The sequence below is a fragment of the Apodemus sylvaticus genome, chromosome X (assembly GCF_947179515.1).
Source record: "Apodemus sylvaticus chromosome X, mApoSyl1.1, whole genome shotgun sequence".
NCBI classification, from domain to species: Eukaryota; Metazoa; Chordata; class Mammalia; order Rodentia; family Muridae; genus Apodemus; species Apodemus sylvaticus.
The window spans coordinates 30,210,282-30,354,460 of record NC_067495.1 but is presented as its reverse complement, the minus strand read 5'-3'; the positions used below and the strand labels follow the sequence as shown (position 1 = coordinate 30,354,460).

General features: G+C 38.7%; 1 pseudogene; it reads right to left on the bottom strand.

Moving 5' to 3' along the window:
* Positions 1–60,776: 60,776 nt before the first annotated feature.
* Positions 60,777–143,086, bottom strand: LOC127674402 (phosphoglucomutase-1-like; annotated as a pseudogene).
* Between the last annotated feature and the right edge of the window lie 1,093 nt (positions 143,087–144,179).

Sequence of the window (144,179 nt, the reverse complement as noted above, 5' to 3'; positions counted from 1 at the left end):
TGGACTGAGCCAACCATGGCAATTCTGTATCAGAAAGTAATCTAAGAAAGACTATTTGTCTTAAGCCTGGCCAATGAGACATTAAGAGACATCACTTTCCCTGCTGCTTAATGTTATCCTATTGGAACTTAGAGGTGAACATGTGAGTTTTGGAGAAAGAAGAACAGCCAGTTCAAATTAAGTGGAACTAAGCATTAGTTTGAAGATCCAGATTAAAGACAGAAATTTCTACTAAGAGGGCTGGCCAAAAAGATAGGAAAAGAGAACCCATTCTTGGCTTGGGCTTTCTCATGTCTGCATATCCCATCTGGACCTGATATGGTCATCCCATAGAGGAAGATGGAGCCAGCTGGAGCTGGAGGTACAACATGATGTTCCTGGTGTCTGCCTTATTCTTTGATTTAGACTGAGACCTCTGAAAATATTTGATTTACTTTAAAGTATTACATTTACTGAAACTCCAGGACCTGACCACCCTGTGATTATACAGTAAAACATTCACATCTCATAATCTGTCCTTGTTAAATGCTTGGACAGCCAGCAGCTGGGAAGTGTATGTATGTTTTTTTTTTAAATCTAATCTTCAGGCCCTGGTAAAAGAAATAAAAACAGATTTTAGCGCTTCCCTCTGGTACCTGGTTGCATAAAGTTCTCTATCATCCCCAATTTTTATTAACTTTACTGATCTATACAAGGCAAGTTTTGGCTTAATTGATTTTCTTCCATTAATTTCTTTTCTCTAAATTATTTGCATCTTTCTTCCATCTACTTTCTCTGGATTTCATTTGTTTTATCTTTTTCTATCTTTTTGAAGGAGAAACATATTGTTGATATTAAGCCTATATAAAAATACATGTGTACTGATTTTTCCTTCTGTGTACTTTTCTAACTGTATCCCTGATGCTGTTAGGTATGGTGTGGTGTGTGTGTATGTGTGTGCATGTGCACACATGCCTGTTAAAATCAGAGGACAACTTTTGGTCTCAAACCTCAGTTACTTTCCATCTCCCCTGTTTTATTTGTTTATTTCTTTTGAGATGGTCTCTCTCACTGGCTTAGGACTTGCCTAATAGTCTAGACTAGCTAGCTAGTGAGCCCCAGGACTCTGCCTAGCTCTATCTCTCTGGTGCTGGGGATACTCTCCCCAGCACACCAGTCATTTTCATGTGGGTTCTGGGTATCATACTTCAGTCCTTGGGTTTTTAAGAAGGCAAGCACTAACCTGATAAACAATCTCCCCAGCCCCACATGCCTTTCATGTGTACCCATCTTTCTATGTCATTTGGTATACATTTTCTAATTTGCATTGTGATTTCCTCTTTGACTTATGGGTTATTTGAAAGTGTACTCTTTAATTTGCAATGGGTTGTTAATTTTTCTAGTAGTCTTTTCACTGTTGAAGTGGCGATTTGTAACTTAAAATCATTATGATTGGAAAATATATTATGAATAATTTCCATCTTTTGAAGTTTGCTGACACATGACTGATAATCTACCCCATGAAAACTTTGGTAAATTTTTTTCTTCATTTGACACAGATGTGTTTTCTGTCATTGTTGGAACCAGTTCCCTATTGTTAAACCTTATTCATATTTTACTATAACTTATTGTATCTCTGTTTATATTTTTCATAGCTTTGTCTTTCCAGCCTTCCAGGTTTTTCTACAACTTTGTCTCCTCTGTCTCTTCAGATTTCTCTATCACATCATATTGAATCACAGGTGAATTGCATGTATTTGCATACAATTCCCCCTTAGTTCTTAGGAGGCAAGTAGAGGCAATTGCCCAACTCCCAGGAGAATTACCTTAGCGTTTGAAATTTGAAATGGGTCAATACCGTGAGAAAGTGCTTCATTTTCACAGGGAGTGATCCAAATAATTTCTCTTTGGTAAAAATATACATATATGCACAAAAAGAGAGGGAGAAAAGGGAATGTCAGGAGAGAATGAGGGAAGGGAGAGAGAGAGGTTCTCTTGGTCTATTGGCAAGTGTTAGGAATAGCCATGGAGAGGGTAGGCTCATAGAAGCTGGCTTCTAGGCCCATATATCACTGCTTCATATAAAAGGCTAGCTATTCCTGAAGAAAGCCAGAGTTATTCCACATTTCTCTAGGTGACTAATTACACTGAATCCCCAGATTAAACTGGAGTCAAGTGGGATCACAATTGTGATATTTGTGGACCCCATGGATCATGTGAGCAAGGATATGAGTATGCATGTTTAGGTTTTCTAAATATGTGATCAAGAGATAACACTTCTCAGTCTTTTATAAGTTTGTATGAAAGTATTTCCACATTAATGGCTGTTTAATCAGTCTCCTGACTCAGAATGTGACTTAGATAACATTACCCTCAAAAGTATCTTCCACAGTCTGAACAATTTAGGATAAAGGATGCACCAAGTATGGGTCAGTATTGAAAAGATTAAGTATAAAATAAAAGTAACCAAGCCAAAAAAAGATGTCAGAAAAGTGTCTACTTGGGGTGATGTTAAAGGGTCAGAGGCAAAACCTAAATAGGGGCTCAGAACTTAATTGACTTGGGTCCACCAATGGCAATGTGTGGTTCTGGATCTTGGTGTGCTCGTCGTCGTCGTCGTCATTGAATGTGAAGATTTCAAATCAGTGTAGAAATCTCTGTCCTTGGCTGTAGGGGCTGGAATATGTGTAGCAGAGAAATGTCTCCAGGTAACCAAAAGACTACTTGCCATGACTGACATATGTATCCATGTCTCCATACAAGCTCAAGAATCCATTACTCAAGGGTGCCATGATATTTTATTCTGAAAGAAACAGAGTAGAAAGAGGAAGGGAGGGGGATATTAATGATATGAATTGCAATTCTTTCACCACAGTTTGACCCTGGCCTTCAAATGGTTCTTATAATCTTTTTCATCCACCATTGTTTCTAAATTTCCTTTACTATTAGCCACCACCTCTACTGGTGTCAGTGGATTACACAGTGATGTAATCCAAAAATTATTCCAGAGTAGTCTAAGCCCCTGTCACTGCTCCAGTCTCAGGCTGAGGTAGATGGGTGTTTCCAGTCAAACACAGTTGGGCAAAGGAGTACTAGGAGGTATACAACTGAATCACTTGGTTTCTAGTGTTCCTTTCTGCTCCCCTGTGAAAATATAGTTATACCTATTCTTTCTGTTCAGAATCAATACATCCTAAAAACTGGCAACTGTTTTATTTAATATTCATGTAGAACCTGTAGTTTGCTGTGTCCTCTGAAATGGGTCTTGATTGGCAAGCATCTACCCAACTGGAGCATCCTAATCCTATAGACCCTGAAGTTGAAGGTTGAGGAACACAAATTCCTCTAGTTCATCATGTAGGTTAATGGAAATAACTCATTTCTACTTCTTGGTTCACAGATTCATATTCTTGCTGGGGTTGGGGGAACACAGTGCTGTATGCTGGGTACAGTCTCTGATGCTGGGTACTGAACCCTGGGGGCTGGCACTCCATCCTTGAAGAGTCTTGTCTCTGAACTGGCATTTCAAATGTTCCTTCAGTAGGCAATTTCATTGTATGGTTTCATTGTTTCATGGATGGTGCAGTGGAAAACCCATCCAGTGGATCTCCTAATCATGGACTCACTTGCCTACCTTGTCTGTTGTGAAATGCAGCATCCTGTTATATGCTCTGTTATATGCAGTCCCACCTCTTTACATAAGATTCTTTATAAACACTTGAATAGTGGGCCTGGCTTAGGATCAGCAGGTAGAAAAGATAAGCATATGCTAGAATAATTCACTTCTGAATAAATTAGTACATTTTCAAGAATAGAAGGGTCTCAATCAAGTCAATTGCTATAAAAGGGGAAATCACTCTTCATAAGGAAAAGTGCCATATTAGAAACTGCATTTGATCTCTGTTGCTGGCAGGTGTCAGTAAAATATTCTTGCTGGGCTCGTTCATTACCTTTGTCTGTACTATCGTAGCTATGCCATTGTTTCCAAGATGCCAGTTCTATGGTATCAAATGACAGGGGATAGCTGTTACTAACTGGATAGTTTGTTTATCCTTTTCTATTCAGCTCATCAGGGTCTCTTTCTTGGTAGATGTTTTCTGGTGGGTATTCAAATGAGGATCATAGATATTCATTTTACCACTTGTGTACATCTGTCTACCTGTCAAAACTAGCTACGATGATTATCCAGACATAAGGTTCCCAAGAAATATAACCTAATTTATATGTCCAGAAATTGTAGTCTAGCTGCTATTTGGAGATTAATATTCATGGCTACCGAGGCCACCATATGCCCCTCCCCATTTTCTAGGCTCTAATAAATATTAGCAAGGTCTCAAGAATGCTCTTTCCCAAATGCTCTGCAGAATTATACTGAAAGTAAGTATTTACTTAGAGCTTTCTTTCTTCCTAGAATGCAAGCAACATTTCCTTAGGGATGAGTTGCTGAAAATTATCTTATTAATTTAATTAATTAAATTATGGTTATGTTTTACTCAACATGATTTCCTTATGCTTTGTTGCTGGTAAGAATGCTTAATTATTGGCTTTTAAAAAATATTCTGTAAGGGAGGCACTGTTGAAAATAGCTACCTCAGGTAGTTAAACAACATAAGGAGGTCAAAGGGATACAAATTGGAAAGGAAGAAGTCAAACTATCATTATTTGCAGATGATATGATAGTCTACATAAGTGACCCAAAAACTCCACTAGAGAACTCCTACAGCTGATAAACAACTTCAGCAAAGCGGCAGGTTATAAAATCAACTCAAGCAAATCAGTGGCCTTCCTATACTCAAAGGATAAGCAGGCTGAGAAAGAAATTAGGGAAATGACACCCTTCACAATAGCCACAAACAGTATAAAGTACCTTGGGGTAACTCTTACCAAACATGTGGAAGATTTGTATGAAAAGAATTTCAAGACTCTGAAGAAGGAAATAGAAGAAGACCTCAAAAATATGGAAAAACCTCCCACGCTCATGGATCGGCAGGATTAATATAGTTAAAATGGCCATTTTGCCAAAAGCAATATACAGATTCAATGTAATACCCATCAAAATCCCAACTCAGTTCTTCATAGAGTTAGAAAGAGCAGTTCTCAAATTCATCTGGAATAACAAAAAACCCAGGATAGCTAAAACTATTCTCAACAATAAAAGAAATTCTGGGGTATCAGTATCCCTGACCTCAAGCAATACTACAGAGCAATAGTGTTAAAAACTGCATGGTATTGGTACAGTGACAGGCAGGAGGATCAATGGAACAGGATTGAAGATCCAGAAACGAACCCACACACCTATAGCCACTTGATCCTCGACAAAGGGGCTGAAAACATCCAATGGAAAAAAAATAGCCTTTTCAACAAATGGTGCTGTTTCAACTGGAGGTCAGCATGCAGAAGAATGCGTATTGATCCATCCTTGTCTCCTTGTACTAAGCTCAAATCCAAATGGATCAAGGACCTCCACATAAAGCCAGACACTCTGAAGCTAATAGAAAAGACACTGGGGAAGACCCTTGAGGACATCGGTACAGGGGGAAAGTTCCTGAACAGAACACCAATAGCGTATGCTCTAAGACCAAGAATTGACAAATGGGACCTCATAAAATTACAAAGTTTCTGTAAAGCAAAGGACACCATCAAAAGGACAAATCGGCAACCAACAAATTGGAAAAAGATCTTCACCAACCCTACATCAGATAGAGGGCTAATATCCAATATATACAAAGAACTCAAGAAGTTAGACCCCAGACAACCAAATAACCCTATTTAAAAAAAATGGGATACAGAGTTAAACAAAGAATTCTCACCTGAAGAACTTTGGATGGCAGAGAAACATCTTAAAAAATGCTCAACTTCATTAGTTATCAGCAAAATGCAAATCAAAACAACCCTGAGATTTCACCTTACGCCAGTCAGAATGGCTAAGATTAAAAACTCAGGAGACAGCAGGTGTTGGCGAGGATGTGTAGAAAGAGGAACACTCCTCCACTGCTGGTGGGGTTGCAAACTGGTACAACCACTCTGGAAATCAGTCTGGCGGTTCCTCCGAAAACTGGGCATGTCACTTCTGAAAGATCCTGCTATACCACTCCTGGGCATATACCCAGAGGATTCTCCAGCATGTAATAAGGATATATGTTCCACTATGTTCATAGCAGCCTTATTTATAATAGCCAGAAGCTGGAAAGAACCCAGGTATCCCTCAACAGAAGAATGGATACAAAAAATGTGGTATATATACACAATGGAGTACTATTCAGCCATTAGAAACAATGAATTCATGAACTTCTTAGTCAAATGGATGGAGCTGGAGAACATCATACTAAGTGAGGTAACCCAGTCTCAAAAGGTCAATCACGGTATGCACTCACTAATAAGTGGATATTAGACTGGAAAACTGGAATACCCAAAACACAATCCACACATCAAATGAGGTACAAGAAGAACGGAGGAGTGGCCCCTGGTTCTGGAAAGACTCGGTGTAGCAGTATAAGGCACACCAGAACAGGGAAGTGGGAAGGGGTGGGTGGGAGAACAGAGGGAGGGAAGTGGGTTAAGTGACTTTCGGGGAGTGGGGGGCCAGAAAAGGGGAAATCATTTGAAATGTAAATAAAAAATATATCGAATAAAAAAAAAAAGAAAATAGCTACCCAGCACTTAGGTAATAGGTTTCCTGTGGGCTCACACACCTGGAGAGCTGGTCATGCCTATCCACATTTGAGTCCCACTGAGACACTATGCCCCGCATCTTCTATATACTTATCTTACTATTTATAATTTGGTCCTCAATTGATTTTCTCCCCATTTACAATTACATTTCTTGAATGCTGAAACTACGTTTCATATTATAGCTCCAGATTCTAAGATAATATCCTACCCACATAAAATGCTTTGTAATATTTGTTGTTGCTGATAAAGTGATTCTAGAAAGCAAACAAAAAGGTTTTATGACAAAGATAAGCACCCATGCAAATAATGCAAGGCAAACAGTTCCCAAAGGATAAACAGGACCTAGAATGTCTTTTACCCGGGGCATTCACTGATCCAATATGTGTGCTCTGACCTCTTGCAAATGGCCCTCTGTGTGTAAGCCCAGCAAATTGGAAGCCCCAGTTGACATTTTATGTGGCTGTTGTTCAGAGGATTGTAGTTTCCCCGGGAAGGCTTTATTGAATCTGAATCTCCAAAAGTAAGACAAGCTTAGCTAATACTATGTCAATTAAAGGATTATAACCATTGTATTTGATGTGCAAGACTTTTAGTAGCTCAAAGCAACATTTTCAAGTAGAAAAAATGTTAGTCTTAAGGGCCCTGTTCTCTATTTCTATTCCCTTCTCCGTTTTTACTTTCAGCCACAACCCAGAAGCAAAAGACAAAATGCCTTTTGTTTGGGGAAACCAGGAAATTGTTTTGATATTTTTTTGTTTCCTTTTGTGACTTGAACTTATATATTCCCAGCTGAGCCTGCATGATTTCTTCATGCACACTCATTAATAATAACTATAGTGTTGAAATTATTCCAAAATAGTTTGTAATGTGTGTTACACATTAAATGCATGTATTTTCATTGTCAGGATGGTGATTTAATAAAAAATGATAGGTTTGTTGTGGATTATTTATTTTTAATGTTGATTATTTAAAAGAACAGTTTAGTTGTACATTTTTAAAAATTTATCTCCTTCTTGAAGTGTTCTTTCTTTGTAGTATAGTCAGTCTTTATCATAGTCTAGATCTAACCAGTTTTGGCAATGGGCTTAATGTAATCTAAGGAAGAATAACTTATTATGAGTGCAGAATCAGCAGTTAAGGATTTATCTTAGCAGTAAAGCATTTGTCTAAGAAGTACAAAGCCATAGGGTCAATCCTCAGTTCTGAAAAGAAAAGAGTTTAGAAACAAAGCATCTTGATTTCAAATCCAGAATACCAATAACAAACTCAAGGTCCCAGGGCCTGTGTTACCAGGCACATAATTTAAATTTGGGAATTTCTTATTTTAACATATCATTTTTTGGAGTCATAAAATATAAACACTAAATATCCCCTACTCCCATCCCTACACAAAAAATAATTCAGGTCTCTGATGGTATTAATTATTTTAAGTAAATTTCGAGTGCACTTTGAAATGTTTATTTTTAGAATCTCTGTGTATGTGTATTGTATGTGCCCTCTGTAACAAACAGACAGACATTATTGTTGTCATCCTCACTTGCATTGTTGCTCAAGTAGTTTGTTATATTATGGACTTCTTCTCTATTGGTTTTCCCAATGATTTTGGCAGGAATTTCGGTGTAGAGAAATCTAATCACCTGTTCTTGGCTATTAATTGATTTTCTTTTATAAGACTATATGGGAGGGGATGAGGTGTTATATAAGTGTTGTTAAAATAAATGGTATTTACCTGTTTGTAGAATCATTGTACTATTTCAAGCTCCCCAAACCAATGTTTGAAAATTTCATTCTCACTTAGGTGGTTCCAATGCAAATCAGGATATAAACTGTTCTGAGATTTTTAAGTAATTTAAAGAATTCTTCACTGGTAATTTAAGTTGTGTCATTGCTACATTCTTTTGAAAGTTGAGGCAAGAATGATTTATATTTATAAACAGGTGACATAGCTATAGGATGCAAGACACAATGGAAATTTTATGACATTATTTTTGATAATTCATCTTCAGGAACAAGGCCATTTTTGTAAACCAAAGATGGAGAAAAAGAGGAAAATCACTCAAGAATACTACTAGAAAGTTTATTGTCTGTCTGTTATCCTATCAATGGCCATCTTGGATTTGAAAAACACTAACAAAGCAGCCAACCAGAATGCTACTAAATAATAGACTTCCAGGAACAGAGAGGCCTGAGTAGAACAGCACATATCTGATGGGAGTGTAACAGAAGGCATGTGTATAATTTAAAAGGTTACAGTAGCCATATTTAGAAAATGAAAATGAAAGACTGAACCAGGCAGTGGTGGCGCATGCCTGTAATCCCAGCACTCTGGGAGGCAGAGGCAGGCAGATTTCTGAGTTTGAGGCCAGCCTGGTCTACAGAGTGAGTTCTAGGACAGCCAGGGCTATACAGAGAAACTCTGTCTCCAAAAAACCAAACCTGAAAATGAAAAAGTGAATCTAATTTAGTAACATTTTATTTCATGCTCTAAGGTATCCTATAACATTTTATGGTATTTTTATTTTGAGGGTGCGTGTGTGTGTGTGTGTGTGTGTGTGTGCACACGCACACTCGCATGAAGTACATGTGTGGAGGACAGAGGGTAAGCCTCAGGACTTGGTTTCTCTTTCCACCATGTGAGTCCTGATCTCAAGTCATCAGGGTTAACAGCAAGTACTTTTATCTACTGACTCATTTCACTAGTCCAATATGTATCTAAGATACCCTTATTTAAACATGCAATCTAAAATATGAACTATATATTATATATTCTTTTGGTACTAAGCCTTAAAGTTGTGGTATGTATTGTACACATGTAGCATAGGTCAATTAAACATTCAATAGCCTTTTGTGGCAAATAGTTGGAGTAGTGAATAGATCAGGTATGGAGAATATCTTATTCAATATCTATCCCTGGTAGATAAGGAGAATCAAGATAAGTAGATATATTAGACCTATCCATTCTCCTACAAGGCACCTTCCAGTCCTGCAAGAATATGTGTGTGTACACATATACACACACATACACATACACACACACATATGTATTATATATATAATATCTTGCTTGAAATTGTTTTGCTGGCATACTCAGTATGCCAATTTCAATTTTTTCCTGCTATTTTCCTTAACAACACCACCAAATATTAAAGTAACAATAAGAACCAAGACAGATTCTAACATGAGGCAATAGTAGTGATTCAGCACAAGGTCCTCACTTGCTGGACAGGGAAGTGAAAGAATATTAGGCAGAAATTTTTAAAGCCTAGCTTATTTGAATAAGCTAAGATTCTCTAAGCCTGGGCAAATTGTAATTGACGTCATTGAAAGGCTAGGCAGATGAGATAGTAGAACCACAATTGGTTCCCAGAACAGTGAAGGAGAACTGAAGGAATGCTGGAGGATTCACACACTGGGATATTTTGACTGGCAAAGGTGAATGGTGCTAGCTGAAAACAGCTTCCTTGATGTCAGACACTTGGTTCCAAGTGTTTTTCATGTATTGATTCATAGATTTTCCTCTAAAGGTTTTATGAGATACAGAGTAAAATGCCCCTTGCTTTTCAGTCAAGGAAACAGGATCATGGCAAAGTTAAGAACTTACCTGAAATATATAGCTAGAAAATGGCAGGGCCCAAAATATTCTTGGATCATTGAACCTCAAGAACCGCACTGGATTTTTCATAGATTGAAGATTTCAGAATAACATTGTTTCCTGTCCTTTTCCTCCTTTATTTCCCTATGGCTGGAAATAATCTTAATGTTTACTTGAAAGTGAGGCTTAGAATCTGGGAAAGGGCATGATTATGGTTTAGATTTTCCTTTTTAGCAAATCATATCAATAGTAATAATAATAATAATAATAAAAATAAAAATAATGAAGCTTTTCATATACTCCCAGCTCTCACAACCTTCTCCTCCATCCAGAGAGGTGGCCTAAGACCATCAGACTGGACTGCAAACATTGCCTTATGCTTCTGTTACCTTTGGAACTTATTTTATTTCATAAGGGACTCCTGTATCTCTGAAAATATGAATAATGGACTCAATGGGTACTTTTCTAATTTTTTATGTGTATGAATAGTATGGGAATTGTATAAAAATGCAGGTTCTCGTTCCCTGGATCTGGGGGAGAGTTAAAGATCCTGAATCCTGAACAAACCCCAAGGTGAAAGCAAAGCTGCTGATCTACACAAACTGTGAAGAGAAGGAAAAGAAGATGAAGACTAAGACAAGGATGAAGACAAGGACGATGACGACGACAATGACAAAGAAGAAGAAAGAGGAGGAGGACGAGGAGGAGGAGGAGGAGGAGGAGGAGGAGGAGGAGGAGGAGGAGGAGGAGGAGAAGGAGAAGAAGAAGAAGAAGAAGAAGAAGAAGAAGAAGAAGAAGAAGAAGAAGAAGAAGGATTGAAAATATAAAACTATATAACTCTGTACTTGCCTTCTCAGCTCTAGCCTGCATCTTCCAGAAAATTTAAATCTGGAGATGATGCACCATGAGTTCATGATAACCTGTGACTCCATACTCAATAGACTCCTATAGAGAAATAACTCTTCAGAGATGTACACTTTTCCTCCAGAATGGTTGGAGTTAAACATTTCTAGACTTGCTGCCTTTCATTCTTTTCTTGTCCTGTTGCTGAAAACCTCCTCAGATTTACACTTCCTATCTATGCTGAGTATTATTGTAAGAAAAGAAACAGTGGAGGAAATGCATTCATTTACCAATTGTAGGAAATTTGCCAAGGATTTCATCCACTACAGTAGTCTTTTTCTATTAGAGAAACCAGGATGCCTGGTTCTCAGGTCTCATTTGTTCTTTTTGTCTTATTCAAACTGGGTGTTTTGATGGTTTGCTTGGTTTTTTTGTTTTGTTTGTTTTTTGTTTTTGTTTTTATTTCATTACATTCTTTATTCATTCAACATCCACTCGATTATACTGACGAACCACCTGCTAGGTTCTAGGCACTAGCCTAGCTAGGTCCTGGAGAGCAGCAGGGGACAAAATCTACACACATATCCTTGCTTTCCTGTGTCTCTTTGCTTTAAATATTAGGAAATGCAGATGCACGTTTGAGGCTCCATCCATTTTGGCAGCATCGTAAGACTATATGAAATACATTTGTACTTTCCATTGCTACTAACTTCAGTAATTTTGGTCATCACTTTATTCTCTGTTATTTTTTAATGTTTCTTCTTAGATAACATGTGTTTTTCCTTTTTGTTAACTGTCTCAAATTCTTTATGGAACAAAGCAGGATCAAATATTTAATGGCAAAATTATAAACAAACTAGTCTGGGGGATCTTAACTGATTTTTGCATGAAATTCTAGACTGGGGAATAGTCTGAACCAAATAATGCTTTGCCTCACCATATGTACAGGCTGTATTTATACCCAGAGGAAGTGGCATTCAGAAAAGGAAAGTGAAATACAAGGACAGATGCATTGGTTGTAGCTAGGCATTAGAACATAGTTTGAACGGAACAGTTGGCAGCATTTGACTGAAGCTTCACCGCTGTAATTGGCTGAGACTCAGATATCTGTTGCAAAGATACATTCCTAAGATTTTCAGTTTGTTTATATACTAAATTAAGTGGTAGTTCCTTATATAGGGATGTCCACAGAAGCGTCCTCAAAACAAATTTGATTTGTATTAACACAAACCAGAACAAAGCTAATGAAATCAGATTATAGGGGATTGAACTGCACCCTAATACAGAAACAGTATAAAATGAAAAGACAAAACTCACCCTATAACTCAATAACTTTTTCTGACCCCAGAATTGGCTCTTTACCTTCTTTGGTCAATTCTGACATAGCATTTCAGGATGTAAATTACTTTTATGCTAGGTAACTTATCAGGCAGCTTCTGGCAACCTGATTTTATAGAATTCTCTGACTCAAATTTTTATTTTTTATTGGATATATTCTTTATTTACACTTTAAATGTTATTCCCTTTCCCCGTTTCCCCCTCCCAGAAAACCCCTAACCCATCCCCCTCCCCCTGCTTCTATGAGGGTATTCCTCCACCCACCCCACTCCCACCTACCCTCCCTCTATTTCCCTACACTGGGGCATCTATCGAGCCTTCATAGTACCAAGGACCTCTCCTCCCATTGATGCCTGATAAGGCTATCCTTTGCTACAAATGCAGGTGGCTTAGTCCAGCTGCTGATGGCTTAGTCTCTGGGAGCTCTGGGGGTGGGGGATTGGTTGGTTGATATTGTTGTTCTTCCTATGAGGTTGTAAACCCCTTCAGCTCCTTCAGTCCTTTCTCTTCTCCACTGGGGAGCTGTGCTCAATCCAATGCTCTGCCTCTGTATTTGTAAGTCTCTGGCAAGGCCTCTCAGGAGACAGCCATATCAGGATCCTTTTGGCAAGCATTTCTTGTCATCCATAATAGTGTCAGGTTTTGGTGACTGTTTATAGGATGAATCCCCAGGTGGGACAGTCTCTAGATGGCCTTTCTGTCAGTCTCATCTCTAAACATTATCTCCATAATTGCTCCTGTGAGTATTTTGTTCCCTTTCTCAGAAAAACCGAAGCATCCACACTTTGGTCTTCCTTCTTCTTGAGCTTCATGTGGTCTGTGAATTATAACTCAAATCTTCCACATACAACAATGACTCCTCTTTTTCTTATGGCATCAACACCTATTAAAGAAGAGGATTTTAGACCAGATGATAGCTATGGGAAACCCTACAAGTCAGTGGGGGTATGCGGAAATAGAGAGGAGTTTCTGCCAGGAAAGCAGCCTCCAGTGCAAATCTTTCACCTGGTCCATGTACTCATTCAAATAAAAACCCAAGGTTTTTTTCTTTCTCTCTAGCTTGTCTTGATTCAATTCATGGTTTTCTTCAGATGAATAAAATACTTCTGTATTTATAGTCCATGTTGTAAACCAGCCAGCCATGATTTTTTTTTTATATCATAAACAGCTGCTCTCTGAAACTGCAGAGAGTAAAAAAAGGTCAATTTGTATTTTTACAGCCAGACATGAAACAAGCTTTCAATAATTTGGAAAGCATGAGCTATCACTTGTGATCCTTAGGATGCTAATTTTTAAATGAGCCCCTAAAGATAGCTGGCACTACAATTAATAACACCCTGAAACGTAGCTCCAATGTAGCCACTTACTTACAAATGGGAGATTTCAAAGAATTAATTGATTTTAACTTCAATATGAAGTATTGCCACTTGCCATGATCCTTCTCTGTGAAAAGATAGAAGCAGCATTGATGACCTTTTAAACTACATTCTGTTCACTGAAAAATGACAGCTATGTTAAAGAAATACTTTCTTCCATGCTGCTCGCTTCGCTTAGTGAGAGCTTTTAGCAAAGGGCAGAGAGAGTCCTGCCAATAAATAACAAAAATTTACTGTCTTCACCATCATTTTCTAGTCTTGCTCTCCCTGCCCCAGGAACACAGAGAGTAGAATAGATGAAACTAATGTGCTTTGCTCAGCACCAAGGACTTATCACTCAAACCACGTGACTGAGGGAGACATTTGCCCACGAGCAATATACAGAAGGAAAACTGTGTCTTGTCAGACATGGTCTTTGGTTGTTTGGTTGTTGTCATTCCAATTTCCTATTAATAATGGCTCTCAGCTCCTGTTTTTCTCCAATGGCATGGAAGTCAGAATTATTTTTAAGGTTCTGAGTATGCTGAATGATAGAAGCTTTTGAGTTGAAATCCACCTAAAAGGCTTTTCCCCCATTCCTTTTGTTGGACTGAATATTCCTGCTTAAGGACCAGTATATTATAGACTCCAGTGCGTGTCAATCCACAGTCCCGATGCATAGCTATGAATGCTGCTCAACACAAAATTAGAAACTTACTTAAAACAATATGAAGTTTTCTTTCTTTCTTTTTTTGGATTTTTTTTCTTTCTTTCTTTCTTTCTTTCTTTCTTTCTTTCTTTCTTTCTTTCTTTTTTTTTCTTTCTTTCTTTCTTTCTTTCTTTCTTTCTTTTTTTTTTTTTTGTAACTGTATTTGGGTGGTTCTCAAGCATGACCTCTGTAGGTGACAATGTGATGTTACAATGCCAAAAGGTTGAACATGTCTGTAAGAATGTGTCTTCAGACTCCTTGAATTAAGGAAGGGAAAGAGTCAGAGTCAGAAAGAGCTTAACTGGACTGAAAAGCATTTTCCTCAACTCTGCTCTCCTGAATTAATCAGACCCAGCATAGGAAGCTTAAGGGGCTTATTGGGATTGGGGTGTGGGGAGGGTGTTTTTGCTCATCTAAATCTTTCTAGCCAGGCTGCATCCAGAGGAGTGCTTTCCTGTTTCTGGTCCAGGACCATAGTAATCTGAATCAAAACAACTGGCTGCCATTCCTATAAGAAACTTTAATGATCTGAAAGGAAATAGCAGGAAGTAAGGAAAGATCCAGATTTTTCTGTATTAGTGAACTTGAAATCATAATTACAGCTCACAAAGTTTTTCTTACAAATTTTAAGCTACTATATTTGTTTTAGGAAAAGGGAACAGGGAGAGCTCTCTTGCTTCTTTCAAAGAACCCCAGCATTTCCACTTCTTCTATTTAAATCTGTGAGGAAAATAATTTGTTAAGATGGGGGGACTAGGGGAGAAAAAAATATATTTTCTTCTAAAAAGCATACATTTTCAAAATTAAATCCAGATATTCCTGTTTATGTTTATTATCTGGGACTTAATAACCATAAGCAGGTAAGTATTAATCCCTTGCCACTGTAAATACACCATTAATTGTGCTGCAGGTTTCCATAACTTCCTGTAACTCAGGTTCCAGTTACAATGATGGCATACCCAGACTTCCTGCATGGAAGACATGTGTAGAAGTAAATGGAAATGCTCTAATGGTGGGTTGTTAAGTGTCAGCACTTGGGCAGTTATTTTTACCACTGTGAACAAAACCTCAACATATATGCTATAAGGTGACTATAATTCCATCTACTTTGGGGTTGGAGAAACTGAGGCTCCAGGAGCCTCAACACTTTTATGGTTTAGTCCTAGGTAGGCTGATCTCTGTGTCTGTTCTTTCCTGATATGACGAACTGCTTTTTTTTGTCCAAGACTCATAATTTCCCATTTCACAGATGATATTACAAAGGCTAAGATGATGTTTATGTTTTTTAGACTTCCACAATAATTATTTTTATGTTGCTATCCCTGAAAATAAAATACATTTACTACAACAAAGCAAGACACAGTGACCCAGTCCAGACAAGTCTTGCAGAACCAGTGGTAGACTATTTACAAGAAGCTCCAACATAGCTATTCTTCTTATCAAAACTTACCTTGTGAGAGGTGTGAAAGAAAAGGTTTTTTTTTTTAAATAAAACTCCCAGTTACCACAAATGCCTCTTGTGCTTTCCACTATCTTTTCTTTTTTTCTCTCGTTAAAAATGGATTTATTTATTTTTATTTATTCACTTTACATCATGTACACTGGCCCCCATCCCAGTCACCCTTCTCACAAATCTTTTTCCCAACCCCATTTCCTTCTCATTTGCAAGGGTGGAAGCCCCTTTGGGTATCCTTCAACCCTGATATTTCAAGTCTCTCAGGGCTAGGCACATACATGTTTTCCCACTGAGGTCTGACAAGGCAGCTCGGTTAGAAGAACATATCCCACAGACAGGCAGCAGCTTTTGAGATAGCCCCCACTCCAGTTGTCCAGGGCTCACATGAAGACCAAGCTATGCATCTTCTACATATGTGCAGGGATGCCTAGGTCCAGCCAGGGTATGCCTTTTGGTTGGTGGTTAAGAATCTGAGAGCCCCAAGGGTCTAGGTTAGTTGACTCTGTTGGTCTTCCTATGAAGTTCCTATCCCTTTAGGAGCCAAAATCCTTCCCCCAACTCTTTCATAAGAGTCCCAAAGCTCCATCTACTGTTTGGCTGTGGGTGTCTGTATCTGTCTGAGATAGCTGCTGGGTGGAGCCTCTCCTAGCACAGCCATGCTAGATTCCTGTCTGCAAGCATAATAGAGTATCATTAATAGTATGAAGGATTGGTGCTTGCCCATGGGATGAATCTCTAGTTGGGTCAGTTATTGCTTGGCCATTCACTGTATGTCTTACTCCACCTCATGTATATCTGCTATTTAGTAAATATATTTTGTAGATTTTGCTGTATCTGCTATCAATTTGGATGTGATATATTTGTAGAACCTTGAAATTTTCCCCATGTTTTATCAATCTATTTTAAGATTCTCAAAAGTAAAATTGCTGTCCTTCAAAAAGGTTTCCTGGAAGCAAAGTTCTCAAAATCTACCCTGTGCTTCTTGTAAAGAACAACTTGAGCAGATCTTTCTTTGGGATGATGAGTTTCTTCCCAGTGTGATATTGCCAATGAAGTTATTGGATCCTGTCTCATTGGTAACCTCTACAACCATTTCCCCCTATTTTGTAACACTAGTTCATTACTGAAATCGCCTTACATTTATGGCAGCAGTGTGAGATCCTGATTTCCCTCTTGTGCTATATGGGAACGGCACACGATGTAGGTAATTGAGTTTTGCCTCAAGAGATGTATTTCTAAGAACATAGCAAAGAAGATGAATATATATCATGTAGTCTTAAAGGAAGATATTCCTGATCACCAGAGTGAACTGGATAAGGCTAAGAACACCTTTCCTTTTTTTGTGCAAATATAACTTGGCAGAAGCCCCAAATTTCTACATGCCTTATAAGAAATTCTGAGTTAGACAATAGAGGATTGTGGGAAGGCTAATTGCTGATCCACCAAACCCTAGGTTTTCTTTCTTCCTTAGTAATAGAGTTAGGTAAGACATGTTGAACACCTCCTGCTAGGTTCTTTTTTTTTTTAATTTTATTCGATATATTTTTTATTTACATTTCAAATGATTTCCCCTTTTCTGGTCCCCCACTCCCCAAAAGTCACATAAGCCCCCTTCCCTCCCTCTGTTCTTCCACCCATCCCTTCCCACTTCCCTGTTCTGGTTTTGCCCTATACTGCTTCACTGAGTCTTTCCAGAACTAGGGGGCCACTCCTACATTCTTCTTGTACCTCATTTGATGTGTGGATTATGTTTTGCATATTCCAGTTTTCTAAGCTAATATCCACTTATTAGTGAGTGCATACCATGATTGATCTTTTGAGACTGGGTTACCTCACTTAGTATGATGTTCTCCTGCTAGGTTCTTACATTTGTATTCATCTGTACAGTCACACAGTGTTTAATTATAACTTCCTGGTGCATCTATCTTCTCATATTCTTTAGAGTAATTTGTGACCATGTCCTCACTGTGCTGTAGAGTCTAGATGGTTTCTTAGATAGCAAGCATCATCTGAGAGCTATTAAAAACTTCTCAGGATTTCCCTACTCTATTGAATCATAAACTTGGAATAACGCTGACAAACTATTTTAACAAGACTTCAGGAAATTCCCAAGCATGAAAATGCTCCAGAAAGTAGGATTTGAGGAGAAATAATGCAAGCCCTTCTGTGTTAGGTTTAAAGATATTACATCTGTTTCTCCTGGTCTTTTAGTCAGCTTCCTTTCAGGCTAGCATCACACAAGGCCTCAGCCTACATTGTATATGGGAACAGTCAGTGGCAATGCTTTAGGGTAGAGTTTTTATATCAATGTGATGAATTAAAAGTCTTTTTACAGAAATAAAATTTGAATGCATGAAGAAAAATGCATAACTTTACAAAGTAAATTATTTTCACTGATTAAAAAGAATATTTTATAAAAACTTGCTTGCTGTGATGGTACATGCTTGTAATTCTAGCAATTTAGGAGACTGGGGCAGAAGGGTCAGATGTTTAAGCTAATCTTAGTGAGACAGTGAGACTCTGTCTCAAAATAAAAACTAACATCAAAAAGGATGAGGTTGTAGCTTAATAGTAAAACACGAGTTTAGTCTGCAGTGTTGTCAAAATCAATACCAAAACAAACAAAACCTAAAAGCTGAGACTAGTGCTATATATACATTTTAAGTAATGAATTTACTACAAGATCTGTTAAATAGAGTTGTATAAATTTATGACATCCATTAAAACTATATATAATATGGAAAATATGTGTGATTTATATTGGTGACAAATTCTAAGAAATTTCTAATACAACTATGGGTTATACATTTATAATGTAAAGAAATACTAAATTTCAATTAGACACTTGTAGTCAACTGAAAAAGAGTCCAAAGATGGTAAATTCCAAACCCCCTAGAACTGTGACTGTCACTTTATACGGTAATAGACACTTTTACTCAGAGATGATGAAGTAACAGACACGGATATGTGAAGATTACCTTGAATTATCCACTCAAGTGGAACCCAACTGTAAGCACAAGTGTCCTTTTCTATTAGAGGCTGGGAGAGTTTGAATGACAGGTGAGGATAAGAGAATATGGCCATGGAAAAGGCAAGGAAAAAGATTCTCCCCTAAGGCTTCTAGAAAGAACACAGCAATGATGCCTTGCATTTAATATGCTTAACAGTCCATGAAAGCTGAAAATAATGTTGGACAAAAGAAAAAATTTTTCCTGGTCCAGTGAGATGGCTCAGTGGATTAGGATCCTTGTGATAAAGTCAGAGGACCATCCCTAAAACCCAAAAAGTAGAAGGAGAGAGCTGATTTCCATAGGTTGTTCTTTGGCACCCACACATACAAAAGACACATACTTACGCCCTACATTAATTAATTAAAAAAGACAAAAAAAATCTAAAAATACTATGTGGAGTGGACATTAAATAATGTTTACTCATATTAATGATAGGCTTTGTCAGACCAAAGTAAATGTAAGGGTAACCCCTGAAAGTTCACATAATTTGGAAGAACAAAAGAAACAAAGAAAATATATATTCTTAATTATACACTTTGTTATGGGAATAGCTGAATTAGCTCCAGAGATAGAAACATAAATTCTTATTATAAGTTTATTATAATCTAATTACATCTTTGATTCATGTAATGTCTTAGCAATTTTTTCTTGAGTATAACTATTTGAAACCTCTATCAAAATGTAAAAATAAATTACATTTTTAATCAAACTCGGGACTGAAATCAACCAAGTAGAAAAAAAGACCTATACATAGAATCAACCAAACCAAAAACTGACTCTTTGAGAAAATCAACAAGATAGGTAAACCCTTAGCCAAACTAACCAGAGGGCAAAGAGACGGTATCCAAATTAACAAAATCAGAAATGAAAAGGGAGACATAACAACAGATACTAAGTGTCTTAGTCAGGGTTTCTATTCCTGCACAAACATCATGACCAAGAAGCAAGTTGGGGAGGAAAGGGTTTATTCAGCTTACACATCCATGTTACAGTTCATCACTAAAGGAAGCCAGGACTGGAACTCAAGCAGGAGCTGATGCAGAGGCCATGGAGAGATGTTTCTTACTGGCTTGCTTCCCCTGGCTTGCTCAGCCTGCTCTCTTATAGAACCCAAGAGCACCAGTCCAAAGGTGGTATCACCAACAAGGGGCCCTCTCCACTTGATCACTAATTGAGAAAATGCCCCACAGCTGGATCTCATGGAGGCACTTCCCCAACTAAAGCTCCTTTCTCTGTGATAACTCCAGCCTTTGTCAAGTTGACACACAAAAGCAGCCAGTACAACTGACCCCTTGTCAACTTGACACACAAACATGTCACTATTAAGCCTCAACCCTTACTTTCTTATTCATCCTCAAGATCTAAATTACTTTAAAAGTCCCACAGTCTTTACATATTAAAAGTTCAATCACCTTAAAATGTCCAATATCTTTAAAATTCAAAGTCTTAAAAATTCAAAGTCTTTTAACTGTGGGCTCCACTAAAATACTTTCTTCCTTCAAGAGGGAAACATATCAGGGCACAGTCACAACCAAAAGCAAAACTCAAACTCCAATGGTTCAAAGTCTAGGATCCAACTCACGATCTTCCGGGTTCCTCCAAGGGCTTGGGTCACTTCTCCAGCTCTGCCCTTTGTAGCACACAGCTTGTCTTCTAGGCTCCAGATGCCTGTACTCCACTGCTGCTGCTGTTCTTGGTGGTCATTGCATGGTACTGGTGTTGGATTCCATAGCTGCCTGCTGCTATCACGAACTGGGTTGCTGGAACAGAAGCTGAGGGATAGATGAGGAAGGGGCGAAAAGAAAAAAGGCCAGGACAATATTTCACTGATCAAGGCTCGAACTTTAATGGAGGTCAGACCTTTTAACAGTTTGGGCAAACCCTTCCCCGCCCCCCGCCCCCCCCCCCCCACTCAAGGAGATATCTGAGAAATCTTTGGCTCCTTTTCTCAGCGGGTCACCTGCTGGGATTAAAGGACTTCTTCATGTCTTACAGGTCGCAGGATGTTTCCAAGTGAGACTGCCCTGAGGCAGCCTTGATTTCCAGGTGAAAGCAGCTATACGGTTCTCAGAAGAACAAAGGCCATGGATAACATAAGCGGAAGGCTGGGTGTGGTGGCCAGGAATGTCGCAGACTGATCAAGTGGGCTGAGAAGTCCAACTCAATGCTGTGGGGGAAGGGACATACTGGCATCTCCAAAATGCTGCTATCTTCCACTGTAATTGGGCTTCACCAATAGCCTCTCATAGGCTATCTTCATGGTGACAAGCCTCTGCTCCTTCAAGTCCTGGGCCATCAATTGCAACTGAGGATGCATCTTCACCAATGGCCTTCCGTGGCCTCTCACTGTGCCAAGAGCCTCAGCTGCTCTTCATGACCCCTTCATGCCTTCAAAACCAGTACCATTTGGCTGACTCTTACACAGCACCAAGTCCAGCCACAGCACAAAATACAACTGTGGCTATCTCTGGAATACACTCTCTGTGCTCTCAGAAAACACTTCCCAGAAGATTTCACCTCAGTGATGCTGGTCTCTTCTTTTTTTTTTTAATTCGATATATTTTTTATTTACATTTCAAATGATTTCCCCTTTTCTAGCCCCCTACTCCCCAAAAGTCCCATAAGCCCCCTTCTCTCCCCCTGTCATCCCACCCACCCCTTCCCACTTCCCCGTTCTGGTTTTGCCGAATACTGCTTCACTGAGTCTTTCCAGAACAAGGGGCCACTCCTTTCTTCTTGTACCTCATTTGATGTATGGATTATGTTTTGGGTATTCCAGTTTTCTAGGTTAATATCCACTTATTAGTGAGTGCATACTGTGGTCTCTTCTTAATCACCTCTAATTTCTTAGCTCCAGCTAACCAGCATCAATATTCCCAGTAACACAAAGGGTTGCTTTAGTGTTTCTGGTATTTTGTTAATCACAGCTGATTCTTAAGCCCCAGTTAACCAAAACCACAGAATCTTCACAATCAAAACATGGCCACTGTAAGAGTCTTTAATCTTCCCTCTGAAATTTCACAAGCCAGGCCTCCATCTTCTGCACTGTTCTCAACATTATCTTTCAAGCTCCTACAGAACATTCCACAGAGCTCTTAACACCGAATGGATCATCTAGGCCAAAGTTCCAAAGTCCTTCCACAGTCCTCCCCTAAACATGGTCAGGTTGTCACAGGAATACTCCACTATGCTGATACCAATTTGTCTTAGTCAGGGTTTCTATTCCTGCACAAACATCAAGACCAAGAAGCAAGTTGGGGAGGAAAGGGTTTATTGAGCTTACACTTCCACGTTGCAGTTCATCACTAAAGGAAGCCAGGACTGGAACTCAAGCAGGAGCCGATGCAGAGGCCTTGGAGGGATGTTCCTTACTGGCTTGCTTCCCCTGGCTTGCTCAGCCTGCTCTCTTATAGAACCCAAGAACACCAGCCCAAAGGTGGTACCACCAACAAGGGGCCCTCTCCACTTGATCACTAATTGAGAAAATGCCCCACAGCTGGATCTCATGGAGGCACTTCCCCAACTAAAGCTCCTTTCTCTGTGATAACTCCAGCCTTTGTCAAGTTGACACACAAAACTAGCCAGTACACTGAAGAAATTCAAAAATTCATCTGCTCCTTCTACAAAAGCCTGTACTCAACAAAACTGGAAAATCTGCATGAAATGGACAATTTTCCTGACAGATACCAAATAACAAAGTTAAATCAGGATAAAAAAAAACAACAATCTAAACAATCCCGTAACCCCTAATAAAATAATAAAACAGAAACACTCATTAAAAGTCTCCCAACCAAAAAAAAAAAAAAGGCCCAGGACCAGATGGTTTTAGTGCAGAGTTCCATCAGACCTTCAAAGAAGACCTAATACAAATACACTTCAAACTATTCCACAAAATAGAAACACAAGGAGCACTACCCAATTTATTCTATGAAGCCACAGTTATGCTGATACTAAAACCTCACAAAGTCCCAACAAAGAGAACTTCAGACCAATTTCCCTTCGAATACAAAAATACTCAATAAAATTCTCCCAAACTGAATCCAAGAACACATCAAAACGATTATTCACCATGATCAAGTAGGCTTCATCCCAGGGATGCAGGGATAGTTGAATATATGGAAATACATCAATGTAATCCACTACATAGATAAACTCAAAGAAACAAACCACATGACAATTTCAATAGATGCTGAAAAGCATTTCACAAAGTCAGCATTCTTTCATGTCTTGGAAAGTCTAGGAATTCAAGGCCCATACCTAAATAGTAAAAGCAATATATAGCAAACTATTAGCCAGCATCAAACTAAATGGAGAGAAAGTTGAAGCAATCCTTGTCAGGGACTGGACAAGGCTGCCCTCTCTCTCCCTAACTGCTCAATATAATACTTGAAGTTCTAGCTAAGTCAATTCGACAACAAAAGAAGGTCAAAGGGATTTAAATTGGAAAGTAAGAAGTCAAACTATCATTATTTATAGGTGATATGATATACTTAAGTGACTCCCAAAACTCCACAGAGAACTCCTACAGCTGATATATAACTTCAGTAAAGTAGCTGGATATAAAATTAACTCAAACAAATCAGTAGCCTTTCTGTACTCAAAGGATAAATAGACCGAGAAAGAAATAAGGGAAACAAAACCCTTCACAATAGACACAAGCAATATAAAGTATCTTGGTGTGACTCTGACCAAACAAGTGAAATATCTGTATGACAAGTACTTCAGGTCTCTGAAGAATGAAATCGAAGAAGACATTAGAAGATGAAAAGATCTCCCATGTTCAGGGATTGGCAGGATTAATATAGTAAAAATAGCCATCTTGCCAAAAGCAATCTACAGATTTAATGCAATCCCCACCAAAATTCCAATTCAATTCTTCACAGAGTTAGAAAGAGCAATTCTCAAATTCATTTGGAATAACAAAAATTCCAGGATATCGAAACTATTCTCAACAATAACAGAACATCTGGGGAAATCAGCATACCTGACCTCAAGCTATACTACAGAACAATCATGATAAAACTGCATGGTACTGGTACAGTGGCAGGCAGGTAGATCAATGGAATAGAATTGAAGACCCAGAAATGAACCTGCACACTTATGGTCACTTGAAATTTTACAAAGGTGCTAAAACCATCCAGGGCAAAAAAAAAAGACATCATTTTCAACAAATAGTGCTGAGTCAACTCATAGAAGAATGCAAATTGATCCATTCTTATCTCCCTGTACAAAGCTCAAGTCCAAGTGGATCAAGGACCTCCACATAAAACTATATACACTGAATCTAATAGAAGAGAAAGTGGGGAAAAGTCGCAAATGCATGGGCACAGGGGAGAAGTTCCTGAACAGAACACCAATGGCTTATTCTCTAAGATCACGAATTGACAAATGGGATCTCATAAAATTGCAAAGCTTCTGTGAGGCAAAGGACACTGTCAATCGGACAGAATGGCAACCAACAGATTGGGAAAAGATCTTTACCAATCCTACATCCAATAGAGAGCTAATATCCAATATATACAAAGAACACAATAAGTTAGACTCTAGAGTACCAAATAACCCTATTAAAAATGGGGAACAGAGTTAAACAAAGAATTCTCAGCTGAGGGAACTCCAAAGGCTGAGAAGCACCTAAAAATGTTCAACATCCTTAGTCATCAGGGAAATGCAAATCAAAACAACCCTGAGATTTTACCTCACACCAGTCAGAATGGCTAAGATCAAAAGCTCACATGACAGCAGATGCTGCAAGGATATGGAGAAAGAGGAACACTCCTACATTGTTGGTGGGATTGCAAGCTGGCATAACCACTTTGGAAATCAGTTTGGCGGTTCCTCAGAAAATTTGACATAGTATTACCTGAGAACCAGTTATATCACTCCTGGGCATATATCCAAATGGTGATCCAATATGTAATAAGGACACATGCTCCACTATGTTCATAGAAGCCTTGTTTATAATAACCAGAAGATAGAAAGAACCCAGATGACCCTCAACAGAATAATGGATACAGAAAAATGTGATACATTTATACAATGGAATACTACTCAGTTATTAAAAATGATGAATTCCTGAAATTCTTAGGCAAATAGATGGATCTAGAAAATATCATCCTGAGTGAGGTAACCAATCACAAAAGAACACACATGATATGCACTCACTGACGAGTGGATATCCCAGAATCTTGGAATATCCAAGATACAATTCACAGACATCATGAAGCTTAAGAAGGAAGACCAAAGTGTGGGTGCTTCAGTCCTTTTTAAAAATGGGAACAAAATACACATGTGAGCAAATATGGAAACAAAGTACAGAGCAGAGACTGAAGGAAAGGCCATCCAGAGACTGTCTCACCTGGGCATTCATCCCAAATACAATCACCACACACCAACACTATTGTGGATGCCAAGAAAGGCTTGCTGAGAGGAACCTGATATAGCTGTCTCCTGAGAGGCCCTGCCAGAGCCTTACAAATACAGAGGCAGATCCTTGTAGCCAACCATTGGACTGAGTGTGGGGTCCCCAATGGAGAAGTTAGAGAAAGGGCTGAAGGAGCTGAAGGGATCTTCAACCCCATAGGAAGAACAGCAATATCAGCCAACCAGACCCTCCCCACCCCCATAAATAAGCCATCAACCAAGGAGTACACATGGCTCTAGCTGCAAATGCAGCAAAGGACGGCCTTGTCAGGCATCAATGGGAGGAGAGGTTCTTGGTCCTATGAAGGCTCAATAGATGTCCCAGAGTAGGGGAATTAAGGGCAGGTAGGTGGGAGTGGATGGGTGGGTGGAGGAACACCCTCATAGAAGCAGGGAGAATGGGGATAAGAGAGGGGGTTTCTTGGAGAGAGGGAAACCGGAGAAGGGGATAACACTTGAAATATAAATAAGTTAAAACAAAATACTAAAGTTGTCCTACATAAGGCAAGTTTTTTATTATAATTATGTTCTTTGTTAAGATGCAATACATTAAGAGTCCACTATTTCAGAATTGATCTGGAAATTATGGCTAATTCCTACTGTCTGGATCTGTTTCTAAAACATATACATAAAACATGTAATATATGTTTAAGGATTGATAATATTTCTAAAAACATAAAAAAGGAGAAATTTGAGCTCCAAATATGATTATGGCTTATTATATAATGACAGTTAAGATGACATGTTTTTCAGCAAAGGCTAAGAAATTGGACAGGATTAGACCCCAAATGTAGGCACACACATAAAAGAAAGCTTGACATATGACAATTACAATTTCAAATTCATAAGAAAAACATGAGCTCTTCTGTGTCAGATCCTGAGTTAATTTCTCTTTAGGGGAAATAATGGAAATGGATCCTTGCCTCACTATACACCATACAATTGAAACTTCTGCTTTATTAGACACAAAAGCTCATTCTATCTTGATTAAAAATTTTACATGTAAAAGATATCATATTAAAAAATTAGAAGAAAACAGGTGGGTCTGGGACATTTCCTAAATAAGACACAAGAAAATCAAACTTCGAAGAAAAAAGGTTTATATACTCAGTGATATGAAATTCTAAGATGTTTTGAGTGTATATATGAAAGGTTAACATTGTGAGAATGAAAATTGATGACCACTTTAACCATTCTCCTGTGGCAGCCACTTTACAGTCAGTCTCTTTGAAAGCATCCTGTGCTTTTCTTCCTAACCTCTCATTCTCCATTCATTACATTTTACTTCCAGGAGTCTTACCCTAAAATAAAGCAGGACACCGTGTAGTTAAAATAAAGAGAATATCATGTGACAATAAAAAAACAATGAAGCACACACTATGGCTCAGTTCAAGGGAATTTTGGCTTTTTTGTGGAATAGAGAATAAGTAATGTTTTAATCTCCACATAGACTTCTCTGAACCAAAAGTCATCAGGAGAAAAATTAGATTAGGAGAAGTTTTTTTAACATCAGCACCACTGACATTTAAAACCAGAACTTTCTTTACTCTGGATGCTGCTGTGTGTACTGTGAAATATTTAGCAGTGCCCCTGGTTGCCACCTATTAGATGTTAACAGTTCCTCTCCCCAAGACAAGTGTCCACTGAGGGGTACAAAATCACTCCCACTTGTGGCCCACTTGTGACCCACTGAAAGACACATCATATGCATAGGGAACCTATCGCATGTCCAATTCATGTTTCTTTAGGTGCTTTTGCCTTCATATGTGTGTACTACATGCATACTTGGTGCATGAGAAGATCAGAAGATGGATTTGTACCCCCTGAGACAGGGAGATACAGAAAGCTGTGAGCTATCATGTGGCTGTTTGGAAGATGTTGGGAATCAAATGTATGTCCTCTGGAAGAGTAGCCAGTGCTCTCAACTGCTCAGCCATCTCTCCAGACCTTCATATTACCTTGGTATTTCCAATTACTTATTTATTCCCTCAATATTCATTAAACGAATGCTATAAAAAGTAAATGCTAAAGAACTTTAAAAGTTATCTCATCACTTCAGGTTTCTGTTTTTATTATTGTAGTGGGTTCCACAAGGACATTTTTATAAAACATGTTATACTTGAGCATATTCACTGACATATCCCTCCATTTTTCCCTTCTCACTCCTCATTGCTTATCCATTCATTGGCAGAGACATCAGTTCAGTTTGTAATCATAACTCTGAATTTCTTAATTTTTAAATTTCCTTGAAAAGAAATATAAGTCTAGATCTCAACAAGATTCAGGAATGCATTAATGACCACTTCTAGGTTTAACTAACCTTGAAGTGGGCCAATTATGTCTTCCACAACTCAGGGCTTATAGAGCTTCTTGGAAGTTTTGCTGCATGTAGCCTTCTAGCTATTTAAACTAGATGACTGCTATAATTAATTAAATCATAACCTGAGCAGAGATGTAATACCGAAAGCAATGTTTGACCTGTATTAAAAATTTAGGAAAATGACATTTAAAAATGTTAATGCACTAATGTATATGTATGAATAGATACTTTTCTCTACTCACATATAAGAAAGATTTTCAACCTCTATTAAGTCTAGGCTATAGATTCATCAAAACCTTTGGACAGTCATTTTCTTTGCTTAGCCATTTTAAAGACTCTCCTTAGTGGTACACGATTTGCTCTTTCTGTATACTTGCTCATATTTTAAAATTGTTTATTTACAAGGAATAAAAAGAAACTCCCAACTTGCAGTAGAATTGTGAGCAAGGAGTATATTTTGGTCCCCGCGGCTGTGTCAAAGGCTCAGAGCAGGGATGCTGTTGCCATGGAGATAGAGATGTTGAGCTGGCTTCATCACCTTTGCCCTGCTATTTAAAATCATATGCACAGCAAAGCTCTGGCAGACATGGGGTTTTCTCTGGTAGGTCAACTACCTCCTCCCCCTTTCTCTTTTAAAAACAACAACTTGGCAGATTAATGCCATTTTCATTTATGACTGTTATAAAACGTAATGTAAATATCCTCTTGCACAGAATGAATGAGCAGCTCTTTGTGTCCTCTCGTTCCAGCATGAAATTGAAATTCCTTGAGAGTTTGCCAAAACCAGTTCCCTTAATGGTTTCTACCATTTTCCTTGGATTTTTGAGATTATCAGAGCAATAGGTAGTGAACATAGCAAAGCCAAGTGTATTATTGGATGAGATGGGGGGTGGTTGATCAAAAGGAAGTTAACTATTCACTTTAAAAAAGGTTATTTAAACAAATTTCTCTGTGTTTGGAGGAATAGACACTTCTCATACATGACTGGTGAATGAATGGGCCAGTGCTGCTCTTTTGGATGCCACATAGCAATATGAAAGTCTTTAAAATGCTCTTGGCCCACCAATATTGATTCTGGAGGGTTAGTTCAAAAGAACATCCATTAATATAAACTAAAGCTTCAAGGAATTAGTCAAAATGGTGGAAAACTGTTACTAAGCAGTTCAGAAGTATATCCAAGAAAAGAGATTGAATAAATTTTACTACAATGCAACAGTAGGCAGCAATAATGAAAGTTGAGGAAGGCTTTGATTAGCACAAAAAAAGAAAGTCAAGTAATACTACTCAACAATAAACACAGGCAAAATGTTTTTATGGACTTAGTTTTATGTCATTTACCATGGTGCTTTGCCTGCATGTGTGTCTGTGTGACAGTGTCAAATCTCCTGGAGCAGAAGTGACAGACAGTTGTGAACTGCCATGTGGATGCTAGGAAATGAGCCTGGGTCCTTTAGAAGAATAGCCAGTGCTCTTAACCTCTGAGCAATATTCCATTAATACTAATTATGGAAACATACATGTAGATATAGAAAAACTTTAAGATTATGTGTGCAATTTTAGTTCTTTAGTACTGTCTTTAACTTATTCTTATTTGCCAATTTTGTGTTTTACAGAGGCATTCTATTATTTATAAAATTTTAAAGGCAGTTAATTAAAATTTAATTCATATTTATATGAAAAATATTAAAATTAAATGTCCCAGAATATTTTCCCAAAGAAAATGATTGTCCTCAGAATCCTAAGACCAAGTCATGACCTGACCTTAGATTTATCTTTAAAAATATTTTGGTCATTTCATTCTTTTAGGCAACACTAAACACACATCCTGCTAAGGCTAGCCAAAGATTTTGCATCTACTGATATTTTTGATAAAGTATATGCACAATAGCCCCCCAAGAATGCAGGCCTCATCTCATCCATCACTTTAGCTAGAACTCCTTATTTCCTAGGGAATGATATCCACAGAGGGGAGGCACCAGCTGCCAGTGAGAGCTGAGTTGTGCTGCAGATGAAAGGCTTTAATAGTACTGATGCTGCACTCTCAGAATCCTGCCACTCGGGATATAGGGATGGGGGTGGTGGAATGAACCTGGAGCAAACCATAAATAAACTTGCAGATGCAGTGTCATCCAACTCCCCATACGTTTGGGTTCTTTCTTCTCTTGCTCTCTCTGTCTTTCTCTGTCTCTTCTCTCTCTCCCCTCTCTCCCTCTCTCCTCCCCATTCTCTGTATCTGTCATGTCTGCCTTTCTCTCCTACTCTTTCTCTGTCTTTCTCTGTCTCCCTTCCTCTCTGTGTGTGTCTTTTTTATATCTTTGTCTGTCTCTGTCCCTCTCCATTGCCCCTCCCCCTGCATCCAATGTCCTTACTAATGGCAGCTTTTCCAGTATGGCAGGGAGATGAGTATTCTTCTATCACTTGTCTTTATTTTTCTTATTAATAGAAACTAAACAATATATAAATAATTGAAACACAACCTCAGTTTCTTGTTACTCTAGTGATACTTCCCACTTTCAACCTCAAAATTCCCTTCGTAATATCAAACCAAACAAAGTAAACCACTATAAGTCAGTACAAGCACACGACATCTTGAAGAATGGTCCTATAGCCCTTCTATGTATAACATGGACACCATGCTAAGTAAAAGTCGCCTTGAAATGATCTGGTAGCCTTTTCCCTTCTCCCTTTTACACTCCAGGACATACCCTTCATCATTTGACAGGCATAGATGCTGAGGTCCCTAAGCTTGCGCAGGCTTGTCATAAAGCATTGCTCTTGACTTTTTATCAAACTGACTTTCTACCAACAGGTAAGAGGTAGCTCTGTAGGTGGAAGGACAAGGCAGAGCTGAAACAAAATCCTATCTCAAGTTTTTATTTAGAGTATTGGAAATGGTAGTCCTTAAATGCAATGGCAGTATCTTTCTGAGCTTTGCTTTTTTAAGAAACAGTATTTGGCAGAAGGAATACAATGGAAAATTCTGGAACAGAGCACTAAACCAAAGATGAGACAAGGTATCCCCACACAAAGCAAAAGTTGGACTGTTATTAATTTTCCTAATATTGCTTTCTATGCATTTGACGAAATTTGTATGTCAAACCTGTCAAAAATCCAACATTTAAGCCCTAGCCATGTGTTTATATTTGGAAGTGGGGTCTTTAGGAGTGATTAAGCCCTAAACGTAGAGCCCTCATGACTATGATTCTTGTCCTTCTAAAAGGGCTTCTAGGGAACTTTTCTGCCCTCATTTACTATGTGCCTACATAGTGAAAACTTAGCTGTCTTCGCTCTGGAACAGAGCCCTCACTAGAACTAAGCTGTGCTGCTACTTTCATCTGAGATGTTTATATTACAGAAATGTGAGAACTAAATTTCTCTTGTATATATATATATATATATATATATATATATATATATATATATATATATATATATATGTCACCCAGTGTATTTTGTTATAGCTTCCTGAATCAACACATGATACTTGCATTAGTGTGTTTGGTGTTGCTATAACAGCATCCCTAAAATCTGAACACTTTATAAATAAAAGAAGTTCATTTAGTTGATATTTCCGACATTCTAAAAGCATGATGTTAGTGGTCTGGAAAGGGCCAGAGTCCTTGCATGTATCGCAATAAAGACAGAAAAATGGACGGGGAGCTAACTTCATACACAGGGGATAAGAGTATGAGGTGGCTTCACTTTGTAGCAACCTTTTAATGACAAACTAGTAAGTACCCACGTCCAACATCTATCCTATCTGAAGGTGATGTATCTTTTATGTTATTACCTTGTACTAGGTGCTATTTCTTAAAATTCTTCTACCACAACATTACTTTACTGGGAATAAACTTTGAAGCTTAGAAGTAATCCTGGAGGAAAACATCTGGGGTAGGATATATGCCATATTCACATATAAATCCTAATAGTATGTTTTAGAGTGTATCATAAATTTGGGTAACAAAAAGGTACTCAACCTCTCTTGTGAATCATCATTCTCTTGTATAAAATGAAAATAGAAATACAAACAACCCCTTAGCTGGGTATGGTAACTCACATTTGGAATCCTGTCACTTAGGAGGACAAGGTAAGAAGATTTCCATGATTTGGGGCGAGCCTGGGCTACAATGCAGGAACCTGCCCTACCTAAATAAAAACAGTTCTATAGGGCTATTTTGAGGACTAAATGAATCTGTATGTGTTAAGCCTCTAAAGATACCTGACCTATAGTGAATTCTCAGCAATAATTATTGTGGATTTTATTGTTGATCATCTCTTATGACAGGGCATCACACTGAGATGTTTTCCTTTTAAAGAAATATTTGAATTATTTGCTTTACTGTATCATTCCTTTTGTGAACACATTTTAGTTATCCATTTGCCTGTGAATAGGCATGTGAGTTCTTTATAGTTTTGGCTATTCTTTTTTTTTTTTTTTTTTTTTTTTATTATTCGATATAATTTATTTACATTTCAAATGATTTCCCCTTTTCTAGCCCCCCCACTCCCCGAAAGTCCCGCAAACCCCCTTCTCTTCCCCTGTCCTCCCACCCACCCCTTCCCACTTCCCCGTTCTGGTTTTGCTGAATACTGTTTCACTGAGTCTTTCCAGAACCAGGGGCCACTCCTCCTGTTTTGGCTATTCTTAATGATGCCAATATGAACCTAAGTGTAATCATCTTTGCAGGTCATGTGTGCAAACTTTTCTTGTTTGCCTACTTTGTAGTGGAATTGTGAGACTACTGTTCAGCTTTAATAGAGTTTTCTGAAGTTTATTTAATACTTATTAAATATTATTTAATACTTATCAATTAAGCATCTCTCTTGTGCTCTGCATGGAACCAGGGAAGTTCTAAGCCTTTTTAGGGTAAACAAAGCATCATTCCTTACTCCATAAAGAGTTACAAAAGCTACCCTCACTGAGTACTACTTGAAGCACTTGGGCTTTTACTGCCCTCTTTTAAGCTTTGAACAGGGCACTATGAGGCCACATACTGATAAAAGTCCAGAGAAACACAACTTATCAGTCATTGGCCATAATTTACAGCTCTCAGTACAAATTCTAGTGAAGTTATAACAATAGAACAAAAGAGAATCAAGAAAACAAAAGGTCTACTGCCTCTGTATATGCAAGTCATGCACTGCGGATGGGATGCTAGCCCTGGATGCTAGGCCATCCTTATCTTTCTTTGGTCAAAAATTGCTTTATGGGAGTGGTTCCAAGACCCTAGAGACTCTTGAAACTTCTTTGTGCTATGAGGAAACTCAGAATTGAGGCACCAGAGCTAATCTTTAGCTTGATTCTGGGACAAGGAAAAAGGAAGAACAACAGTGACTACTATTTTCCAAGTTGGTAATTGCAGGTAAAAGTCTTGTTTCTTACAGAAAGAAATGCATTTGAAATTGATCACGAAGCTGAACTGCTATGAATAGTTGTAGAGAGAATTCAGCAGGATTTATCAGCTTTTGTACTATCAACTTCATTGGTATCAGCCTTATTGTGGGGGCTGTCCTGTGGACTGTGGATGTTCAACATTGTCCCTGAACTCTTATCTGTACATGCTGGTAGGACCCTATTCCTACTTGTGACAACTAACATGACTTTACACGTTGCTTCGTGTTCCATGGGGAGGGACAGTGTTTATCTATTTCAAGAATGTTTGAAAGTAAACCTTTGCATTTTCTATCACTCACAATATTGAAGATGGCTCCTATAATAAAAGAAAAGAGATTAAATTTCATATCAAGAAACTTTAATATTCTAAAGAGAGTTGTCACGAAAGCTTAGTGTTTCACTTTCTTAAGCAACCATTAGTAATATGGGGTAATAAACAACAGGAGCCCTATTTCAATTACTGACAAGTCAGATAGACAATTTAGAATATGTTTTTCTTTCAGATACAGCAATGTTTTCATCACCTCTTTGCCAAAAAAGGATTTACAATTGTATATTGGGTGTGTATTGATAAACCTCATGAAAATTATCTAAGGTCTATGAAAATCATTTATTTACACCATGCTTTCTTCTTGTTGACATTGATGCTTATAATTTCCTCCACTTCTGAATAAAAACTTTTATAAACAGATTTTAAAATTTGGTTTGCACCTTATTTAATCATATCTGTTTAGACCAGAGAACATATTATTTTCCAAAGAATGAGCTTCATTTGCATAACAAAATGTTTAAAGATTGTGTATTTTTCTCTCTGGTATTCATTCATTTTAATTCATTCATACATTCATTCAATCATTCATACATTCATTCAATCAATCATTCATTCATTCAATCATTCGTTCATTCATTCAATCATTCATTCATACATTCATTCAGTCATTCATTCAAAACAAGTAATCATTGAGAACTGCTAGGTATTTTGACCTGAGAACAAAGGGTATTTAAAGCAGGCACACATCTGCTGATGGAAAAGAGGTCTGTTGAGCTAAAGCAGTTGTATGTTCTTAGTTCTGGCCCACACAAAGGATGGCTCTTAGACATTTGGTCACTTCATCTGTCGAAAACCATTTATTGAAGGTGTGAGGTGGATTAATTGAAATGACAAATAGGTTTCACCTAGATCAATGACCTCTCAGAGCACTTGATTATGAGGCTCTATTTTTACTTGGTGGCAAAAAAAGACTGTAACTGATTATTGATGTCTGGCAGAGGCATATTATGGAAAGTGATGGAAACCTCTATGAATTTGGCATCTTTGAATTTCTAGAGCCTCAGAATCTATGATTTGCAAGAAATCTGCTATTTCCATTTTAGTACAGTCTGGCCTGGAATAAGAAGATCATTTCTTTCTTTCTTTCTTTCTTTCTTTCTTTCTTTCTTTCTCTTTCTTTCTTTCTTTCTTTCTTTCTTTCTTTCTTTCTTTCTTTCTTCCTTCCTTCCTTCCTTCCTTCCTTTTTTCTTTCTTTTCCTCCTTCCTTCCTTCTTTTTTCTTCCTTCCTTCTTTCTTTCCTTCCTTCCTTCCTTCCTTCCTTCCTTCTTTCTTTCTTTCTTTCTTTCTTTCTTTCTTTCTTTCTTTCTTTCTCCCTCCTTTTCTTCCTTTCTTTTTTATATTTTACTTTAGGAAAAAACATAAAAAAAATTCATGGTCTCTCTCTTATTTTATACTTGGGATTTTCTTGTTTGGTCAGAGAGAATTGCAAATTAATTCCATGATGCCAATTCCCTCGATGGTTTTTTGATATGCTGCTTCTATGTTTTGTAAAGATCACAAAGGCAAAACTTGACCTCCTTCATTCAGAGCCTTTCTGAGCAAATGATTTTCTAGTTCAGTGAAAGATGACTGTTTTCTTAATTTTGAATAGATGAAAATAGGCACCAATCAACAAACCTTTGGTGAAGAGGATGAATCCCTTTAGCTCACATTTTGCTTCAATTACATTGAGGACAAAGGAGCACATCACATTCTGTGCATGAATAGATGCTTCATTATTCAAAACAAGAATCAAAGAGCATTTTGTCCCCTATAGAAAATATGCAATCACTGTTTAATTCAATGGTAGAATGCAAATTTAAATTCCCATAAGGGGAAGGCTGTTAATGCCATTTAAATTGGTTGTAAATTACAGATAATACGCCTGAGACCCCTGAATACAGATTAGTGGAGTATTGCTTTAGGAATTCAATTCTACATTAAACTTATTGTGTATTTATCTATGAAAAATACAGCCATAAAGCCTTGTTTACAGCTACATTTTATTGCCCATCTTTTTCATTTCCGAAGCAAATATTTCACTTTAAAATGCCAGGGAGGTGGCTTAGTGGAATATGAGGAAATGCCATGATGTTAAAGACAGATTAGCACTCTTTAGGAGGCAGCTCCAATGCAGTTCCTCATTAGGAACAAACAAACAAACATGACAAAAAAAAAAAAAAAACCTCACAGACATCACATAGCACTTAATAACTCTATCACCAGCTGAGTTTTCTGTGTTACTTCATTCCTTTTAGTGTTTTTGCAACTTAAAAAAAAATCCACAGTCATAAGATAATCAGGGTTTCCAGAAATTAGAGACTGATTACATCTTACGGTTAAAGTGTAGCAGCCATTTAGGAGTTATTATTTTTTTGTAGATTACATAATTATAAGTGGCCTGCCTGATGGGCAAGTCTTTGTTGGAAGAATTATTCCTTACAAACAAGGGTACTTCTGAAGAAGAGTGTTAGACAAAAATGAACACTTTTGATGGAGGTTTCTGAGCCCCTAACTTGAAGAGTAGTGTGTGAATTCCCTCTAAGCTTATTGAGGTAAAATCTATTAGATCCTTGATGTGGTTTCATGGCTCAGATAGGAAATAAAGTTACTCCAGTAATGAAAATAAATCAGCTTTGATGCTGGCAGGCATAAGAGAGAGGATGGGGAGGATTCTACTATCATTTTCTGAGAGAGTGACTGCATTGCAATCTGTGTTTATATGGCATGACATGGGTCACCAAGAATCCTGTCATTCTTGGAGTCAGTGTGCAAAATGCCAAGTGGGAGCACTGGGCATGACTGGGATTGTATGGTATGAGTGGGGGTGTTCTGCATTAATGCTAGGCAAGGATCACCTTTTGATGTGCAACTGACTCCCAGAAGATACACAGAGAAGCTAACTACCCATCCTGTGGCTCACTAGGTGAGGTAGGATGGACCAAGAAAGGGAAGTTTGAATTGAGGATCTTTTTGGCCTCAGGTCTTAATGACTCTGACATCTTAGAGAGGAAAGCGGGCAGGCAGGCAGACAGGCAGGTGGGTGGGTATTACAGCTTGAAAGTTGCAAAGAGGAATGGAGAAGTTGGCTTAGGAAGGAATGAGAGCCACTGATAGGCCCTGGAAAATCTGATACTGAGTATCCAAGAGTCAGACATGTGCATGAAAGTCCTTTGTCATCCATTTCTATTGTTCAGATGAAGTAGACACTCTCACACAGAGGATAAGAAGAAAAGGAATCAGAGAAACTGAGAACTGATATGTTTTGTACAGCTATCACCTTTTTTAATGATTGCTTTTAGAAATGACCAAAGTTCACAATTGGCTTACAAAATTCCTGATAAATTTAGCAGCGTGTGAAACCAGACTACCACACTTCCAGGTGCTGGTTTTCCTTTTAAGTTGGGTGACCTTGAGCAGATCTATTCTGTCTCTAGGCCTAGACCTCAGTGTTATCTATAGATGTTTGGTGATTTTAATTTTTTAATTACATTTATTTATTTTGTGTGTGCGTGTGCGCACGTGCGCGCACACACACACACACATGAACACACACATACTGTGATGTGTATGTGGTTGAACCATCTCACCTCGAAGTTTGTATGACTCTTCATTTTTTTAATTTTTTAAAAAATTTTTTGAGACATAAACCACTGTATAGGACCAGTTGGCCTGAAACTATGATGCTTACTTCAAACTCAGAGAAATCCATCTGTCTCTGTCTCTGTCTCTGTCTCTGAGTACTGGTATTAAAGGTATGAACTGCCACGGCTGACTCTAATTCTTAAGTGAATCAATATTTAGAGGCACCCAAAACAGTGTCTAGTACATGTTGAACACTAGGATTTAAAAAATAATAAAATGTTTATCCACTTGAATGACAGTAAGCTTGTAATTCTTCCAAAACCAAAAAGGCTTTTAACCAAAGAGCTCAAGGTTCTAGTTTCTACCCCACTTAGTTTTAAAGTAAAAGCTCTTTTCTATGGTAACAGATTTGTTATTGTGCTAATAGCCAAAGCTTTTTAGATAATGAACTCCAAGGCCCATTGGAGAGATAAAACTGTTGCCTGAGTCAGATCTTCTAGTCACTTACCATAGTAGCAGGGCCAAAGAGCTATCTTATTATCTGCCTGGCTACCTCCATTACCTCGGTCCTGACCTAGCCAGATGCTCAAGCCTGCCTAGGGCAGAGACAAAAATATAAGCAGCTTATTTAACTTGGTCTCATTTACTTTGTGTTCCCATAGGCCCTAGGCCTGGAGGGATAAGGAAGTCAACAGGGGAGGGAGGGAGGAAAGGAGGAAAAGAGAGAGGGGGGAGGGAGAGGGGGAGAGAGAGGAGGAGAGGGAGAGGGAGAGGGGGAGAGAGAGAGAGAGAGAGAGAGAGAGAGAGAGAGAGAGAGAGAGAGAGAGAGAGAGAGAGAGAGAGAGAGAGAGAGAGAGAAGAAACCAAGGAATAGTGATTCCACAGGGACCAAGGACTGGCCTAATGAATACAGGAGTCTTAGGCAGAGTCAGGAACATATTGAGTGGGGGGGGGAGGGGGGAAAGTAGGGATGTAGGTGATTATGGTCTCCTTTCTAGGGATGAAGAAGTCAGGTGCCATGACAGATGAGAACAGAACAAAGGAAACCAAGAAAGGCTAGTGCACAAGGTAGAAAAACCAAAGCAGACTAAAAGGTCACACTTTTCACAGAGAACGGAGGCCACTAGAGAGTCCTGGAATCCATTCAGTGCACAGGAGCCATTCTTTTCCTTAACAAACTCGAATAGAGCAATGTGGCATACACTGCCTAGATGCACAACAGTTCCAGGGCTCCTTCATAAGGGCTCAAAGCACGTTTTCCCATAGCTCCTGTAGTCGTATTTGACTAATGGAGTGTAGGCAAAATGATGTAGATCATTGCCAAGTCTCACCATAAAATCTCCCTGAGTTAAACTTGGTGAGGTAATGTGTGCTTATAAGCCTAGTACTTGAGATATTAAGAGGGGAGGATAATTGTGAGGTTGAAGCCATCCTGGGAGCTTAGGGAAGGCCTGTTACATAGTGACACCATTACTTTCCTCTTTTCATCCTTTCCTCCCCCTCCCTTCCTTTCTTCCCTCTTCACTTTTGGTCTTCTGGAGAGAAAGGAAAGCTGCTAAACTTTCTGATCTGCACTCAGCTAGGACATAGCTTTTCATTTGTGACTTCACTGAGATTTAGAGTTTGTTTCTTTTAGCATGCTCTGACAAAAATCACAACCCAGTGGAATTGAAAGAAAAGGAGCATAATAGAATTTAAGTTAAAACAATATTAAGATAAACTAGAGAAACCATCAAAGTATGTTATAGGTAATGAAGAGGAACTGGCACATGGCATAATATTTGTTTCAGTTCCTGTGTATACTACTTCCTGATACAAATTTCATTTTGGACTGGAGGTGGAGGTAAAAAGCTGGCAAACCATTCCCTTCAGGCTGGAGAGATTTTTGATGGTTGTTTTGAGGTTGAGGTTGACACAAGGGTAGAGTGAACACATATTTACTACATCATTGAGAAAGGTAGTATAGACTGGCTGTCAACTACCTTGTAACCATTTGTGGTGGGTGTTTGTTATTTGTACCTGCCCAGTTCACCTTCTCTTCCCAGGACAATGGCATCAAGATTTAATTCATTTAATTTGTCTAAGTCTGGCGGTTTTCCTTAGCATCAAGGGAAAGAACCCATGCATTTCATAGTTCTTGTGTTCATATTTAGAGCTGCAGTGACTGGTTCAAATGTGTAAACATGATTCCAAACTGAGGAAACTAGCTCTAAAACTGGGGTGCATGACCCTAAGGGAGAATCTGCTTAAGAATTGAACTGCCTTTGAGTAAAGCACGGGCAAGAGAGGGCAACAAGTTGTAATGACATCCTCTGAATGCCTGCATCTCATACTGCTTGAAGTCATCCTGGTAGCTTTTAGTCAGTTCTGTAACTCAACCTTGTTGCCTCTTCTAGTTAGAAATGGATTTTTGGCACTGATAACTGACACTTTGCTTTCCACAGCATTCAGATGTTACTTCCTTAGTAGAATGGGCCCCAGAAAGCAACAAATTGGCAAACAGCTGGTCCTCAGGCTCCTTTATGCTTTGCCAAGGAAAAGCGGTTTTAATCACCACAAAATCAAGTGTCAAAGTATGGAAATATATAAGGTAAAGGAGAACCTGATTTTTTTTTCTTGTTTTCTTTTTTGAGAGAGTGAAGAACAGATGAATACTATTAAAACTACTAATATGTTTTTCTTCATTTATTCAACAAATACCTATTGAACACCTACCATGTGTCATGGACAATGTTAGGACCTGGAAGTTATTATGTTGTGGTGATATGGTTGAGTCCTCAAAGAATTAACTATATGCCACACACTGTTTAAAATGTTTATGCTTATTACTCATAATGTTCATTCATTTAAACCTTATCAAATATATATGATTATTATCTCTGAGGCATTAAAACTAAGGCATAAATAGATTAAGCGAGGAATAGAAAATGCTAATTTGAACTTTGGGAGATCACTTTCAAGTCTGAGTCTAAAAATTATTGAGTCACACCTACAATAATTCTTTTACTTATTTATTTTATTATATATTCCCTTTATTTACATTTCAAATGTTATACCCTTTCCTCGTTTCCCCTCCAAAAACACCCTATTCCATCCCTCTCCCCCTATTCACCAACCCACCTACCCCTGTTTCCCTGTTCTGGCATTCCCCTACACTGGGGCATCAAGCCATCTCAGAACCAAGGACCTCTCCTCTTATTAATGTTCATTCCCTGGATATGTTTCATTGAAGGCCATTCTCTGCTACATATACAGCTGGAGCCATGAGACCCTCTATGTGTACTCTTTGGTTGGTGGTTTAGGCCCTGGGAGCTCTGGGGGTACTGGTTGGTTCACATTGTTATTCCTCCTGTGGGGCTGCAAACCCCCTCAGCTCCTTGGGTCCTTTCTCTAGCTCCTCCACTGGGAACCTGTGCTCAGTCCTATCATTCACACCACCATGTTTCATCATGGTCCTTACAAAGGAACATTCTTGGAGCCTTTAAGCATCTTTGCTCTGAATAACTTACTAAAACTTATTTTAACCGGACCTGACTTTGACTTGATGTGGACCATTACTTGCTCAATTTCAAGCACAGATTAGGTACTCTTTTTGAATAGTCTAACCACTAGCACTATGGGTAAACTGGGAAGACAGGTTGAATGGCAGAATACAGGTATTTCATTAGGAATATAATTGTTAGACTTATGGTGGGCACTAGGTTCACATCTGTAGTTCATAATTTTTATATATGTGAGCCTGTGAAAATTTGTGATTCTCGCTGTTTTTTTAATCCTAGAAATCACCCCAATGATTGTACTGAATCTGAATGTTGCACAGCTATAGTAAAGTAATAAGGGTACTAGGGCAGAGTTTGTACCCAGTAAATGCTACCTGCCATAGCCCTTCCCTTTAGCTTTCAATTCCTCTGTTAATTGTGTGTGTGGGGGGCGCTGGACAAGATGCTGCATGAGATTTCCAACTGTCCAAAGTTTGACTAATATTTTCCAAATACTAATTTGGGGATGGCAAATTCCTACTGTCCTGGGGTTTCTGCATAAAGAATTACTTTTTGGGATGCTTATGTTTTAGCTCAGTAGTTAAGTACTTGCCCAGCAGATATAGAAAACTAGGCTCAATCTCTAGCACTACAATAAAGAGTTGTTTTCTGATGTTTTTCTTTGGGGGGATCTTTTTTCTTTTTTAATTAATTAATTAATTAATTAATTAATTTTTTTCAATTTACATCCCAAATGTTGCCCCCCCCCCCCGATCTTCCCTTATAGTCCTTCCCCCATGCCCCTTCACCTTCGCCTCTGAGAGGGTGCCCCCTAGGGTATCCCCCACCCTGGGGCATCACATCTCCACAGGATTAGGTGCATCCATCCTCTCCCACTAAGGCCAGGCAGGCAGTCCTCTGCTACACGTGTGTCAGGGGGCTCAGACCAGCCTGTGTGTGCTCTTTTGTTGGTGGCTCAGTCTTTAGAAGCCCTGAGGGGTCCAGGTTAGTTGATACTGTTTGTCTTCCTGTGGGGTTGCCATCCCCTGCAGTTCTTCAATTCTTCCCTTAACTTTTCCATAGGGGTCCCCCAACCTCAGTCCAATATTTGGCTGTGAGTATCTGCCTCTGTCTCAGTCAGCTGGTGCTAGAGTCTCTCAGAGGACAGTCAAGCTAGGCTCCTGTCTACAAGCACAACATAGCATCAGTAATAGTGTCAGGGTTTGGTGCCCGCATGTGGGATGGATCCCAAGTTAGGCCAGATACTGGATGGCCTTTCGTTCAATTTCTGCTCCATATTTTATCACATATTCTTTTAGACAGGATCAATTTTGGATTTGGCTTTATGCACTTGTTAGAAAAAGCCAAAGGCAGGTTAAAGAGATGGTTTAATTGATGAAGTACTTACTTTGTAACCATGAGAACATGATTTAGGTTCACAGAACTAACACCAGTACTAGGTAGGCAGAAACAAGGGGATTCCCAGGATTCACTGGCCAGCCAGACCAGCCCACCTGGCAAGTTCCAGACCAAAACCAGATTGTTCTCTCTAAAAGAAGAAAAGAAAGAATCTATGGCACCCAAGGAAAAGATAGGCTACTCTACATGGCTTTAGAAAACAAATTTATATCATCATGTTTTTAAAGTGAATTATGGTTTTCTGAATGTACTCATTCTGATAATATTCTGCAATTTTAATTTATACTTCTGATATCTTATGAAAACTTCATAAATTATTCTTACTACATGGAAAATGAATAAAAGAAACGAAATGCCCTTGTGTCTCAGGGTACCTCCTGTGATATGATTTCTCTTTCATGCCTTCCTATTGTTCCTTTGCCAATTATGCAGACTATCTACACTTTATTTTGCCCCATGTCAGATAGAAAGGACTTAGAACTAAGGCATTTCCTCTCCTGCAGAAGAATGAAAATGTCATGGCAGGATTGACACTCCTTTCTAGAGGTGGTGGGGTCATGCTTTCTGCCCTTTAATATTATCCAGGTTTAATGACTCACTCATAACAAATAGAAGAAAATGGAAATAGCTTCTTAGTTGTTTCACAGAAAAAATATACTTTACTTTCTGAATACTCACACTTAAGAGTCTAAATTGCCATGCAAGAAGTCTGGCTATCTTCAGGTCAACTTGATGTGAGGAAGCCCAAGAAGCTTTGTAAAATGGCAGTTTATATGTTTTATGATCAATGATAGCCAGACAATAGCCAGATGTGTACATAAACAATTGTCCTGGTGATTCCAATCCATCACATTTCACTTACCTCTAGGCACAGAATCTTTCCAATTTGAGCTCCAAACAGTAGTGACCAGAGGCAAGCCATCCCCACTGTGCCCTGTACTGATTCCTAAAATCCGCCCACAAGTATAATAAAAACGCGGTTCTATGTCATTAAGTTTTGGGGTGTTTTGTTACTCAGCAGGAATGGTTGAATTACTGCTAATATGTGGCGATTGCTGGGTCTTACATGTCGGTACTTAAAGAAGTTTACTCTACTCACATTAACAGCCTTTGATGAGCAGCTTCAAACCATGGGCCTTACCATTTGAGAGCTGTAGCGTGTCATGCAGTCCAAACATCTGGCTCTTCAGGCCTAAAAATGACAGCTAATGCTACTCTCCATTCCATGACTCAGGAATACAACACCTATTTCAACTTATTATGCTTCTCAGAAGTTGTTCCTTTGTAGAGTCACAGATACTCACTCATAATAGTCATGCACCTGAAAAAACAAGATTCCACCAGAGGCACATAAAAAATCTTAAGGAGGGATTACAGTTATATGTTTTAACTTTCATTATTTGTCTGTTGACAGAATCATAGGGAAAAATAAGGTGCTTTATCCACTTCATGGCCACAGAGGTAGGTGGTGGTAAAATGCTAGTACTTTTGGTCCTTGCCTCATCTCCGTATTCTAATGCCACTTCACTTGAACATTATGAAAGACATCACACTCCAGATGGCATCAAATACACACTATAGAGTTAGTTAGCACCATGAAGAGTTTTGGTTCTGCTACTTAATTGCTGTATATGTCCAAGTTGATATCCGTGAACCTCAGATTTAGCCTCTGTAAAATGGGATATGTGTGTAATAAGAATGCTTAGTCACTGAAGGTATGGGTATGAGCTGAGAGGATACACAGAGAGCATGGTAGTGCGTTCCTTCCATAGTAAGTGTTTCTCAAGTCTAGAACTTTCTGGATTGAAACGCATTGGCTTACAGCTTATAAATATACAAAAAAGTGTGAGATAGAATCTGGCATAAGTGATGATTTTCCCCCTGGTTTAAGGGTAACCAAAGGTGGTCTCAAAATTACCACCACTATCAGCTCTGTTGCTTTTGTTTGATGAAAGTCCAGGGAGGGCTGAGGGAAACTAGACAGGAGATGCATTGTTGCAACCGTGTGCCCAATGAGAAGTATCATTTAACTGAAGTGATTAGTGAGCTCCAGGTTAAGAGAAGGGATGGCATGTACAAAAAGGATCAGGGAATCTATAAGCTTTGTGAGAATGCAAATAATCCAGTGCAAAGGAAAAAAGGTGGAAGGGGAAGTTCAAAATTGATTTGTGGGGCTGGAGGGATGATGGCTCAGCTGTTAGGCACACTTGCTGAGCAATCATGATGATGGCAGTTCAGATCCCAGCACTCATGTAACAAGTCAGATGCACTGCAAACAACAGTCCTCCCAGCTCCAGGAGATCTGATGCCCATTTCCGGCCTCCATGTGTGCATAGGCTTGTGCACCTGCTCACATATGAATGCATGCAAATTAATAAAATAAATCTTTGTATATATTGGATATTAACCCTCTATCAGATGTAGGGTTGGTGAATATCCTTTCCCACTTTGATGGTTGCTGTTTTGTCCTTTTAACGGTGTCCTTTGCCTTACAGAAACTGTAATTTTATGAGGTCCCATTTGTCAATTCTTGATCTTAGAGCATAAGCTATTGGTGATCTGCTCAGGAACTTTTCCCCTGTGCCCATGTCCTCAAGGGTTTTCCCCAGTTTCTTTTCTATTAGTTTCAGTGTGTCTGGTTTTACATGGAGGTCCTTGATCCACTTGGAGTGAAGTTTAGTACATGGAGATAAGAATGGATCAATTCGCATTCTTCTGCATGCTGACCTCCAATTGATCCAGTACCATTTGTTGAAAAGGCTATCTTTTTTCCACTGGATGTTTTTGGCTCCTTTGTCAAAGATCAAGTGACCATAGGTGTGTGGATTCATTTCTGGATCTTCAATTCCATTCCATTGGTCCACTTGTCTGTCACTGTGCCAATACCATGCAGTTTTTAACACTATTGCTCTGTAGTATTGCTTGAAGTCAGGGATACTGATTTCCCCAGAATTTCTTTTGTTGTTGAGAATAGTTTTAGCTATCCTGGGTTTTTTGTTATTCCAGATGAATTTGAGAATTGCTCTTTCTAACTCTGTGAAGAACTGAGTTGGGATTTTGATGGGGATTGCATTGAATCTATAGATTGCTTTTGGCAAGATGGCCATTTTAACTATATTAATCCTGCCAATCCATGAGCATGGCAGATTTTTCCATTTTCTGAGGTCTTCTTCGATTTCCTTCTTCAGAGACCTGAGGCTAATATCCAATATATACAAAGAACTCAAGAAGTTAGACCCCAGGGAACCAAATAACCCTATTAAAAATGGGGTACAGTTCTAAACAAATAATTTTCACCTGAAGAAATTCGGATGGCCGAGAGGCACCTTAAGAAGTCCTCAACATCATTAGTCATTAGGGAAATGCTATCAAAACAACCCTGAGATTTCACCTTACACCAGTCAGAATGGCTAAAGTCAAAAACTCAGGAGACAGCAGGTGTTGGCAATGATGTGGAGAAAGAGGAACACTCCTCCATTGCTGGTGGGGCTGTAAGATGGTACAACCACTGTGGAAATCAGTCTGGCGGTTCCTCAGAAAACTGGACATGACACTTCCGGAGGACCCTGCTATACCTCTCCTGGGCATATACCCAAAGGATTCCCTGGCATGCAATAAAGACACATGCTCCATTATGTTCATAGCAGCCTTATTTATAACAGCCAGAAGCTGGAAAGAACCCAGATGTCCCTCAAAGGAGGAATGGATACAGAAAATGTGGTGTATTTACTCAATGGAATACTACTCAGCAATTAGAAACAATGAATTCACAAAATTTTTAGGCAAATGGTTTGATCTGGAAAATATCATCCTAAGTGAGGTAACCCAGTCACAAAAGAATAAACATGGAATGCAATCTCTGATAAGTAGATATTAATTAGCCCAGAAGCCCTGAATACCCAAGGCACAAATTGCATAACAAATGACTCCAATGAAGAAGTATGGAGAAGATCCTGATCCTGGAAAGGATTGATCTAGCATTGGAGGGGAATATAAGGACAGAGAAAAAAAGGAGGGAGGTGATTGAAGAATGGATGGAGAGAAGAAGGTTTATGGTACATATGGGGAGGGGGGATCTGGGAAAGGGGAAATAATTTGGAACATAAACAAAGAATATAGAAAATAAAAATATTTAAAAAAAATTTAAATGGCCAAAAAAAAAAAGGAATCAGGATGATACCTGTCATATAGTGTTGGATAACTGGTATACTTATCTGACTCCATTAGCTGGTAGCTGTATAGCATTCTTTGTGTGTGGTCTCTATGTTTGTTTGAAATGGTTTTAGAGGACAACTGTAGGAATCATGAAAATACTATAAAGCCTTACTACCCATAGCTTTTCCATGTAATCTTCTTTAGCCCATCACTTCTGTCTTAGGGTTTCTATTACTGTGAAGGGACACCATGACCATGGCAAATCTTAGTAAAGAAACATTGAATTGGGGCTGACTTACAGTTCAGGGGGTCTAGTCCATTAGCACCATGCCAGGAAGCGTGGAGGCACACAGGAAGATATGGTGCTGGAGAGGTAGCTGAGATTTCTATATCTAGATTGGCAGGCAGCAGGAAGAGAGTGCCACTGGACCTGGCTTGAGCATTTGAAACCACAAAGCCCGTCCCCAGTGACATACTACCTCCAGCAATGCCACACTTCCTAATAGTGTCACTCCCTTTAAGCCCATAGGGGCCATTTTCATTCAACCACAACTCTCCAGTCTAGAAGATCTGACCATCATATTTTTGCTTTGAATCAGACACAAATAGATTCTAAAAAAAATATCCAGATTTCTTATACTCATATCTCAATAACCCACACTTTCCTAGTTTGCTTTCCTGTTGCAGATATAAACACCAAGACCAAAAGCAATTTAGAAGATGAAAAGGTTTATTCTGTCTTACAGTTCTGAGGAACAATGGTCTATCATTGACAGAAGTCAGGACGGGAATTATGACAAGAATTTGGCTGCAGGAAGTAAATCATTGACTATAGAGGAACATTTTATATTGTCTCCCTTGATTTTTGCTAGCTTTTTTATAAGCTCAAGAGCACCTTATCAGGAATAGTGCCATCCAGAGTGGGCTGGGCCCATCCACATCAGTCATCAGTCAAGACAATGCCCCCTCATACTTGCCCATAACCCAGTCTGATTTAGATAATTCTTCATTTGAGATTTCCCTTCCTAAGCTGTGACAAGTAGACAAAACTAACACACACACACACACAATCAGAAGTTTGGGGGATTTTGTTTATTTTTTTAATTCAGTGCTTGCATGTCTCTCCTTCTTGAACCTGAAGTATAAAGAATTTCCCTAATATGGGACTAGATGTCCTGAGAATTGTAAGCTCCTATATCAGGTCTTGTTAGCACCCCTACATACCGTCATCCACACACACTCAAAGCTGCTTGTGGCAAATATCTTCAGTTTCTACAAAACTACACTTAGCTGGTACTCAGGGCATGATGAGAGGACTGGGGGGGGGGGCTTATGACCCTGGAAGTAGTCTTTAAAGCCAGAAGGGAAATTTAGTGGATAAATAACCCACCTTCCCTCTTGTCTTTATGCCAGATTACTTTGAGTATCATGATCACCACTGCCCCTCCCAGCTTCTAATGCATTGATCCAGCACCATTTGTTGAAAAGGCTATCATTTTCCACTGGATGTTTTTGGCTCCTTTGTCAAAGATCAAGTGACCATAGGTGTGTGGATTCATTTCTGGTTCTTCAATTCTATTCCATTGGTCCACTTGTCTGTCACTGTGCCAATACCATGCAGTTTTTAACACTATTGCTCTGTAGTATTGCTTGAAGTCAGGGATACTGATTCCCCCAGAATTTCTTTTGTTGTTGAGAATAGTTTTAGCTATCCTGGGTTTTTTGTTATTCCAGATGAATTTGAGAATTGCTTTTTCTAACTCTGTGAAGAATTGAGTTGGGATTTTGATGGGGATTGCGTTGAATCCGTAGATTGCTTTTGGCAAGATGGCCATTTTAACTATATTAATCCTGCCGATCCATGAGCATGGCAGATTTTTCCGTTTTCTGAGGTGTTCTTCGATTTCCTTCTTCAGAGACCTGAAGTTCTTGTCATATAGATCTTTCATTTGTTTGGTTAGAGTCACACCAAGATACTTTATATTGTTTGTGGCTATTTTGAAGGGTGTCATTTCCCTAACTTCTTTCTCAGCCTGCTTATCCTTTGAGTATAGGAAGGCAACTGATTTGCTTGAGTTGATTTTATAGCCAGCCACTTTGCTGATTCCTAAGGCATGTTAGAGGCACCACTTCTCAAGACTTTTTGGATGGTTAATGCTAAATTGTTGAGTCTTAGACTCACAAGATCCATTGTTTAAAAAGCTGTCTTCTATAGTGATTATTCAATGGCTTGAATCATCATAGGTTGAGAGTAGGACCTAGCCCTCTGAAGTTTAACCAAGATTCCTACACAAGTGTGGTCTTGCCAGGTGCTGGGTATAGAGAAAATGCAAGGAAACAAGAAGTAAGGAAAGAAGTATATAGTGAAGTGGTCCTGAGATAGGAAAAGCAGCGGAAGAAGAGTACTGTGAGAACACTTCAAACAATGTGAGAGGTTGTGGGTCTTAGGAGCCTGGTAATGACTTCTGTATCAAACAATCACTCTACAGTTTTGAACATGAAACAGCAATCTTTCCTGTAATAAATTCCAAAGGCAAGTATGAAAATTGCAAGTGAAACAATCTAAGGGGTAGATTAAAGTAAAAAAGATTATCAGGCTATTTTTTTTACCCAGGAGAAACCTCTTTTCTTTCAGTGTGGGAGCAGGGCAAGATGAGTTGTGAGTGCCCAACAGATTTTCCCCCAAATTTGCAATGTACATGCAACCAACACCCCAGAAGCATCCAGGGATGAAGAAGACCCATGAATGTCTGATTGGGGGTGTATATTTTATAGTATAGATGTTCCTTAAATTATATTCCAGCTTTACCCCAATAAACCTATTGTAAGTTAAAACTCTCCCAGAAGTCTAAAGTGTACTGAATACCTAACCTACTGGCCCTGTAGCTTAGCAACACAGCACACTAGAGTATCATTTGTCTGCCCTTATGGTTGCAGGGCTGTGAGCTATGGATTACTACCAGTGCCCAGTATAACCAGAGAGCATCACACTTCCAATTGCTCGCCATAGAAAAAAGATCAAATTAAAAATTTAAAGTAAGATTTCTCCTGAAGAATCAGTTTTGAACCATTGTAAAGTTAAAAAAAAAAAAAACATTGAAGTCAAACTATCCTAAGTTGCATACTATTTGAATATGAAAATAGCAATTTTACTGAAGGCAAATTTGATTTTCTTGCATTAGGACTTATAGATTGTCCCTAAACTGAAATACCTTGTGAGCTACTTACTTCAGTCCTAGAAGAAAGGTGATGCATAACTGCAAAGAGAGTGAACAAGTGACATGCAGGCCGTCTAGCAAAGGTTTGTCAGAATGTCCTAGAAGGTTGGTTAAAGCTCATTTGGCCCAGTCATCAGAGGGTCTGAGTTAGCAGATTTGGTGTAGCATGTGGAAATTTGCCAATGCCTGTGGCCTAAGGATCAAACTTTGACAACTATTTGGTAACCAATGGTTACAGTTTAGACCAAAGATAAGCATATATAAAACACAAAGTTTATGAAGCCTTGTCTAAAAACTGAGATAAGACATGTTAGCTCCAAACTCTAGTTAAAAACACCAGGAGGGGATTCTGAAAGGTTAATATGCCCTAGCTTAGCTGAATGAATATTTCTACCTCCTAGCAGCATGCTTGCATCTTAGAGGAGAGGACTTGCTGTGACGGCACCGTAATTCTCCACACTCCTTCAAGATGAAAGTGATGTATTTATATCTGCTCTATTAAAAGACACCAAGTAAAATGGGAACGCTATGTCAGCCACTGGCTTAGAATGCAGGTCATTCCCAGACTCTGAATAGACTAGACACCTTCAAATGAATCATGAACCCTCTGGAAATCCTTCGTTCCGCCCAGTAATTTTCGGTGCTTGGGGCAAGCATGATCCAGTGTCTCATATTTCCAGCCCCTTGCAGAATCTTGCAGGCCAATTTTTTTTTACTGCATTAGCATTCAGGCAGTTTTGCTAGACATTAACTTCACAGGAGTTACAAGCTGAACTAGAGTAGAATTACTTTTCAGCATAGACAAAAACAAGATCTCCTTAGTCTGAAGCCATAAATTAGGCTGTTGGAAAGGAACTTGGTAGCTCTTTGAGGTTACCAGGAGACACATTAAGGACAGTTTTCACTGCAACAGGAGAAGGGTAGCTACTTAAGTCCCCGAGGGGGGCTTTTGCTCAGCTTCCCCAGACCATCATTCTGTCCATATAATTATGTGTCACCACATTTGCATTCACAGTCAGATTAAAGCGCCTTGCTTTCACTTTCACTTTCATTTTCATCAATGGTTTATTATAGACCTTCCCATGTCAAAATCATAATGTCACAGATTGAATTAGTCACAAGACTCTGGAGGAGAATCTCTTGGAGCAGCTCGTCAGAACAACTGAGGGACTTCAGGCTTCTCCAGGAACCCCATACAACATTGGACTCTCTTCTCATAAGAATATACCCATAAATAATATTTTCTATGACACCAATATTACAGACCCTTCAAATAAAGAATATGGAAGCACAATAATTCCAGTGAAACAAGAGAGCCTAGTACAGGAGGAAGGATGGTGCAGAGTAATAAGATGGAACAAGTTGCAGAACAGGCCTCTACAGTAACGTAACACTAGTAACTACCATAAGTAGTTCTTCAAATATCAGTGTCTTGACAGGTAACAGTCCTTTGTGTGTCTTTCTGGTCAATCAGTGGGTGATATTCCCAAAAGTACTGATTTGGGATTTAGTCTTCTACTACCTGGGCATCTGAAACTGCCATCAGAGAAAGACTACTTCACAACATAGAAGTAGTACTAATCATTTTCAGTTCTATTTCATCAGTGGGAACTGAATGCAAACAAACCTATACCTCTATGGCAATAGGGCTTGGACCATAGCTACTACCTGTGAAAACATATATTAGCATGGATTCCACACACCCTGAATAATGATCATGTCTCCAACTTGAAACGAACATTATAGCATCACTTTCTGGCATACATCAGGTTGGAGATCTCGTCTTCCAAAATTAATTCCCATTCCTAATATTCTGGTAATGCTTTTGGGTCTCATTTCCCATTTCATCCTGCCTTACATGCACAGCCCTTGTTTCAGGGGCTCCCAATCCTCCAGTTCACTGTCTTCTTTATTTTACCCCTGTGCTCTTGTTTGTGCTACTAGGGTACACTCATCAAAATCTAATAATGTTTTCTCATAACAATAGCACATTTTGTGGTGGGTGATTGCAGTATGTTTAGTTCACGTGGCTTCCTTCCACGGTGAGAAGGTAGACTGCTGTCTCATGGTAGTAATATCCCAAGAATCCCTGTCAGGATATAAACACAGGCCCTGTGATCTGGAAGGCTGGGTTTGAAAGGACCACGCAGGAGACTAGAAAAGTCATTAATTACATTATCACAAAAATATTTGGCGCTTTTCCTTAGCATTATAACTGCCATTGCTGCTGGTAATGCTCTTTTATTTGTCCAGGAGGGTTTGCTCCCATTAGATTAGATTGAGTGTCTCTTCTAAGTCACAATAAGAGATTTGGCTCTGTGGTTTAGCTGCTGGCTGTGGTTGACTGATACCCAAGCTCTTGACTCCCCGCTGCGTATCTAAGCAGTACAAGCTGCAGTCAATGCATTTAATCTACATAAAAAGAACACAAATTGCACGTTAGGCTCTTTTTTTTTTAGTCCAGTAATCAGTTCCCCTCTGCCCTTTATGCTCTTCTGGATAATTTGAGGCACTCTTGTGTGATCCAGAGAGGTTACAGATTTTTTCCCTCCCAATTCAGGTAAGAAGAAAAGTCCTTTGCATTTTAATTACACTTGATCTTCTCATTGAATGACCCCTGTAATTTATAGATTGTTCATAGCAAGCGCTGTCTGCAGTCCTGCTGTGTAGCTGATAATATAATTCATGTGCAGTTGCACAGTACACTCTGTGGGGCTAGTGGCTTGAGCTTAGGTTTCTTCCTTAGCTTGCAGAATTCTCTGCGTCATCCTTCAGAGTTCAGCTGCTGTGGCTGATGGCAGTCGCTGATTTTGCAGGTGTAATGTGAGTGTAGTCAGGCCTACTCCTTTGTTTACACCTAAAAATGACATCTTCCTTTGCATCCACTTGGGCTAGTTGTAGCAATGCGGCTGTGCAACGTGGCTATTCATTGCAAAGCTAGAGACAGGGTGTTTTTGTGGTTTGGAAAATACTCTGAACATTTAGAGCAAGTGTGTGGGAAGTCAATTTTTTTCTTTATCAAATTTTTAGATGGTTAGCTATTTTATTTGTCTTATAGTGACACTAAAACTAGAATATTCATATTCTCAAGAAGGTAAACTATGGGAATAATTTATTTTCTCATCACAATTCTTATTTTTCAAAAAATATTTATTTAATTGTACATGTATGTATATTTTACCTGCATAAATGTATGGGTATTGTGTGCATGTAATTACCACTGAGGCTACAAGAGGGCAACAAGTCCCTTGGGACTGTAGCTCCTGACAGGTGTGAGTAACCCATGTGGGTACTGAGAATCAAATGTGGATTCCCAGAGAGGAGCCTGTTCTCAGACCCTGAGCCATTTCTCCAGCCCTGTATATCTGTGACTTTGATTTAGCTGTTTTATTCTTAAAAATCTTTGGGTAAAAATCATCACCCAAAGTGTTGTGAGTAGGCCAGCAATTGTAGTCTATCCTGAGAGCTTGGCAGAAGTTCAGCCCATTCTAAAGCAGCTGAGTATCTATTCACATTCTAGGAAGATGGCTGCATGGTATTTAGGAAGACTTAAAACAATTGTTTCTCAAAGCTGCATATTCAAATTAGCCAAGAACTCTGCAAAAACTACCCTAATAACTGGGCCCTAGTTCCTGATACTGATTTTGTTGCATGAGAAGAGTTTTACAAGTTTTTTGGTTAATCTAACATGAAGCTAATAGCAGAAGTCGCTGGATTAAACAAATTCTTAAAGACATTTATTTTGCTGTGTGTGTGGAGATGTGTGATGTATTATAGTATGTTTATGATGCAAATACTTGTTAGTATAGGAATGCACATGTATGAGTGCATGTAGGTGCCTGTGTGCATACCTGGGTACATGCCTATGTGCATTCATGTGTGTGTGTATGTGTGTGTATATAGGTTAGAGGCAGATGTCAGCTGCTTTCCCTGAATCACTGTCTACAAGTATGTTTTGACAGTCTCTCACTGAACTTGAAGCTCATCAATTCAGCTAGACTGGCTGGCTAATGAGCTAGAGGTTATAGGCATACGATATCAACCATACCTTGATTTTTATTTGGGTTCTGAGAATTCCAATTCACGGTCTTATGTTTGCATTACAGACATTTTAAGGATTGAACTGTTATCCCAGCTCATGAACTGGATGTGAAATAAATAATTCTAATCCTAAATCACTGCCCCATGGGCAAGTCCAAAATCCCCCACTTGTTTTCCCAGGGCAACCAACAAGGATTTCACCACAAACTAACTTGAAAGTATTCATTCATTGCTTATTACGGGCCCATGTCACTATATTTTTCAGGTTTACTCCAACAAGACAGAAGACTAGAGTCTTTTGTGTCAAAAATACTTAAGAGTCATTCTATTGCTGGAAGCTCTGTAGTATGGTGTGCCTTCAAATATTATTGAAAGGCAAACTCCTTTGTAAAAACTAGAGCCTACCAGTTTGACTTCCCAATAACCAGTTTCAGAGAATACCAATTTCCATGTCAGACATAATTTAGGATTTTGGCATACTTTTTCTAGGACATATTTAGCAAGTTTTTGATTTTTTATTAGAAAAGGTGATCTTTTGAGAGAGATTTTCAAATGGAACTTGGAAGCCTCATATTGAGTTCTTATTTTATTAATAAGGGATTTGTTTTCATATCTGAAATTTTACATTCCTCACCACTTGCACAGTGATATCTATCATATGTGTTAATTTTAGGTTAAGCAATAACCCAGATGTCAGTCAAATGTGCATCTATGGGGGGGTTGGTCTATGTGCATTGTAAGCAGAGAAGCCAACTTCTAGAGGAATGGTTTTCAACCTGTGGTTCACCACCCCATTTGGTGATCAAGTGATCCTTTCACACCATTGCCTGAGACCATCCTGCATATCAGATATTTGAATTATGATTCATAAAGGTAGCAAGATTATAGTTGCAAAGTAACAATGAAAGTAATGTTATGGTTGAGGTCATTGCACATAAGGAACTGTATTTAAGGGTCACAGCATTAGGAAGGTTGAGAACCACCTTTCTGCTGTACCTATTGCTGCTTATCTACAACACCTAGGTTTTGTTAATGAGCACAGAAATGTCAGAAAGGAATTTAATAATGAATAAATAACTCACTAATTGGCATCATGAGTGTTGACATGAACCTCTGCTGATGAAATCCCATGATTTTAAGATATATGGAGCAGCTCAAATATTTCAGCAATACTCTACTTTTGTATGAGTCAGAGTCACAGCCTAGTATTATCTAGACCTTATACCTCCAGGTGGCCAGTAAGATACAACAAATGTTCAATCTTCTTGCCCCATATGATTTAAAAAGAGAACTGATTCTCTATTTTGTCCTTTATCTCCATGCACGTCCTGTGACAAACATACACTGGTGGTTTGAATGGGTTTGGCTCCCATAGAATCAAGTGTTTGAATGATTGGGCCTTAAGGACTGGCACTATTACGAGGTGTAACCTTATTGCAGTAGGTTTGGCCTTGTTGGGGAAAATAATGTCACTATAGGGAGGGCTGTGAGGTCTCCTATGCCCAAGCTAAACCCAGGATGTCACACAGTCTCATTCTGCTGCCTGCAGATCAAATTGTAAAATACTTGGTGTTTCCAGCTCAATGTCTGCCTTGCTAGTTACCATGATGGTTATGGACTAAACCATAATGAGAATTTTGGTTTTCTAAAAACCCAGTTATGTTATTTGAATATGTGTTAGTTTTAATTTCTGGTTTGGGATATGGGGCTGCTTCAGGTTGTCCACAGCAGCTAACTATGATTTGTCTTGTGCTCTGGCAGGAGCATGATTTTGCTAGCTGAAGATAGTTTACCTTTGGAATTCTGGGGACTCATGCGAGGCTACAGAGGCAGCTACTATTGCTGCTGCTCCTGCTGCTGCTGCTGCTCCTGCTGTGGCTGGTTCCTGCTGCTGCTTTTGCTGTTTACTAGATTGCTGGATTGTTGCTGTTGCTGTTTGTTGGTGTGCTGCATTACTGGTTGAAGAAATCCTAACAATGAAGATAGGATTTACCCCAAGGAAATGGATACTCCCTAATCAGCAGGAGTTTAATGAGATCTATGCCATCTTCCCCTTCTAACCTTCTTTTCCCCCTACATAGTATTGGGGAGTTGGAAGCAATTGGAGTTGAGGAAGGTGGTAGATATAAAATCCCAATAAAGTAGCCAAAATATAAGGCTATAAATGGTACCCAAATGCAGGACTAGGCACAATGAGAAACTTGCTTTCTAATGCTGTAGAGGTGATAAGGATATGCAGGAATGAATATTCTGTTTCAGGATGTCAGCACAAAGTTTATTGAGGCTGCTGCTGCCCTACTCACTTTGCTTACAGAGGTTCCCTTCTTTCTCCTCCTTCTCCTTCACCTTCACCTTGTCGTCTTCTTCTTCTTCTTCTTCTTCTTCTTCTTCTTCTTCTTCTTCTTCTTCTTCTTCTTCTTCTTCTTCTTCTTCTTCTTCTTCATTCTTCCTCTTCCTCTTTTTTCTTCCTCCTCTTCTTATTCTTCTCCTTCTCTCCTCCTCCTCCTTCTCCCTAAATTCTATCTCAAAAAATGTTGGGAGATTGGCTACCAAGTTTTAAAAGATGCCAGTGGAATTGAAGGAATCTGAGAATCAAACAAACAAACAAAACCAAACAAGATGAAATGGAAAAACTAGAAAGGTCATTCTATTCTCTCATTTTAGAAAGGGTTTTAGAATTGGTTATGCAACTAGAGAGGTTACAGGTAGATGTGGAAGTGATTAGAAAGCAAGTAGCACTAAAGCAGGTTTGGACCAGGTGACTGAGAGCAGGAGGATCCTGCATGATGAAAGAGGGAAGCCAATCAGACTAGAAGGCAGTTCCCAGCCTCACCTGAGTGTCACACATTTTCTCTTTCAAGTCTCAGGAGCTGGTGTGCAGCCAAGAAGAGGAGGAAGCCATGTGGAAAAAGCTTAAACAGCCCATTTGGGGGAGAGAGAGAGAGAATCTGGAACCAACTGTGTCACTAGAGGAGGGGTCTGGGATTATGAAATCACCATCAGTTTTCCCAGTGATTGTGCAACACATGCCTGTTAATGATGTTCATCATGATTATGATGAGATAATGTGGTATCCCATAGAGTAATAGATCTGAAGCATTTTAAAGTGGTTATTATTTCCTATAGAATACATTCCCCTTATATAGCATAAATATGAAGTAACTGAGCTACCCAAAATAGTTATTCCACAAGACTGAAAGGGTTTTGTGACAGCTGTGCTAGAGGCTGGTCAGCAGTTACAATGTTTAATGCAGTAGAAGGAGGAAGTCGTAAATACTGAACAACAAAATAGACCAAGGGGAATGAATATTGTTAAAGATCAATTGCTTACTGAATAGTGGTATTCTGACCTACACTAAAACCTCTGAAACTGTAGGCCATCCCCAATTAAATGTTTTTCTTTATAAGAGTTGCCTTGATCATGGTGTCTCATCACAGCCATAATACCCTAACTTACCACATACACATTATAAATATACACAGAAATATATTTTTTAAAAAAACCCAAAAGCATTAAACAAACTCTTGAACTCTAAATGTCCAATCATTGTTCTATGAAGATTTTTTTGCTGTCCGATGCTGACTATAATGAAAGTGTAATCCTACCCCTATAGTGGTTGTTTGTTTACATATTGGAGTACAGTTTTCCGTGTAAAATAGTATTTTGTACTTTTTAAATTGCTTTACTCATAATGTTATGATTCTGTCTAAGCTCCACCCCACAGTTACCTGGCAATAGCCAGGTATTCCTCTCCCCATAGTTACCTAGCGACAGCCAGGTAGGTCTGGCCCCTTATAAAAGGGACTTCTTGTTCCTCCTCTCCTTCTTGTCCTTTTATTCTCTTAACCTCTTGTTTTCTTGTTCTCTCTTGCCCTCTTGGGCTCTTCCCTTCCCCCTTTCTTCCCCCTTCTCTCCATGTGGTCATGGCCAGCCTCTTCTTCTCTACTCTCTGTCTTTCTCTGCCTCTACTACCCCCTTAACTCCTTAACCCATGTCCTAAATAAACTCTATTTTATACTATACTGTTGTGTGCCTGGTCCCTCAGAGGTAAGGGATGCCTTGGCATGGGCCTGCTGAGGCACCATTTCCCCTACATGCCTATAGAACATATTCTTATGCTTTTTTCTCTTTTTATGATCACAACACATAATCTTCTTCTGTGACTATAGCTGGAGAGTCAACCCTTGCTCACTCAAACATTTTCCCTGGCCACCATTAGCTACCAAAACATTCTAATAGCTGAGAACAAACAAGTGGACATGGATCAGTCATAGGTTAATTATGTATAATGTGACATAGCAGAGTTTTTAATAACATTTTTATTAATTCTTTGAGAAATTCATAGATTTATTTTGATCATATACATCACATATTCCTTCTTGTAACCCCTTTCAGATTCATATGCCTATATCTTTCTTACCCCAATGCAACTTCATATCTTCCTCCTCCTCCTCTTCCTCTTCCTCCCCCTCCTCCTCTCCTCCTTTTCTTCCTCTTCCTCCCCCTCCTCCTCCTTCTTCTCCTCCTCCTTCTTCTTCTTTTTCTTCTTCTTCTACCCATGAGTCCAGTCTGTTACCCATACACTCATGGGTATGGAGCCATCCACTGGATAATGGCTGACCTACCAGGTCACATCATCTGAAAGAAAACTGACTTTTCCTCCTCCAGAAGCCATCAATTGCCAATAGCTCCTCAGTTAGGGGTGAGAGCTCATGAACCCCTTCTCCTTCAATGCTAGTATCTTGAGTGTCTTGATCTTGCACTGGTCTTTGCAGGCAACCATAAATGCTATGAGTTCATGAGAACAATGGTACTTTCATATCCAAATGACACTGCTCTGCTCTGGTCTTCCTCAACATTTGTCCTTTTTTATGATATCCTGAAGCTATGATGCCATGGTGTGTGGTGTGGTGGTAGTGGTGGTGGTGGTGGTGGTGGCGGCGGTGGTGGTGGTGGTGGTGTGTGTGTGTGTCTCTGTGTGTGTGTGTGTAATATAGATGTCCTATGTATGGCTGAGCACTCCACTGACATACTCTCTCTACTTTGACTAGTTGTGAGTTCCTGCATTAACCACCAGCCATTTTACAAAGACATTTTTCCCATGAGTGTCCTTGAATCTCATATCTAGTAGCTGTACCTCTGTGGATCTCTGGCATTTTATATAACCAACTCAGGATTATTTTTAGACCTTTTTATGCCTTATTATCCTTAATTAAATTTTTTTCATGTACAAGAAAAAGCTAAAGAGATGAAGTTCTTCTAGACTTGAGCTGTTCTTGAATTGGAGATTTTGTGTTTGCTATGCTCCCCAACTCAATAACAGCCTACACTATGTCACTCTCTTCAATAATCCCAAGGCCCTAGGAAATTTAGCCCATCCTTTCTCTTCTCTCTGTATAGACCTAATTAAATCCATGAACGGTTATTTGGTTATTTGCAATTCTGACAAGGCTCTGAATGTTGCTTAGTTAATAGAACATTCAGGCAAAAAAGCAGTATGGAAGAGATGATACTTTATAATTGTCTCACTTAGCAGGCTCTTCTTATTCTGAGAAACACTGGCAAATGAGATTGGTTTCAATTTAACATTTTCCTTCAAGCAAACCTATCCATGGCATTCATTTCCTAGTGTGGCTCAAAGGACACATTGAGGCTAATGACCTCAGGGCATGGTGCTTTGTGGGCTGAGTCAATAACAGCTATTGCTAGAAGCAGACCCCTAATGTTGAAGTTTGTTTCTTTGCATATCCTGGCAAAGGAGGAAAGCATGTTTAATTGGCCTGTTGGTACATTGTTATTCTCATTTCATCCTTCTAAATAGCCTTGGTATCTTTCTATTGTGGCTTCCTAAAGATTCCTGGCATAAGCCTTTTGTAATTCCTAATGAAGCCATTGTACTATTTTCAGTCAAGATCTGGGGCATGAAACAAAGAAAAGACTTGATAGAGCTGTTTCCAGTGTAGTTATTGAAAATAATCCCAATGTATCAGGGCCAAAAATAACTGAGATCTAGACAAAGATCAAGCCATTGTTACAATCTTGTGCAATAGCAACTCCAATGAGAAAAATGCTGGGCAGTAAACCAGCAGAGACAGCTCATCTAAAAGAGTTTTTTCCCTTAGAAAAATTCTTCAAGACATCTGGCTTCAAGATTGGAGGTTTTTCTATTTTATGTTTCCTAAATAGTCGTTGAGTTTCCATACACATATCATCGATATCTCTTTGCAAATATGTTTCTCTTCCCTTCCCTTAGCGAGCAAGAACATTGGAGTTCAGATCTGAATAACAGACCCAAATGCTGGTAGATGTGATGACTTGCCTGTAATCTGAGCCTCAGAAGGGAAAGAAATGGAATCCCCAGAGCAAGCCGGCTATTAAGACTAGCCTTACCAGCAAGCTTTGGGTTTGATTGAGAGGAAAATCTCCAATATCAACTTCTGACCTATACCCATGCACCTGCTTGTGTAAACGCTCAGACAGTATAGTACACCACACATATACATATCAAAAAGGATACTTTCCAAAATTTGCATAACCAAATTATGCTTCTATATCTCTAATCAGAGCTTAGGTAAGTAGCCACAAGTATTAGTAGCTATTAATTGGACTTAGCTAAGAATGGAAAATCTATTTTGAATGAAGAGAGATTGGGTGGCAGCTTGCAGTATCTGTAAGAACATTGATTTCAAGCAATATAACCCAGCATTTAAAAACCTAAATGAAAGGAGTAGTGTTAGATAGCTGGTTTGTGTTTCAGACAATTAGCATAACTAGTAGAGGATCAAACTCTAAAACTGCTCAGCTAAGTGATAATTAATATTCAAAATGTTATAAAATTTTAAGGGTGAAAATTATGATGTCTATAATTTTAACTATTTCAATAAATATAGGCAAAACAAATATGATAAATTATCAGCAATTTTAAAACCTTTTTTTAAACAGTAGCACATTCTGCTTTAATACTCCCAAATATCTGTGCAGATGGGAGATACAAAATAACATGGAAATCTGAACATCTCACTCAGAGAAAAACTGATTAGAAAGAAGGCACCAGAAACTGTATTCTGTTGGATTACATGTAAACATAAATGTGGAGACTTTCACAGTGAAGTGGAAACTTCAATATCGTTTTATAGGCACACCCCATGTGTGCCTTGTTGTATATGGCCTTGTTGCTGACCCTCAGCCTCCAAATCTTTAGTGTTGTGTACTGTAGCTGATGCTGGGAGACTAGCCCACACAGCAACAATTCAATAGGGCAAGACAAGGAATAGACATGGGTGCAGGCCCTCGGGTCTGTTTTCCCTCTCCTCCACACAGCTGCAGTGCCTCACAAATGGCTGTTTATCAAATGGGAAGTAAAAAGTCAAGGCAGAGTCCTAAAAGGCCCAGGCGAAGACACTGTTTCTGTCTGTGCTCTTCAATCAGGTGGTGGGAACAGGTCCAGGGGGAGGAACATGCCACATCTGGCCATCTTTCTAGGTGATGACAGTGGGCACAGTGCAAATTGTCCTCTCTTGGAGCTGGGACACTTTCAGAGCAATGCAGATCAGGGATGCCAGCATGACCTGGGGGTCCTGGTTGATCTGGCAATGTCCTCATAGCTATCAATATAAAGCCGGATGGTAGCCCCTACACTCTGGTGCCACTCAGTCTGAAGATGATATGAGAACCATCTGCAAAAATAAGCCACAAGCCCTTATTTTTTGAAATGCTTCTATCTACTGGGTCACTATTTTCAAAGATATCAGCTTTCTCCACAGTGTAGACTTCACCCTTTGCTGAGGACTGCTTCCCCACAAAGGATCGGTCCAGCATCAGGGCCTGGATCCAGGTCCTTTATCATTTTGCTTGCACCCTCTGCTTCCACCTCCTTGTAGTGACATCTGGTAAAGATGCCCCAGTGTAGGGGAATAGAGGGCAGGGAGGTGGGAGTGGGTGGGTGGGTGGAGGAACACCCTCATAGAAGCAGGGGGAGGGGAATAGGAGATTAAAATAAAAGTTCCAACCAAACTTCTGCCAGTTTGCCTGTGGCCAGAATGGAGAGCCAGCCCAGGTCAGCCCACAGTCCATCTTTCTCTCAGGTATTGTCTGAACCAGTCCCAAAGCTCTCCTCTCTACAGAGGTACAGCTTGCTTACATCCATCAAACTCCAAAAACACTTCCAGCCATTTGGGGTCTCATACAAAGCGATCTTTGCGGCTTTTGCTGCTCGGTCCCGATCCCCATCACCATCAAAGGCAGCCCCAAAATCATGCTCTCCTGACTTCATGGTCTCCACCAGGTCAGCAGCATAGGTGAGGTTGGGGTCAGGGTGGTGACCTCCAAAATCTTCCAGGGGAACACAGGGGCTGGTTTACAGTTCAAAGGTTTAGTCATTATGACAAGGAGCATGGCACCTTGCAGGCACATATAGTGTTGGAGAAGTAGCTGAGGGTTCTACATCTGGATCTGGAGGCAGCAGGAAGAGGGAGAAGGAGAGAGGGGGAAGGAAGGAGAGAGACATTGGGCCTAGCTTGGACTTTTGAAACCTCAACCAACAGTGACATATTTCCTTCAATAAGGCCACACCTACACCAACAAGGCTATATACCTCCTCATCCTCAGCAGTATTGCTCCCTGATGACGAAGCATTCAGATATATGAATATATGATCCTTTGGAGGCCATTCTTGTTCAAACCATCATAAATACCTGATAAGCTGCTATGAATTATTAACTTAATAAAAACATGGTTAATAAATCTTTTCTCTGGCATAATGATTTTGTGTAGGTATAAGAGTACCACAACAGGGCTTGCTGAGTTGTTAGGGGTGAGTTACAGAAGTCAAAACACTGTGGAGTATATAATAGCTCGGGATGTTTGACAATTTGCTAAATCTTCATGATAGTTGCATTCCTTAATCTGTTATTTATTTTTGAAATCAGATCTTGCTATGTTGCCCAGGCTGGCCCTGAACTCTTGGGGTTCTGTAAAATGTCTTGCCTCAGTTTCCCAAATAGTTGACACTATGGAAATGAAACACTACATCCAGAAATCTGTGTTATTTTCATATTTTTTAACTTATTTAAGAAAGAAAAGTACTAGGTTCATACTAGGAATTCAATATTTGAATTTCTCTTTCTGCTCCCATAGTCTTTGGGGCTTTTCCCATCTAACCAACTCCCACTTATTCCAGGATATCTATTTAAAGGTTTCTTGCCCATTGCTAATTCTTTCAATTTATTTAATTAAATAAATTGATTATTTAATTGATTTACTTATTTAAATTAAATTTTTCATATAGTATATTTTGATATTTTCCATCCTTCCATCTCCCTCCCCAACCAATTTCATGTCCCCTTTCACTCTCAAAACCAAAACTAAACTAATAAACAAACAAAAACCCAAAACCCCAGAAATGAAAATCAAATTGAACAGGCAAAACACCAGCAAGAGAAAAAATACCAAACAAATGAAATGAAACAAAAAGTCCACATACAGACAAAAGAACATGGAGTCTGTTTTGTGTTGGCCAACTGCTCCTAGGCATGGGGTCAACCCTTGTGTGTGGTTAGTATATCCATCTCTATTAGAAACCACTTTTTTCTCTTTACCAGTAGGTATTATCTGTAGATGGCTTCTTGCTCATGGGTGAGACCCAATAACCACACCACTTCTCAGTACTGAGATCCCATCTGCTTTGAACCTCTGAAGATTTTGTTGTTATAGGAGTAACCAACCTAGATGTCAGGAGCACTCTATGAGGTGAAACCTATAACTCACACTGCTAAAATGGCCAAGAACCTAAGCCTAGATAGTTCATGGACATAGGGGAAAACATACTACTTTTATTCTATTAAAGGACCATAATAACACAATGGCTCCTAATGACATATTGACATATCTGTAGACTAGTGCTTCACATATCCCATATCAGAGAAGTTTCTCTATGCATTGGATGGGAATTAACACAGAGGCCTATAATGGGACAAGGAGCAGAAAGTGAGAGACTTTGTAGCACGCCTTCCTAAATGGGATATCGTCATTAAACTCCTCTCCTCCAGGACTAGAGGGAATAATGTGGAAGAGGCAGAAGGGTTGTAAGAGTGAAGATGATACCAAGAAAACAGTGTGATCCAAATACAACAGGACTGATGCACATATGAAGTCACAGAGACTGTTGCAGCATGCACAAAACCTGCATAGGTTCAAGGCAGACAAGGTCTCAGCAGTGAGGAGGGTGGACACACAGAGTTCCTCCCCTAAACAAGAGCTGTCTACAATTGCTACTCACTAGCAAATAGAAAATCAGTCTCTCTTGTGGAGTCTCATTGAGAGTATCAATCATATAGCAGGGCAGGCCCCATGCCCAGCAGTACTTAGCCAATACAAAATGGATTACATGTTTTTGTGTGGGCTTTTTGTTCTGTTTTTGTATTTTTGTTTTATTATTTATCTTTGTTTTATGCTTTTTATTTGGTGAGGGAGGAGGAATGGAGAGAATAGAGGAGGGAAAGGGAGAGTAAATGAGGGAAAGAGAAGGAAGGGAAAGATAAAGAGAATATAATAAATAATAATAAATAAAATTTGTGGGGTAAGGAGGTGTGGGAGGTGTGGGGAAAGTTGGAAGAAGGGAAATCATGACCAAAATATATTGTATGAAATCAGTTTAATAATAAGCCTTCCGGCTTGTGTCAATATAGCAAAACATGTGGGTTTGTGGCTGTGTTTGTGTGCAGTTGCATGTGGATGGTGAGAGTTGAAAGATTGCTCTGAGAAATTCAGCCACTTCATAGCAGGCATATGGTTGTATTTTTAATAGAAGAAACTCCTCAAGGCTTTTCTGGTGCTATAACTGATTTAAGATACTTTCTAAGGCTTTTTAGAATTAGAGTGCTCGAAATCAAAACTAAACTAAGGCAAGTCCAGACAAAAGCAGGGTGACTATTTGGAGAGCAGATATTAACAGCAACACTGTTAAGGACAAACTTCATGTTGCATTGTCGTGAGAATGATGATTCTGGAACCCATTTAATAAGCTGAGATCATCAATCCTCACAGTGACTGAAAGAGCCTTGTCCAGGACTGTTCATTGAAGCAAACCTCATTTAGGCCTACAGGGTTCCCATAATTTAAAATCAAACAAGAATCTCATAATTTATTAAGGCAAGCCACCATGGGTCAGGAACAGCATAAACAATGTACATAGATTCAGATCTCCACATTGGCTGGAAGAAAGGAAATTGGAGACACAGGCTACACAACAGCTATCTGTAAAATATTTAGAGAAATAAACGGTGCAGTCATGTAGATGAAAAGGCAAACATAAGTAAAATGGTAGATAAAATCTGGCTGAAAGGAAGATCAGAAATTACCCAGAATGCACCATAGAAGGTCAAACATAAATCTAACAGGACTCCCAAGTGACACTGGCCTGAATCTTTCAAGACTGGTGGGAAACGCAATAGCACATATCAAGTAGATTAGTAAAAGGAGAACATTCATATTTAAAGACTTTATAATTCAACTGTAGAGAGCCAACTGCTCAAAGATCTTAAAGGGGCCTACAGTGAAATGATGGCTCACCCTCAAAACAATTACACTACAGCTGTCTATGAGAACAATGAAAGTCAAAAGGCAGTGAAGTAATAGTAGAAAGAAAATAACTGTCAGCTAAAAATTGTGTTTCAGGATGGAGGATAGAATGAGGATATTTGGAGACACACAAAGACAGGAACATTTACAACCAAAGCTAAGGGACACCTTTCTAAAATATAGACTTCACGAGGAAGAACAATCACAGCTGAAAGAAAATCTAAGATACAAAGAAAAGATGAGCAAGAAAATGGCAGAAAATGTACCTATGAGTGAATGAAATTTGGGGAAGTGTATAATAATGTAAAAATTTTGAAGTTAAAAATCACACACACACACACACACACACACACACACATCCTGGAAAACAATCACATAAATGAAGACTGTAGGTCAGAGTCAAAACCTCTAAGCAGAGATTAGTTCTATCTTTTGTTACGGGTTAGATAGTAAATATTATAATGTTTACTACCCATGCAATCTTTTACACAACTTCTCAACTGTCACTATAGTGTGAGAATAGCCATGTACAATACAGGATTGAAAAATGTAGTCAGATTTCAATATAAGATTACTTATAAAGATAGCAGTTGCATAGGTTTGATTGTTAGGCTTAGGCTGATCTTGAGCTCGTGATCCTCCTCCTATCTCTTTCAGCAAAAACCATAACATGTAAACAATAAAATTCAATCACCCCAAGATAACAAGAAATGGGGAAGAAAGTATAACAGAAAAAAAGGAAGACAAATGAAAAATTAAGAAAGTGGGTGAACATATAAATTAATTCAAGTCTAAAAGTATATATGCAAGCTGTGAGAAATCGCTGAAGAGGATTAAGTATGTATTGTTAAGTGAAGTAAGGGAGTCTGGAAGGCTTAAGTGCTATGTGTTCAACTGTTTAGCATGGAGAAAGCAAAACTGCAGAGACAGTAGGAAAGGTAAGAGTTTGCTGGATGCTGTAAATAAGAATTGTGTTGAACAGATGGAATAGGAGAAACACTGTGTATGATATGTGTAACAATGTGTTGGTCTAAACCCACATATGTGCAATACTATGAGTGAATTTAATGTTAACTATGTACTTTGCAGTGATAATAAGGTGTTAGTATAGGGTCATCACTTCTAAAGAATGTACCACTCTGGGATAGATGATGATAATTGGGGAAAGTGGAGCTAGGAGAAACTTCAGTGCATTCCTCTCAATTTTGCTCTGAATCTAAAAATTTCTCTAAAATGGATTTTAAACAATCTAAAACAGAAAACCATGCATATAGTCAAAGTATATGCTCAAAATAATAAGGCTAATGAGAATAAGTACTATTATCAACACATATGCAAGCAACTTGAATTAGCCAATGAAAAACAGAAATTGTCAGAACATTTTTAAGTGTAGCTGTATGTTGATTATAAGAGCCACCCATGCCCAAGACATAAGAATGCAGACTAGTAGAAAGCAACAGGATAGAAACAAACAAACAAACAAAGATACATGATTCAAATACAAACTAAAAGTAATGCTATATCAGGGAAAATAGAATATATTATTTAAAACCATAAAACATGATGAAAATTAGACGGGAACATTAAATCATAATGATTCTTTAAAATATTCTTTAAAATATATTTTTTAAAAAATGCTTCTCCTCTTAAATGTTCCAAGTCCTTAGTCATCAGAAAACGCAAGTCAAGATGACCCTGAGATTCCACCTCATACCAGTCAGAATGGCTAAGATCAAAAACTCAGGTAAGAGCAGATGCTAGCGAGGATGTGGAGAAAAAGGAACACTCCTCCACTGCTGGTGGGAGTGCAAACTTGAACAACCACTCTGGAATTCAATCTGATGGTTTCACAGTAAATTGTTACTAGCTCTATCTGAAGACCCATTAATACCATTCACTCCTGGGTATATAACCAAAAGATGCTCCACCATAATACAAGAACACTTGCTCATATATGTTCATAGCAGCTTTATTTGTAATAGTCATAAACTTGGAAACCACCTAGATTTCCCTTAACTGAAGAATGGATACAGAAAATGTGGTTCATTTACACAATGGAGTACTACACAGCTATTAAGAACAAGGACATCATGAGTTTGGCATGCAAATGATGGAACTAGAAAATATCATCCTGAATAAGGTAACCCAGACCCAAAAGGACATGCATGGTATGTACTCACTGATAAGTGAGTATCAGCCTTAAAGTACAGGATACCCATGCTACATCCCACAGACCCAAAGAAGTTAAACAAGAAGGAAGGGCAAAACACAGACACTTGGATCACACTTAGAAGGGGAAACAAAATAGTCATAGGATGCAGAGGGAGGGAGGGAATGGGAGAGGGTGGGAGGAGGAGAGGAATGGGAAGGCAGGATCAGGTGTGGGGAGAGAGAGGAGAGAGGCCCAGTGGGCAGGAGAATGAATAGAAATCTGCAGCTGCCTGGGGTTGAGGACAGGGGAGATGAGCATCTCTAGGATATCCCAGACCTGAGATAGTGAAGGCTCCCAGGAGCCAATGCAGGTGACATTAGCCAAGATGCCTAACAGGAGGGACATAGAACCTGTAGAGGCCACCTCCAGTAGCCAGACTAGAGACTCCAGTGGAAGGATAGGGACACCAACCTGCCTACCACTAAACTTTCAACCCATAATTTGTCCTGTCAAAAAATGTGGAGGATAGGAGCAGAGACTGAAGGAGTAGCCAACCAATAACCTGCCCAAATTGAACCCCATCCCATGTGCAAACACCAGTTCCTGATATTCTTAATGATACTCTGTTATGCTTGCAGACAGGTGCCTAGCACAACTGTCCTCTGAGTGGCTATACCTAGCAGCAGACAGAAACAGAAGCAGAAACCGACAGCCAAACATTAGACAGAGGTCAAGGACACCTATGGAAGAGTTGGGGGAAGGATCAAAGGCCCAGAATTTGATGAGCATGCCACTGGAAGACCAATAGAATCAACAAACCTGGACCTCTGGGAACTCTCAGAATCTGATCCACCAACCAAAGAACATACACAAGCTGGAACGGGGCCCCAGCACACATGGAGCAGACAGGAAGCTCATTCTTCCTGGCTGCCCTGTCTGGCCTCAGAGGGAGAGGATGCGCCTAATCTGGCAGAGATTTGATATGCCAGGGTTGGAGAGATATTCCAGAGGCTCTCACCCTCTTAGAGGAGAAGGGGAGGAGACATGTAGGAAGAGACTTGGTGAGGGTGTGACTGGGAGGCGAAGCAGCATTTGGGATGTAAACAAATAAATGAATATTTTTAAAAGAAAATGTTCTTTATTTGTATTCATCTAATAAAATAATCCAAAGCATATGATTTTTGGCAGGGGAAATAGCCCATTGGGCAACCCTGTGGACAACTGATCTTTCTGCTCTTAATCATATGGAACCCTTAAGTAGCAGGTTTCATAAAACCATGTGCTCCTTTTCCTTGAAAATAGAGCCACCCGTCAAAATAGAATACTATTAGGACTACCTAACATCATGAGAAAGGTGCATGTGATTCTTTTAAAAACTCAAGTTAATGAATTAGAGAGAGTCCTAAGGGATTTTAGTGGATATTAGAGGATCCCTATTTACATAATGGCATAGAGCCTGGATGGAATCCATTATTAGATTCTCAGCACTGTGCATATGCCTTGGAAAAACTAAGCAGATGCAAGGCTAGCATAAGAAGAAACCGAGTACAACTGATTCAAAGATAATATTGTTCTACATGAAGAAGATCCACCCAGTTGAATTTCTTTTAGTGAATGATTATGTGGCCAGCTAAAATAAACATTAGGAAAACTGAAGATCTATATAAGAGGAAAATGACTAAAAAACACATCATCACCATAGTCATCATCATAGTTGTCATTGTCTTTATTCATCACTCATCTCAAGCTATAGTGGAGTTTTCATATTATTTAGAGTGCCTGCTTTTTACCTTCAAGATCAATCATTTTCCTTATAGAATAAAGGCAAACATTGAGTAGATGGACACAACTTGTCTATCTCTTCATATATATATATAAAGTGCCTCTAAAATGATCAATTTCAGAGCTGGTGAAGGCTCGGAAGCTCTGAGTCTGGTAATGACTAGGCCAGCATGTACTGAGAAGTAGGTATGGCTTGGCAAAATGCACTAAAAATGGCTGAGAGTCAAGGGTGGACCAGAGAAGAGAAGCTGTGTATGCCTTAAGATTTTAGTGACCCCAGAAGTAGTGAGGCATCTTGATTATTTTCTTTGTCTGCCCCACCCCCTATCCATCATTGCCTACATTTTCCTGCCTTGCTCTGTGCCTATAAATGATTAACCTCATGACTGACACTTAGAACAGATCTCATTTTAGATTCTTAATCCCCCTGGAAGATCCTTAGTTATTTATATTTCTATAAAATTTATAGATGAAAAAATAGATAACCATTCTCTAGTTGCACAAAGCATATTTATAGTGTCCAGTTACTGACTGGACAGTTTTATTATGAAGTAATCATTTTATTTTAGACAGCTCTGCATAACAGAAACATACCAAAGATGGTACAAGTTTCTAACACACTTCTCTGCACATTACAATGAAGGAAATAGCATCTATAGTTTACTGTTCCTTGAATTCCAGTCTTAATTTGAACTTTCCCAAGTTTGTCACTATTGTTTGTCAATGTTCCAACCCAATACCAACTTACATTTAATCACACAACCTTAGTCTCTTTGGGCTTGGGTAACTTCTTCAACTTTCCTTGTTTTTTCATGATTTGGATAGTTTTGAAGAGTTCTAGTCAGGTATTTTAAAGAATGTCTCTCTATTGGGCTTTAGGTGATTAGACTGGGGATTATGGGTTTGAAAGAAGATAATCACAGAGACAAAGTACCATTTTCATCACAATGTATCAAGGATAGATGCTATCAATATGACTGATCACGGGTGATGTGCCAGGTTTCTGAACTATGTTACAGGGTATTTTTCCCATTACAATAGTACATCACTAAGCAGAGCTGACACTTAAGGATGACATGTGGTGAAGACTGTACTGTAAGTACTCATTGAAATTTTCACTTTGTTGAAGTTAAATTAAAAATAAATTCTATAGTCACAGCTATGATTTTTAGTTTTATTTTAATTTAAAATAAGTTATTTTTGTAGAGTATATCTGTTCACAATTTCCCTTCTCTCATATGCACTCAGATCCTCCGCACCTCCTGACCCTTTCAACTCCAAGCATTCAAACAGGTTAATAAAAAGACAAATGAGGGTTAAAAAAATGAGCAAACAAAAGAACAAAAAATAAGACCAAAATAAATATATACACAGGAGATGCAAGTGCGCGCACATACACACACACACACACACACACACACACACACACACACACACACACACTTCAAAATTAGAAACCATAATATACAAGCAAAGACCAGTAAGGTTAAAAAACAAAAGCCCAAACTCAGCAAAATGAAAACAAAAATAAATAAATAAAATCTCCAGTGATACGTCTGAGTTCATTTTATGCTGGTCATCTATCTACTTCTGGGCATGGGGCCTGTGAGTATATGGATTATATATATAGTGAGACTTCATTGGAGAAATTATTTTTTCTTTATTGGTGGTTGTTAATTGCAGATGGCTTCTTGGTTGGGAGCAGTCATATCTTAAGCAAACAGTGCCTATTACATTGAATAGGAAAGTTATGTGTAATCCCACATTTCAACATTATATGAAAGAGGAAGTTGGTAAATAGATCAGGTACTAAAAAGGGAAACTGATTGGTCTGAATTAACTGGAAGGGGGGACAAAAATGGGGCATGAAAATGTCTCAAGCAGAATTGCTGAAAAACAGATGTCAAGGGCCAGAGGTTGGCTAATGTGTGCATGTAGAAAGAGAAAGGGGTGGTCAGAGAGAGATACTCTACAGAATATAACCTTATTGTGTAACAAATTTTGGCAAAATATTTTTTAAACTTAGAATTCTAGGCTCATTTTTTACCTGTTCTATTTATGAGCTCTGTGATGGTATTATGGAAACTTGCTTCTTTATCTGTGCAATAGGGAATGTGATAATCAGATTTCCATTATAGTAACAAATGCTAAGGATAAATCAACTTATAAAGAAGGAAAGGTTTTCTTTGTGTCATGAGGTTGGAACTTTCAATCCATGAAAGTCCTATTGCTTTGGGCTCATGATGGCAATGCATAAAATGGCAGGAGGGCAAAACTGCATGCCTTAAGGTCAAGGGGTGAAAAAGAAAAGGAGGAAAAGGTAATGTGGGTACTTACAGCCCCTCTCAGAGCACTTTGGATGGAAAATCTCCTGCTCGATACCTTCTCTTAAAGTTTCTGCAACCTCATAGTAGTGCCATGGGTTGAAGGTCAAGCCTTTACCACATAGTCTCTGGGTGATACTTACTGAAACCATATCAGAGTAGATCATAATACTTATGGATATATCATGAGATGTGAAGTACATATCATGTACCATAACCTCTACATGGGAATGTATTATGGGGATACATGAAAATTTTCCATCCCATTGATGTGGGAGAATTGGGATGGATATACTGGTTCTTCCTTTGCCCCTTGTAATCCTCAGATCTAGTCTTTTTCATACCTCAGAAACTTATTCCAGAATACTGTACTACCAGTAGCCCTTGTCATCTGATATCTGGTTATGGTTGACCAATAGAAGATGGCCACAGTAGATTCAAGAATGATCAGATAGAAGCTCTATGTCTGATTTGACATTCTGTTTTTCCTATCATTCATATACCTGCTTGATTATGATTCCTACTAAAAGACTCCTCCCTCATGACTCCAACTCTTACCAGGCTCAACTAACACTATTTCTTTCAGCATTACTGGTATTTACTCCTTTTCCCTCTTGCTAGTTCTTAAATGTCATGCCAACCTAGTTAGTCCTCCTAACTTGTCCATATCCCAGTGAATTCATACATCAAAATTTCCTCTTTCAAGGTTTTGGCTGTGAATCCCATACCATATTTGGATCCTGATTGAGTTGGTATAAAAATAAATTGGAATGATGTAGACAGTCAACTAGAGAAGAAAGAATGGAGGAGAGAATCAAAGCAAAGATTAACAGTTTTAATTTGGGGGTTATTCAAGCTGTCAATGAAATCACAGAGGAAAAGATACACATTGTAATGAAGTTACATATGGAGTGCAGGAGAGAGAGAGAGAAGAGAGAGAGGGGGGAGATATTTGAAGGTTAAATAGAAGGTTCAATACCATACCAAACTAGTCAGATCACAATATGGCCTCCAGCCAACTAAGTCATTCACAACTAAGTCTTTTTTATTAGATATATTCTTTATTTCAAATGTCCCCTTTCCTGTTCTCCCCCACCCCCCAAGAATCCCATAAGCCATCTCCCCTCCCCCTGTTCCCCAATCAACCTTTTTCTGCTTCCCTGCTTGATGACAAAGACATCAAAAGGCCAAGCTTGTTTTGGTAAAGAGGGTGGATATTTCATTTATTCAAGCAAAGGCCTCGTTTCACAACTGACTGACTTTGTGCTCTTTAATTTAATTTGCTTCTCTTTCCCTGATATCTCATATAGCAAGCATATAAAATTTAGATCAAATACTCTGTTCATTCATTCATGGTCCACAACAATTTTTGAGCACCAATAATTTGTTGCATTCTATTTTAGATCCAGCAATAAATCAGATAGGAAAGAGCCCCATCCTCATAAAATGTTCAAAAGAGTGGGCTGAGCAAATAGCTTGGTGTTTAAGTGCTTGTCACACAAGTGTGCGGACTGGAATTCAAACACCCAGAACTTTTGTAAATGTCATCTAGACATGACAGCCCACATGTAACCCCAGCCTTGGAAAGTGGAGACAGGTCATTTCCATAGCAAGCTGGCTAGCAAGACAAGTTCTGGGTTTGACTGAGAGATACTGCCCCACTGCACAAGATAGAAAAGCAATTAAAGATGGTTCTCAATATCAACCTTGATTCTTCAGATACACATATGCATGTGCTCCCACACATATGTGTCCATGTACAAACACCCATATATACATATGCATACCACAAAAATATACAGAATGAAAAAGTACAAAAATGAAGAGACTAGATAATGAACTAATAACTAGACATCTATGTGCAGAATGACTCTTGTTGATGCTCTTAGAAATACTTGCAAAAGGAGTGAAAGAAGAGCAATTGGGCAAAGGAAAAGTTGAACTTAAATTCATGTGTAGAAGAGTCTTTAGCCCATGCTACAGAAGTTTGGAGCCCAATTAGTCCTTCAGAGTTTCCACCAAGTAAGGTATTATATGGGCCTTTATACCACCACATTGTCTACTCACTGAACACAGGCTGTCCTTCAAGAAAGAGGTGTGATCAAAGGTTAGATAGTATGTTGGAAGATTAATACTTAGTGCCACACTCAGGTAGAAACACTTACCATCCATCAATTACAACATTTGGAGGAAGGAAAAAAATCTATACATGAACAGAGTATCTAACAAGACATAGCAGTGTGTCCATTACACAAACATAACCAAATGTGATAATTGTAGGTAACAATGGGCTATTGACTTTTGGGATATACATTCATGGAAATGAAGATAATTGCTATAGTTTAGCTCTAAAATGTACTCTACAGGGACATGTTCACATATTTGAACACCTGGTCTACAACTAGTGGTAATATTTGGAGCTGTAGTAGACATCACTTATGCAGATTGGTCACTGGCAGTAGTGTTTTTTTTTTAATTCGATATAGTCTTTATTTACATTTCAAATGATATCCCCTTTCCTGGATCCCTCCTCCCCTAAAGTCCCATAAGCCCCTTTCTCTTTCTCTGTATCCCAATCACCCCCTTCCCGTTTCTCTGTCCTGGTATTCCCCTACACTGCTGCACTGAGCCTTTCCAGGACCAGGGTCCTCTCCTTCCTTCTTCTTGGGCATCATTTGACATGTGAATTGTTTCTTGGGTATTCCAAGCTTCTGGGCTAATATCTGCTTATCAGTGAGTGCATACCATGTGTGTTCTTTTGTGACTCACTCAGGATGACATTCTCCAGTTCCATCATTCGTCTAAGAATTTCATGAACTCATTGATTTTAATAGCTGAGTAGTACTTCATTGTGTAAATGTATCATATTTTCTGTATCCATTCCTCTGTTGAGGAACATCTGGGTTCTTTCCAGCTTCTGGATATTATAAATAAGGCTGCTATAAACATAGTGGAGGATGTGTCCTTACTGTATGCTGGGGAATATGGCTTCTTCTCAGCACCTCATTGTACCTTCTCCAAAATTGACCATGTATTTGATCAAAAAAACAGACCTCAACAGATATAAGAAGGTAGAACTAATCCCATGCCTCTTATCAGATCACTATGGAGTAAAGGTGGTCTTCAATACCAGCAAAAGCAACAGAAAGCCCACATACACATGGAAGCTGAACAATGCTCTATTCAATGACACCTTGGTCAAGGAAGAAATAAGGAAAGAAATAAAACTGGAATACCCAAAACATAATCCACACATCAAATGAGGTACAAGAAGAAAGGACGAATGGCCCCTTGTTCTGGAAAGACTCCGTGAAGCAGTATTCAGCAAAACCAGAACAAGAAAGTGGGAAGGGGTGGGTGGGAGGACAGGGGGAGAGAAGGGGGCTTACGGGACTTTCGGGGAGTGGGGGGGCTAGAAATGGGGAAATCATTTGAAATGTAAATAAAAAATATATCGAATAAAAAAAAAGGAAAGAAATAAAAACCTTTTTAGAACTTAATGAAAATAAAGGCACAACATACCCAAATTTATGGGACACAATGAAAGCAGTGCTAAGAGGAAAACTCGTAGCTCTGAGTGCCTCCAAAAAGAAGCTGGAGAGATTATGCACTAGCAGCTTAACAGCACACCTGAAAGCTTTATATTAGAAAGAAGCTAATATACCCAAGAGAAGTAGAAGGCAGGAAATCATCAAACTCAGGGCTGAAATCAACCAAGTTGAAACAAACAGAACTATACAAAGAATCAACAAAAGCAGGAGCTGGTTCTTTGAGAAAATCAACAAGATAGATAAACGTTTAGCCAGACTAACCAGAGGGGCATGGAGACAGTATCCAAATTAACAAAATCAGAAATAAAAAGGCAAGTAGGTCTTTGCAGATGATAACCCAGTTCTACTTCCAACCCAGTTCTTCTCAGTGTCCTTGTCTGTGCCATATGAGCAAGGAATCCATGAAAGCCCAAGGAATTATTGACAAGATTTTTTCCACAATGTCTTTTATGTGTACCAAAATAATTTTTTGTTGTTTTTAAGTTGTTTCTGTTAGGCATTTTGCCACAGCAATGAGAAAGTGAATAATTGGATGATAAAATTTGACAATGTGATTGAAGAAGAAACATGACACATTCACAAGGTCCCAGCCCAGAGGGAAACACATATAGATAACTAATAACTAGTATATGGGGAGAATTTGCATTTCCTGGGGATGAACCTCCTTCTTGCTTGTCCAACTTAAGAGTAGTCTGCGTTGAATCCATATACACACAAACAATGATGAACTGAGCAGGTTTTATCTCTGTACACACAAACACACACACACACAAATAGAGACCATCAACTAGAGAATGAAGAGGAAGACATGAAAGGGTTTCAAGGGACTGTAGCTTGGAGAAGCTGGAAGGAAGAAAAGGAGGGGAGAAAGCAATATTCTGTTTCAATTAAAAACATATTAAGAATATAATTGGTTCCATCATGATAATGAAATGACTCTTAATAACCTCCTGCTGTACCCCTAGATCAGCATCTTGCTCAGCCAGCCTCAGAGAAGCTTCCTCTTAGCAGGTGATGGGAACAAACACAGAGACCCACAGCTAGACATCATGCAAAGGGTGACACACCTTGGAGCACTCAGCCCTAAATGGGATGACTTTATCAAACACCTTCCCTCAGGGATTAGGGACAATGTGAAAGAGGAGACATAAAGATCTGAAGAGTCAGAGGAGATGGGTGACAGCAAGAAAGCAGTGTCCTTTAACAAACAGTAGCAATGACCCATGTATGAACTCACAGAGACTGTGGCAGTATGCACAGAGCCTGCTCCATTTCAAGCCAGATGGGGTTCTGCGTTCTGAGACAAAGGCTCCCACCCCTGATCAAGAAACTTATCTCCAGTTGTCATTCACTTGTAAGAGGAAATTTAGTGTTCTCTAGTGAAGTTTTACTGAGTGCATTAACCACGGGTATAAGTTAGGCCCATAACCAGTAGGAGATGGCCAACACAAAAAACAACTAAATTGTACTTTGTAGACATTTTGTTTCATTGCTTTGTTTTTAGGAGTACCTGTGTGTTTCTTGATTTTTTTCTTTTAAAAATTCTTTTTTATGATTAATCATTTTTTTTAGACTTTTCTATTTTATAGTTTAGGAGAGTAGATCTGGAAGATTTGAACACATCTCAGTTTCACGTTAAGTGTAATAATAAGTATGCATAGTCATTTTATTGGATATTTTTTTATTTACATTTCAAATGTTATCCCCTTCCCGATTTGCTCCCCCTAGAAATCCCCTATCCCATCCCCCATCCTACTTCTATGAGGGTGTTCCTCCACCCACCCATTCCTGCCTCTCTGCCCTCAAATTCCCCTGTACTGGGTCATCAAGCCTTCACAGGATCAAAGGTCTCTCCTCCCATTGATGCCCAACAAGGCCATCCTCTGCTACATATATGGCTGGAGTCATAGGTCCCTCCTTGGCTGGTGGTTTAGACCCTGGGAGCTCTTGGGGATACTGGTTGCTTGATATTGTTGTTCTTCCTATGGGTTTGCAAACCCCTTCTGCTCCTTCAGTTCTTTCTCTAACTCCTCCATTGGGGACCTCCTTTGGTGATCAATTCTATGGTTGGTAGTTGATTTATTTTGTTTTTTTTCAAGAGAGAGAGAGAGAGAGAGAGAGAGAGGGAAAGGGCATGGAGTTGGGTTGGTAGGGAAGATTTAGGAAGAGCTGGGGGAAGGGAACTATGAGAAGAATATATGGTATGAAAAATTATTTTCAATAAAAATTAATGTTCTATTGTTTATATCAGTGGGCTTATTTAACAAACTCATCATGGAGAATATAATATCAGTTTGAAATAAGATATTTTTCAGCAACTATTGAAATTGAACAAAAAAAACCAGAAGACATTGTTTCTTCCCCTAAGGATATTGCAATTTAGTTATTGCAGCCTGGTTGAGGAAGATAAATGCTATAGAACATTAACAGACAGTCTCAAGTGGCATAGCATTAGTGTCAACAACTAGAACTAATAGCTAGCAATAGCCAGATCCCTTAATCCTGGGTTGAATATTACAGGAAGAAAAGAGTCAAGAACATAGTTTTAGTCAAGAAGAATGAAATGAAGAAAAAACTGGCAATCTGAGAATGGTCATGGAGACAGACAGAGAGAGAGAGAGAGAGAGAGAGAGAGAGAGAGAGAGAGAGAGAGAGAGAGAGAGAGGGAGAAAGAGAGAGAGATATTTGTAGATGTTGTCTTTTGGCTCATCTGATTTACTCAAAGTCTGGAAGTATTTGGGTATGTAAAAAAATATTCAGTGATGCATATAGAATTTCTGACACATTGCTGAAATTGCCTCACACCTACTTCTGACATGTCACACTATATATATTTCAGTGAAATATATATCCTCAGAACTGATTATTAGAAAAATCACATTATTGTCCAACTCTGAATAATGTCAAAGGTGCTCTAAATCCTGTAGGATGAAAGATAAAGCCAAGATAAAATTCTTTATGTAAAATTAAGCAAGCATATCCATCGCATTAGTGCAAAAAAAATCCTTTGTCTGTAACAATTAGTAAAATTGCATGTATACTTAGGAATTACTTTTTTTGAGACAGAGTTTCATTGTGTAGCCCTGGCTGTAGATCCTGGTTTTTCAGTCCAAGACAGAATCTCACGAGGGAAAAGTCACACATACTCATTGTTATAAAACACCAATATATAATATAATAGTTCATGTACAAGGTATATGGGAAGAGTTACCATTAATGGTTACTGGCCCTATTCTAACACCCATACTCCAAACTTGCTGTCACCTGGAATGTTATCTCTTAATTTATAATAGTTTACACACACACACACACACACACACACACACACACACACACACACAGGCACGCATGCACGCACACATGAGCACACACATCCATGCACAGGAACACATCATGACAAGCAGGGATAAGTTTGGGAGATAAGCTTTTATTTTACTTGTATTTCGGTGTCATGATCAAGGATAAAGAGTAGTGTAAAGAATATGTATATATGTAAACAGAGTGCCTATTTTCACCTTTAACATGCCTAAGTTTTCACTAACCTATTCCAAAACTAAGATACTTGGGAAAATAGGTGTTTGGTCTGCTCATATGGCTCCTTTTAAATGCTCTAAACATGAACTGAGAGAAAGGGGAAGAGGAGAGAGAGAGAGAGAGAGAGAGAGAGAGAGAGAGAGAGAGAGAGAGAGAGAGAGAGAGAGAAGATAAAGAAGAAGAGGAAGAAGGAGGAGGAGGAGAGGAAGGAAAAGATGAAGGAAGGGAGAGGAAGGGAGGGGGATAGAGGGAGGGGGATAGAGACAGAGCAAGAATTAGGGATATATACAGAATTTGATTTCATTTGGCAGATACAATAAATGAAAGTAATGAGACTGTAGAGAATTGGGTGCACTTATGGTTTGTGTGACCATGGAGACAGAAAGAGTTTCTCATGATGACTGCTGCCCATGACGGAATTGCCTCTTTCTTTACTCACATGGCATTTTTTTCCCAGAGTACATGCTGGTATACTCGTCATCTCTGTGGGATAATTTAATCATTATGTGCACACTTTAGAAATTAGTGCCATTTCCCCTACTTGTGCCTGAAATAGACATTTCAGACATTTATAACTCTCAGTCTTTTAATCCAATCATTTTCCCAAGTATGTTACCAATTAGAGTAATTTTGCTCTGTGTTTGATACCATGAAGTGGAACATATGTTCTGTTCTTATAAAAATTTTCATAGCAAAGGTATACTGTATTTCTCTGTATAACACTAATGCAAAGGCAGCTGATGGAACTTTTCTCAAGAGTTTACTCAACCATAAAAATTTGTACCTTGAATTAAAATCAAATAAAAATATTCTAGGGATATAATGTCTTTAAATAGAGTATTTGTGTGTGTCTAGGAAGTTTTCAACAGCTTTAACTAATTACATTCTCACAGGTTTTTATTTTATATTTAAAAGATGCCATACGGTTGAGTGAGATACCTAATCATGAATAATAAAATCATGTCTCATCTCAGTACATGTAACATTTTTGTGTTTCCCAATTTAGCATCAATTCTTTCCAAATGACTACTATATTCTTGTATTAATGCTTTCATATTTCTTAAATCTACATATAAACAAATATAAAACCATTTTAATTTAGGAACTATGCCTTAGGCTATCCATAATTTTGTTTTCATGACTTTTTCTTGTACTCTTGAAACTTTAATGTTCTTCCCCTCCCATTTTCTTATCATAAACTGCATTCACGGGGATCCCACCATAATTTCCCAGGGAAAAGTACAGATGTGCCTTCCTTTACAAACTAAAGTCTATCTGCCTTAGTAAACAGAGATTAGCTTGGTACCCACAATGCTTACCAGGCATCAGCAGATACCATAGCAACACAAAGCTTAGCTACTGTTGGTTTTAAATGATTTACTACCAAATAGGTTTACCTGAATATTAGAATGCCAAATAAGTGGTAGAAGGAAGCACAGACTCAATGTTTACTGCAAGAGGCGTCAGTACAAGCATGGACACTCAGTATGAACAATGCCTACTTTAACTTATGCCATAGGACTTGTTATTACCAATTTTGGTTTTGCTAGGAAGAGTCAATTCAAGATTAACATGACCACTAACCATAGTATCAATTTATCAAAGAAAGATTAATTGAATTGTCAGGAGGTACCAGAAGTAAATGTCTCCCAGGAGAATCTATGTCAGTGCCTGTGACTATATAACAATGATCTTCCAAGTGAGGCAGGATTGATAGATTCTAGGTTCTTAGAGAAAGAAGTGGATTCCATCTTCTGAGTGGAAAACAAACAATATCCCTACCTTTTATGGGGGAGGCACTTTACCTGTGAGAATGTAACTATAGAGATATCCTATGATCATAGTAGCATTGTCTTCACCCCAATCCTCCTAAATTGCCCCCTTATTAGGAACTTTCCCTCATAACTCTGGAAATCATAGGGATAACTTCCAGAAAAGGATACAAATATGAAGTGAACAGACTGGTGAATGTTTGTGTATGATCACTAACAGATCAACCTATAGGACATTGCTGTGCTCCCCAAATGACTTCCTCATACCCCTCTTTCAGCAGCACCTCTACTCATGCCCCTGTCCCTTCAGTGTCCCAAACACTATCCTGACATCTACTACCATAAGGTGGTATTGCTGTATCATAAGGCATAAACAGGTTTAATTTTAACTGGTCCATAAAAAACTTTTGCAAAACTGTTGAACCAATTTACAGTCCTAGCCCATGACTTTTTTTTGTTTGTTTGCCTGGGTTTTCTGTTGTTAGCATTGAAAATGCTCAATTTTTTCCTTTCACTCTCTTCTTGACCTAACCTAGGATAAATTTTATTACACTCCTGAGTTTTTAATGGCGTAAAAGCTAAATATGGATGTCACTTGTCATATGCTTGTGAAGCATGTCAGAATGAGTGACATGGTGATATAGTGTGAATTCACAGAGTGGGTGTTACTGTGAATTTTGTAGTACGTTTCCATGAGCCTAAAACCAAGTCAAATCTGTAGAACTCCACAACACATGACCTGCAGTCAATACCTTATGAAATCTCAGAGCCTGAAATATTTCTTCTGCCTCCTAGGAAACATGATGCACAAATCTCAGAGGGAGCCAAGATCTACTTGAAAAACAGACATTGTAAATGCTTAGAAGTGTGAGAAGAGCCCAGAGATGTTGCCAACAGAGTGGCATAATTCAGGCCTTTCAAATAGAAACCAGCTGATTGTAACTCTTTGTAATTTTTCTTATTTTTTATTCATAATTGGACTGAAATCTTTTTTTGTTTCAGCCATTATTCAATTAGCATTAGAGAAATGTTTACTTTTAAAGACTCGGGCCTAGCTGACAGTGTGTATGTGTGACATAAATATTCTGTTTGACATTCGTGTCATAGGCTATTAGTGCCATTTATTTAAAATTTGGTTTAAATGTAGGTTGAGGAAAACAAAACAAGAAAAGCAAAAGAAAGAAATAGCAAAATGCCAAATGGCAGCTTAATCTGATTCACTAAAAATGTTGTATTTAGTTGAATCCCTTTATGCGGATTTAGAAGTAAGTGAAAATAAGTATATAAATGTTTCCCAGAGAATATCTCTACACTTTATTTGCCTCCAACCAAACGAAAAATATGTGTCTGATGACATGAAGTATTGTTAGAGCTTTGATTCTGAAATATCCAGCAAGTGGGGATGCATAAATTAAGCAATACTGTTGTTTTGCTCTATAGATGTGCAGTTAAACTGTCTTCTAAATACTTGGTATTTATACCCACACATCAGTGTGGCTATCAGAAGCTTCCTTTTGCAGTTGACAGTGCTTGAGACAGAGACTAATAACTGGTCAAAGTGGTAAGAATAAGTGACTATTGAGAGGTCAGTCTTAAATAAGTGGATCTATGTTACTTCCCTCTTCACAGTTCAAAGAGTGTGATGGAAGTGGAGGTGGAAAGAATGTAGAGCTAGAAATGTAAGAGTGATGTGAAATACTGTCCTTTGAACTTGCTGTGGCTATTGTATTTATGAGTTCACAGCAGTCATTCGTGCCTGCATAGGAGAAGGTCCAGACTAGGTGGAGGCATCAACATTCCAGCAAATTGGAAAGGGCTTCATGAGGTCCTACATTCCATAAAGGTATTAAAGTTGGTGGGTTAAAAAAAAATAAACAGGAAATTAGAAGGAGCACTTGTTGGGAAGAGGAATGAATTGAGTGGGAGAGGATGAGGATGATGAGGAATAGGGGATAAAACTGAACACATAAGTTAGAGTTGCAGGGAGGAAGGGGCCACAGTTAAGGAAATGCTTCCATGAGATCCAGCTGTAAAGCATTTTCTTAGTGATTGAATGGAGGGATCCAGCCAATAGTAGGTAGTGCCATCCCTGGGCTGGTGGTCCTGGGTTCTATAAGAAAGCAGGCTGAGCAAGTCAGGGGGAAGCAATCCGGTAAGCAGCACCTCTCCATAGCCTCTGCATCAGCTCCTGCCTCCAGGTTACTGCTGTGCGTGCGTGAGTTCCTGTCCTGACTTCCTTTGGTGATAAAGCACAATGTAAGGTGAATAAACACTTTCCTCCCCAACTTGCTTTTTGGTCATGATGTTTGTGCAGGAATAGAAACCCTAATACAGGGTTGTTGAGTGAACAGATTCAATTCATGGACATGGCATTTCCAGAGACTAGTGTGACCAAGGGAGTCCAAGAAATAAGAAAAAACAAAACACAAAACATAGAAGCCCACACTGTCACTTACTTTGCTTACTCTAGCTATGCCTGAAGCTGAAATAACAACCTCCTGAGGATTCTTGGTGTCTGAAGCCAAAGGTGCTAAGGAATTTTTTCCATGTACTATAATCTGTATTGACTTTGTTTTGTTTGTCTCTTGGAAGTCTCCACATGCCGATGACTCCAAAATCCGCATCTGTGCCTAATGCTCCTCTCCTAAGGAACATACTTACAGAAATAATTTCCAGATTGAATAAGCTCCACACAGATGTCCTACAATAATCTCAAACACAGCATGTTGTTTGTTCAGTAATGACAACTGGAATCATACTATAAACATAGACTTACTTGTAATGTTGTTTAAATTTCCACCAGATTGCAAACTGTATGAGGACAAGAACAGTACTTATTCATTCACTATTGTCAATAAATGAAAGGAAGGAATCTTCCTTAATATTTTCTATCGTCTTATCTACTGTATGCAATGAATCCTAGAGTCTTTGGCTCCTGAGTATCGCAGATTTCATATTTGTTCCCATAATCACACTCTACTACCTATTTCAAGCCTAAATTACTTCTTGCTTTACTCATTGTAAAAATACTTTATCTCCTTCCTCTATCTCCCCCTAACTCCCAAACTCTTTCTAATAGAACCCAGATTCTGTTGTGCCTCTGCTTACAGTCAATTAGTTACACTCTAGAGTTGCCTAGATTGATTTTTAGGCAGCTTGACTTCCTCTCCAGATTATCTTCTGGCTCTCTATCTGCAGCCATTGCTCAAGGAAAAGGAACCCACTTTACCTTAAATTCATCAGTACATTTCCTGCCTCTATATCCATGATTTATTCCTGTACTCTTCTTTACACACTCCTAATTATTCTATAAAGCCCATGTCTCATCTGTTGTAGTGCTTTCTCTGGTATCCGTCTCCATATTCTCATTTAGTACATCGAGAATGGCCACACGCTCCAACCCAAGCTAATTGAACATAGGTAGAAATGGCATATACCACCTCCAGGAGTGGCTCATAGAAACCTCTTACTCTCTTCACTTTCAGTTGATTAGAGATGGCTGAGATTCCAGCAGAGAATGGGCTGTAATGTGGGTAGAGTCACTTATAGTTTTATTTTTTCTCAGTCTGTGGCCAAAACTGATAGATAATACAGATAAACCACACTAAAACTACTAGAATGACAACAAAAAAGGAAACCCACACTGACTTCATCAAGTGTTTGCTTTCCTTCTCAGGCTGCCATCTCCTCTTTATTTTTCTCCCATCAGGCAATTGCTTCTTTTTGTTTTGTATCCAGCTTAGGAGTTTGGGTTGTGGTTAGTGGAGAAGATAGAAAAGAAAGACCTTATTCTGCTGAGGGCAGTGGCCCCTTCAACATTCTATTTGGACTCTAACTCTCTAATGGAATATAAAATTTATAATGAATTATTACTAGTGGTTTTCTAGATGTACTAATGAATTATCCAGATTCACAAGATCTACTTTGATATCCTCAACTGGAATCATTTTATTGTTGTTGTCATCATCTTTACATTTTATGTAAGTAAAAAAAAAAAATCACACTGTTCTCAGGAGAGCTGAAGGTAGAATTAAGAATAGAAAGAAGATGCTCTGGAAGAGACATTGTAGATTACTTAGCTTTCGTGGTGGGAAAAGGAGTGGTGACAAATTTGTCCACAGATTTTTCACAAGTTACACAGTTGCTGTTCTCCCTTTTGTAAACAGACTGTGGTTTGTTTCTTTATTTGTGTGTGTGTGTGTGTGTGTGTGTGTGTGTGTGTAGGAACCAGATGTTAGAAATCTGTACCTGTATATCTGTGGAAATTTTAATGAATAAGACCTTGCTTTCTAAGAAATAGCATTTATAACTTGTTTCTTTTTCAGCCAGGGTCTCACTATGTAGCCCTGGCTGTCCTGGAACCCCTTATGTATACCAGGCTGACGTGGAACTCAGAGATTCACTTGCCTCTGCCTCCTGAATGCTAGAATGAAAAGTATGCACCACCACACAAACCCATTTATAACTTCTTATTGTAATTGATTGTAAATGAACAAAAATGTCCTTCTGATAATGTGTATTTCTTGCGATTGATAGTCTTCATCTTAGATGAAATGTTCAGTTAAAGTTTATAAAAGCAGCTCTGGTTTAAAAGAATGGTAAATTTTCAGGTGATGAGCAATTTTTTTTTCCCAAATCATTTTCATTCTTGTAGCTAGTGAGGTCAGTTTCAACAATCCCATTTATCAGTGTCTACAGAGGATCTGAAAGATCTAAGAAATTTGTTCCTGACCACACAATAACAACAGAACTGAGATTCGTAGTCTTCAGGTTCTAATTTCTTTCCATTGATCTTTATACGCAGTCTAATTGGAATATAAAACACACCATTCACAGATGGTTATCAGATTGTCTGAAGCACACTATGGCAAATGCCAACAAAGGGGCAGAGGGAGCAGGGAACATACCTTCCAACCTCCTTTTCCTCCATAACATTCTAGAAAGAACACTGCTGGCATGGTTGCTTTTTGTCAGTTCCAAACTCACGGTTACCATTGTTCTTACTGCTCTGATGAATGTATTAATATTTTGTTGAAGACAAAATAAACACAGAGTACAAAAATATTCAGCCAATATCAGGGCCAAAACAGTGAGAACAAAACATCTTCAGTTGCAAGTTTCTATGACGCAAGCTGCAAACAATAGTCAAGGTGGCTCCAGTAATCACTTGCAGCTATTTCTCACCAAGGAACTGTGAAAACCCTAGCTCATCAGTTGCCTTTGTAAGGAATTGATTTAAGAATCTTGGAGATCAAATTCATACAAAAAGAAATGAATTCAGAGTGGAAAGTCTGGAGAAGTGTGGACCTCATTTCTGCCCCCATCTCCAACCACTGCTGAGTCCCCCTCACTCCTCACAAGGATGTCCTCTTTTTCTTTAATCATGTTTTTTTACACACACACACACACACACACACACACACACACACACACACACACACACACAAAACCCCCTGAGTCTGTTTGTTTTTGCTTGTTTATAAGATTCCAAGGCTATCTTTGATGACCAATTAGGGCACTTATACTTGAGAGCATATTTCTCTCTTTCTCAGCATTGCTTAGTTACCTGTAGTTCTTTGTCTAGGGATGGTACCTGTGAGATGACCCCCTTCAGAGTTAGTGTATATACAATATATACATCTAAAATTTTTCTTCAATGTATGGAAGAGTATACAGTGTTTTCGAAATTCTTCCTTTAACAGCACTAAGCTGAATCTAGGGCTTTGTGAATACTATGTTATACCACTGAGCTATATGTCTAGCCACCAAAATAGTTATTTTAGGGGCTGGGGAGATGGCTTAGCAGACAAGAATCTTACTGGGAACATCCAGCTTTGGTTCCCAGTGCCCATATGGTGTCTCAAAACCATCAGTATTTCAAGTTCCAGAAGGGATCTGACATCCTCTTCTGGCCTTTTAAGGCACCAGGCATGCACATGGTGCACATATATACATGTGGGCAAAGTAGTCATACAAATAAAATACATTTTAAAGTTATTTTAAGAATATGTTAGCAGAAATGTTGTTCTAGTTAATACATGAAAAGTATCTCTTGGGGGATTTTGTTTTGCTTTTGTGGTTTTGATATTTTATTTTTTTACTTTTAGTTTCTCAGAACCACTAGGTAGCTTGACTGTAAAGGTAAAATGATCAAATCATTTTATGATTGTTAATTTTAGTGTATTTCTCATAGCCACTGAGAAATGTTATGTTTAAAACAATTCTCTGATAGAAAAGAAAAATATGAGGTATAGTATCCAATAGAGAACAGCTAATGTAGCAGGTGAAGTTTTCCTTTGTCTTTGCAATTGCTCCACGCTAGGAGCAATTTGTTGCTTCTCTTATGTTTTTGTTGTAAGATTAGTTAGCCTGTAATGGCTGAGACATCTATATCTCCAAGTCCTGTGACCTTCTCTTAGGAGAAAGAATGTAATGATTATAATAGCTTTTTGTGTAATGGAGTTTCCAAACTGATAATCTAGTTTTTGAAAAATTGATCTCAGATTTATAAGATTACAGAAGAGAAGGACGAATACCTGAGGGTATGAAGTGGGGCCCAGTGAGTGGAGATGCTCAGTCCTGAGGGTTTCAGCCCTACTCACAATTTTTCTGAATTTTGCCACTAAAAACTTTATAACAAGCCAAATCTTGCAAAGTAGATGTAGAGTCCAGGTTTCTTTACTCTCCCAGCACAGTTTAAAACAAGAGGCAGGGTATTCTATCTATCATCTGAATAATATTCCTGTCTGCTGAGCTCTTCTGACAAATGCTGCATGACTTTAAGACTATTTGCTAGCCAGCCATATTTTCTGTAGCCAACTTCTGTCCTGAAAAGCCAGCTGGTTGTTCCTTTGGGCTTGAGATCATCCCTGGGATTTCAGAGAGCTGGTCCTTCTTTACAGATATGCAGTGATAACAGACACAAAGTGAGACTAGCTTAGATTAGTCTACACATGTATCGTTCCTCAAGGGCTCAACTACAGGAATACTTTGAGGTTGAGTTTCTCACCTCTGTAATGCTGCCTATCCATCCTGAAGAGTAATTTCTCTGTCAGTGTAATCATTTAAGGACAGAAGGTTCTTAAGGTCATCATCCCCCTCTAGTGCTTTTGTGACATTTTTTGGTCACCTGCATTCTTTGCTTTTTCTACTTCTTTGATCACTCTCAGCAGCTTCTACTGTGTTATGTCAGCCTCCAAATGTTCTTACTGCCTTCTTCCGAGACCACATATCACTGAGTCTAAGACAGCTGCATGACCTAGCTTTCTCACTAGGGGATTTCTGCCTGGGAATCCCATGTTTATCAGTTCTCCTCTTTCAGAAGCAATGTTCTTCTGCACTTGCTCCAGTTGATCATTGCTTGGAATAGCCTTGTTATGGATTCAGTATGAAGGTGACAAGATTCTTCCTTCGCTTATCCGAGACAAGGCTTGGATTGATCATTGAAGTTGTAAGTACTCGCCCCCAAAGATCTCAGAGTTCCGAAGAGTACAGCTGTTCCTACTTAGCCACTACAACTTCTGACTGTCTAGTAAGTCCAGCACTGCATGCCCATTCCAGCAAGGAACAGGTCATTTTGGCACCTACTGCTTGCAGAATCTTCCACATAGTCGCATGCTTGATAGTGCCTATTGTACACGTCAAATCAATTGGATTGATTTTTCTTGGGAGAGACTGCAAGCACTAGCAGATGTTGAACATGGGGTAGAAGTGGAAAATGATGTCATTTTGGTGCTGAAGAAATTGCAAACGTTTGATTGAAACTTGCAGCTGTTCCATGGGTCACTCTTCCAGTGAGTCTGGAGGGTATCGGTTACAAGTTCTGAGACTCAGCAGCATTTCAACGTAGTGCAGAGATAAGCATTTTAAGGAACCACTTTTTACTCCTGGAATAATCTATGCTCTTATGTGTTATGCTGACTAGTCCCCCCACTGCCACCAATAACTCTAATGATAACAACAACAACAACAGCAAGAACAAGAAGTAGCAGTTTATATCTACCTAGCACCTTGAAATATAACCTTATTTTGAAATAAGGGAAATAAGTAGCTAAAATAAAGTCACACTAGATTAGGATGAGTCACAGTCCAACAACTAATATCAAAACAGAAGAAGACAAAGATACACTGAGAAGGTAAGGTGCCAGCAGAGGCAAAATGCAGTGAGATACATCTTCCAGGCATTGAATTCCAGGGATTGTTGGCAATCATCAGAAGACAAGAAAATGTAAGACAAGAAGGAGCTTTCCACAGAGTCTCCAAGGGGAGCATGGACCTGCTAGAACATTAATGTTGTGTTTTCGGCCTCCAGCACTGTGAAGTACTCATATTTCTATTATTTTGGGGCCACCCAGTGTGTAGTACTTTGTCTCTGTAAATGCAGGAAGCTAATACTCTTTGTTTCATTGTTTGTACTCTGTATTATTTCCAGATTCTTCTCTCAGTCCACACCAATGAGAAGAGTGGTATGGTTCTAAAGCCAGATTACTTTGGTTTGAACCTCTACCCTGCCATGGATCATCTGTGTACAACTGATGGTTCTGTGTCTCAGTTTTTCTGACCTGTGAAATAGTGGTTAAATGATTTAGTGTTAAAGGTTTATGTGTTTTTATTGTGTGAAAAAATATCTACTGGGTTCAAATAGCCTTGAGTAAATGGGAATGGTTCCAAGAGGCGGAATTATAATATGATTTAAACCTTTAGAAACTGGATGCAGCTCACCAGTGGTTATGCAGGTAGGAGAATGTGAGAAAGAGTAGTAAAGGCTTGTTTGGGACATATAGAAATAGAGCAGCAAATCTCCATCACAGAAGGACTCCCTAACCATTTCTCCATAATTACCAGCATTGAATTTTGTAGTATTTATATGCAAATGAGTTCAGTAAGACTGTTTATAGCTGAACTTTCACAGTCACTGTCTGGATTCCTAAGAGCTGGGAAGAGGCAGTACCCACAGAGGTGTCTGATCTTTTGACACTGAAACTGTCATTGCCATCTACAGATGTGTTAGACTATGTTAATAGCTATCCTAGGATACATACAGCCTGCCAGCCACACTTTGGACATTCCTAGAACATATATACACATACATGTGGAGTAGCTTAGGCTTTGAACAGCTTTTTTTAAACTATAATTAAAAATTATTATTTGGGAAGTTCTCGTGTGTGTATAATTTTTTTTATCACATCCACCCTCTACACCATGTCCCTTTCCCAGCTTCATGTCTTGTTTCTTAAATCATAGCCTACTGAGTCCAATTAGTGTTGTTCATAGATGGATGGGGACACAAAGCCATTCGCTGGGAGCATGAACAACCTATCAGGGTCCATATCCTAAAGAAAGGGGACTTTCACTTCTAGAAGCTGTCCAATGCTAATGGCTTTTAAGCAGCTTCTTTTTTTTATTTTCTATATTCTTTGTTTACATTCTAAAAGCTTTCCCCTTTCCCATTCTCCTATCTTCCCCCTCCCTTTTCTCTGTCCTGATACTCCCCTACAATGCTGGATCAAGCCTTTCCAGGATTAGGGCCCTCTTCTTCCTTCTTCATGGGAATCATTTGATATGCTAATTGTATCTTCAGTATTCAGAGCTTCAGGGCTAATTAATATCCACTTATCAATGATTGCATTTCATGTGTATTCTTTTGTGATTGCGTTACCTCGCTTAGGATGATATTTTCCAGTTTCATCCATTTGCCTAAAAAATTCATGAATTCATTGTTTTTAATTGCGTATATATACCACATTTTCTGTATCCATTCCTCCATTGAGGGATATGTCTCCTTGTACTAAGCTCAACTCCAAGTGGATCAAGGACCTCCACATAAAACCAGACACACTGAAACTAATAGAAAAGAAACTGGGGAAAACCCTTGAGGACAGGGGAAAAGTTCCTGAACAGAACACCGATAGCTTATGCTCTAAGATTAAGAATTGACAAATGGGATCTCATAAAATTACAACGTTTCTGTAAGGCAAAGGGCACTGTCAAAAGGACAAAACAGAAACCAACAAATTGGGAAAGGATATTCACCAACCCCACATCTGATAGAGGGCTAATATCCAATATATACAAAGAACTCAAGAAGTTAGACCCCAGGGAACCAAATAACCCTATTAAAAAATGGGGTACAGATCTAAACAAAGAATTTTCACCTGAAGAAATTCGGATGGCTGAGAAGCACCTTAAGAAATGCTCAACATCATTAGTCATTAGGGAAATGCAAATCAAAACAACCCTGAGATTTCACCTCACACCAGTCAGAATGGTTAAGCAGCTTCTTGAACATGAAGGTGCACCTTTGACTCTTCAGGTGGCTATAATGCGTAGGAATCTGGAGTCTTCAGTTCCAACAAACTGAGGGATGCTGAGGTTTCTGGCCTAAAAGCTACACTTTAGTTTAAAATCCTTGCTACATTCATGAACTAGTATTTCTAGGAACATGTTAGACACACCACATCTCAAGTTTTCCCCATCCTCAAATGTAGTGAATTACTCTCCACTTACGTCAGGCCCTTTGCTCATGAGTCATGCCTTAAGGTTTAACAGCATTGGATTAGAGGACATTGGAGAAGCCAGAATTCTAAAGGGGATGAGCTAGTCTATCTTCCTCATATGGAAATCTTAAACATCTTAGTGCCCATCCAAAAATAAGTTCAATTAAATACACTCCCCTCAGCAAGTAGGGCTCTGGGAAATTAGTATTCTTTTTAAAACTCTTTTGGTTATTATTAATGTGAAACCAATATTGCAAGCCACTGAGCTAGGAAAGAACCTCTGAGTGGGGCCAGAGACAGAGACCAAGAATAGTTCTTTATAGGGTCTGGGCCCTTTGATTAGTCTAACCTTTTACAGGAATAAAAGTCACAAACTCTGAGTCAATGGGTTCAAATCCTATTTTGTACCACAATCCTATGCAATGCCAAGCATGATCTCTTTTTGCCTTGTTTCCTTTTTACTGAGAATGACAATAATGGTGGCTTTCTCACAGGGTGCTGTTTACAAGAATAAATGTAAAAGTCTATAGTATAGTGCTTGATACATAGTAAATGCTATGGTAATATTTTTCATCATTTAAATATGCATCTTATTCCTTCTACTTTACTTACTTTTTTGCTTTTCACTTTTTTTTTTTTTACTCAGCATCTGGCACAGCTTGGTCCTGGACACTTGACTGGGGCAAGAAGGGAATGAAGAGAGAACAGGGACATAGTCAAATGTTGCAGAAAAGGTGAGATCAGGTGGGTTGTATACACTCTGATGGAGCAGCACCAACTGTATCCTGGGATCTCTGTGTGTGATCTTAGCTAGTCTTGGTAGATGGTAGGGAAGCAGTCCCAGGTTGCAGTCATCTAGGAAGAAGAAGGTTCCATTGCTAGTTTTTGTATATGCTGGTTGATTAACAATAACTACTCATACTTGGACAGGAGAAAGGCTTTGGTGTTGTTTCTGAGCCTCATCCAGCAAAAGGCCTTGACAACTGTTATGGATCTGAAATATTGGCATTCTTGTCATGGCTGTGCTCATGTCAATGATATGCATTCACTTAATATTTCATCTACTTCTTACACATTCATTCGGGGCTTCCTTGGCTCCCCACACTTGTCACCCTGTCCTGCCCATCTTCAGTGATCAGCTTGGAGACAGCAATCTCAGCTCTGATTGGGCACACAGTAAATATTTGCAGCATGCATGACTGAATGGACCTAAATGATTACAATGTTCCCTTGTGCGTTAGATGGAAAAAATAATTTAAAAATTCAGCTCTTGATTCTAGGATAGGTAGTATGATAAATTCTTATGATTTAGATTAGAAGAGATATTATTTTGGATGTAAGACTTTTTCTTCTAAAGCTGATGAAGTATCCTGCAAACCAAAATGAGTTGGGGACAAGACTAGCACTACATGGATGTCCTTCTCATGGAATGTTGATCATAAGTATGCATAAAGAGAATATCTTGAGACGAACTCATTTTTGTGTGAATAGTAAAGACAATTCCAAGGGCAATTTGATACCTGGTTATGGTGTGTGTGTGTGTGTGTGTGTGTGTGTGTGTGTGTGTGTGTGTGAAGGCCATAGAACAACTGTAGATGAATTTTAACCCAGCAAAACAGCTGCTCTGGTAAGAGATTATCGTATTCAAAGACCTTCTATGGCTGTGTGATTCAACTAGAATGACACACCTTCAATCCCTCTGGCTGGAATACAGATAGGCCTTTAGTACACACCTTTGATACATAACAATGAAAATAAAGTTAGTTTGTAGAAGGAAGTAGCCTTGAAAGTGACATCTATTAGCTTCAGAGTGTCTGGCTTTATGTGGAGGTCCTTGATCCATTTGGATTTGAGCTTAGTACAAGGAGACAAGGATGGATCAATTCGCATTCTTCTGCATGCTGACCTCCAGTTGAACCAGCACCATTTGTTGAAAAGGCTATCTTTTTTCCACTGGATGTTTTCAGCCTCTTTGTCGAGGATCAAGTGGCCATAGGTGTGTGGGTTCATTTCTGGATCTTCAATCCTGTTCCATTGATCCTCCTGCCTGTCACTGTACCAATACCATGCAGTTTTTAACACTATTGCTCTGTAGTATTGCTTGAGGTCAGGGATACTGATTCCCCCAGATTTTCTTTTGTTGCTGAGAATAGTTTTAGCTATCCTGGGTTTTTTGTTGTTCCAGATGAATTTGATAATTGCTCTTTCTAACTGAAGAATTGAGTTGGGATTTTGATGGGTATTGCATTGAATCTGTATAGTGCTTTAGGCAAAATGGCCATTTTAACTATATTGATTCTACCGATCCATGAGCATGGGAGGTTTTCCCATTTTTTGAGGTCTTCTTCCATTTCCTTCTTCAGAGTCTTGAAGTTCTTGTCATACAGATCTTTCGCATGTTTGGTAAGAGTCACCCCAAGATACTTTATACTGTTTGTGGCTATTGTGAAGGGGGTCATTTCCCTAATTTCTTTCTCAGCCTGCTTATCCTTTGAGTATAGGAAGGCCACTGATTTGCTTGAGTTGATTTTGTAACCTGCCACTTTGCTGAAGTTGTTTATCAGCTGTAGGAGCTCTCTAGTAGAGTTCTTTGGGTCACTTAGGTAGACGATCATGTCGTCTGCAAATAATGATAGTTTGACTTCCTCCTTTCCAATTTGTATCCCTTTGACCTCCTTATGTTGTCGAATTGCCCGAGCTAGTACCTCAAGTACAATATTGAAAAGATAAGGAGAAAGGGGGCAGCCTTGACTGGTCCCTGATTTCAGTGGGATTGCTTCAAGTTTCTCTCCGTTTAGTTTGATGCTGGCTACCGGTTTGCTGTATATTGCTTTTACTATGTTTAGGTATAGAAAAGAAACTGGGGAAGACCCTTGAGGACATCGGTACAGGGAGAAAGTTTCTGAACAGAACACCAATAGTGTATGCTCTAAGAGCAAGAATTGACAAATGGGACCTCATAAGGTTACAGAGTTTCTGTAAGGCAAAGGACACCATCAAGAGGACAGATCGGCAACCAACAAATTGGGAAAAGATCTTCACCAATCCTACATCAGATAGAGGGCTAATATCCAATATATATAAAGAACTCAAGAAGTTAGACTCCAGAAAACCGAACAACCCTATTAAAAAATGGGGTACAGAGTTAAACAAAGAATTCTCACCTGAAGAACTTCGGATGGCGGAGAAGCATCTTAAAAAATGCTCAACTTCATTAGTCATTAGGGAAATGCAAATCAAAACAACCCTAAGATTTCATCTTACACCAGTCAGAATGGCTAAGATTAAAAATTCAGGAGACAGCAGGTGTTGGAGAGGGTGCGGAGAAAGAGGAACACTCCTCCACTGCTGGTGGGGTTGCAAATTGGTACAACCACTCTGGAAAGCAGTCTGGCGGTTCCTCCGAAAACTGGGCACCTCACCTCCAGAAGATCCTGCTATACCACTCCTGGGCATATACCCAGAGGATTCCCCACCATGTAATAAGGATACATGCTCTACTATGTTCATAGCAGCCCTATTTATAATTGCCAGATGCTGGAAAGAACCCAGGTATCCCTCAACAGAAGAGTGGATACAAAAAATGTGGTATATCTACACAATGGAGTACTATTCAGCCATTAGAAACAATGAATTCATGAAATTCTTAGGCAAATGGATGGAGCTAGAGAACATCATACTAAGTGAGGTAACCCAGACTCAAAAGGTGAATCATGGTATGCACTCACTAATAAGTGGTTATTAACCTAGAAAACTGGAATACCCAAAACATAATCCACACATCAAATGAGATACAAGAAGAAAGCAGGAGTGGTCCCTGGTTCTGGAAAGACTCAGTGAAACAGTATTTGGCAAAACCAGAACGGGGAACTGGGAAGGGGTGGGAGGGAGGACAGGGGAAGAGAAGGGGGCTTACGGGACTTTCGGGGAGTAGGGGGGGCTAGAAAAGGGGAAATCATTTGAAATGTAAATAAATTAGATCGAATAAAAAAAAGAATTGTAAGAATGAAAAAAAAAAGAAAGTGACATCTAATTGAGGGGCAGACAAAGTGACACATCAGAGAAAGATTTAACAGAATAAATCAGAGATAGGATAGACCCAACTCTCAGGAAAAAAAAAAAACTATTAAAGATGGTTCAGGGAGACCTAGTCAGTTCTGTTCAGTCAGTCGAGTTCAGTGCAGTGAAGTTGAGTCATTCTGGAGTCAGTATAGTGAGTACAGTTCAGATGATTGCAGGTAATGCAGTAGAATTCCATTCAATTCAGTTCAGTTCAACTGAGGCAGTTGAGTTGAGTTCAGTGAGTCAGTACGGTAAAGTTGAGTAAATGCAGTTCAGTGGCAGAGACAGTTGAAGCCAGAGAATAAGAAGGAGCCTGCTATGATGGGGAATGAAGGCAGGTGGATCCTTGGAGATTATTGGGTATCTAGCCAAGCAGAATCTATAAGCTTTAGTTTAGTGAGAAACCATGTCTCAAAATATAAAGTAGACAGTGATTGAAGATGCAGATGTTGACCTTTTGCCTCCACATGTGTGTGTATACTCAGCATGCACATGTGCTCACACACACTAGCATGTATCACACACACACACACATACACACACCACAAAACAAATATAGCAATCAAATATAGGTTCTCAGATTCTTGACAGACTACTAAATCAGAGTTTGGAAGCAATGTGAATTGTTTTACATACACATATGTATGTATGCACATATATCCTTTTATTTTCTTGACTATTTCATTTATTTACATTTCAAATGTTACACCCTTTCCCAGTTTCCCCTCTGGAAAACCCCTATCCCATCCTCCCTCTCTCGGCTTCTATGAGGGTCCACCCCACCCACCCAGGTGCACCCCACCCACCCACCCACTCCCACTTCCCCGTCCTCTCATTCCCCTACACTGGGGCATCGAGCCTTCCCAAGACTGAGCATGGGGACACCAATAGAGTAGTTAGAGGAAGGACTGAAGGAGTTGAAGTGGTTTGTATCCCATAGGAAGAACAACAATATCAAACAACCAGACCCTTCTACCCCCACCACCCCTGCAGAGTTCCCAGAGCTCCCAGGGACTAAACCACCAACCAAAGGGTACACACTGAGGGACCTATGTCTCCAGCCACATATGTACCAGAGGATGGCCTTGTAGGACAGAGGAGAAGCCCTTGGTCCTGGGAAGGTTTGATATCCTTTTATTTTTAATGCATTTTCTTTCTAAAATTAGTATTAAAAGTAATGCATTTCATTATAAGATTTTCTCACTGTGGTGGTGAGTTTTAAATTGGAATCACCCAGGAGGAGAGCCTCAGTGAAGTCTATTACAGGGAGGGCTGTGGATTCATAAGTGGCGATTGCATTGGTTGACTTAATTGATGTTGGAAGACCCACCCACATAGTGGGTCAAATAATAGTAGTGGCCCAAATAATAGAACCTAGAAAAAAAGAAGCTTAATTATTTCGCATGCTTGCCCTTCACTCTCAAGTTCATCTACTCTGTTGTTGCTACTACTTATTACTTTGCTCATTTTAGAGCTTCTTCATAGTTTCTACATAAAACACACGAAGACTGAAGATTAGTGGCTTTATAGGAATCTCCCAGGCCCTTAGCATCAGACTGGCACTACTGAGGCCCCCAGCTTTATGGACAGCTACTGAGTTCTCACCCTCCCTAGTATAAGACAGCTATTATTGGACTACTCCAGTCATACCTTGTAAGCAGAGCTAAACTGTTCTGTTTTAATATATATTCATTCTGTTTTATGTTTCATTAGAGAATCCTGACTAATACACACTCATAATTAGTTCTTATTTATCCTTTCTCCCAAGTGTTTCTTCTCTCAACTTCCTGCCCCCTTTTACTGGTTCCTTTCTTCCCTTAACTGGTCCCTCTTCTGCTTTCAAGTCACACACACACACACACACACACACACACACACACACACACACACTATGTATATATATATATATATATATATATATATATATATATATATATATAGTCATGCAACTAGATAGGGACACATGTGGCAGGAAAAGGTGGCCTTAAGGGAAGATTAGAGAGGGGAAAAAGAAAGAAAAATCCTTTTTATTAATACATTAATACATTAATTATATGTAATTAATACATTAATTATAACATTTGTCCTCTTCCTCTTCCCACCTAGTCCTCAGAATGCTTTCATGCCTTTTAAAAATGGCCCAGCGAGTTACTTTCAAGCTGTGTACAGGAGAATGAGTGAGGTATTTTATTTTACAAAATCATGAAATAAATGTTTCCCCATTCCCCCATCATGCATTAATCGAGTGTAAGTCCATGTGAGCTGTTGACAAGTGGTTGACAAATCCGATATTGTGAAGAGAGCTTCAGTGAGTTCATGAGAAACCACTCCAAGCTGTGTCCCACCACACCACTCCCCCACCTCCTTCAGCCTTTCTTATATTCCAATGACAAATATACTGAGGGAAAGAGGAAATATATTTTTAAAAATACTCTCTGATGATATACTCAACTATAATTTAAGAGCATTCATTGTAAGGGAAAACACTTTTAATGGTACAGGGAAATGTACAAATCATAGTGACAAAATAATTTCTAAATCAGCATATTGTTTCCTTTTCTGTAAAGATAACATATTTGTATAGAAGAAATTATGAAATTAAAAAAGGTCAAAGTGATAACCAGGACCCATATAATGTTATGCTACACCAAGATATAGCAATATGAATGATATATTCCAAGACACCACCCCAGTAAATGCTTGAGACTATACTAGTAGCAAATCATGTATCTGCGCACTTGGAAGTCTAAAATAGTGCATCTGGAAACTGAGATGAGCACCAAGTGATGCAGGCATTACATATGCTGTCTGGATACAGGGACAGCTCATGTCCCAGGTGGGATGAAATCAGATGATGTGGTAGTTCATCATGCTCCTCAAAGTGGCATGTAGTTGACAACTTTTGAAAAATTTAGTTCTGGAACTTTCAATTTAATATTTTCCTGCTACAGTTTCCTGGTCACTGAAATCATGGAAAGTGAAATAGAAGATAAGGGGACCACTATCTAACTTTTTAATGGCTTTTTGAGACAGTGTCTCATATAGCCCAACCTGACTAGCCTTAAACTTTTGATCTTCTTGCCTCTACTTCTGAAGTACTGGAAATATAGGCATGAAATTCTATGTCTGGCCTGCATTTGGGGAAATAATTTATAGTTCCTTTCCCTGCAAACTTTCCCTTTTCTTATCCCATCCTGCTTTCTTGCCATGGCAAGATTTGCCTGGATTTTGTTTCCAAAAGCCTCACCCTCTCAAAACTTATAGTTGTGTATTAGAAAATATGAGATAAGAGTTTCTCTAAAAAGAAATTCTAACTGAAGACAAGAGAGGTGGGTCTGAGAGCCTGGAGAGCTATAGGTATCTATATTTTGCATACTGATAGTTTTGAGAAAAATAAGTGGATTTCAGAGAGTTGAGACGAAGGTTGGAGGTTAGCCAGGCATTAAACTCCTAGCAGCCAGGGCTCCCTCAGTCCCTTCTGCAGCCAATAACTTGAAGAGTCTAAAGAATCCCTGTGTGCTGGTGGCTCTGTGATATATTTGCCTGAGATCCACAGGATCACCCTGATGCTTTAGCACCACCTGGCATACCCTAGTGAGCAGGGGGAAATACCTGAGAATGTCTGGAGTTGAATTTCCCAGCAGTTTAGATGGATCATATAGAGGGCTATTGAAAATGAAGACATTTCATGTCATTTCGTTCATGTCATGTGTCTTTACTCAGATGAATTCGTGGCTCAAGGTTTATATCTGATAACCACAGAAAGTTGGGTTTCTGTTCTTAAGCAAGATGAATCCTTTCTCTACATGGTAAGAGTAGCACAAGTAGAGTGAGTATCTGTGGATGATGTGACAGCGGATGGATAGTAAGCTGGCAGGGTAAACAGAGCCAGGTTAAGAAAATAAAGAGTGAGCTTGTACCAGAAAAGATTTCTAGCTTATCTGTGTGGTTTCAGCTTTCTGCATCTCTAGTCAATGTGTCTCATTTCCATGGGCATTGGTTTATCCATAAAAAGAATGAAAATATTGGAGTCAGTAAAAGCAAAAGCAACCTTCTGGAACCTTTTGCTTTTGTTTCTTGTGGTGATCTGTATTTCTTCTCTCTATGAAATGAGGTGGAATGATCATCCCCATGAATACGAACCTGCAGTGAACTTGACCTAGCACATTGGAGGAGGCAGCATGTCCTGGGAGAGGTAGCACCACTGAGTAGGCTGTAAGTGTACATTTCAGATGCAGTGCATCGTTCCATGCAGATTTAATCGAAGGGGTAGGAAACCAAGCTTGGTATTTAAGCTTGAGCCATTCAGTAAAGATGGGTTTTTATACCAGTCTCAGAAGGCTAATTTGTCACTCTGGAGAGCAATTTCACATTAATGCAATATCAGTGCTGCTGGGGATGGGCTGGACCACCTTTAGAAGAGGTTAAATTACCTTTTAATCAGCATGGAAAAGAATAAGTGCTTCTATTCCATCATGGGGTTGCAGCCTTGCTGATCTGACATCTTATAAAAACCACGGTAACTCTAACAATACCCATGGAACTTGGCCTGCTTCAATACCAGAGAGGCAAAAACAGGGAAAGAAGAATTGCAGCGGCTGTTACCCAAACTGGCATAATTGATGTGCATGCAGTCAGTTAGAGCTAATTGTCTGTGTTTAATTATAGAGGCAGTGACACAAGGCCTCAAGGATGATCAGGCACTAACCAGATGATGTACCATTTCTCACTTATAAACGCGAGTAACTGGAAAAAGTCAGAACAATGACAGGGTGGTCTCATTTCCACATTTCTCCAGGGATTTGGGCCTAGACACCAAGAAACACAGGGATGCTTACAAGAATAACCAAACTCAGTAAGGTCTGTGGAGGAACAGTCCTAAACAGACCCTAGAAAAGTGTTTTGGAACTGCTGGGAGAATCTATTTCTCCATTTAAGTTGGGACATTTAACATTAATATGTTCTCAAAATTTACCAGTCGTGTGGTAAATATGTAGCTTTTCATCCTGTTGCATTCCTTGAAACAATAAATAAATAAATAATCTTATATCTACTATCTCAACAACATCACACCATTCTCAGCAATAGAACTGCAGGTTCCAGCTGTATACATGGCTACCCAGTTAGGTACTACATTTCCCAGCCTTCATGGCAGCAAAGAGAGACCATGTGGGTAAGTTTCAACCAATAAAAAGGCAGCAGGAGTGCAGTTCCTAATGGGTGATTCATGCTCTTAAAGGAAACTGCTCTGCTGCTTGTTTTTCTGCTTAGTGGATAAGAATGGATTGTGGTAGGTGGTGGTTGAACTTCAATCCTCAAGGCAAGTAAGACGCCCTATAAGATAAGACAATAACAAAGAAAGAAGCTAGGTCCTTAGATCACTTCCCAGAAGATTATCTTCCTCCCATTAACAGCCTGCAATCTCGGACTTATTCCCAAGTAGAGCTTCTATGTTTACTGAGCTACCGTTATTTGGGTCTCTGTTAAAATGAATTGCTAGTTACTACAGTAAAGCACTTTGCAGTTTGCAAATACATTCATATTTTTCCTCACTCAGCTGTACGAGAGAACCAGGTGACGAAGTTGCACGGAAGTAGCCAGAGCATCTCCTCATGAGGCATGTATATCTATAATGATTTAAAAAAAAGCACGCACACCTTAAATCCAAGTTGTTGGGCTCCTTGTATTCCTTTCACTATAGTATTACTTTTCCCGTTTTAGATGCCTCAAGACATAATCTGATACAAGAAGGAAATTCCACTCATTTGAAATTCATAGCTCTTGCAGCTCTGATTGCTTAAACATCCGATCTCCATGCAGCTCTTCTCTCCTGCTTTCGATCTGCTACAGGCCTCCAAAAACAATAAGAAAAAAGAAGCTTGACAGCATTGCTTAAAATGAAAAGAGTCTGGGTTGGGGAGGGAGCGCGTGTGCAGTGGGAGGAATAGTTTATCAATGACACTGTTTAGAATTGCTGGAACATTGTGGTAATAAAAGACAGCAACTTTTAGTCAGTTTTATTATTGTTTTTTAAATTGCATAAGGAGATGAACCCCTTATTGCCTTTCCTTCTTTTTGCCTGCACCCTCATTATGCAACATAATACTTAAGAAGGAAAGAAATATCACACCATGTACAACTTGGCTAACTTTTGCCTTGTTCTCTTTGCTGTGTATACATGTTCAGGAAATGGCTGGCATGTTTCTGCTGGTTGCAGCCTGTTCCATTTAAGAGCTTCTGTAAAGAAGAGGAAAGCTTGCGGGCTTCCTTGGATTATTCCTTCCTTCCCTTTTATCTCCATAGTTACAAGAGTTGGTTCTGTGCGTGTGTGTGTGTGTGTGTGTGTGTGTGTGTATATATATATATATATATATATATATATATATATATATATATATATATATATGGCATCTTGCCCAACTCAAATTGATTATAAAGGTTGGGAGGGACAGTTGAGATCTGCAGTGTGATTCCCAGGGAACTTGGCTGTTTGGAAAGATAGCAGAGACAGCTGAGATAGCCTGCAGATGGGAAGGCAAGGCTGGAGATTCCGTTTTTTATTACAGAGCTCGTGAATGACTCATTCCTCTGGTTCCTCCTTGGAAGAACACGGAAGATGAGTGCCTGGAGGAAATCAGTGAATATGTTCTCTCCTGAAAGGCTTTTAGCAGGGCTGCCATATTAAATTCAGGGTACCGGTTACATTTGCCTTTCAGAATAACAAATAGCAAATGCATTTCAATGAGTATCCTCATATGGCATGGATAAGCTTCATACTAAAAATCTGGATGCCAGGTTGATTTTCACAGAAACATGGCAGTGTGTGTGCATATCTCTCTCTCTCTCTCTCTCTCTCTCTCTCTCTCTCTCTCTCTCTCTCTCTCTGTGTGTGTGTGTGTGTGTGTGTGTGTAAGCATAGCTCATGACATATTTAGAAAATACTTCAATGTTTTACACTGTTTATCTGAGACAAATTTTCACAGGGAAATTTGTATTTTTGTGTTTGTTGTCTTGCTAAAACTAGCAGCTCTACTTCCATCACTTGGGTCAGACTTCAAGAAATGGTCTCTTAAAATTCAGGAGCAGCCAAGTCTTGCTTTTTCTCTCAAAGACCTTGGGCAAAAGACAATTCACCAGAAAGCAATGCTTGACCACCAGCTGAGTGAGTGAACTCAAAGTCCTTGTCATTGTTCCTTCCCTTCCTAGAAGGAGGGCAGTCAATGGTTGCTAACAGGAGGAAATGACTCTACACGACAGCTCTGTGTTCCTCCTGTGCTACTCACGTTTACCTGGAACTGGTTTTCTTCTGAGATCATATAGCCTGGTAGTGTCCAGAAGAAAGAAATGTAAGTCACATGTACAATTTTAGGATCTTAGTAGCAACATATAAAACTTGAAAGAAACCACTGGAGTGGACTTGAATAATCTTTATTCAAACAATTATATTAAAATATTATCATTTCAGGACATAGTCGTATTAAATCATTAATATGATTTACATTATTTAGTGTACCATCTCCAAAATGTGATGCTTACTTACATGATTTTGTAGGAAATCTCCAAAAAATGATGCTTATTCTTATAGCACATCTCAGTTTGGATGAATGACATCTAAGTACCAAAAAAGCACAAGGGGCTTGATAGTTACCATGTTAGACAACACAGAATCAAGCCAAGGACATAAACAGAAAAATATTACTAAATAAAACTTAGAAAGATAAAGTCAAAATGACAGATCAAAGTTTTATTAAAAAAAAGAACACACATTTGATTCTTATGATTAATGGAATATGTGTTTGTAGAATTTTTCTGCTCACTAAAATTTATTTGTAACCTCAAAATTAATAGGATTATCTCTGAGAATACAAATGCACAGATTGTAGAGAGTTGAATTATGAATTATGTCCTTCAGGTATATGTTCATGAGTATTTTAATTAGTGGGATGGTTAATCTTGGTTGTCAGCTTGACTGGATCTAGAATCAACTAAGAGACAGCTCTTGGTGAGTCTGTGATAGCATTTCCATAAATGGGTAGTGGAAGGAGAAAACCCTTTCCTAAAACTGAGTAACGCCTTCTGATAGAAGTCCAGCTATAAAGAAGTGCCAAGGAAAAAGCAAGAATGTGCTTGCCTGCCCTCGTTTCTTATTGATGAGAACATCTATCCGGTTCATGGTGCCACCATCATTCACTGCTCTCAGAACACAACTTCTTTTGCTTTCCATCATGGACCAAAGAGTAATAATTGCTCTCTACAAATTCTCCAGGCTCTCAGAACCAGATTAAAACTGCTAAGCCATCAAGCCTTAAGGACTAAGCAGCTCCTGGATTCTCAGACTCTACAGCATGCAGGCAACCTGTGCTGGATTACCCAGCACCTATGATATGAATCAATCAAATAAATTCCCTTTTTATAATATATTTATATATTCATTCTAGATCAGTTTTGTTCCTCCAAAGAACCATAACTAATATAGTTGGTCAGGTAGTTCCATTTTTAGATTTTTGAGGATCTCCCATATCAGTTTCTATAGGGACTGGACTAATTTACATTCCACCTGCAGTGTATTATTTTCCTTTCCTCTACATCCTAAGCAGCCTTTGTTTTCTTAATGGATAGCTAAGCTATAGAATCAGTCTAGAGTCCATTAACAGATGGATGGATAAGGAAAATGTAATATTCATATACACACACAGTGGAGTGTTATTTCACTATAAAGAAAGAAATTATGTCATTTATGGGAAAATGGATGCAACTGGAGATCATCTTATCAAGTTTAATAAGCTAGGATCAGTAAGACAAATACACCATGTTTTCTCTCCTTTGTAGATCTGATATTTTAACTACATAAATAAAATCATACACATGCACACACAGACACACACACACAAGATATGAAAGCAGAAGCAAGCTGGTTGGAGGAAGGAAGGGGCTAGGATGAGTAGGAATGAATATGGAGGATAGGAAGGTGTGAATATGCTCAAAGTACATCAAATACTTGAATAAAGTGTCTATGAAATCTATCTCTACACGCAATAAATATATGCCAATACTGTTTTAAAGTTGGAATACCCAATGTGCGCATTCCTTGCTAAGGTCAAACAAGGTAAAGTTCTTTCTTGTTTTAGCTATCAGGGTGTGAATTAGGATCCTTCTCCTGATCTATTTAGATTCATAGTTTTTGCAAGTTCTCTAGCAAGTTTTGCAGTGTGATCTGGTGTCTTCAGCTACAAGGAAGCTTAATGTGCCTTGTGGATAAAAGATGTGTTAGATAAAATCCAGCCAGTCAGTAATTACAGCTGTTAGCTATGAGTTCAGTGTTAATAGGACAACTATATATATATATTAGATGCAGCTTATCTTAAAGTCTAAAAACATATTTTAAAGGTATTTGCTGGTGTAAATAGTTCCCCTTTCCCTTTTTATTTAGTCCAGGACTTAATTCTTCCCATGAAAAGGACTCTTGACATTCAGGGTGGGTCTCCCTTCCTCAATTAACCTAATCTAGATAATCTCTTACAAATATGGCCAGAGATTGTCTCCATGGTAATTCTAGATCCCATAAGGTTGGTAATCAAGATTAACTATCATGCTATAATTTATTTAGATTTCCTTAGAGGCTCTAGCCAGGAGAAATAATTCAGCATTTACTAACCCAATGTTCTTGATGAAATCATAGAACATAACTAATGTGGCCAATGAGAACTGATTGTGTTTTATGTTTTAGAACAGTTTAAGATTTCTAGAAATGTGAGCAGATAGTTCAAAGTGTTTCCATACCTCTACACAGCTTTCCATATTATAAGTCCCTAAAGCTAGTATGGTACATCTATTATAGTCTTACAATTGATGATAGTCCATCTGTGTTCATTACTTGTCTTGTTTCTCAGATATAATACCCGGGAAAAAGCACTTAAGAAAGCAAGGGTTTATTTTGTTGCAGGATGTAGTCTGTAATGGCAGAGAAATCTTGGTCGCTGGAGTCTGAGGCAGCTGGTCACATTGTCTCCACAGTCAGGAAGTAGAGAGTGATAAATGTCGGTGCTCAGCTCACTTTCTTCTTTTCTGCAATATGAGACTCCAGCCATGGTGCTCTCCATATTTAGAATGGGTCTTCTTACCTCAATCAGACCTAGACAATACCTTGCAAATATGCCCAGACATTGTCTCCATGGTAAATCTAATTCCATAACATTGAAAGTCAAAATTAACCATTGTATTTGCTTAATACTATTTTTCTAGTTATCAAGACACCATATAATGTTTAGTTGTCTAGTCTCTTTGGGTTCCTCTTAGCTATGGAAGTTTCTCAGACTTTCCCTGGTTTTGATGATCTTCTAGTTATAAGGAGTACTGATTAGGTATATTGGACCCTTTGCTCTCCTCATGCAAAAAAAAAAAAAATGAGAGCAAGTCTTCTCATGTTTTTTGCATGATTAAATTGGAGCTACAGGTTTTGAGGACAAAAATCACAAAAAACATTATTCTTATTGTATCATTTCAGGGGCATATAACCTCAATATGATTTACGACTCTTGCTACTGGTGCTTCTCCATTGGTAAGAGTAGCATTTGTTAGATTTCTCTAAAGTTACTTTTTACCTCTCCTCTTTCTCTACTGTGCTCTATGGAAAGAACTCACTGTATAATATGGACTTGAGAGTAGGAAGTTGTGCTCCACCTTCATTGAAGGTGGAATAGCTGAATAATTTATTTGGAATTCTTCTGCATGAGAAAGTTGTCTCTTTCCTCTTATTTATTGATATATTCAGTCATTTATATCAGGACAGGCTTAGGAATCTTAATTTTATACTTTGGACTATAACCCAATATGACATATTTTGTTGTTCAGAGATGTCATTGTTTCATATAGCATTTTTATTAGATACTAATAAAACATACAAATATATCCAATTTCCTAAAAGTTGAGTTATTATTAAGTCAAATGGTGTTTGAAATTCTTGATGTATATTTATCAATTTCCTTACTATAAATACTATTGATTCAAGTCAAGCTTGATGTCAAAGAGAAGCCTACAAGCTTTCTCTAATGCCTAAGACTTGTGTGATTGCCTTTTAATAGGGGGAAACACAAAAGACTCCAGATATGGCCCAAAGAGACAACTCATTGGTTTTCTTATATTCTGGCATAAACTTGAATATGCCATAGATAATCCAGGATCTTGAAACATTGCAGTTCTAATAGCTGAAGGTTTTCTACGTGCTAGGCATTCTTGCAACTGCTTAATCTGTTTTAAATCATTTAATCTTCTAAACACTAAGAGATAAGTGCAGTGGACCCCCACTTACAGAGAGATATGGATGCAAAGGGAAATTAATTCGTCTGTCCAAAGTCATTTAACTGGTACATAGTACAGACAGGATTGATCCAATATCATCAGACATTTTCATGGCAACCACATGATGGTTGGGTATCATGAACTAATAAAGTGGCACACTTATTGTTCTTTCTTTCCCAATATCAGCACTATAAATGAATCATAATGCTATATGTCACTTTGCTAAAGTTTCTATTATAGAAAACCTGCCTCATTTAAAGAACACTATGGATAAGGGTCATTTTCTTTATTGGAAAGATTTCCAAAATAAAATTTGGTGTTTCTGCTAATGAAACCTGTATCGCAGATAGAGATGATAGCCCAAAATTTAGAAAATGTGGAACTTCAAGGAGGACCAGCCCAGTTCAGTAGCTGAAATCAGAGCTTTCCTAGTACTTGAGTACCAACCTTCCCTCATCTCCTAAAGGATCTGCATCTTTAAAAGGGCACTAGACTAGAGCAAATTCTTCCTAACACATGACAGGGTCTGTAACTTATCTTTTTGCATATACTATCTAGGAATTTCTCTTTCTATGTAAGTATGGGGCCCTGGTTGGCAAGACTTTCAAAATATACAAATACAGAGAGCATTCAAAAATATTATGTGCCTCTCTTCCATCTGCATTATCATGTTTGTTATAGCATCATTAGAATCTCAGTACATTAACACATTGATCGTTTTTTTACCAACAAGATTAACTTCAGAGCCAGGGCTTTGATACCTGGTAGTCTCTTACTGACTAGCTCTGAGGCTCAAGCTCTTTCTTATTTGCTCTTGGGGTCTTCACAGTCAGTGGCTGTAGAAAGAGGCTGTGCAGCAAACACAGTTGCTGCTTAATGTTCTTAGCTCCGAAGTAGAAAATGTATCTTATCTCACATTCTATTAGTAATAATGAGCATTCTAATGGAAACCATCTGTGAAATTCCCTTCCCTAGACAGATGGCTGCTTTCAAGCCTCAGCTTCACATCATGGAGGCCAAACCTCATCCCCATGGCTAGCTTCTCTTCTCTGCCATGATAATCTTGGATCGAACAAGTTCTAGTTTCTCAGGCTGATGATGGGTGTAGGAAAGCTGTATAGAAGGGTGTGGCACTGACACTATACTTTTTGCTGTGTGGTCACATGTCCACTGGCTGTCATTACTGACATGAAAAGAGATTTATTTTTCCTTGTGTTAGGTGCAGGGACTTTGGGATCCAAATCACAGTTGTAGATGATTTTACATTGAGATGAACACTGAATACAAAAAGAAAAATCAGAATAACATGTAGAATAAATAAACAAGAGCAGTAGAGATGCAGGATGGTTTAGACACAGGCACTAACTTGCTTAAGCAACAGAAATAACTACCCAATGTTTTAGGAAGGAAAAACAGCCTGAAAAACAGATGCTCTATAGCTGCATGGCCTCACATGTGACATTTGACTATTCTGGGGCTCAGTTTATTCAAAACTGCTGATGCTGAGCCAATTGTTTCAAAAGTGTCTCCTGTGATCCTATGACCTATGAACTATAGAATGGTAGTGAGTATTTCCAGAAACCTCAAGAAAGCCTCGTGCTATGTATCTTGATTTGGCTGGTGGTTACTCAAATGTGTTTACTTTGTACAGTGTCAGTGGACTGTACACTTAAGATTTGTACACTTGTCATTGTGGGTGTTATTCTTTGGCTTAAAAACGTTGTAAGCCAAAAAAGCCAACTATATTATCCACCCTTTTAACAGACTAACATATTTTCCAAGATTCAATTTTGGTCACAAGTCATACACAAGATTTAGATATCCTTTGCTGAGTAGATCCCAAGTCAGCCTTCCTCTGCAAGCTGTATACCTGGGGTCAAAAAAGACAAATACTGGTTTCACACCTACTTCATCTTTTCTAGAACATTTGATTCTCAAAGAAATAAGCCAACGATAGAAGAAAACAAAGTAAAATTGAACCATAGTCTTTAAAATCACTGACTTTTTTCCAGCAGTCTCCATTGGTTTGAATGTTCTATAACTCTTACCATCAGCCACAACTAGAAGGTCCCTCTGAATGTCCCCCATTTTCAGGTGCTTTTTGTTTTGCTTTAGTTTTGTTTTGGTTTTGAGATAGTGTCTCACTGTGTAGTTCTGACTGGCTTGGAACTTACTATATAGACTAGGCTGACCTCAAACTTATAGAGATATTTCTGCCTCTGGCCAAGCCCTAAGATTAAAGGTATATTTCACCACCCCTGTCTCCCAAATAGTATTTTTTTTACTTACAAGTTATGCCACTGTTGCCATGTGACTTTCCCATCTGTAGGCCATAGCACACTGGACAGGTATACTTACATAAAATACAGCAGCTGTATAGGTGGCCTGAAACCAAGAAGCAGTCTCAGGTAAAAGCTGCACCAAAATAGATCTGATGGAGAATGACTGGATCCACCCAATCATCCAGTATTACAAGATACCGAGTTAAACAGAGGAGTGAGAGAAGATGCCCCAGAGAAGGCTAGCAGTAGAGATGTTGAGGAGATGCTAAGAGTGGTCACAAGCATGATCAAGTTTCAGTTGGCAGGTGCCACAGGATCTGCAGACTAGAAAGTGAGGCAGTTGGTTGGAAGAAGCAAGTGCAGAAGACCCAAAGATGAGTCATGAAATGGGGGTGATGACAGAGACACACGCCATTAAGCCACAGGCTACCAATAAAGAGGCTCTAAAACCCCAACCAAATCTCCATAAGTCCCCACCCCCCACACACCCGACTTTGATTATTTGTTTTTTGTTTTTTGGGTTTTTTTTTCCCTTTTAGGTATAAGCAAAAGTTTAAGATTCCTCACACTTATGAAGTGGAAACTTCTGGTTTCTTTTAAAAGTTATTTATGTCAAATGATGTTTGCTGGGGCACACAGGTGAAAGAATGTTTTGCTAAAGCAGACACTTGAAAGAATGTTTTCCTGAAGTAGACACAGGTGAAGGGATGTTTTGTTATAGCAAACACATGAAAGGATATGTGATGAAGGAATGTAAATAAGACCCCACAGACAGTGGGGCCTGGAGCCTTGGTTTCCTTTGCTGCTCTGTGTTATTCTTCATTAAATGCATGCATGTATTGGTTCACCTTACATTGTGTTGCTGAGCTCTGCTTGTGGTAACATCATATAGAGACTCTCAACAAAACTTCTCAAGAGATTCCTTCAGCTTCTTGCTGCTTTTGCAGTGGTCTTGAGACCACAAGGATTCTGGATTAGTTGAACTGCCCTTGCTGGTTTGTGTGTGGTGACTTCCAAGTAGAATGTTCTTCCAAAAGGACTGAACTGCAGCTGAGGATTTGTATTTGGTGTTTGCTACTGGACTGAACTGCTGATATCCTGACAAAGAAGATTGGACTTGACCCAAAAGAATTATTTCTAAACAGGTCTACTTCCCCCATGTCCACCCCTGGTGGGTGGTGGGCTAGAGGAGAGATTGAATCCTTATTGAAGGAGGTTGGAAAATTATATTGACTACAAACTTGTTTTCAATCTCACCAATGCATAAAATTGGGGCTAAAAATGGTGCCCATCTTTTATTTATTTATTTTGTGCAGATTCAGTAAATGGATACTTGTAAAGCATCATGAACAATGCCACCACATTTTCAGTGCTCAAGAAACATGTTATACTACTGGTAAAGATGCTTACTCTCATTTTTATGAATTTTATTTATCTATTTGTATGTGTGTGTGCATGTGTATGTGTTACATTCACATTTGTTCATCCAAATGCAGAGGCAACATCTTACTCTATTGATCTTTGCCTCATTGCTTTGAGACAGGGTATTTCATTGAACCAGACATTCACCATTTCAGCTAAGATGGCAGTCCAGCAATCTCTCAAGATCTACTTAATTCCACTGTACACAGAAAGCAGCCACAATCTTTGCCAAAATATCAAAAGAATGATATCTAGGCCACTTACTAATAATCTTCCCCTCTGAATCTTCTTGAGCTGAGACCCTACTGTTTAAAATGTGTCATCCTCTGCACTGTCTTCTATGCTCCTACTAGGATAGCTCATTAGGCTCTGCTTAAAATGTTCAACTACTTTGTACTTCAAAGTCTCAAAGGAATATGGAAATATTCATCTAACAAACAGCATGGTCAGGCTTGTCACAGCAATATCCTAGCTCCCGATACCAACTTCTGTCTTAGTTTCTGTTTCACTGCTGTGAAGAGACACAATGACCAAGGCAACTCTGATAACAAAAAGCATTTAATTGGACCTTGCTTGCAGTTTCAGAGGTTTAGTTAATAATTATCGTGGAGAATGTGGTGACATATAAGAAGACGCTGGAGTACTAGCTAAGAACTACATCCTGATCCATAGACAGACAGAGAAGTGGGGATACATACATACATACATACATACGATAGATTCTGAGCTTGGCATGGGCTTTTGAAACCTCAAAACTCACACCCAGTGATACACTTCCTTCAACAAGGCCACACCTCTTAATCCTTCCAACCCTTTCAAATAGTGCCACTTCCTGGGGATTAAGTAGTCAAATATGAGTCTATGTGGACTATTTTTATTCAAACTACCATAAAGCACATACAGCCATGCTTGGCTTTTACATGAGTTTTGAAGTTAGAATAAATTATCTTATTCCAAGAACCACTTTCCATCACTTTTATTTTACTTTTTGGTTGGCTTATGATTGGATATATTTATGAAATGCATAATGCTGTTTTGACCCATGTATATATGATCTAATGAATTGGAAGAGTAGCACAGCTATCATTTCCTACATTTTCATTTTAGGTAGAACATTCCCACTTCTTTCTTCTATTTTAAAATAGACAATTCATTATTGTTAACTACTTCTCTATAAAAAGGAATGAGATTATGTTATTTGTAACAACATGGATGAACCTGGAGGATATGATATTTAAACAAAAGTAATCCAGGCACCAAAGATCAGCTATTACATGTTTTCTTAAACTCACAGGCACCAAATCAACCAAGGCCTCTTCATCACATTTAGGCAAAAGAGTTTAATATTGTACATCCCAAACCAGATACATCAGTATTAAATCCATTCTAGCCTTAGTTTTATTCATAGCTTCCAGGCACAATGCAGCTTCCCCATTGGGGCTTTCCCTCAAATATTTTAGTTTCTCTGATCTTAGTGACTTCACCATCATGTAAAAGAAGCCTGTTGATGCTTTAGGCACAAGAGAACTTGTATGAACCTAGAGGAATAGGGACTTAGCAGTGGCTGATCTGAGTCACAGAGAAAGAAGACACACTAAGGACATAGGGGTTAACTTAGAAAGAAAAAAAAATAACTTCTAAGGCATCCATCAAACTGGAAAATGTATAGCTCCATTCATCCCGTATTCTAATTTATTTGAAACAGTCTTCTTGAGATCCTGTCAAAACACTGTGTTCCCAGGGCTTCTAGGAGAAGATAATTGGACCCCTCCAGAGGCCAACCTGAACACAAAGACTCAGTGCTCATAGCTGATTTGAGAATTGCTCTGAGGAAACACCATATAGAGAAGCACAAAAGCGAAACAAGACAGCCAAGGCAACCAATACACAAAGCAATATCAAGCCAATTATCACTGCAGGCAACTGGCATTAACTTCCCAGCACTTCTAGTCTATCATATGGGAGAGCAATGCAGACCTCAAAGGCCAGAAAAGGCATGGAAGTGCATGTTCTGGCAAGTGAAACTCAAACTGGAATGCAACGATGTGATAAAGATAAAGGAATACAGGATGAACTTCACAGCCCAGGGCATATTGAGCTTCTGCAGGTACCTCTAAGGATCAAGTATTAATCTTACCAACCACACTAACAAGCAGCAGTTCTTCATTTTTCAAATCATTTGGGTTGGGACAAATGAGACAGTTGTCTTAAATTTTTTTTTAAAAAAAATGCTTTTTCCTGGAAGCCAACCCAGTTTTGTTTATATGCCACTTGCATGTTACAGCACAAAGCACATGCATATCTTGAGCAGCTTGAAAAAGCAGCACAAGGACCCAGCACAAGTTTGTTCTCAGACCTTCCTATATGCAAACAGACTGAAATGACAGACTGAAAAAGAAATCCAGTACCTTCCATAGCCTCAAAAATATAAAATATCTTGGGGTAACTTTAATCAAGAAAGTGAAAGAGTTTTATCATAAAAACTCTAAGAAATTGAAGATATCCAAAGATGGAAACTACTTCTATGCATGTGGATCAGTAGTCTTAATTGAGTGAAAATAATCATCCTACCAAAAGTAGTCTACAGATTCAATACACATTCAATACATTACCCATAAAAATCCCTACACAATTATTTACAGACCATGGAAGGACAGTTTTCAGCATCATATGGAAACACACATACACACACACACACACGATAATATAATCCTGAACAATAAGAGAACTGCTGGAAGTATTACATTTCACAGCCTCACATAGTACTACAGGCGTTTAGTAATAAAAACAGACATGTTGAACAATGGAATAGAATTGAGGACTCAGACATAAATTCACCCATCTATAGATACCCAACTTTTGATAAGCAAGCTAAAAATACACAATGTGTATCTTCAATAAATGGTGTTGGCCAAACTGCATGTCTGCATGTACTAGAATACAAATAAATCCATACCCATCAACCTGCACAAAACTCAACTATAAATGGATCAAAGACCTCAACATAAAACCAGATATAATGAATTTGATATAAGAGATAGTAGGGGATAGTTTTAAAACCATTAGCACAGGAAGCAACCTTCTGAACAGAACACCATTAGCACAGGAACTAAGATCAACAATTAATAAATGGGACATCACAAAACTGGAAAGCTTCTGCATGGCAAAAGACACTATCATTCAGACAAAGCATCAGCCTACAAAATAGGAAACTATTTTTACCATCTAGACATTTAATAGAGGGCTAATATGCAAAGTTTATAAAGAACTCAAAAAATGATTATTGAGAAAATAAATAACCCAATAAAATGAGTACACATCTAAACATAGAATTCTCAAATGAAGAAACTCATATATCTTGGAAGCACTTAAAAATGTTCACTATCCTTTGTCATCAGGATAATGCAAATTGAAACTACATTAATATTTCATATTACACCTGTCAGAATGACTAAGATCAGTAAAACAATGACAGTTCATGGTAGTGATGTTATAGAGTAAGGGGAACATGCATCCACTGATACAGTGACTGTATAAGTTTGTAGTTCCACTATCAATGTTATACCTGAGTCTTGGAGTAGATGTATTCCGATCTTCCTGAGGAATTGCCACTCTACAACAGTCATTTTACATCCCTATTGCTGCCCCTCCCTGTCCTCGTCTCCCTACCTCACATACTCCCTCTCTCATGAGAGAATGGAGGCACTCCCTAGATATTCCCCCATCCTGGCACATCAAGTCTCTCCAGAGTTAAGTAGGCATAACTTCTCCCACTGAGGCCAGACAAGGCAGCCCAGCAACAACAACATATTCCACAGGCAGGCCACAACTTTAGGGATAGCCTCTGTTTCCATTGTCCAGGACCCACATGAAGCTGAGCATCTGTTACATATATGGTGGAGTCCTAGGTCCAGCCCCTGTGTGTACTTTGGTTGTGGTTCAGACTCTGAGAGCCCCAAGGGTCTGGGTTAGTTGATTCTACTGGTTTTCCTGTGGAGTTTCTATCTCCTTCAGAGCCTGCAATCCCCCCTCCTATTTTTTCCATAAGGTCCACAAGCTCCATCCACTGTTTGGCTGTGGGTGTCTGCATCTGGCTTAGTCTGTCTGAGTTGACTGCTGGGAGGAGCATCTCAGCTGAGCTAAGATCCTGTCTGCAAGCCTTATAGAGCACCACTAGTAGTGTCAGGGATTGGTGCTTGCCTCAAGTTGAGCCAGGTTTTAGCTGGCCATTCCCCCAGTCTCTGTTCCATCCCTGTGCCTGCATTTCTTGCAGCTGTCTTCAGACACACCAAAAGAGATTAATGGATCCCATTAAAAATTGTTGTGAGTCTCCATGTGGTTACTGGGAGTTGAACTCTGGACTTCTGGAAGAGCAGTCAGTGATTTTAACTGCTGAGCCATCTCTGTAACCATATATTTGCTCTTATATGTGAATATTAGCTGTTAGGTTAATAACAACCAAGCTAGTGGTTACTAGGAGTTGAACCCAAGACCTCTGGATGAACAGTCAGTGATCTTAACCTGAGTCACCTCTCCAGCCATATACATTCTCTTATATGTGAACATTAGCTGTTAGGTTAATAATAACCAAGCTATAATGCTTAGAACCACAGAGTAAGGGACTGGGTAGGACAGATATACTACCCTAGGGAAGGGAACTAGAATAGTTATAGAAGGATGAGATGGGGGAGGGGGATTGGAATAGGAGGATTAGACATGGAGGGGAATAAAGAGAGGGATAATGGAGGAAATACATGGAGGGCTAGCTAAAATCAAAGGCTATTTGGTGGGTAGTATGGAAACCTAATACAGTAGAGGCTTCCTAAAATATATATAAAAGTGATCTAAATGAAAATTTTAAGTAACAGGGGAAAGAGAACCCCAAGTGGACATATCTTGACATTAAATGATGTTTCTAGTACCAAGAATGGATTACATATAATTGAGGTTTTGGCCAAGGAAGTACCATGGCAAGCCTGAAACTACTTAGGTAGTTGCCAATATTATAGGTTGCTCTCTAAAATCTCACAGCAAGAGGCCCTATTACTGTAGACAACGCCTACACAACTCATTGAAAACAAACGAGTAGAGCTGGTACCTACTTAGAGCCTTCACCCCTACAGTCTAGTGTTCTTGGTGCTGGCTACCAAAGGAAAAATATAAATGCAAGGACAACTACAAAACCTTCATACTATAAGAGTGACCTTCCTCTAAGATACAAAGCTTGTGTGAGTAACAAACCAATTTTTATCTGATTTTATTTAAGGCCCACTCTATGAGATGGAACCCATGACCAATGCTGTTTGGGTGAGCAAGAATCTGAGACCGGGTAGCTCAGCGATGTCAGGGAAAACCAAGTGCTACTGTTCAAAAGGGACCAGCAATAAAATGACTTCTAATGATATTCTGCTATACTCATAGACTAGTGCCTTGTTCAGCCATTATTAGAGATGCTTCCTCCTGCAGCAGACAGAATCAAATACAGAAACCCACAGCCAGACTATGCAGAGAGCAAGAGAACTTAGAACACTCAGCTTTAAACAGGATGTATTCAACAAATCCTCTCAGAGCTTAGGGAACCCTGCTGAAGAGAAGGCAGAAAACATAAGCAATGAATTAAAGCAATAGAATGGACTTGAAAACAAAAAAAGGAAAGAAAACAAAAAATAGAAGGCAGAAAGAGTGTAAGAACCAGAAGGGAAGAGGGGAGAAAGGACACAAAAGAAACAAATCCTTCTAAGAACAACAGGTATCATGATGAAGGCAGCATACACAGGGCTAGCACAACCCCATACCAGAGAGGGTCCTAGAGCTGAAAGAAGTGACACATGCCCTATTCCAAACCCAGAGGCTGTCTACAGTTGATAACCACTTACAAGTGAAAGCACAGTTTTCTCCAAGGGAACCTCACTGAGCAAACTGTTCTTATGGGTAGGCCAAATGCTCAGCAGTAGATGGCCAGCAGAAAACAAACTCAGATATCTTTAGAGGTTTCTTATCTTTTAATGTCAGGGCTTTTTCTTTTTTCTATATTATATTACATTATATATTATATTATATTATATTATAAATTATATTATATTATATTTATCTGCTTTTCCCCTCATAAGTCTTTTGTGTTCATATTATGGGTTCTGGTTTTATGTTTTACAGGATTCCTTCGTGGGCAAACTAGGTCTCTGTATGTATATTTCTGTATCTTGTGCCTTTTCTTGGGCTCTTTCCTCCCATTTGTTTTGTCCTAGTCTGATTTTTTTTTGTTTTATCATATTACATTGTATTTTGTTATTATCTCTTAGAACCCTGTTTGTTTTCTACTGAGATACCAAAAGGTAGAGGAAATGGAAGTGGTAGAGGAAACAGAAAAGTGTAGTCAGGATATATTGTGTGGAAAATCTCTCTATTTTCAATAATAGAAAAAATAAATGACAGAAAGCATTCAAAATTCTAACAACAAAACTCCCATAATTTCAGTGATACAATACATTCTAGTACATTAAAATGTAATTTATCCCAAGGACATACAAAGCTCATTGTTTTCCAGCACTGATTTTCAAGCTGTCTAAAATTTTCACTGTATATCATTAAGAGTTTGTCAAGTATATTGTACTTTTGAGGGATTAATTTTTATAAATAATGTATATCTGTGATTTATTTAGATCATGGGATGTTTTTTTCTATATTAGAAAAATAACAACAATCACCCTCTACCACAAGAAGATTTGAAGGAAATCAGAGTAAACAGGGATTGAGGAATTCTTCTGAGGCATTCTACAAAGTATTGATAGCAGATATTCAGCAAGAAGATGTCTGTCCTAAACCTTCCTCACTCCTTTTTGACCTGCATTTAAATTCCAGAGGATATGAGTTTTTCACATTTATATTTGCTATAAGGAAATTTGGGAGATTCTCCAACATATAACAAGGGCACATGCTCTACTATGTTCATAGCAGCCTTATTTATAATAGCCAGAAGATGGAAAGAATCCAGATGTCCCTCAATGGAGGAATGGATACAGAAAATATGGTGCATTTACACCATGGAATACTACTCAGCTATTAAAAACAATGAATTCATGAAATTCTCAGGCAAGTGAATGGATCTAGAAAATATTCTGAGTGAAGTCACTCGTCACAAAAAACCACACATGGGAATATACTCACTGATAAGTGGATATTAGGCATGGAATACCCACAATAAAAGTCACAGACCAAATGAAGCTCAAGAGGAAGGAAACCCAATGAGTGGATGCTTTAGTCCTACTTAAAAAGGGAAAACAATATAATCAAGGGGAGTCAAGGTTGGGATGGATTTGGGATGAAGAGAACTGGCTGACGGGAAAAGAGGGGAAGAACCAGATATGGGAGGGGATGGAGGAGATGGACAGGAAATTGAACAGAGGTGTGTAGCAATGGAGCATAGGGAACTGGAAGTAGCTACTAGAAAGTCACAGAAGCCAGGAAAGGAAGAGCCTCCCTGGACCCCATGGGGATGACATTAACCGAAATACCCTACAAAGGGGAGGGAGAACCTGCAGAGACCATATCCAGAGGTTAGGCATGCCCCCCCCCCCAGTTGAGGGATGGGGCCAGCCACCCATCTCCAAAATTTCAATCCAGAATTGCTCCTGTCTAAAGGAAATACATGGACAAAGAGTGGAACAGAGACTGAAGGAAAGGCCATCTAGAGACTGTCCCACCTGGGGATCCATCCCACATGCAGACACCAAACCCAGTCACTATTGTAGATGCCAATAAGTGCTTGCTGACAGGAACCTGATACAGCTGTCTCCTGAGAGGCTCTGCCAGATCCTGACCAATACAGTTGTGGAAGCTTGCAGCCAGCCGTTGGACTGAGCACAGATATCTCAATGGAACAGTTAAGAAAAGTAGCTAAAGGAGCTGAAGGGGCCTTAACTGGCATCAATGGGAGGGAAGGCCCTTGGTCCTGTGAAGGCTCAATGCCCCAGTGTAGAAGAATGCTAGGGCAGTGAGGCAGGAGTGGGTAAGTGTGTGGGGGAGCACCCGCATAGAAGTAGGGTAAGGGGGGATGGGATGGGGGGTGCAGAGGGGAAACCTGGAAAAGGGATAATATTTGAAATGTAAATAAAGAAAATATTCAATTAAAAATCAAAAGGAATAGTGATATAGATTGCAGCTATAGTAAAAAATTTCAGTTGATTATGCAGAACACCAGCCTGAACTATTTCTATCATTTTTATGAAAACTGAATAATAAAATTATTGTTACAGGAAGAATCTAGCAATGGAAATAGCTCATGTGCCAATATTTTTGGAAGCTAATTAACATAGCTATGATATTATTTTATTGACTTTTTGATAATTTATTTCAAGTCTTATTCATACCCTAAATATTCATTTCTGTACCTAATTTAGCATTTTCTATTTTGTAGGCTTTGTAAAGGCCCTTCATTCCCCACACTAAGTTCCATAACATGCAGAACCACAAAAACATGGATCCCAGAAGACTTGACTCCTAGTGAATTTTGTGTCAGCATCTGTTTGTGGTGTATTTCTCTGAAGTCTAAATGCAAACCCTCTGGAAGCTTACATCTAAATGAACCTGATAATCTACATTTAAAACAGGAGGTACAGGGGTATTTCTTCTACTCCTTGAATCCATTTGTCAATAGCATTTTTATTTTATATTTTATCTAGGGGCTAGATGTGTTACTTCTATAAGGGCATCTTTCAGGACCTTCCATGGTATGATGCTACTAAATAAGTGTGGGATCATAGAGGGAGAGGGAGGAAGAGACAGAGGAGGAAGGGAAGGGAGAGGGAGGGAGGGAGTGAGCAGAAGGGGGCATTCTAAACTACACAAAACAAATGAAGTTTTAAACATGGAAGAGATAAAGATGGGATCGGATCCAGTCAGCAAGTATTTGTGGGCATCAATAATACTGTCTGGGTTTTGTAACTGTATATGGGATGGATCACTAGGTGGGGCAGTCTCTGGATGGTCTTTGCCTCAGAAGCTGCTCCATCCTTTGTCTCTGTATCTCCTTCTGTGGGTATTTTGTTCCCCCTTCTAAAAAGGACCAGAGTATCCATACTTTGTTTTTCTTTCTTCTTGAGCATCATTTGATATGTGAATTGTGTCTTGTGTATTCTGAGATTCTGGGCTAATATCCACTTAGCAGTGAGTGCATACCATGTGTGTTCTTTGGTGATTGGTTTACCTCACTTAGGATGATATTTTCCACTTGCCTAAGAATTCCATGAAGTCATTGTTATTAATTGCTGAGTAGTATTTCATTGTGTAAATATACCACATGTTCTGTATCCATTCCTCCATTGAGGGACATCTGGGTTCTTTCCAGCTTCTGACTATTATAAATAGGGCTGCTATTAACATAGTGGAGCATGTATCCTTATTACATGCTGGGGAATTCTCTGGGTATATGCCCAGGAGTGGTATAGCAGGGTCCTTCGGAAGTGTCATGCCCAGTTTTCTGAGAAACCATCATACTGATTTCCAGAGTGGTTGAACCAGCTTGCAATCCCACCAGCAGTGGAGGAGTGTCCTGGGAGGCTCAACTAGTGCATGACAAATACAGAGGGGGCTGCTCTCAGCCATCCCTTGAACTGAGCACCGGGTCCCCAATGGAGGAGCTAGAGAAAGGACCCAAGGAGCTGAAGTGGTTTGCAGTGCCATAGGAGGAACAACAATATGAGTCACCAAGTACTCCCAGAGCTCCCAGGGACTAAACCATGAACCAGAGTGCACATGGAGTTACCCATGGCTCCAGGGTATAGGCATAGGCATAGGCATAGGCAGCAGAGGATGGCCTTATTAGACATCAATGAGAGAAGAGGCCCCTGGTCCTAGAAAGGCTCCTTGCAGCCTTGTAGGGGAATACCAGGACAGGGAAGCAGGAGGGGGGAACTGGGGGAGGGGAGATGGCTTATGGGACTTTTGGGGTAGAGAGGGACCAGGAAAGGGGAAATCATTTGAAATGTAAATAAAGAATATATCTAATAAAAAAACAAAAACAAAACAAAAAAAAAAAACGATGTGACCAGGTAACAAGATAAACTCTCTGCCTAGTAGTAAGTAGAATGAGGCCTTAGAACTATAAGGTCATATGTAGACTAATAAGTAGAGTCTCTTTTATTTGTGTCTATTTTGGTTTGCTTTGTTTTGCCACATGGAAATACAGTGTGAAAGAGCTGTGAAACACCACATATGGCTGAAGCTCCGTACAAATTTCAACCCAGTGGACTTTTGCCCTGGGCTTCCTGAAAGTGAAATCTGTTGCTGATATGCAGTAAACTTGCCACCTATCTCCTTTCTGGAGAGAAAGATGGTGATGTGATCTCCCAAAGAAAACCCCTAGAGAAGAAAACAGGAGTCTAGTCTTAAAATTCATTATCTGCAGTCATGATTAGAAGATAGCTACTTAGGTATCCAAAAGGCCAGGTGTCTTATAACTAATAGCAACACTCTCTTGGCCCTAATTTGAATTTTGAGGCTATGTTTAAAGTAGAAAATAGCAATTGAAAAAAACGTGGAACTGAGATTATTGTCTCTAGATAAACATCTTGCAGCAATGATAACTTGGGAATGTTCTAAATCTGGTAGAGCTGGACATTCTCAGTTATGTGATTTTTTGCAGTCTGCACAGGGTCTACATTCTCTTTGATGAGAAGTACAAGGACAAGAGGAAAATAAATCAGACATTCTAAACGAAGGCAGCTTGATTTGTCCCTTTAATCTTTGTTAGGGCTGAGGTGTTTTTCGAGAAGAGAGGCCTTGGGTGAAGCAGGTCTTGGAGATTGTTTCCAATTGCATTCTCAAGCCAAGAAGAGGGAGGAAGTAACCCAAGAAGAGGGAGTACAGTCACATGAGACGCTTGCTGATGTAGACACTAGTAAGTTCAAGTCAAACTGTCCATATAGTAAAAGGGAAGGAAGAGAAGCCAGTACTGACGGTAGCAGCAATTTCAGTGGCATACTGGACAGAATCTGGTGTGCAGTCAGAAAAGTGTTGTGTATATGACAAGGGTAAATAGAGTCAAATCAGTCATTCTGGGAGCTCAGGTGTAAGAGTATAGAAACAAGGAGAATGACTGGCATCGCATGAAACTTGAGCTAGGTATGCATACCATTTTAATCCCAGTACTCAGGAGGCCGAGGCACAAGAGAGAATTCCTTTGGTAAGAGCTTGAACAAGCAACTGAGTGAGATCACTATCATGGTTCTGTGCCTTTTGCAGAAACTTAGGACCTTGTGTCCAGAAGCATCCTGTGCTTGATTAATGGTCTATTGTCACCATCTTGAAGTTCTTCTATGTTTATATTTGCATGAATTCCTTGAAACACAGAAATACATGATGAATCTTAGACTTTCTTTTACCTTCTCCCTGAATCTGGTCCTTGACCACACATTTCTTACATCTTGGGGACTTAAGCCTCCTGAGCCCTAGAATGAAAATTAGGTTGTTGGGGAGAAGGGAAAGACTGAATTTTCATCATTGCCTTTCATCTCCAGTAGAGCCTGAATATAGGAGTGCTTGAGGTGGGACTTACTCAGCACATGGAGTGGTGGTGGCCATCTTGCCTCAAGTCTGCATGGCTGCAGTTTAGTGGAGGCTGTGTCCTGATGGGGACGACCTTGTCCACACTCAATCCAGACACCCAGTATGCCCTGGTACAACAGTTAAAGATTCCCAAGGTTTCCTCATTTGCCACAGGAATCCAGGCTTGACTTTCTCAGAACTCCACCCCCTATCCAGCATCTGTCTTGCTGTAGGGGCAATATGGTGGTTGGTGAGAGGGGCTGACAGACATTAGACCCAAGTATCTAGTAAAATTTATGAAATATATGCTAATACATTTCTTTTTTTTTTCCCTTTACCTAGAACAATATTAAACAGCAACTCACAGCACTATGAAAAGGGCAAAGGGGTAAGAGAGATAGAAAGACAGAGACACACAGAGTTATGGAGAGAGAGAGAGAGAGAGAGAGAGAGAGAGAGAGAGAGAGAGAGAGAGAGAGAGAGAGAGAGAGAGGATATAGCCTTGTAATTTAGTACTCATCTCCCTCCCCACTGTCTAAACAAAAAGTCTTGGGATTTCATTTTACACAGACAGCCCCACAGCATTAAAACTTCAGATGTAATGAATATATACAATGTTGAAGACAGTGTACTCAACATTTTCACAAGAAATGTCCTGGAAATTCTGCCCCATGGACATTATTCTTTATGCTGAGTGAGTATATGTAAATAGACGTTCTTGGTCAGGACAGAGAATGGGTGATGCACCTTATATGTATCCCCTTTTGCCTATTGGGATGTTGGCAAATGATAAACAACCAGTTCTATTGGTAAAAAAAAATGATAGTCTGAGGACTGGGAGAGATGGCTCAGTGGTTAACATTACTGGCTGCTTTTTCAGGTCCTAGGTTCAATTGTCAGAATCCACATGGCTGCTCACTGTAACTCCAGCTCCGGAGACTCTCTCTCTCTCTCTCTCCCTCTGTCCCCCTCCCTCCCTTTCTCTCTCCCCTTCTCTGTCCTCTGGCCTCTTTGAGTGTCGTTGCATGCATGTAGTATACAGATAGGCATGCAGGTAAAACACCCATACACATAATTTTTATATAAATAAAGGAAATAAGTTAACAGTATGGTTTGTAACTGTTGCCATTCTACAGTTACTTTCATCATGGCTGACTCAACACTACCACCTGATGAGAAATTGGAAGAGGGCTTCACAGCCACATAGCCTTACAAACTATGGAGGGTTTTTCCCATTTACTAGAAGAGACATTGAAGGAATGCTGAAAGACTCAGAAGCACCGATAATATAAGATACAATATTATTAATTCATGCACTAAGGATGAATTCTGGAACTGATTTTATTATAAATGTATGTGATTGTATATTCATTTGGTTTAATTTTTAAATGGCTATATTTAATAACCAGTTTGCACAATTTCTAAAAAATTAGCAACTGGCTCTTGTGTACTTGTATGAATTAGTCTAAATGGTATGAGCTGACATGAAGTCACTTGTGCTGCTAGAAGCTAGTGAACACCGGCAATGTAGCACACTACTGCCTCTGAGAAGGCAAACTAAGTAGGGATAAAGTATGATTGTGGGTACTCCTGAGGGGTGGGCTCCCTGAGGAGGTAGGACATGGGAGCCTGACTTCGCAGTTTTACCCATTGCTTATCCCATATAGTCCAATTGCACTCACGTTTCTTTCTAGTTATTCTGAATAGTATATCTAGACTGTTCTTGCTCCTCATTCCAGGTTTTGCCCTGCTGTACTTCTAATCCAAAAGAAAGCAATTGTATTCTGCCTACAGTCGTCAGGGCATCAAAAATCTCACTTGCATATAGACACCAGATCCAGATTCTTCTGTCGGTAAGGAAGGTGTGTGTGTGTGTGTGTGTGTGTGTGTGTGTGTGTGTTGTGTGTGCAAGCAGGGTGATTTTCATTCTTGTTCACATCTGTCTTTGTTTCTTTTCCTATTGCTATGATAAAGTATTTTGACGAAAGCTACTTAAGGAAAGAAATGGTCTATTCTGTCTCACACTTCAAGTTATTGTCCATCATGATGGGAAAACTAAGGCATCGGGAGATTGAAGCCCTGATCGATCACAACACATCCTCAATCTAAAAACAGAGGGATGAATGCAGAGCAATACTCAGCTCACCTTTTTCCATTTTGTACAGTCTAGGATCTCTTGACCAAGAAACGGTCCTGTCCACAATAGTCAGGTCTTCCCACTTCCACTAATACAGTCAAGACAGTCCTAAGTACAGGTGTTTCCAGATGTCTATTTCCCAGGTAATTCCAGATTCTTTTCAGTTAACAATTAACGTCAGTCATCAATAGCAAAATTAGAAGCTCATACTGAAAAGACACATAGGAAGTTACTAGTTCTCTTCTTGTTTTACTAATTTGAAATTGTACTCTTTGAGAATCAGGGGATATCCCTGGTCTACTACCTACCTGTGGACTGGAAAACAGTGGGAAAGCTGTGCCTATTTTCCTCATGCTGGCAATATAGCTTTTGCAAGTCTGTTCTGTACCAGGCACCATGCCAGATGCTGGAGACTCACCATAACGAGCCTGTTTAAGCAGCCCATGAAAGTGTGGGAATCAATGGTTCACATTTGGACTTACTAAAAATTGGGAGCTGCAAACAAAGAGATCAAAGTTCAAATCATGGTTCTGCTACTTGGCAGTTGCGTGACAAGTCATTTAATCTTTCTAAGATTTAGTTTTATTTATTTTGTCATGTGGATATGGATGTTTTCTTGTGGTGTCATGGTTCAAGGAGTTTATTATATAATGAGAGGAGAGGAGTTCTGTTGTAGTTAAGGTTTCTATTGCTGTGAATAGATTCTATGACCATGGCAACTTTTATAAAGAAAAGCATTTAATTGGGGCTAGCATCCATTTCCAAGGTTGAGTCCATTGTTATGGTGAGAAGCATGGTGGAATGCAGGCACACATGGTACTGGAGTAGTAGCTGAGAGTTCTATATCCAGATTGTCAGGCAGTAGGAAGAGAGTGAGGCACTGGGCATAGCTTGACTGTTTGAGACCTCAAATCCCACTCCAAGTGACAGAGTTCCTCCAATGAAGCCACTCCTCCTAATATTGCTATTCCTTGTAGGCCTACGGGGTCATTTCATTCAAACCACCACAGGTACTCATAGGAACATCTGACCATTCTTGGGCCACTCTTCAGAGTCAAGTATGGGGTGAAGGTTCTAGTCCCACTTGTCCCATGTCATCAGTTTGGGAGCAGTTGGCATCACATAAAAATCAACACATCTCATGGACTTAAAGTGGTCAAGCCTCATTTTGCCTGAGTCTTGGATTCATCATCTTTGGTATCTGCAATGGTCACAGAGACCCTGCTCATACTAATCTAACACACATGCATATTGGGAATCTCCAGCCACTGCTATTTACACAATAATAGGCAGTCAAGCTGAAGGCAATATGACATTTTACTTACCACCTTTAATGTAGTTATAGGAGGCCAACCATGTACAGTTGAGAAATCTGCAGCCCAGTGTTTAGCAGGAACAAAATGGGTATTCCAGGAAGGTGAACAACAGTAATAATTCCTTGTTCCCCAAACTGTAGGTAGGGCTGTCTGGGGGCCAGCAATTTGGAAAAGCATGTCCAATTTCATAAAGGCAAGATGTCTTGCTTATATATCATCTGTGGCCTTGTGGTTATAACCTGGCATTTGGTCTTAGATTGCTGGTGTCCTTGGTTCTTTAGATGTACCCCTCAGTTACCATATGGAGATATTTATTCACCCTCCCAGTAACCCTGGAGGACTGGGCCAGGATTCTTTCTGTGGGAGAGACAGCGCAAGAACCAAGAATTCTTTGTTAATTTAGGGCTAGGGACAGATCTGTTACTCAACTGGCCAATTTCCATGGATGCATAAACTTTTGTCTAACAATACCTTACGCTTGTTTTGGACCAGGCTTGAGAATTGCCAAGTATGAAGGAGAAGCTTCAGTCAGTAGACTCATCTAACTAGAATGTTTGCCAACGGAGCTGTACCAATAGTCTCTAATGTAAGCATAGTAGAGTCAGAACTAAATCATTGAAACTACTCTGAGGATGTTAGAGACTTCAAAGTTGTCAAATCTTATGGTTAGGTGTCAGTCCTTATACTATTTGACCCATGAGTAGTTGAAACACTGATTGATTACTATCTTTCCCTTGAGATTTATGAGATTCCATCCTCTCATGGTTAACACTATTTATTTACTGATTTCTCGCTGTCCGGTTTCCAATCTGGGTTAATCTGGGTATCCAATTTTATTGTGTCAGGAATCAACTAAGAGAGTCTGGGAGAGTCTGGGTATTTCTTGGGATGAATGATTAACTGAATGGAGAAGATTTTCAAACAATGCCTTCTGGTAAAATTCCAGATATAAAGAGGTCTGAAGGAAAAGCAGGGCTGGTTTTGCCTTCCTGCCCTTGTTCCTCATGAATGAGTACATCTACCTTATTGCTATCTCTGTTGATAATATCTTTAGCTGACACTGGAACTCAGCTGTTTTAGCTGTCCAAAATAGACTGTAGGCTACTGCCTCTCCAGGAATAGTCCAGGCCTTCAGTACCAGACTGGGGATGCTGAGGCATGTAGCCCCATGGACTGGATTCTCAGTTTCTCTTTTATGTAGATAACAGTTTCTAATCAAGTTCCTATTGTATTAAGCCAACCTAATAAGTCTCCTTATAATATGTACTTATTGTATCAATTCTACTCCTTTAGGAAACTGAATAATACATCATTCTTGTTGCTTAAGTTTCATCTTCCCAATGTCAAAGTTGTAGGATATCCACAGACTTGATTTTCTTATTCCAATTTCTCTCTCACTACCTAGGTGATTTAGGCTCCTGGCCTTGTATAATGATGCCTCCCCAATGAGCAAGTCTAGTTCCTTTCCATACTTGTATATATCTACCTGCCCACTGGAAATAAAATATTCCCTTAGTGGTCTAATACATATCCCACACTTGTCCTTCCCACAAAAAAACCCAACTATCTAGTATTTCAAGTCAAATCCCTGGAGGCACTGTTAAATGTCTTTTTGATACTACACATCCTATCCATCAAAAGAACTCCCTGTGTGCACTTAAAACATCCTACATGACTAAACAATATAGCCATTCTATTTCTCATTTAACTCATTCTCTATTGCAACCATTGCTTGTTCCATTTGACACAACTCTCACTGAGGTTCTCTGAATATTATAGGAATTGCTCCTGCCTCAGAGCTTTTGCTTTTTTCCCCTATGCTTAGAATATGTCTGCCCAGATGAGATTATTTTCTCCATCTCATCTTTTAGGCTCACTGTTCAGATATTACTGAAACAGAAAGACTTACAAACAATTTCTCATCATTTTCTTTCTTTATCCTGATGGTATTTTCTTATAGCTCATTTCATCACTTAATATATGACAATTTGTTTGTTGCTTGCCCTGGCCAGTATAATGTGGTCTTTATACCTTTATAATGTGTAGATTGATCTTTGCTACCAAATAATTGACCCATAAATAATTGTCTGTTTGCAACTTAATTATGTTTTTCCAGAGACACTTACTATAAATACTGGGTTGACCTAGAACTCATTAATGTGTCCCAGGCAATCCTCATACTATGGGGATTGTCCTGCCTTGACTTTCCAAGTACAGGGACTGCAGGTGTGTACCACCATGACTATTTCAAATCCTGAATGGCATCAAAACCTGGATACATGTCACTTCTCTCAGGCTGTAAGGGATGCTGGGAGGTTACATTCTTACTTTTACCTTAAGGAGGTAATTCTTGCTACTTAGACATAATTTTTAAAAGTTTCTGAATACGTGCAGCTTTTTTTTTTATTTTTAAGAAAATTGGTGTTCTGACTCTTCTAGAGGTTGCCTAATCTTCTGTAGCTAAATCTGTTACATCCAAACAAATGGTCCTTTACACCCCTTATCCAAAATGCCTTTATCAAGTCTGTCAATAACTTGGGCTCATTATATTCTTTTAACAATCAATTCAGGTCATACCTAATGAACTTACAGAAGTCTAATGACCACAATGAATATACACAGACTTGGAAACAAACTCAGCTTACTTTTGCTAGATATACAGCTCAGCTTGTTGTACCAGAATTATTCTGGCATCTTATGACAATTCTGTACTCTGGATGCCAGTATTGTTTAGATTAAGTAACATTGGCTAATCAGGTATCAAATAAGTAAACGGATGCAAGTTAAGCAAACATATTCATGCTTTAGTTATTACTATTACTGCATTTATTGTCTGTCTGGTTCTTTTTGACAAAAAACACAGGCTCTTGTGTCTTCCATGACCCCACACTCATGGGAAATATGGCCTTTTCCTCTCATAACTCCTTGCTGACACATCTGTCTACTTCCCTCAATAAGAAAAATTTGTGCCTCTAGTCCAATTTTGAACTAATCTAATTTCAAACAGGAAACACATTTGGAGTGAAGAAATCATATAGAATCTTAAAATTAATCATCCAATAAGGACACTTGACAGTAGAGGGGAAAATATCAAAACTTAGTATGAGAAAAGTGTAAGACTAGGACCATCTGCATCAGCTAGATGCATCTGATAATCCAGATACATAAAAATACTCATGCTAAGGAAAGTGTCTCCGAAGATCATAGAGACACTTGAGGGGTGTGCCAACATTATAAATTGTATTTGGTGTATGTAATATGGAGGAATGTAGTAAGGGTCCTGATGCTGGAAAGGATTGATCTAGCATTGGAAGGGAATACAAGGACAGGGAAAAAGGAGGGAGGTGATTGGAGAAGGGATGGAGAGAAGAAAGTTTATGGGACATATGGGGAGGGGGGATCTGGGAAAGGGGAAATCATTTGGAATGTAAACAAAGAATATAGAAAATAAAAATATTAAAAAAAAAAAAAGAAAAAAAAAGACAACTCTTTTGTCTGTTGTGCAGTAGCATTCCAGAAGGACAGGAGATTGCGGCAGGAGGATAACATCATCCTATCTGGTAAGATGCTGTCTCCTATCTGGAAAACTAACATCTGGTTCTGTTTCCAAACCATTGAATTCTGGTATGTGCTTGGACTGTGCCAGCCAGTGGGTGATGGATACTACTTCGGTTCTGCTTGAAAATGCCATAAGCCTGCAATTATATTGTGCATTGTGAAATTCCAAGATTGATGAGTTATACCTGGAGCAATGGTTTGAGTCTTCCCAGACCAGGTGCAGATTATGCAAGTGCAGATGATTTTTAGCTTCAGCTACCTACGCCATCTGAAAGATTCTCAGTCAAAACCTGCTTAACCAAACCAACAAGTTCCTGACCCATAGAATTGAGAGAGACAATAAATGGTTGCTATTGTTTGAAGCCACTGAGTTTGTGGGTGATTTTCTGCGCATTAATGAATAACTAGAACAGGTAACTAGGTGCTATCTCAACCGAATGCCCAACAATCAGAATTCCTCAGTTGGAGATTTAAAGCAAAGATAAGTAGTGAATATAATAACTTCGAGGAGGACCTGCAGATATGTGCTGAACATAAAATGAGAAGCCAGCATTCCCAATTAAAAGGTTACAGAGAGATGTCTCATTGGAGAATTATGTCTTGGTTTCCAATGCTCTACTTTAATGTGGCTATTTTCTCCCTTCCCTAACCAGTATTTCTCAGTAGCTCTGTTGCTTTCTCCTCATTTCTTAAATTAATTTTATATCCCAATCACTGCTCCTTCTCCCTGTCCCCCATCCCCTTCCCATCTCCTCTGAGAGAGTGGGCCCCTCTGTGTATACATCTTTAGATACATCTCTCCCAATGCTGATAAACTACACAATTAGTTTTCTCTAAATTGTTGTACATCTCTACTTGGAGATCTACTGGGAATCTTAGACTCAACATGACCTAAAGCAAACTCTTGACTTCCTCAGAATGTTTCACTTTTGCAGTCTTTTTTCAAATCAGGAGAAAATACAAAACAAAATAAAACAAACAAAAAACCAAGATGGAGCAGAATAAAAGAATTAAAGTCATATCTGATGACTCAATTTATTTCACATGTTGGGTTTATTAGCAATTTCTTTTGAGTTTGACCTGCAAAACATAGTCAAATCATCTTCTCACCATTCATACATCTTTACCCCTGGCTCCCATCTGGTAGGTAGTAGTGATGAAGAGACAGATTGATACAGATAGGAGATAGCAATTCTTAAAACAAAATAAAATTTATTTTTTATTAAATTAAAATTTTAAATAACATTATAGATTTACATGTAGTTAAGAAATAATACTTAGATATCCTATGCACCTTCAATGCTGTTTTCCTCGACAATAGTAGATAAAACCATAGTATAATATCACAAAAGTATTCCCACTGAGCTGGTTATGATACAGACATTCCCATCAATAGGATCTTTCCTATTGGTCTTTATAAAGGTGTCTGTCCCTTTTCCATCACTTCACTCAATCCCTAACCAGTTGTATCTATGCTCTGCTTTCTAAGTTGCAAATTTATATCATTTCAAAAGTGTCATATAAAAGAGATCATGTAACTTTTGATCTTGGGAGATTGACTTTATTTATTTTTCTCTCATCATTATTCCATGGAGATTTGTCTAAACTTTTTTAGTGTGCCTTTCATTGCCAAATACCACTATTCCCGGTATAGCCATTCTCTTGGGGTTGTACATCTGCATTGTTTTCAGTTTTAGGTCATTTTGAATAAAGTGACTACAGACATCCATATATGGTTTTTCTTGGGGGGGGGAGACATAAGTTTCCATTTTTCTGGGATGAATGCCCAAGGTACAATTGCTGAATTGTATGATAGTTGCATGCTTCATTTTAGAAAATAATCGTTAAAATATTTTCCAGAGTAGCTATGCTGCTTTACATTCCTATCAGTAGCATATGAGTGATCTGGTTACTGTACTCCTTGCCACCATTTACCAGTGTTTTGTGATATCACTAGTTTTTCTTTCTTTGGTTTAACCATTCTAGTAAGTATTTCATCATGATAAATTTACATTTTAGAATGACTCGTGATGCTAAACATCTGCATGTGATTAAGTCCCATCGAAATACTCTCTTTTGTGAAATATATGTTCATGTTCTTTATTCATTTTATAATTGGGTTGATTTGGCTCTTAATATAAAACACTAACCCTTTGCTGGACATACCGTTCTCTTAGCTTGCCTTCAGCTACTCTTGTGGAGCTTTCGCAAAGCTTTTAGTTTACATGAAGCCCACGGACTTGAATATTTGAATGTTTGGTTTCCAGTTGGTGAACTGTTTAGAAAGGATTATGAAGTATGGCCTTTTGGACGGAAGTAAGTCACTGAAGGTGGGCTTTGAAGTTTTGAAACTCATGTCAGGCCAAGTCTATCTCGCTGCTTCCATCCCGTGGGTCAGGATGTAGATTTTACCTACTGCTCCAGGGTATTTCCCACTTTCTCTTCTATTGGGTTCAGTGTATCGAGTTTTATGTTGAAGTCTTTGATCCACTTGGGTTTGAATTTTGTACAGGATGATAAATATCAATCGATCTATTTGCATTCTTCTATATATAGACATCCATATGACCAGCACCACTTATTGAAGATGCTCCTTTTTCCATTGTATGCTTTTGGCTTCTTTGTCAAAAAGCAAGTGTCCATAGGTGTGTGGGTTTATTTCTTGGTCTTCAATTCAAATCCTACTGATAAAACTGTCTGTTTTGATGCCATTACCATGTGGCCTTTAGTATTGCTCTAGAGTAAAGCTTGAAATCAGGGATGGTGATACCTCTAAAAGTTTTTATTATTATTTTAAAATTTTTATTCTTTCACAATTCTTACCCATATTATATACATTGATTGTATTGCCCTCCCATCATTTCTCAACATATCCTCCTCTTATTTTCATGCTATTTTTTGTGGTTGTGGGGGTAGTGGCCTTTTCAACTTAGCATGCTTGACTGAATGATCATGAGTTTTGTATGTACTTGAGTTTACTTGAGCCAGAGCAACATAGCAATGGTTGCACCTAGGAGGACTATGACTCCTGTTTTATGTAGTCATTGCTTGCCTTTAGTTCCTTGTGGAGGGGTGGGACCCTGTGAGCCCCTCATTTATTCATGGTGGAATACTGAGCAGTGCATTCTTTTGAAAGTCTTGTGCAGGTAACCAGTGCTATTGTAAGTTCATGGATGAAGCAGCCATGTCAGGTCTAGAAGACAGTTTCATAGTCATTCTCCAACTGTTTCATTCTTTCCATCATTCTTCTGTGCTATTTCTTAAGTTGTAGAAGAAGGGTGTGTGTGTGTGTTTGTGTGTGTGTGTGTGTGTGTGTGTGAGAGAGAGAGAGAGAGAGAGAGAGAGAGAGAGAGAGAGAGAGAGGTCCTACTGATATTCCACAGTTAACATTTGTAGCACTTTGAATAGTTAAGTGTCTCTGTTGGCCTCTGCCCACTATAAACAGAAGCTTCTCGGATCCATTAATTATGGGTGTAAATATAAATACTTAGAAAATACTTTGACTGTATTTCCATTTAGGTTCCCTAATAAGGCTCATGACCCACTCCCAGCCATGGGCTTTTAATGTGGTACAGAAAAAGGCATAGATTACCCCAGTGGAGTGGGCCTTATATCCTCATGTTGAAATCCAGGTAAGACAGCCTCTTCAACAAATGGTGTTAGGTGTTTCTTTTTAATTGTACAGAAGTGTTTGTGCTATCCTAGGTTTTTATTTTTCCATAAGAAATTGAGAAATGTTCCTTCAAGTTCTGTAAAAAAAAATGTGTTGGAATTTTAATGGGAATTGAATTAAATCTGTATATTGCTTTTGGTTTGATGGCCCTTTTTACTATGTTAATCCTACCAGTCCATAAGCATGGAAGATCTTATCATTGTTTGATATCTTCCTCAGTTTCAATTTTAAGAGACTTGAAGTTCTTGTTATATAGGATTTTACTTGCTTGAATAGAGAGTTACACCAAGGTATTTTATATTATTCTTGGCTAATGTAAAGGGCATTGTTAAATTCAATTCTTTCTTAGCTGGTTTATTATTTGTATAAAGGAGAGCCACTGATTTTTGATGTTAATTTTGTATCCAGCCACTTTGCTGAAGTGTGCTGTAGGAGTTCTCTGTAGACATTTTGGAGTCATTTATGTATACTGTCATATCAACTGCAAATAGTGATACTTTGACTTCTTCCTTTCCAGTTTGTATCCCTTGATCTCATTTTGTTATCTTATTCTTCTAGCTAGAACTTCAAGTACTATGTTGAATAATAGATAGGAAGAGAGTGGACAGCCATGTCTTGTCCCTGATTTTAGTGGAATTGTTTTAGGTTTCTCTCCCCATTTAATTTGATGTTGGGTAGTGGCTTGCTATATATTGCTTTTATTATGTTTCGGTATGCACCTTTTATCTCTGATCTCCCCAAGACTTTTAAAATGAAAGGTGTTGGATTCTGTCAAAGGTTTTTTATTTAGCATTTGAAGTGATTATGCGTTTTTTTTTCTTTGAGGTTGTTTATATGGTGGATTACATTGATAAATCTTTATATATTGAAACATCCCTACGTCCCTGGGATGAAGCCTACTTGATTATGGTCAATGATGTTTTTGATGTGTTCTTGGATTCAATTTGCAAGTATTTTATTGAGTATTTTTGTATCAATGTTCATAAGGGAAATTGGTCTGAAGTTCTCTTTCTTTGTTGAGTTTTTGTTTAGTTTAGGTATCAGGGTGACTGTAGCCTCATAGAAAGAGTTTGACAATGTTCCTTCTGTTTCTGTTTTGTGGAATAGTTTGAAGAATATTGGTGTTAGCTCTTCTCTTTTTTTGGTTGGGAGACTTTTAGTGACTGCTTCTATTTCTTTAGGGGTTAATGGACTATTTAGATAGTTTACCTGCTCTTTATTTCACTTTGGTAAGTAGTATCCGTCGATAAAATCATCCATTTTATTAAAGTTTTCCAATTTAGTGGAGCACAATCTTTTGAAGTAAGGCCTGATGATTCACTGTCTATTTTTGTTTCCCATTTCTGTTTTTTTTTTAATTTGGATACTTTCTCTCTGCCTTTTAGTTAGTTTTGCAAAGGGTTTGTCTATCTTATTAATTTTCTCAAAGAAACAGCTCTTGGTTTTGTTGATCCTTTGAATTGTTCTCTTTGTTTCTAACTGATTGATTTAAACCCTGAGTTTGATTATTTCTTTCCATTTACTCCTCCTGAATGTGTTTGCTTCTTTTTTTCTAGAGTTATTATGTGTACTTTTAATTTGCTAGTATGAGAACTCTCCAATTTCTTTATGAAGGCACTTAGTGCTATGAACTTTCCTCTTAGCACTGCTTTCATTGTGCCCCTTAAGTTTGGGTCTGTTGTGCCTTCATTTCCATTGAATTATAGAAAGTCTTTAATTTCTTTGTTTCTTCCCCAACCCAATGATCATGGAGGGAAGAGTTGTTCAGTGTCATGAGTCTGCAGGCTTTCTATTGTTTCTGATGTTGCTGAATGGCTACTCCAGCTTGATTCTTGTGTCCCTTTCCTTGGAAAGCTTTTTTCCAGCCCTTTACTCTAATATAATGTCCATCTTTATTGCTAGGTGTATTTCTTGTATGTAGCAGAAGAATAGTTAGTCCTGTTTTTACATCCAATCTGTTAGCCTGTGTCATTTAATTAGGGAATTAAATCCATTGATGTTGAGTGATATTAATGACTAGTGATTTTAATTTGTTATTGGTGATGGTTCTGTGGTGTGTGTGTGTGTGTGTGTGTGTGTGTGTGTGTGTTTTCCTTATTTCGTTGTTGTTTGGGATTGTTTATTCCCTTTGTTTTCTTAGGTGTCATTAATCTCCTTGTATTGGGGTTTTCCTACTAGGATTTTCTGTAGGACTGAATTTGTGGATGCATATAGTTTAAGTTTGTTTTGTCTTGAAGTATCTTGCTTTCTCCATCTATAGTAATTGAGAGTTTTCAGGGTATAGTAGTCTAGGTTGGCATCTGTGATATTTTAGAGGTCACAACTTTTTGGTCCAGGCCCTTCTATCTTTTAAAGTCTGTGTTGAGAAGTTGAGTGCAATTCTGATAGGTCTGCTTTTTTATGTTACTTGGCCTTTTTCCCTTACAACTTTTTTTTTAACAGAGCTGAGGACCAAACCCAGGGCCTTGTGCTTGCTAGGCAAGCGCTCTACCACTGAGCTAAATGCCCAGATTTCTTTACTCTGCAGATTTTGTGTCTTGGTGGCACATGCCAGTATGATTTGTTGAACGAGGCTGTGGCAAGAGGGTCACAAAGATATTCCTTTTTGATGGTTGATCTTGACTGTCAACTTGACAGGATTTAGAATCACCTTGAAAACAAATCTCTGAGCATGCCTATGAGAGAGCTTCTAAACCAAATTAACTAAGGTAAAAGGCTTCACCCTAAATTTACATGACACCCTTAATTTACATTCCATGGGCTAGATGGAACAAAAAGGAGAAAGCTAGCTGAGATTTGGTGGTCATCACTCTGTTTCTGACCAACTGACTTGCTGCCATTATTTCCGTGTCACAAAGGTGTGTATTCTCCTGAATTGTAAGTCAGAACAAATTCTTCCCTCATGTTGCTTCTTGTCAGGTGTTTGATCATAGCAATTAAGAAAGGAATTAGTCCATCTTGCTACTTTTCTCTTCTTCCCCAAGTGTTTTAGTTAGCATAGTTTCTTTGCAGAATGATCTTAATATTTCCAAAGATTTTCTTATGAAGATTTTGATAGCAATGTTTTTAAACCTACTTTTCCATGTGTTAAAGTCAAATAAACTTTTCTATGATGAGCCTTTCAACTCAAGGGTCTCTATTTATGTATATCTTATTTCTTGTTTAATTGATACTTTCTATTTTCCAGCATAAAAGTCTTACATAATTAGTGGTTGTAAATGATACTGTATTTTAAAATTTGATATTCATTGCTAGTTTATAGAAGTAAGATTGAGTTTTTGTTCAAAATGCATCCTTTGTGAATTTATGCATTCATTTTCATTTAAAGTCTTTTGGAGATTTCTTGGGATTGGCCACTTATATAATTATGTCATTTGCTAATAGGGACAGTGCATGATACAGTAAACTTGTGGAGATCAGAGGAGTTGCTTGTCTTCCTCTCTTATATGGGTCTGGGCTATCATACTCAGTTACCGATTTCAACCCCAAGCACCTTTATCTAATGAAGGAGCTTGATGGACCTAGAGTTGCTTGGATTCTCTAAATATTTAGTAAGTGAATACTAGTAAGATTCACTAATGACATGATTTAGTTATGGAAAAATATTTGAGAGATGTTCTATATATGCATATATGTATCAATATCAATTAAATAAGGAGAGATCATGAATTTGAGAAAGAGAAGAGGAAACACTGGAGGAGTCAGAGGCAGGGAAGGAGGAATAGAAATGGTGTAAATATAGTTTCCAGGTATGAAATTATCAAACAATAAATTAAAAAACAGAATAAATACAATTAAAATTCAATTTTAGTGGTTATAGAACTATTTAAATACTCATTTTCTAATGGAAGAAGTCATTATATAATGTTTGCACCTTTTGAAGACATTCTCCATCTTGTCTAAGTTGTTGGATTTATGCCTGGAGTGTTTTCATCATGTTGCTTTGTTATCCTTTTGATGTCCGAGGGTCTGCTTTCTAATATTGGTGATTTGTCTTTATTCTTTGATGTTCATTAATCTTACTAGAGATTGTCAATTTTGTTGATTTTTTTGCATAGCAAACTTTCTGTTTCATTGATTGACTTCTCTATTTTTCCCAGTTGTCATTTTTATCTGTTGTTTGCATCTATTATTTCCTGCCTTCTGCTTGCTATGGACTTCTTTTGCACTTCTTTTTCTAAGTTATTGAAGTGGGTAGTTATGTAACTGAATTGTGAGTTTTCTCCTCTTGATGTAAATGTTCAATATGATATATTTCTCTCTCAGCATTATCTGGATTTCACACATCTTGATATATATTTACATTTAAATTCAATTTAGTGTCTTCAATATTTCTCCAAGTTTCTTTGACATGTTTCACTTAGAAGTATGTTGTCTAACTTCCAACTGTAAGAAGAGTGCCCTGTTTTCTTAAAAATATTAATTTCCAGTAGTAACCCACTGGTATTGTTGAACATAGTGTATTGTATTTTAATACTTTTAAGTGAGTTAAGGTTTGTTTTATGGCCAAAATACTGTCTGTTTGGCATATAGAGCTTGCAGAGAATGCCTATTCTTCCATTGATAAATAGGATACTCTATTTGGTTTTGTTTGTTTGTTGTTGGTATTGTGTTCTTGCATTTTATTGCCTAATTTTCTGTCCAGATAGTCTATGAGTTATTAAGAGAGGAACTCTAGAGTTCCTCTAGTTTTCAAAAAATTGTATATTTCCCTTTTCAGGTTCATATATATCATGCAGTTCTGTCAGATAATATATGAACATTTAAGATTCATATGTCTTCATGGTGGGTTGCCTCTTATTTATTATAGAAAATAATATTTCTGGTAATTTCCTTCAAAGTGAAAGCTACTTTTTTAAAAATCAACTTAGCTACTTTGGCTTCATTTTAGTAATAGCTACTGTTTGCATGATATATCTTTATTAACAACCTGTGTACATCATATTTGAAGATATGCTATTGTAAATACCATGTAGCAGTGCCATGCTTTTAATTCAATAACCAATTCTGCCTCTTCATTGGTGTACTTAAACCAGTGAGAGTAAATATAGTTACTTATATGTTGAGAAATAAATTTGCTACTTGGTAATTTTTCTTTCTATTTCTAACCTATTTAGAATGTCCCTGCCTTCTAACGATAAGTATAGGTTATTTGAACACTGTTATATACAGATTATAATTGATTCATGGTGTTTTGGAGTTTATATCCTTGTGTAGTTTTTCATTATTTCTCTAGTTATCCTATTATGGATATATCATTTATCAGAGTTTACTACATATTTGACCACTTCAACTAGATACAGAAGTTTTATTTCCCTTTATGCCTTTTTAGTTTCTTCTTTATAGATATAATTATGTCAAATGTTATTTCTGTCTAAACAAATTGAGAAACACATCAGGCAGTGTATAAGTTTTCTCCAAAGATAATTTAAAAAATTAATGAAATATAAAATGTACTTGCTTTTTGACTCTGTTTATTGTTCTTTCTTCTTTTATTGTTTCCTTTCTATTTAAAGAACTTCCTTTAGGATGTGAGATTGAAAGGTAGGGTAGAGGAGAGTATGTGGAGGAAAAACTTCTGAAAAGGCCATAAAAAGATCTACTATTGTAGAAGCTTCCTAAAATACATACACATATAAAAGAAATTTAAATGGAGTCACCATATGACAGGGTAAGGAGTGGAAGCAGGGCTTAGCTCCAAATGGGACATCTATATCATGACTCCTCTTCTAAGACTTAGGGAACAACATGTTCTTTCGGTATAAACCCTGTTCCTGAAGTACTTCACAAGAAGGCAGACATCTATACCTAGTCACAAAACCAGGTGGCACTCGCTTCTGTGAAATCCATTTGCAAAGAACACTGAAGAACTACGCAGACAGACTGAATGAACGAGGCCACTCTGGCCCCTGGCATGCTAACAAAATTCTCTTGAGCTTTGATTCTCCTCCCTTGGGACATCCATGTTCTGTGATTAGCTCTAAGCTGACTTGTCATGAAAATCAAACAGAGAGCTTTTAGCGGGGCGATGGTGGCGCACGCCTTTAATCCCAGCACTTGGGAGACAGAGACAGGTGGATTTCTGAGTTCAAGGCCAGCCTGGTCTACAGAGTGAGTTCCAGGACAGCCAGGGCTACACAGAGAAACCCTGTCTCTGAAAAAAAAAAGAGAGAGAGAGAGCTTTTCCCAATTTTTAGGAGGAAGATACATATATATTTATATAACACATATCCTTTCCAAAACATATCCTTTCCAAATTCCCACACTTAACTTTTCCAATTCTTAGTACCTATTACCATGTGACCAAATAAGAATTCAAAAGAACATATAGTTAAAAAAACACACTGCAGAGGCTGAAGAGATGGCTCAGCAGTTAAGAACATTTGTTGCTCTTGGAAAAGACCCAGGTTCAGTTCCTAGCACCACAACCACCCAAAACTCCAGCTCCAGGTGATCCAATGCCCCCTTCTGATCTCCTTGAGTACCAGGTATACACATGGTGTGTATACATACATAAAGCATAACAGTCACACACATAAAGGCACTTATGTAGTGTAGAGTCATACATACAGCCAAATACCCATATGCATAAATAAAAAGTTTTAAAAAACAAAATCATACATTAAATTTTATAGTACATTAAAATTTAAGATATAAAATTTTCATTACAATAAAATTTATCTTTTGGCCCCAGGGAATTTAGAGGTCAGGTCGGGTGGGGGGTGGGGACACCCAGGCGGAGGCAGGGGGCTGGGGAGAAAGTATGGGATGTGGAACAGTTAGAGGGTGGACAGGGAGGGGGAATAAAATGTGGACTGTAAAAAATAAATAAATGAACAAATAAATGTTTTTAAAAATAAAAAAAAGATGATGTGAAAAGATAAGATACCTTCATAGAAACAGTATTTGCTGGATGTGTCAGAGTCATCACACATGTGAACTCAAAGTGGCTCACTCAAATTTCATACACAAAAATTGCACAATATGGCGCCAGCCAGGTCCCAGCATGGATGGAGCAGAGGCTTATCCAGAACTGAGACTCTTATTGGTAATTGTTGGCTGCTGGAATAGAGAAGTACATTTACCTTGGGGATGTGGGCTCTGAAAGTCTACTTATGCTTCAGCAGATGGTTCTACATCCATGCACATATTGTCAGCATTTCAGTGGGTTTAAGAAGGAGCAGTTGGAGAGTTAGAGAAGGAACTGAATAGGACAGAGTAGGAGTGAATTGACCAAAACCCATTATATGCATGTGTGAAATTATCAAACAAGAAAGCCACTCTTTCAGATAGATATGGCACTTTTCAGCACCTTCATTTTTCCCTCTCCTTCCAAGATTTTTGTGACCCAGATGCTAGATCTCTTTTTTGAAAATACAATTCTAACCATTTTTATACTTTATATTTTTTGCTTTCCATATTGCTTAATTTTTTATTGTGCGTTTTTCAAGTACACTGGCTAGATCCTCTTTCTTCTAAATTTTGTATTTGTACTCACTCATTAAGTGCATTATTGTATTTTTTACATCTATAATTTTCATTTGTTTCATCTTTACATCTTCTCTTTGCTTAGGCTTTGTACTTTTAATTCGCTTCAATTATGTTTGTAATTGCCCAATGAGGCGTTTTTATGAGAGCTGTTTTTAATCCTAACAACTCTGCCATCTCTGTGTTGATTTTATTTAAAACTTCTGTTTCAGTTGGCTTCCTCTGATATTGCTCCGGAAGGGAAGTAGAACAGTCACTGTTCCTGCCAGCTAAGCAAAGAAGTCCAGGTTTCCTACTAAGAGTGTGCTGTCATCTGAGGGACGTTCCAACTGTCCTTGTAGACCCCAGTTTCCTGGAAGGGAAATTTTGTTACCATTTGGTGGGGGTAAAGCTTCCTGTGGCGCTCTGGCAAGACCAGGGTGGCTATAGAAAGTAGCTTGTTACTGCCAGGTGGAGAGGAGAGATGGTTGCCATCCAACAGGAATAAAGTTTTGACCTTCTCCTCAGCTTCTTGTGACATTACTTTTGTAAGAAGCTGAAAGACCTCAATATAACTATGCATAGTAAGTCTAGTCTCCTCTTCTGGTCTTTTCTGGTGAGTTGAGGTTTTTTGTTTGTTTGTTTGTTTTTGTCTTTGTTTTGTTCGCAGTGAGGAGGGAACCAGGGAGGCCATAGTTCTTTCTTTGGTGTTTAACTGGATCACAGTAGTTCTTTTTAAAAAGGTTATGTCCTAGTACTTTGGTTGCAGGGAAAAGTTTTGTCTGTTCCTGTTGATGTTCTCAAATTACTATTTCATACCCAAGTCTGTGATATATGAGGCACAGAGAAACCCATGGAACTCACTAGTATGTTGATCCCCAGGTCCCAAGGTCTCTGTTTGATCTCCTCTCTTAGTATCTTTAGCAATGGGAATAGAAAAAAAATGTGTGTACCCTGTATTCAAGAAAGCAGGAGTTCTGGAGATATATGTGTGTGTGTGTGTGTGTGTGTGCATGTGTGTATGTTGTGTATGTGTATATGAATATGTGTATATATGTGTATATATATATATATATATATATATATATATATATATACCAGACTAGCCAGGCCTAGTGACTCAGGTCTGAAATTCTAGTAGCAATTGGGAGACTGAAGCAGGGAGTCCAACGTTCTAGGCCGCCTAGGCTTTGTACTAAGTTCAAAACCAACCTAGGCAGTTTAGTAAAACCTTGTCTCAAAATAAAAGGCAAAACAAGCACTGAGGTTGTAAGTAAAGTAGATGGCTTGCTTGGTATGTATAAGGTCCTAGGCTCAATCCTTAGTACTACACCATTGATATTAAATAATGAAAATATAAAAATAAATGTGCAAGAACTGAAAATTTGAGAGAGACCAGGTGGATGCTGATGATAATTTCTACAAAATTCAATATATAAGGTAAATGCCATGTGCTTAAGAGAGCTATAGGAAAGCCAAACTCAAATAAAGGTGGGCTGAGGGGGATACATGATATTGTTTGTTTGGGGGCTGTGTACAACTTCCAAAGACACTGTGTAAAGAATTTGACAGGACAGGAAGAGCAAAAAGGTGAAAAGCATAACCAAGAAATTGTTAATTTATATCATGGAAGGAGATAGGTGACAGAGGGGCTTATGTATGAAAGATGACCCAAGCCATTTAGTGCCTTAGCAGTAATAGATGAACATGGGTGCCATATGAAGGCTTGATGGCCACATAACCCTGGATCCACAGTGGCTGTGAAATGACTTGTGCTATGATGTGAGATAGCAGTGAAAATGTCATCTGCACTTTTGGGCTCCATCACCTCAGATACACACGGAGCCCTAATATAAATATCCTCAAATAAGAAAGTTTCATATCCAAGTCATCCAGGGGGAGCACCAGCTTGCTCATTCACTGACTCCACCTGTGATTTTGTTATTCTAATAAAGTTTTCCAAAAAGCAAGAATATTTTTTTTCATTTTGGGTATACATGTTTTAGAATATTTGAACACAGAGGTTTTCACCCTTAAACAAATTGTAGTTAAAATAATCATGAATGCAGTGAAGTCTTATTAGATGTCACTTGTTACTAGAAGTGTTTGACAAATTTTAGGTCATTGAATTCTTACAACAACTGTACAGTATACACTGATTATTGTGTTATCTCCATTTTGTGCATGATAAACCTGGGGGTGTGGCAAATAAATCATAAATATGATCACATTTTCCATTGAATTAAAAACTGGCAAAAGCCATCTCCTCTGTTGCTACATTCATTACAAAAGAATCACAAAGAACGATGCCTTCCAATTTTTTCCCCCAATAATTATTGCAATCCAGCTCTTGCATTTATTTCAGTTGCCAGGGTAAAAAATAATGGGTGTTAGTAGCAGGCCTTTCATCTCTGGCAATTCACTTGGTCTATTATCCGTATTTTTCCTGCCTTAAAAATTGGGACAGTCAACCCAAGGCACCCACCCTCTAGCCACGGAGAACAAAAGCAATAAGATATTATTGCAAAACATGCTGGAAAAAAACAAACCCTGAACATGCACTAAATTACCTTTCAACTCACAGGGAGCCGAGTGATGGCTAAGGGAGGAACGCAGAGAACTGGAAACCACAGAAGAAATAAGGGTTGCCAAGCTAGTTGGAAATGAAGAGGACAAAGGCACAGGGAATTTTGGAGATGCCAGAGGTTCCATTTTGAACCTGATCTACCCTCTGGTTGGCTCAAGACTCCTTTAGGCTTAGTTCATGGACTTGTTTTGGTCTCTCATAGATAACTATATCAATGCTTCTTTAGACCATTTCTCAGCTCTTCACACTTGACTCTCCTGCTCCTCCTCCTCCCCTCCTCCTTTTCCTCTTCCTTTTTGTCCTTTTCCTCCTCCTCCTCCTCCTCCTCCTCCTCCTCCTCCTCCTCCTCTTCCTCCTCCTCCTCCTCCACCTCTTCCTCCTCCTCCTCCTCTACTTTCCCAAAGGTTCTCAATATATAGTTTTTGTGTCTAACCACATTGATTTTTTTTTTTTGCTTTATGAAAAAATATGCCTGGGCAACTCAGAGCCCCTAGGCAGTGCTCAACAGTCTGTGAATGAGAATGTGTGTCCACATGCATGTGTATGTATTTAGGGTAAAATTCTTCTGTCTGATGTAGATTTCATGCCACACCAAGTGCATTTATCAGCACAGAAGGGGGAAAGGAGAAGAAATTCAATGTGATCTTATTATAATGTTATTATAATGCTATTATAAAGTATTTTTAAACATTGAAAATTCCCCTTAATGATCCACTTCCAGAGTGGAGTAAACTTGGATCCTTTTTGAGTCAAAACTATAAACAGAAAATTCCTCACCCCTGCATCGAAGGCCATCGTGGATCAACTTACTCCCTGAAAAGTTGCAGATTCTCCCATCAAATTGGCACAAACTATGAGCAGACTTAAGGATTTCCGTGCTGTCACTTTTAGGGAAGCTTGAATAATGGTGGTTCAAAGCCCGGATTCCATGTCTTTGCATTCTTTCTTGGGAGGAATGCTGGCCATGTTTCTCGCCAAAGTATACCCCCTCAAGAGACATTTTTTCCTGCATCTCCAATTGGAAAGAATAGAATGTAAATAGAGTTTTAAGCAAAGTTAAATAAATTTGCAATCTTGTTCATATTCTTTCTGAGTTCATTTCTTCTCTGCCTATAGAATATAGGCTCCTACCCATGATTATTGTGTATCACATTGTACTTACTGATCACCTGCAATGGCATGGTCATTATTATCTTGAAAGAAGAACAGCTGTAATTGCTTGAATGAGACCCGAAGAAGATTAGCTGAGCCCGCCATTGCCTCATGGAATGATAAGAAGGATCACAGTCATATAAGACCCCTGAAGAGCCTGAGTTTCCTCTATTCCTTCTCCCCAAATACACAAGAAGTGAATAACTGCTAGGGGGCAGAAGATTTCTCTCGTGGTGTAGTTGCCAGTAAGTTGCCAGGACTGTTAAATAACTCTTCATCCACATTACTTTGAGTAACTCCTATTATGCTTACTGGTTGACCAAGCTAAGCTTTGTCGAATTTGTTTTTGCTTTGCTTTGTTTCTTTCTTTCTTCATCTGACATTGCCCCCTCTATCTGAGATGTATAGAAATAGACTCCCCAGGAAAAGGCATGTGGAAATTGCTGACAAATCGGATAGGCCTAAAAGACAATTTCAGTTACATTTTCTTACTAGTCAAAGGCATTCAATGACTTCCATTTGTCTATAGGATAAGTTTCAAAAAAAATAGGACTAGACTGGAACTGTATCTTTTGGACAGGACCACTATACTCATGAACTCGCATAGCTGTGGGTTTGAGACACAAAATCTGCCCAAGATCAAGCAGCCAACATTCTAGCAAGGAAGGGGAAAGGCCCATGAGCTCCAACCCCTGATTGAAAAGGGTTTTTGAAAATTAATGGCTTCTTGGGGAGGGAAAGTCAGTTTTTGTTAAGGGTGTGGGTCCTGGTAGGTTGATGGCACTCCAGTGGATGGCCCTATATCCATGAATATATGAGCACCACAAACTAAACTCAGTGTTTTATTAAATAAAAGATGAGATGGAAAGATGGAAAATAGATTTGGAAGGAGTTAAGGGAAGTAGTGAGATCAATATTATCAAAACTACATTTACAAAACTAAGAATAAAAATACTATGTTAAAAATCTTGCTAGAAGACTTCAGTAGGCAACACAGGATGATTATATCATTACGAGTGACAGAATTGTGGAATGGAATGGACTATGGAAAGAAAAACATTTTCAGTCAAAAACTTCTTCATATTATCTCATACATTGTCTACTCAGTTTGGAACCTTTCTAAACATGTCTTCCTCTTTCTTTCACCTTATTTCTCTTGACTTCTTCCTCATCTCAACCTTTGAGAGCTCTCTCCCTT